At 41.4% G+C, this 122,705-nt stretch overlaps 5 protein-coding genes across 5 annotated transcripts; 1 reads left to right on the top strand and 4 right to left on the bottom strand.

The window, feature by feature from the left end:
• Nucleotides 1-1,549: 1,549 nt before the first annotated feature.
• On the bottom strand, nucleotides 1,550-12,507 carry LOC124259584 (isoamyl acetate-hydrolyzing esterase 1 homolog). The gene is given in 7 exon segments (XM_046693739.1): nucleotides 1,550-2,668; nucleotides 3,653-3,845; nucleotides 4,378-4,496; nucleotides 7,901-7,987; nucleotides 11,776-11,827; nucleotides 11,829-11,997; nucleotides 12,428-12,507. Coding segments are annotated over 6 exon segments (693 nt in total). The 3' UTR covers nucleotides 1,550-2,668; nucleotides 3,653-3,659.
• A 14,646-nt stretch (nucleotides 12,508-27,153) lies between these two features.
• Nucleotides 27,154-35,046, top strand: LOC124259623 (solute carrier family 52, riboflavin transporter, member 3-B-like). Its single transcript, XM_046693791.1, is given in 6 exon segments — nucleotides 27,154-27,243; nucleotides 27,801-27,964; nucleotides 31,532-32,097; nucleotides 32,639-33,294; nucleotides 33,297-33,557; nucleotides 34,639-35,046. Coding segments are annotated over 4 exon segments (1,377 nt in total). The 5' UTR covers nucleotides 27,154-27,243; nucleotides 27,801-27,964; nucleotides 31,532-31,832; the 3' UTR covers nucleotides 34,834-35,046.
• A 4,218-nt stretch (nucleotides 35,047-39,264) lies between these two features.
• On the bottom strand, nucleotides 39,265-70,610 carry LOC124259628 (dolichyl-diphosphooligosaccharide--protein glycosyltransferase subunit STT3B-like). The gene is given in 18 exon segments (XM_046693799.1): nucleotides 39,265-43,174; nucleotides 44,531-44,737; nucleotides 46,333-46,446; nucleotides 46,906-47,029; nucleotides 47,031-47,077; nucleotides 47,315-47,486; nucleotides 48,227-48,414; nucleotides 49,088-49,290; nucleotides 49,853-50,056; nucleotides 50,479-50,625; nucleotides 51,210-51,308; nucleotides 51,933-52,032; nucleotides 52,373-52,438; nucleotides 53,829-53,917; nucleotides 54,283-54,371; nucleotides 54,958-55,067; nucleotides 58,549-58,657; nucleotides 70,422-70,610. Coding segments are annotated over 18 exon segments (2,325 nt in total). The 5' UTR covers nucleotides 70,598-70,610; the 3' UTR covers nucleotides 39,265-43,093.
• A 10,590-nt stretch (nucleotides 70,611-81,200) lies between these two features.
• Nucleotides 81,201-87,371, bottom strand: LOC124259572. The gene is made up of 3 exons (XM_046693724.1): nucleotides 87,296-87,371; nucleotides 85,535-85,663; nucleotides 81,201-83,928 (listed from the first exon to the last, which is right to left on the bottom strand). Exons 2-3 carry the CDS (start codon nucleotides 85,644-85,646, stop codon nucleotides 83,096-83,098), a joined length of 945 nt encoding a protein of 314 aa, XP_046549680.1. The 5' UTR covers nucleotides 85,647-85,663; nucleotides 87,296-87,371; the 3' UTR covers nucleotides 81,201-83,095.
• Nucleotides 87,372-89,300: 1,929 nt separating this feature from the next.
• LOC124259609 (alpha-L-iduronidase-like) lies at nucleotides 89,301-106,218 on the bottom strand. The gene is made up of 15 exons (XM_046693772.1): nucleotides 106,025-106,218; nucleotides 105,086-105,229; nucleotides 103,651-103,841; nucleotides 102,794-102,886; nucleotides 102,141-102,346; nucleotides 101,131-101,231; nucleotides 100,790-100,868; nucleotides 99,214-99,460; nucleotides 98,525-98,612; nucleotides 95,091-95,197; nucleotides 94,666-94,790; nucleotides 92,935-93,066; nucleotides 91,458-91,534; nucleotides 90,052-90,167; nucleotides 89,301-89,420 (listed from the first exon to the last, which is right to left on the bottom strand). The coding sequence occupies exons 1-15, from the start codon at nucleotides 106,171-106,173 to the stop codon at nucleotides 89,323-89,325; spliced, it is 1,953 nt and encodes a 650-aa protein (XP_046549728.1). The 5' UTR covers nucleotides 106,174-106,218; the 3' UTR covers nucleotides 89,301-89,322.
• Between the last annotated feature and the right edge of the window lie 16,487 nt (nucleotides 106,219-122,705).

Raw genomic sequence — 122,705 nt, 5'->3', positions numbered from 1 at the left:
AACTTGTATATATGCTCCTTCATCCTTATGCTGTTCATCACTTGCTTGATAACGGTGTTAGAACCTACACCGAAACGTCGCACTCACAGCAATAAAGAAGTTGTTCATCCATATATTGTTATCCTTCCTTACTGCCCCAACTTCTAAATGCCTCTCAAAGAAGTTCCCCTCTCTCTGTGCTTGGTCTGGTGTAACATGTTCATTGGAAATAATACCATAATCCATGACATGAGTGAGTGAGTTTAATTTTCACGCCACACTCAGCGATATTCCAGCTATTTGGCAGCGGTCTGTAAATAATCAAGTCTGGACCAACAATCCAGTGATCAACAGCATGAGCACCCGATCCGTTAATTAAGCCTCTTCACGACAAGCATAGTTGCCTTTTGTGGAAAGCATGGGTTGCTGAAGACATATTCTACCCGGATCTTCACGGGTCACCATGACATGAAAACTATAACATTCATTAACCAAACAAGGCACATATGGGTGGTATACTATGGAGAAAATAAGTGAAACAGTACAAATAGATGCACCTTGCTATCCATGGAATAACAAGAAACTTTGAAAAATAGTTGCATACTCAGTCAATAATGAATCCCTTTTTAAGTACATGGAAAATTTCTAACTTGTCAATCATTATTAATCAGACACACCCACCTCAAATTCAACCAATCACAAGTGAACACACCTTCGTCCTTCAGCCATAACTGCTCAGACAAACCACAGATTTAATCAATCTTACGACAAGCACGGGTTACTAAGGACCAATTCTTCACGGGTGTGTCGTAAAAGACGACTAACCTGATCGGGTGACTAGGTTGATACGTCATCATATCCCAATTGCATAGATCAATGCTCATGATGTTGACCACTGGATCAAGACTCGTTTATTTACAGACTGCCACCATGTAGCTGGAATATTGCTGAGTGCGGTGTTAAACGACAAACAAACAAACAAAACTATGATAGTGTCCCCAGATGACGCCATCTTCTCAGCAGTTTAATGAATACAAAACTATCTCACTCAACTTCAAATATATATTCTTTCATTCAAATATATGCAACACTGATAACAAATCTTTGAAGTCAACAGTATGCACTGTGTCAATATCACTTTAAAATATGAGGAGTATTCATGTAAATTACACAAAATATATCACCATAATCCAACTATTTTGCATACACAGTATGCAAATGAACTGTAAACATCCAACAGTATGAACCACTTTGTCTGTAAAAAGACAATATGTTGAAATACATTGCACTTAATGTACCGAAGACATTTCTGTGAGATCATCCAATGTGCCACACTTCGAACAGCATAAGACTGACTGACTGAGTTCGGTTTTACGCGGCTTTTAGCAATATTCCAGCAACATCACGGTGGGGGACACCAGGAATTGGCTTCACACATTGTACCCATGTGGGGATTCGAACCCAGGTCTTCGGCGTGACGAGCCAACGCTTTAACCACTAGACTATCCCACCACCCCGAACAGCATAAGAGCAGAAGCTACTCAAAACAATATATATAAACATTTTCTCCTTCGTGCAAAATACTCAAACATCTGGACCCAAAATGTATGTAGTGTTATTTAACTACACTGAATAAACCAAGACACAGGGATTTACATGGAGTCCTGTATTTGAGTGTCCCTGGTACTCATACTCTTAATTTTCAAGGGTCCTGGACAACAAAATGGGGGTCCCAGACACTTAAATATTATTATTAATACTGTTATTGTATTGTGTATCATCATCATGACATTGTTACAGTCTAGTAGCAAACTCGGTGATAACTCATTGTTACTTGATTGGAATTTTTACAAAAAGTATTTGGACTTTTTCTGGGTCCCTGTGGACGCGCTGATAATTCTGTTGCGTCCATTGTCAATTTTTATACGTATAGGACGCAGGAATTCGCGTCCTGCAAATCTCTGCAAGAATATGCTCAAAGATAATCAAGAAAATGTGTACGTGAACTGACATGACACACATTTGCTGTAGCCACAGAGTTATGAAGGATCCCATGTTATGTACCCCTTGGCAGGAAAAAAAGATTTTGATATTCTAAAAATTTATATTTTCAATATTTTTGTCATTTCTGGGTATTGGGAAATTCTGAATTCAAATTCAATTAAGACATTTTACTTTTAGGCAATTTGGGCCAAATATTGGCCCTGAGCTGGTGTAGACAAATCATATACCAAAGACACTTCACAGTGCATAAGCCTAAAACCAAAAACATTCGCTAACTTGAACTATGATGAAGGAAGGTGGTTGTGTTTAGTGGTCAGAAACTGGTATGTTTTGCCTTATTGGCTATTTGTTTTTTCGTACGAGTGTGTGTTACTGATGCCAGAAATCAAAACAACTTCGAACAAATATCATCAGTACACCATTAAAAATATTATTCATGTTTGTAAGTTTCATCATAAATTACTTGGAGCTTAGAGATCAAATTGAAAGGTACCGTGATTAGATAAGGTAGTTGTTAGTCACAGAGCACCTGCATACTAACTGGTCTCAGAGCACCTGCATACTAACTAGTCACAGAGCACCTGCATACTAACTAGTCACAGAGCATCTGCATACTAACTAGTCACAGAGCACCTGCATACTAACTAGTCACAGAGCACCTGCATACTAACTAGTCACAGAGCACCTGCATACTAACTAGTCACAGAGCATCTGCATACTAACTAGTCACAGAGCATCTGCATACTAACTAGTCACAGAGCACCTGCATACTAACTAGTCACAGAGCATCTGCATACTAACTAGTCACAGAGCATCTGCATACTAACTAGTCACAGAGCATCTGCATACTAACTAGTCACAGAGCATCTGCATACTAACTAGTCACAGAGCACCTGCATACTAACTAGTCACAGAGCACCTGCATACTAACTGGTCACAGAGCATCTGCATACTAACTAGTCACAGAGCACCTGCATACTAACTAGTCACAGAGCATCTGCATACTAACTAGTCACAGAGCATCTGCATACTAACTAGTCACACCTGCATACTAACTAGTCACAGAGCATCTGCATACTAACTAGTCACAGAGCATCTGCATACTAACTAGTCACAGAGCATCTGCATACTAACTAGTCACAGAGCATCTGCATACTAACTAGTCACAGAGCATCTGCATACTAACTAGTCACAGAGCATCTGCATACTAACTAGTCACAGAGCACCTGCATACTAACTAGTCACAGAGCACCTGCATACTAACTAGTCACAGAGCATCTGCATACTAACTAGTCACAGAGCATCTGCATACTAACTAGTCACAGAGCATCTGCATACTAACTAGTCACAGAGCATCTGCATACTAACTAGTCACAGAGCACCTGCATACTAACTAGTCACAGAGCATCTGCATACTAACTAGTCACAGAGCATCTGCATACACAACTAGTCACAGAGCACCTGCATACTAACTAGTCACAGAGCACCTGCATACTAACTAGTCACAGAGCATCTGCATACTAACTAGTCACAGAGCACCTGCATACTAACTAGTCACAGAGCATCTGCATACTAACTAGTCACAGAGCATCTGCATACTAACTAGTCACAGAGCATCTGCTCACTAACTAGTCACAGAGCATCTGCATACTAACTAGTCACAGAGCACCTACACATTAACTAGATGTATTGGTAGAGCATAGAGACACTTTAGGATTCATGTAGTCCACTTCATCCCACAACGGAAACTTGAAGACAACATCTGATGTAAGCTTGTCTACGATTGGCTGGAGCAGTGTAAACAGCAAGTGAGAGCCTGTCTGTGATAGGTGGAGACCATCACAAAGCATGTTCTTCCATTCCTGCAAATACAGAAACATTCAAAGAAAAATTACTTTAAAAACTACAAATCAATTGCCTATTAAAATATGCCAAATAGAAAAGCTGAAAAGGGAAAAATATAAAGGCATGAATATGGCAGCTGTATTGAACATCAAAATTAACGACAGTATTTTTAACACTTAAATATTGTAAACACAGAGATTAAACAATATATGACACTGACATGATGAATTAACATCATGTAAATTATGTGAAATATAATGGTTGCAAAAGGGCCCAGAATTCCAACAATATCGAAAATGAAATAAAATCTTCATTTTTTACTTATACGTCATATAAAATATAAATAACTATGTCAAAGTAATTTAGCTATAGTATGGTAAATATAGGTAGGATTTTTAACATTAGGCTGTTCTGGTAGTTATAATATGAAAAATACTTTGCTCTAAATAATGATGTCACACTTCAATTTTCTGGAGGTGGTTGATTCATAAATCAAGTAATAATATTATTTTTATACTGCTTCAAGTTCGACTCCTCTAACACAGTTACCTCTGATTTCATCACGGCCTTGTACAGGTCCACACACTGGGTACCGCAGTCACTGGCAACCTTAGCACAGACCTTGGCATACAGCTCTGTCAGCGTGTTGGACTTGCTCATCGGTTTACCTGGGCACGAGACAAATGCCATGGGAGACATTAGAAAGGAGTGTTTGTTTCCCACAGTCAGCAAAATTGAGCTAAATCACTATCAATCTGTGTGTGTATAATGGAGTTGAAAACATACCTGGCATATTATGTAACCTATAAGGGTACGCATCATTGTTTCGACAGGCATGCTCACAATAACTGAGAAGTAATCTCTCTGTATCAAACTTATTTCCATAGTGACCTGGACCAAATCAGCTGTTTGAGAGGCAGTTATAATCCCTGAACTATACTCAGAGGCAAACAATATTTTGACATGGAACTTTTTCATTGGTAATGTTGTAATGAATTTTTGGACACAGCAAAAGAGTGTATAAAAATGGTTAAAGAAACATAAACAAGCATTTGTTTGAATTGAAAGAAATTTACAAGAAGCATCATGTATATGTAAATGGCCAGCAAAGTTCACTTTAAAAGGTCAGACAAACAGACACTTATCATTTCCACTCAATGCAGTCTAAGGAAGTGTAACAGTCAGAAAAAGACATCTTTTCTGGAACAAGTTTGACATGCCACTCCTCTGGGGAACATGACAACATGACAGATGGCAGGCTTTGGTACCTCACAGCATGATGTTTCTCCTTGATTCAATGTCCATTGAAACATCATCTGGCACTTATGGCAATGTAATGTCAAAACAAGTTTAGGCCGTCCCCACTGTGGACAGAGCCAGAAACAGCCATACATCTAGACCAATGGATTTGAACATCGTACCTCCAACACAGATTCACCCCATCAACCCTTACAATCCATGACAATAGAGGTGTAACTGCGAAAACAGTTTGATGACGACTATTTGTCTATGGCATCCGTGCAAAATGTATAAGATAAAATGACTTGATGTTTACGATGTCATCCGAATCCTCCAAGAACTCCGCCAAGTCCTTCTTCAGATATGAAATGATCTTCCCAGGACTTTCATCAACATTTAGAGACCTCAATGAGGTGAAGGTGCCATTCATGCACAAGGTGGACAAACTCGCAACGGACCGTGCAAACTTGATTGTGGCTCATTTGCATATGACAATAGTGCTTGTCTTAAGGGCTGTTGATCATTATCTTATCGTGAAACATTTGTCTTTCCATGTCATTTGTGGCAGTAAAATTTAACACTGATTTTGTTTGATGTTTGTGTTACAGTAATGTTTGCCAATGACTATATATTATATTCTCTGCTCTGCTCTTTCTAGAATACAAAAGCCCTCAGAAAAAATCTCTTGATTCAACTCGAACACAAATATTATTAGTCCCTGGATCTCCTATCTCACTTGGTTTCCTTTCCAATTTAAAAGGAGTCTGTGAGATGTGGTTATTGAAACTGAAAACTTTCACTGACCTATCAAGATCAAATAATTTTCAACACCATGGAAGATTTTGAAAACAATATTTTGAACAATATCTCAATCGAAACACACGGTGTCCTTTAATGCCGAATGAACAACAGGTGAAAGTCGTATATGTATGTCACAGTTGTATGTGTATATTCCACACACGTTTTGTGTATGTCACATCTGGTTGTGTATATCAGAGTTGTATGTCACAGCTATATGTCGTATATCAGTCACTGTCATGTGTTTATGTCACATTCATCAAAGGATGATTCCACAGTGTAATTCTCGCATCTCAGTCTGATTCAGCATGCAGGCAAATTATGTGCCATATTACTTGAATGTTGAATTTAATATAAGCCCCTCTCTTCTCTCTCTCAATTTTCTCACTCACTCACCAACCAGTGTGAATTAAAGCATGTAATCTATAGTCATGTAATCTATATATATTTATATATTTTAAATATATGATATTTATGCAATCGTCAGTATCGATGACGTCAAATCCTCCATTTTCACGTTGTATTATATGTTGCATGGGAGCGGTGTTAATATAAGCAGTAATGCTTGTTCACCAATCCCAATTGATCTTCATGAATAAAAATATGTTTAAATCAATTAAAGCATGTGGGGATTGTGGATCACACATTGATGAATGTGAAAGGCCATTGGTGAATTAGTTTCTCTATCTATCTCTGAGCAGCATAATGTTTGTTGTACTGACTTTACACCAGTTGTAACAGTGTTCTGCCAAGTTCATCTGCCAAGTTCTGGTAAGTTCTGGTAAGTTCTGCTAAGTTGCTCTTACTGACTTGCATCATATTATCATGGAATAATAATTCATACGAAAATTCATTATTATTATAACCACTACAAGCCGATATATTAGGATTGAGATATTAGGAAAATATAAATATAGAATATTAGTTTCATCATGTATCAGTAATAGCTTAGAGAAAGACTCCAGTCAAAAGTAGTAAAACTCATCTCACAGACATACTAATGAAAAGGTATAAGTTACTGGCTGCACAGTTTCACAGATGTTCAAGATAAATCCTAGCCTAAGGTTTCAAGGACTCAAACCTTTCAGTGGGACAAAGTAATGTCTAGGCACGATTTAATGAACTGCTTTTGATAAAGTAAACATGTCATCACCTCCATTAAAATTATATTGTGCAAACACTTTAAATCAGGGTCATTAAGCCATCTATTGTAACACCATAACCACCCAAGCAACATGTCAGCACAATTAGCTACAGTTAAATTAGGAAGCTTCCAGGACATGTGTCAACACAATTAGTGCCAGTTGAAACAGGTTAGTAGAGTTAAAGTACTCTCCCTGTCCTGGTCATTTCATTTGTAGGACACACCCCATACCGCATATTCTGTATTTCATTGGTTAGTATAGGGAACACCCATTTTGTATCATTCTAGCGAATCATAATCTTTTTATTGTTTCAATTTTAGATAAATAGTCACCAACTCCATTTGTTCGTCAGTAGGGTTTAGATCTCAACACAGGTCAGCTCTAGCCCTCAGCCCAGAGGGTTGTACCGACTCTCTGTGGCCACCCCATGTTATTCCGTTCTTGTAAATAAAATTGTGATTAGCTTCTTGTGACTTGCGGACTCTTAGCTGAGTTAATTCCCAAAGCAGACCAACCGCGTCAGTTAGATAAGGGGTTTCACGGAACCATCACTTAGACCCAAGACCCTTATCATAATAATATCAACAAATTGCCACAAATAATTGATGATAACATCCTACATTGTTCATGATGCCATTTGTCTAGGTGATGTCATTCAAAGAATACAGCTGATATCTCTTGCCCCACAAAACCCTCATTTTTTTCTACATTTTCATAACAACAGACAATGGGTGGTAATATACATCTAACCTAGTAGAAACAATAATTTTTGTGAATGTTGGGATTGAAGTTCAATTTCAGAGGATCTTTAAAAGACAAGCTGCTAAACATCTGCAGTAGATGAATTCATATTGCCTGAAAACACATGGCAAATAGGGGATGGAGAATACCTTTCTTCTTGCATTCTTCTCCCCAGGCGTTCTCATCACATGGTGGCGGAGTGATGAGGGATGATTCTCTCTCTGGATGCCGATAGACTGCAGGGGAAACAACAGCTGGGTCAGCAAACAGGTGGATGAGCTAACAGGTCGATCAGCTAACAGGTGGATCAGGTAACAGGTGGGTCAGCAAACAGGGTGGATCGACAAACAGGTGGATGAACAAACAAGTGGATTGACAAACAGGTGGATGAACAAACAAGGTGGATTGACAAACAGGTGGATGAACAAACAGGGTGGATCGACAACCAGGTGGGTCAACAAACATGGTGGATCGACAAACAGGTGGGTTAACAAACAGGGTGGATCGACAACCAGGTGGGTCAACAAGCGGGTGGGTCAACAAACAGTTGAGTCAGCCAACAGGTGAATCAACAAACAGGTGGATCAGCTAACATATGAGTCAGCCAACAGGTAGATCAACAAACAGGTGGATCAGCTAACAGTTGGAGTCAGCCAACAGGTAGATCAACAAACAGGTGGATCAGCTAAAAGGCGAGTCAGCATACAGGTAGATCAACAAACAAACAGCGTACCTCAGCAAACAGGTCAGTCAGCATGGTGGGCAAGTATTCACAAAGCATGCGCTTCAGTGGCGAAAGGTGCCTGGATCGATCCGACTTGTGACGGGTGTAAAACCTTGGAGCTAACATTACTTGTAGGATCTTTCAGTGTTGTCACAACTAGTGTGCAGTACACAACCCTGTGCACTTAAAAGAACCCACTCATCCGGCGGTAGGTGACTAGATGGTGGACTCATCACGAACACTTGCAGACACCTAGTCACTGGTATAGTAGCGTGCAGTATCATTGGACAAAATAGTGTGACTATGTGCAGCTGCAAATGGGTACCTTGCGAGGATGAGGCTTTGTGATAACTAGCTGCCTAACAGGCTGCATGAGTTGAATACTCCCCAGGGGAGTTGAGATGGTTAAAATAATGCCAGTAAAAGAGACATCCATTGATCAAGGGAATACTCCAAAGCCTTGAGTATGTACTTGTTAACTGTGGATATGTGAGCTATATAAATATCCTATCATCATCATCATCATCATCATCATCATCATCAACAGATGGATTGACAAAACGAGGTGGACCAGCAACCAGGTGGATCAACTCAACAACCAGGTGGATCAACTCAACAAACAGTTTCAACTCAGCAAACAGGTGGATCCAACTCAGCAAAGCAGGTGGATCAACTCAACAAACAGTTTCAACTCAACAAACAGGTGGATCAACTCAACAACCAGGTGGATCAAATCAACAACCATGTGGATCAAATCAACAAGCAGGTGGATCAAGCTCAGCAACCAGTTGGATCAACTCAACAAGCAGGTGGATCAACTCAACAAACAGGTGGATCAACTCAACAACCAGGTGGATCAAATCAACAGCCAGGTGGATCAACTCAGCAACCAGTTGGATCAAATCCAACAACCAGGTGGATCAACTCAGCAAGCAGTTGGATCAACTCCAGCAACCAGTTGGATCAACTCAGCAAGCAGGTGGATCAACTCAACAACCAGTTGGATCAACTCAGCAACCAGGTGGATCAACTCAGCAACCAGTTGGATCAACTCAGCAAGCAGGTGATCAACTCAACAGCCAGGTGGATCAACTCAACAACCAGTTGGATCAACTCAACAACCAGGTGATCAACTCCAGCAAGCAGGTGGATCAACTCAGCAACCAGTTGGATCAACTCAACAACCAGTTGGATCAACTCAACAAGCAGGTGGATCAACTCAACAAGCAGGAGGATCAACTCAACAAACCAGGTGGATCAACTCAACAAACAGGTGGATCAACTCAACAAAGCAGGTGATCAACTCAACAAGCAGGTGGATCAACTCAACAAATCCAGTTGGATCAACTCAACAACCAGGTGGATCAACTCAGCAGCCAGGTGGATCAACTCAAACAAGCAGGTGGATCAAATCAACAACCAGGTGGATCAGCTCAACAACCAGTTGGATCAGCTCAACAAACAGGTGGATCAACTCAACAAGCAGGTGGATCAACTCAACAACCAGGTGGATCAACCTCAACAACCAGTTGGATCCACTCAACAAGCAGGGTGGATCAACTCAACAACCAGGTGATCAACTCAACAAGCAGGTGGATCAAATCAACAAAGCAGGTGGATCAACTCAACAAGCAGGTGGATCAACTCAACAAACAGGTGGATCAACTCAACAACCAGTTGGATCAACTCAACAACCAGGTGGATCAACTCAACAAGCAGGTGGATCAAATCAACAACCAGGTGGATCAACTCAACAACCAGGTGGATCAAATCAACAAACAGGTGGATCAACTCAGCAACCAGGTGGATCAAATCAACAACCAGGTGGATCAACTCAACAACCAGTTGGATCAACTCATCGCAAGCAGGTGGATCAACTCAACAACCAGGTGATCAACTCAGCAACCAGGTGGATCAAATCAACAAACCAGGTGGATCAACTCAACAACCAGGTGGATCAAATCAACAAACAGGTGGATCAACTCAACAACCAGTTGGATCAACTCAGCAAGCAGGTGGATCAACTCAGCAAGCTATAAGTGATCAACTCAACAACCAGGTGGATCAACTCAGCAAATCGAACCAGTTGGATCAACTCAGCAAGCAGGTGGATCAAATCAGCAACCAGGTGGATCAACTCAACAACCAGGTGGATCAAATCAACAAACAGGTGGATCAACTCAAACAACCAGTTGGATCAACTCAGCAAGCAGGTGGATCAACTCAACAAGCAGGTGATCAACTCAACAACCAGGTGGATCAACTCAACAACCAGTTGGATCAACTCAACAACCAGGTGGATCAACTCAACAACCAGGTGGATCAAATCAACAACCAGGTGGATCAACTCAACAACCAGTTGGATCAACTCAACAAGCAGGTGGGATCAACTCAACAGCCAGGTGATCAAATCAACAACCAGGTGGATCAACTCAACAACTTCAGTTGGATCAACTCAACAACCAAGGTGATCAACTCAACAAGCAGGTGGATCAAATCAACAACCAGGTGGATCAACTCAACAAACCAGGTGGATCAACTCCAGCAGCAAGCAGGTGGATCAACTCAACAACCAGTTGGATCAACTCAACAAGCAGGTGGATCAACTCAACAACCAGGTGATCAAGCCAACAACCAGGTGGATCAAATCAACAAGCAGGTGGATCAACTCAACAACCAGGTGGATCAACTCAACAAGCAGGTGGATCAAATCAACAAGCAGGTGGATCAACTCAACAGCCAGGTGGATCAACTCAACAAGCAGGTGGATCAAATCAACAACCAGGTGGATCAACTCAACAAACAGGTGGATCAACTCAACAAGCAGGTGGATCAAATCAACAACCAGGTGGATCAACTCAACAACCAGTTGGATCAACTCAACAACCAGGTGGATCAACTCCAACAAGCAGGTGGATCAACTCAACAACCAGGTGGATCAACTCAACAAGCAGGTGGATCAACTCAACAACCAGTTGGATCAACTCAACAAGCCAGGTGGATCAGCTCAACAACCAGGTGATCAACATCAACAAGCAGAAGGATCAACTCAACAACCAGTTGGATCAACTCAACAACCAGGTGATCTCAACTCAACAACCAGGTGGATCAGAAACAGGAAGAGGGGATGAAGAGGAACAAGAAAGAAGATTGTGATGAGTGCCTTGAACATTTTGTATTTCGTGGTAAATGCTACCAAACTTTAATTTTTTGTGTCATAATAATGAGAAATATGTTAAATAATAATGAAGATATCATTATCAATATAAGTCTGCCCTTCAAAGGGAGATAACTACTGACCTGCAAATATGCCACCATCTCTATCAGGTCTTCTGTATAGTCTTTGAGGGCACATGCTGTGTGGGGTTCAGGTCTCCATCATTGGAATCATTAGCACCAAGGAAGATGGTGACAGCAGCTACACTTGCAGCATCATCAGCTGCTGAGGAGATCTGGGGCAGCACAAACTTGCACCACCTGGCATTGTAGCGGGAGAAACCACGATTTATCACATCACATTTCCTGAAAACAGGAAATTATTAGTATCATAAGTCATTTATCATTCACAACAACCAAAGGACAAGGAATTTTAGACTTTACAGAGGAACTTGGTTACATTTTGGAAGTTCTTAGAATTTGGCGGCAGCCAATGTTTATAAGGGTGATATAAATATCACTGGTTATGCCACCTGAAGCACATAGGTTGTTTCTGCTGCTGACCCATACTTCATTAAAGAGGGGCACACGAATAATTTTATCCTCTGCAATTTACTGTGCAGGGTTGTGTCCCTTAGGCACACCAGAGTGAATGAGTGTAGTTTTACCCGCTTTTAGCAATATCCCAGCAATATCATGGCGGGGACACCAGAAATGGGCTTCACACATTGTGCCCATGTGGGGAATCAAACCTGGGCATTTGGTGCCTTTTAACCACTAGGCTACTCCCACTGACCCTGCAGGGTTGTGCAGGAAACCTGTGATCATGAGTTTGCCAAAGAGGTAAACATGTAAGACCTGTTTGATGGCTTTCATTCAACCGTGGATACAACCGAGTACTGTTAGAAGTGGGGGTACAATATGCTGTCCATTTCTGGTGTCCCCCGTCGTGATATTGCTGGAATATTGCTAAACGCAATATAAAACTAAACTTCACTCACTCACTCACTCACCTCACTCAAGCTTGTGGCAGTGTTACAGATGATCAATGGGTCTGGCCTTCCTGGCTGAAACTATACTGAAACTAAAAATATACAGTTGATGCCATTAACCTACACAGATTTATTTCTGTTTGAAATAAGCCATTTTCCAATATGATATGTCACTGTGTAATGATACAGATTCAATGTGGCACCCAACCTGTTATCATTTTGTGTGCTCAGGATTAATTGCCATTAAATCTCTGATTAACTTTAAGCTCAGGATCAAAAGTACAAACCAACATGCTATCATCAACCTTATGATCCGGATAAGTGCACTTTTTTTTCCTGCTATCAACTTTTGATCAGGATTAAGTGCAACTTTTGCTGCTATCAATTTTGTGATATGAAGTATGTTCCACTTAATTTGTTAGCAACTAAAGTGAGGATTATGTTCCACATAATTTGCTAGAAACTTAGTGCTCAGGATTATGTTCCATTAACTTGTTAGCAACTTAGGGCTCAGGATTATGTTCCACTCAACTTGTTAACAAAATAGTGCTCAGGATTATGTTCCACTCAACTTGTTAACAAAATAGTGCTCAGGATTTTGTTCCACTGAACTTGTTAACAACATAGTGCTCAGGATTATGTTCCACCTAATGTCTTATCAAGTTAGTGCTCAGAATTATGTTCCACTCAACTTGTTAGCGAGATAGTGCTCATAAATATGTTCCACTCAATTTGATAGCAGCTACCTGATATTCAAGCAATTATCAGTTTAGCGATCTAGATTGTAAGAGCCTTACTATGTACACAGGGTGCGATTTCAAGGGTTTTCAGCAACCTGGCTTATAGGTTTGGCTGCCCCATCAACATATTTGTTGCACCATAAAATACAGGGATGGAAATAACTTTAAAATTGCTAGTGTACTCCGGTACAGTGGCACATGTAAAATCACTTGCCCTGATAATTTTTCCACTATATCAGTCCACTTTTTCTTGTTGATTTTTTAAATAAACAACATAATTAACATTGGAAAGTCAACTGGACACCAGTACAGTGTGATATACAAATTTGCTTGCCCGACAGAAAAAAGACACTGGACTCGGACGTCGGGCAATGGTTATTTCCACCCTGAAATAATGTTAATGATTCTAAAACATAACATAAATACTTGTTTATCAATTTTCATAACAAGTCCTCAGTATCAGATACATTCAACAGAACCTGACTCCTTAATGATAAATGATGAATGATTCTATTTCAGTTTTGTATTACCTTTATTTAAAAATCTCAATTATATGATTACTGCTATATTAATAATTTATGAGTACACAAATGTTTTTGCTTAAACAAGTCACGTGGAGAAAAAAGTGTTAATTACAGTCACTTACTTCCCAATTAAAACACACAATGACAGCTGTTGGAGGATTTATTGTTAACAGACATTTTTAACATGCACCAGTGCTGGTTGTAAATAGCGAAATTGCACCCAGGTATAGATAGTTGGTTATACAAGGCAAAAAGGCTACCCTAGGTAAATAATAACAGAATTAAGTGATTTGCCCTTTTCAAACTTTTCATAGGCATATACAGGCAAGCAATGGAAATATAATTGGGATATGGTGAAAACATTTTAGTACTTTACTCCGAGCGATAAAAATATTCACAAGATAATAATAGGAATGGCTTTATTTTTTGCATTTGAAACTTCCAGGTTGTCCTTAGTTTTTTAGATGATTGTTTATCATTTGGAATGTCTAGTTTTTAATCTACTATTCATAGTATGTTGCTGACATTGTAGGACCATTTAGGACTGATTATTACCAACATAATAGTTATAATGACTCTACAGCTGGCATATTATCAATGTCACACTAAATTATATCTCACTACTTGAGATAAGCTGCTGTAAGGCTGAAATACTGTCAGCGTGACACCAAATTAAAACTGACTTTAGATAACATTAACAGTCCATTTCCACAGAAATACTGATAAAGTCATATATTGTGTAAATGCTAGCCCTGGTTTTTTTAAACATTTCATCTAAGGGCAAGAAAAAATGTATCTAAATGAAAAAATAATACCAATAGCACACCTTCAAAGAAGTAGTGCATGAAATTAACCTTTGAGAGAGCTCTAAAATTGACAATGGGCCTAACAAAATATATTAAGCGTCTAATAAAGTGACAATACGTTATCACTGAGTTTGCTACTAGCTGGGTTATGGTATTATTTGCAATTTAATTACTGTAACAATGTGATGATCATGATGCACAATATAATAACAGTATTAATAATAATATTTAAGTGACTGGAACCCCCATTTTGTTGTCTAGGGCCCCTGAAAATTAAGAGTATGAGTCCTAGGGACCCATAAATACAGGACTCCATGTAAATCCCTGGTGTTGTGGTGGTTTTACAATAAGTTATCTATTCACTGTTCATCATTTTTTATTTGTTTATCTTTTCATTCACTCATCATTTTCAATCAGTTTCTTTATCTGCCACCACTTGGGGCTACAGATAGAAGATTCGGCCAATCTGCACTGGATTTATAGTACACTAGTACACACTTATAACTGGGCAACAATACATAAAATATTTTATAACGATTGTATACCCTCCAGCCTCTTATCTATGCTGTGTCATACACTCTGTCAAATAATAGGCCCTTATAAGAAGCCAGATCTCCAACAGAGGTAATGTATACAATGACAGGGTGATATGATATTAGTTAAACAATGCATAATAGGTACATATGCAAGGTACCATTTTGACTACTTGTTGTAAGGCTGTGTCTTCTGGCCCTAGACATTCATGACACATGGGTTAGTGTTTGTGAATAAACCAATAAGTACATGTCATCTGTAGAGGGCATCAAGGAAAAGTGGTTCCCCAGCATTACCACCGTACAGTGTGAGTAGGGAAGACATATTTCTGTGTGTGCGTTTGTGTGTGGGGTGTGTGTGCATGTGTGTGTAGAGTGTGTGCATAGGGAGTCTGCATGTGAGGTGAGGTGAAATTGGGTTTAACGTCGTGCTTGAGAATATTTCGCTCATATGACGACGTGTATCAGTGTGTATGTGTATGTGCGGCTGCTTGTACTAGCCCAGACTTAAGCTGGTTTTATAGTGCTAGCTCACTGAGATACCATGCCGCAGTGAAGCATGAATACCCCACTCAGACACAGTATACTGACTCCGAGCCGACCAGTCCTTGTTGTACCCGTTAATGCCGAGAGCCAGGCAGGGACCAACAAGTACCATATTTTAACGTCTTTTGGTATGACGCGGTCGGGGATCGAACCCGCGACCTTCCGTTCTCCGGGCGGACGCTCTAATGCATGCGTTAGGGGGGCTCATTGTGTGTGAGTGTGTGGGCATGCTTTAGTGGGTATGTTTGTGTGTGTGTGCATGCATGCTTTTGTGTGTGTTTGTGTGAGTGACTAGAGAGAGGGAGGAGCTACATGGGAGACTGCTCTGTATGCCTCACCAAACTGAAGATTACTAAAATCACAATGAAAATTAAACCAGTGTGTTGTTATTTTCAAATGAATGTGAAGAGATTTATCTTCCCCATATAGTACCAAATTGTTCAAATTGATGATTTGTTAAGTGACCCTACTTGCATCATCCCCCAACCCCTCTTCATCCCCAGCCATAATTATGAATGGTCCCTAATTGTAACATTGGGTTTCTTGCTTGGTTACTTGGTTACTTGCTTTATAGTTTAACACCACACTCAGCAATATTCCAACTATATGACAGCGGTCTGTAAATCAAGTCTGGACCAGACAATCCAGTGATCAACAGCATGAACATCGATTTGGGATACAGTGACATGTGCGTAGAACCTCTATTTGTGGAATGACCCACAGAACCAAGTCCACGAGCCTGACCACCCGATACCCACAGCTAGGCATGGGTTGCTGAAGATCAATTCTAACCCATATCTTCACGGTTGATTTGTTGTACAACACCAGAATGAACTTCCATCATTCACTTAGTTCAAGATCAGTTGTGCTGCAGATATGCGCAGACAAAGCATTTCATTAGAGGTCAGGTTTTGCTTCATGTCTTTTGGTATCCTTCAATGACTATCTATAATTAATCTATAATTAATGAGCTTGGTGAGAACTCAATTCATTGATGTGTGTCTAATGCAAAATGGCCGACACTACAATATTTTTACAGTTCCACGCCTCCCTGATTCGTGCTATACCAATATATTAGTTTTCGCGTGAAATAAACACACTGCATCTGTTTATTTATTTCGACGTCATACCAAAGGTAATACGTGACTTATTCAATTCAACACAATTTTAGCACATTTCAGTTGCTAATACCAAAGTGTGAATGGTTAATAAGATGGAGTTTATCAAACTAGAACAAGTTTACATGTATTTATACAACCGCCTTATCTGACCAGTACTATTAGTAGCCTATTTCCATAGCGATCAAAGCAAGCCGACACATGTACACACAGTAACCGAATTGTCACAGGTGTGTGGTGGTTACCTGTGTAATAGAATCTCCAAACAGAAATATCTTCGGCCATGTCAACTTGTTATTCATCCTTGTAATTTCACAATTAGCTGGATTTGCAAACTGTAAAAGTACTAAAATATCAAAATTCAGAGCATGTATGTTTAGTAATTAGAGTTACCCGCCCCTTGTTGACGCGAATAGAGTTTGAAAGCTTTTACGGAACTTCACGCACCTTGTGCACAATCGCTGTCAAAATGTGTGCCTCTAAAAGAATATTGTTTTGCGCTTTTGTCATTCAGATATATTCAATTTTTGTATTGAGACTCACACCTGTTCTGTGATATTGCTTCCGAAACAGGTTTATTTCCTAACTACATATATTTACATAGATCTATTGGGGCGGTAGGATAGACTAGCTATTATATTAGTCCATTTCCGATATCCCCCGCCGTGATATTGCTGGAACATTTCTAAAAAGCGTCGTAAAACCATACTCACATAGATCAATGTTGAAAGAACACTGAGGAAATATCTGAGAGGAAATTGTCTATTTTCTGTTAATGAGAGCACGTAAAGTGGGTGAGTGGGTTTTAGGCTGTTTTTTAACAGAAGTTCAGTTTTATGGCATCGTTGAAGGAAATTATGTCAAACTAACTTTGTCAAAACTGACGCAACAAAACCTAGGAGAGAAGGTGTAAACCAAGGGTAATTATGTGGGGGAGTTTCGTCTGAGAGCCTACAGTGGCTACGACCAGTCAATCTTGTTACGACATCCACTAAGAATCTCGCATCTATTGGTCTCAGACACCACAGTTCTCTGTACAGTATGGTGGCTGATTAGGGTCATCGCTTTCTCGCCTTAAAATTCGGAGGCGAGAAAGCGAGAAAGCCATATCACGAGACGAGAAAGCGATAACACGAGACGAGAAAGCGATAGCACGAGACGAGAAAGCGCTAATTAAGAACTGGCTTCCCTTGTTATTTTATCACTGTTTGTTTATCACTGTACGTCTTTAGCTTTCTGTTTCCTAGTTTCTAGTCTCTTCATTCACTCAATGGAGGATAAGAATATACTTCTTGCATCGTGTTATACAAATACAGAAGTTTACGCCCATAACTTCTCTTAAATACCTTTAGGTATTTTATGAGTCCTGTTTTATGAGCTCTGTTTTTCACTGGGCTAAGCTACACATTTGCCTACTCCCCATGTTACCCCTGGAGATTTGGGTTAGATTGGTCTTCAGCAACACATGCTTGTCGTAAAAGGTGACTAACGGAATCGGGTGGTCAGGCTCGCTGACTTGGTTGGTTGACAATGTCGTCGTAACCCAACTCCGTAGCGTTTTTTGCTCATAATGTTGATCACTGTATTGTCTAGTCCATACTCGAATATTTACAGATCGCCGCCATATAGCTGTAATATTGCTGAGTGCTGCGTAAAATTAAACTCACTCACTCACTGCTGTGTCGGAGCTGCTGATTTAGTTGACACTTGTCATCGTAGATTGCTACTCGTGATGTCATGAATCACATGCTTGTCTGACCCAGACTTGATTATTTACAGAGTGCCGTTATATAACTGGAATATTGCTGCATTAGACAACAAACAAAACACAACATTCCATCAGAAATTCTTGATGTATATATAAGGTATCGATAAATATTTATGATGTTCAATCTGTATAAAGGTTAAGAGAAATGTTTATGAATAAACATACATTGTCAGTATAGAACAAACTTTATGGTTAACAACTTCTTTTTATTCGTGAGTGCGACGTTTCGATACAGATTATTGTACCTTTGTCAAGCGGCTTTACAACGGTACAGTAATCTGTATCGAAACGTCGCACTGACGAATAAAAAGAAGTTGTTATCCATAAAGTTTGTTCTATATTGTCCTTCCCAACTTCTAAAATGCCACTCAAAGAAGATACATTGTCAGGCAAAAGAATGTATTCGTCACATTTCACCCTGCTCATTTCTGTGGACTAAAGGGGCGATGGGGGAGGAGCCTTGTGGTTAAGGCGTTCATTCGTCACGCTGAAGACCCGGGTTCGATTCCCCACATGGGTACATTGTGTGAAACCCATTTCTGGTTTCCCCCGCCGTGATTCTGCTGGAATATTGCTAAAAGCGGCGTAAAACCAACTCATTCACTGTGTCCTAAATATCATTATTGACATGATGAATTTAAAATCTCTAATATCCGTTTACGGTACCAAATACATCACCATCGAACAACCATTTCCATTTGTTTCATGGGGCGGTGGGGTAGCCTAGTGGTTAAAGCATCCACTCGTCACGCCGAAGACCCGGGTTCGATTCCCCACATGGGTACAATGTTTGAAGCCCATTCCTGTTGTCCCCTGCTGTGACATTGCTGGAATATTGCTAAAAGCGGCGTAAAACATACTCACTCACTTACTCAATTGTGTGCCATCATCAAACATCGAGGTTAACTCTCGTTTGTCTAGCAGTGTTTATCCGCGTTGCAATGTATTAATTGAATTAAGTAAATATTTGCTTCAACCATTATTTAAAACATCGTCCAATATAGCACACCGTTATTAATGATCAAAGAAAACAACCCAAGGTGCTATCTATACATTGTAACGTGTCTGTATTGTATTGAACCCAGAAGGTGTGTCCAGCCTCGGTAACAGCAGTGCCTATACCCAGAGATTATTACACGAGACTGTGTGGCACACTGAGCCAGGTCAAAACTTGAACTCTGACCCGATCTAGGTGGTCAAACTATCTCCAATATTAGAAACCAATTTAAGGTAGGTAGCCATGCGCTCTTTATTTATAGTCATCAGTAATAGGGTGGGTGGGGGTGTTTGATTCCCCACATGTGTACAATGTGTGAAGCCCATTTCTGGTGTCCACCGCCGTGATGTTGCTGGAATATCACTTGGCTACCCCACCGCCCCAGGAAAGTACTCCGGGATCGGGTGGCCAGGCTCGCTGACTTGGTTGACACATGCCATCGGTTCCCAATTGCGTAGATCGTGCTGGAATATTGCTAAGTGTGGCGTAAAACTAAACTCGCCCACTCACTCACCAGAAAGTACTTAAGTGTAGGACATGCTATATTTGAGATTACACTTTTTCTAAGTTAAGTACAGGTTCTAGTACTTTTGGGGTTGAGTCCCGAGCGTGATTCGAACCCACACTCTCAGAGTTATTTGTTTAATCACCAGCAAACAAAATCTGCGATCGTACCCACTAAGCCACATCGGCTTCCATTAAAACGAAAGCCTGACGACTGATAGTCTAGATATTAAGTACATCTGAATTTTACTGAGAAAGTACAATCCCAAATGTAACGTGTTATAACCTGATCATGTTAAAAACGGATTGATACCGTTCTGTAAAAAATTAATGCTGGTCTGCTTTAATAGCAACAAATTCATATTTTGACAGTGAGTGACAAACTATTCTATCTCTAACAATAAAATCCCTCTTGACCCCCTCTCTCTCATGTTTCCCCTATAGTGACAACAACACGGGTCGGTCATGCAACAACGACATTTTGTATATTGCCATGGATAAATTTGAACAGAGCTTTAATAACTAATAGATTAATGCACAACCGAGAACAAGTATATTGGAGCATTGTGATTGTTAGTAGTTATTAGTAAGGTAGGTGTAACATAATATAGAGTGTGGTCGATCGTTGATACATCTGTCACGTTGTCTGTCATACTCCTGTCAAAACTGCATAACCAACAGTAGTGGCTTCAGTGTGGAGTGTGGGAACCTCCGGCAAAGGAGAAATCTGGTCTCCAGCAAGCCTCGGTGAGTTCATAATTTAGCAAACATCACTGAGAGTACCTTCTTGAGTTAAATCATTCCTCATAATTCCTTGCCACAAACACTGTGTTGATATGACAGCTGTTTTCAGAATACACGTGTAGTACCATGTGATCATGGCCCCATGATTTGTGATCTTCAAGGAGGTTACTTGTTGTATGTCGTGGTTTGTGAATAGAGGTTACTTGCTGTATATCATGGTTTGTGAACAGAGGCTACTTGCTTTATGTCCTGGTTTGTGAACAGAGGTTACTTGCTGTATGTCGTGGTTTGTGAATAGAGGTTACATGCTGTATGTCGTGATTTGTGAACAGAGGTTACTTGCTGTATGTCGTGGTTTGTGAATAGAGGTTACATGCTGTATGTCGTGGTTTGTGAACAGAGGTTACTTGCTGTATGTCGTGGTTTGTGAATAGAGGTTACATGCTGTATGTCGTGGTTTGTGAACAGAGGTTACTTGCTGTATGTCGTGGTTTGTGAATAGAGGTTACTTGCTGTATGTCGTGGTTTGTGAACAGAGGTTACTTGCTGTATGTCGTGGTTTGTGAACAGAGGTTACATGCTGTGTATGTCGTGGTTTGTGAACAGAGGTTACTTGCTGTATGTCGTGGTTTGTGAACAGAGGTTACTTGCTGTATGTCGTGGTTTGTGAACAGAGGTTACTTGCTGTATGTCGTGGTTTGTGAACAGAGGTTACTGCTTTGTGAACAGTATGTCGGTTTGTGAACAGATGTCGGCAGAGGTTACTTGCTGTATGTCGTTTTGTGAACTGAGGTTACTTGCTGTATGTCGTGGTTTGTGAACAGAGGTTACTTGCTGTATGTCGTTTTGTGAACAGAGGTTACTTGCTGTATGTCGTGGTTTGTGAATAGAGGTTACTTGCTGTATGTCGTGGTTTGTGAACAGAGGTTACTTGCTGTATGTCGTGGTTTGTGAATAGAGGTTACATGCTGTATGTCGTGGTTTGTGAACAGAGGTTACTTGCTGTATGTCGTGGTTTGTGAATAGAGGTTACATGCTGTATGTCGTGGTTTGTGAACAGAGGTTACATGCTGTATGTCGTGGTTTGTGAACAGAGGTTACTTGCTGTATGTCGTGGTTTGTGAACAGAGGTTACTTGCTGTATGTCGTGGTTTGTGAACAGAGGTTACATGCTGTTTGTGAACAGAGGTTATGTCGTGGTTTGTGAATAGAGGTTACTTGCTGTATGTCGTGGTTTGTGAACAGAGGTTACTTGCTGTATGTCGTGGTTTGTGAATAGAGGTTACATGCTGTATGTCGTGGTTTGTGAACAGAGGTTACTTGCTGTATGTCGTGGTTTGTGAACAGAGGTTACTTGCTGTATGTCGTGGTTTGTGAACAGAGGTTACTTGCTGTATGTCGTGGTTTGTGAATAGAGGTTACTTGCTGTATGTCGTGGTTTGTGAACAGAGGTTACTTGCTGTATGTCGTGGTTTGTGAACAGAGGTTACTTGCTGTATGTCGTGGTTTGTGAACAGAGGTTACTTGCTGTATGTCGTGGTTTGTGAACAGAGGTTACATGCTGTATGTCGTGGTTTATGTCGTGAATAGAGGTTATACATGCTGTATGTCGTGGTTTGTGAACAGAGGTTACTTGCTGTATGTCGTGGTTTGTGAACAGAGGTTACTTGCTGTATGTCGTGGTTTGTGAACAGAGGTTACATGCTGTATGTCATGGTTTGTGAATAGAGGTTACTTGCTGTATGTCATGGTTTGTGAATAGAGGTTACTTGCTGTATGTCGTGGTTTGTGAATAGAGGTTACTTGCTGTATGTCGTGGTTTGTGAATAGAGGTTACATGCTGTATGTCGTGGTTTGTGAACAGAGGTTACATGCTGTATGTCGTGGTTTGTGAACAGAGGTTACTTGCTGTATGTCGTGGTTTGTGAACAGAGGTTACTTGCTGTATGTCGTGGTTTGTGAACAGAGGTTACTTGCTGTATGTCGTGGTTTGTGAACAGAGGTTACTTGCTGTATGTCGTGGTTTGTGAACAGAGGTTACTTGCTGTATGTCGTGGTTTGTGAACAGAGGTTACTTGCTGTATGTCGTGGTTTGTGAATAGAGGTTACTTGCTGTATGTCGTGGTTTGTGAACAGAGGTTACTTGCTGTATGTCGTGGTTTGTGAACAGAGGTTACTTGCTGTATGTCGTGGTTTGTGAACAGAGGTTACTTGCTGTATGTCGTGGTTTGTGAACAGAGGTTACTTGCTGTATGTCGTGGTTTGTGAACAGAGGTTACATGCTGTATGTCGTGGTTTGTGAACAGAGGTTACTTGCTGTATGTCGTGGTTTGTGAACAGAGGTTACTTGCTGTATGTCGTGGTTTGTGAACAGAGGTTACTTGCTGTATGTCGTGGTTTGTGAACAGAGGTTACTTGCTGTATGTCATCGTGGTTTGTGAACAGAGGTTACTTGCTGTATGTCGTGGTTTGTGAACAGAGGTTACTTGCTGTATGTCGTGGTTTGTGAACAGAGGTTACTTGCTGTATGTCGTGGTTTGTGAACAGAGGTTACTTGCTGTATGTCGTGGTTTGTGAACAGAGGTTACTTGCTGTATGTCGTGGTTTGTGAACAGAGGTTACTTGCTGTATGTCGTGGTTTGTGAACAGAGGTTACTTGCTGTATGTCGTGGTTTGTGAACAGAGGTTACTTGCTGTATGTCGTGGTTTGTGAACAGAGGTTACTTGCTGTATGTCGTGGTTTGTGAACAGAGGTTACTTGCTGTATGTCGTGGTTTGTGAATAGAGGTTACTTGCTGTATGTCATGGTTTGTGAATAGAGGTTACTTGCTGTATGTCATGGTTTGTGAATAGAGGTTACTTGCTGTATGTCGTGGTTTGTGAACAGAGGTTACTTGCTGTATGTCGTGGTTTGTGAACAGAGGTTACTTGCTGTATGTCGTGGTTTGTGAACAGAGGTTACTTGCTGTATGTCGTGGTTTGTGAACAGAGGTTACTTGCTGTATGTCGTGGTTTGTGAACAGAGGTTACTTGCTGTATGTCGTGGTTTGTGAACAGAGGTTACTTGCTGTATGTCGTGGTTTGTGAACAGAGGTTACTTGCTGTATGTCGTGGTTTGTGAACAGAGGTTACTTGCTGTATGTCGTGGTTTGTGAACAGAGGTTACTTGCTGTATGTCGTGGTTTGTGAACAGAGGTTACTTGCTGTATGTCGTGGTTTGTGAATAGAGGTTACTTGCTGTATGTCGTGGTTTGTGAACAGAGGTTACTTGCTGTATGTCGTGGTTTGTGAACAGAGGTTACTTGCTGTATGTCGTGGTTTGTGAACAGAGGTTACTTGCTGTATGTCGTGGTTTGTGTGAACAGAGGTTACTTGCTGTATGTCGTGGTTTGTGAACAGAGGTTACTTGCTGTATGTCGTGGTTTGTGAACAGAGGTTACTTTGTATGTCTGTATGTCGCTGTATGTTTTGTGAACAGAGGTTACTTGCTGTATGTCGTGGTTTGTGAACAGAGGTTACTTGCTGTATGTCGTGGTTTGTGAACAGAGGTTACTTGCTGTATGTCGTGGTTTGTGAACAGAGGTTACTTGCTGTATGTCGTGGTTTGTGAACAGAGGTTACTTGCTGTATGTCGTGGTTTGTGAACAGAGGTTACTTGCTGTATGTCGTGGTTTGTGAACAGAGGTTACTTGCTGTATGTCGTGGTTTGTGAACAGAGGTTACTTGCTGTATGTCGTGGTTTGTGAACAGAGGTTACTTGCTGTATGTCGTGGTTTGTGAACAGAGGTTACTTGCTGTATGTCGTGGTTTGTGAACAGAGGTTACTTGCTGTATGTCGTTTTGTGAACAGAGGTTACTTGCTGTATGTCGTGGTTTGTGAACAGAGGTTACTTGCTTGTATGTCGTGGTTTGTGAACAGAGGTTACTTGCTGTATGTCGTGGTTTGTGAACAGAGGTTACTTGCTGTATGTCGTGGTTTGTGAACAGAGGTTACTTGCTGTATGTCATGGTTTGTGAACAGAGGTTACTTGCTGTATGTCATGGTTTGTGAACAGAGGTTACTTGCTGTATGTCGTGGTTTGTGAATAGAGGTTACTTGCTGTATGTCGTGGTTTGTGAACAGGCTACTTGCTTTATGTCGTGGTTTGTGAACAGAGGTTACTTGCTGTATGTCGTGGTTTGTGAACAGAGGTTACATGCTGTATGTCGTGGTTTTTGTGAACAGAGGTTACTTGCTGTATGTCGTGGTTTGTGAACAGAGGTTACTTGCTGTATGTGGTTTTGTGAACAGAGGTTACTTGCTGTATGTCGTGGTTTGTGAACAGAGGTTACTTGCTGTATGTCGTGGTTTGTGAACAGAGGTTACTTGCTGTATGTCGTGGTTTGTGAATAGAGGTTACTTGCTGTATGTCGTGGTTTGTGAACAGAGGTTACTTGCTGTATGTCGTGGTTTGTGAACAGAGGTTACTTGCTGTATGTCGTGGTTTGTGAACAGAGGTTACTTGCTGTATGTCGTGGTTTGTGAATAGAGGTTACTTGCTGTATGTCGTGGTTTGTGAACAGAGGTTACTTGCTGTATGTCGTGGTTTGTGAACAGAGGTTACTTGCTGTATGTCGTGGTTTGTGAACAGAGGTTACTTGCTGTATGTCGTGGTTTGTGAACAGAGGTTACTTGCTGTATGTCGTGGTTTGTGAACAGAGGTTACTTGCTGTATGTCGTGGTTTGTGAACAGAGGCTACTTGCTGTATGTCGTGGTTTATGAACAGAGGTTACTTGCTGTATGTCGTGGTTTGTGAACAGAGGTTACTTGCTGTATGTCGTGGTTTGTGAACAGAGGCTACTTGTTGTATGTCGTGGTTTGTGAAGAGAGGCTACTTGCTGTATGTCGTGGTTTGTGAACAGAGGCTACTTCCTGTATGTCGTGGTTTGTGAACAACGGCTACTTCCTGTATGTCGTGGTTTCTGAACAGAGGTTATACATGCTGTATGTCGTGGTTTGTGGACAGAGGCTACTTGCTTTATGTCGTGGTTTGTGAACAGAGGCTACTTGCTTTATGTCGTGGTTTGTGAAAGGAGGCTACTTACTGTATGTCGTGGTTTGTGAACAGAGGCTACTTGCTATATGTTGTTGTTAGTGAACAGAGACTACTTGCGACATGTCGTGTTTTTGAAAGGAGGCTACATGCTGTATGTCGCGGTTAGTGAACTTAGCTTACTTGCTTTATGTCGTTGTTTATAAGTTGTATATGATAGTGGGTACATCTTTACGATTTAACTATCTACGCAAATAGTAGCTTACGTTGACATGCATCAACCAAGACCACCCGATCCGGTTAGTGGCACATACGACTATCATGGGTTGCTGAAGACAAATCGGGATCTTTATGGGTCGTACATGTAGGAGATAACTGAACATAGCGTACCTGGAGGTGTGTATTGATAAATTAATAATTTCCTAAAGGTGCTCTGGCTCACTGACGCATGTTATCGTATCTTAACTGCGTTGATCGGTGCTCATGGTGTCGATCACTGGACAAGATGGTCCAGACACTATTATGCATAGATCGCTGTTCTAAAGCTGGAATTATAATATGCGGAGTGCCACTTTAAATATGAACTGTTTGATAACTGAGCATATCGTACATCACTTTAAAGAGGTGAGGTGAGGTGAGGTGAAATTGGGTTTAACGTCGTGCTTGAGAATATTTCGCTCATATGACGACGTGCATGCGTGTGTATGTGTATGTGCGGCTGCTTGTACTAGTCCAGACTGAAGCTGGTTTTATAGTGCTAGCCCACTGAGATACCATGCCGCAGTGAAGCATGAATACCCCATTTAGACACATTATACTGACTCCGAGCCGACCAGTCCTTGTTGTACCCATTAATGCCGAGCGCCAGGCAGGGACCAACAAGTACCATATTTTTACGTCTTTTGGTATGACGCGGTCGGAGATCGAACCCACGGCCTTCCGCTCTCCGGGCGGACGCTCTAACCACTACACCACGGAGGCGGTCTCACTTTAAAGATGTAAACAAAGTAACAAAGAAAGATTTACGGGCTTTCACACTGCTACATTCACATCCCTATCTGGACATGTTTAGTGAATTCAATACTATACATTTTAAACTAGCTTTTCTGTACTTTAGACGTCCTGTTCTATTTATAGCATCACGACGGTCGCCGGCTTACTGCGCGGGATCCTTCAGTCACTGTACATGTGCCCGCGGCATACTGTGTTTGTTTGTCAGAAGTGAACATGTTATGAATTTACAAGGGCCTGGCCCTAAATTCAAACAACACACTTCTACCAACAGACTCTCTCCCTTTGGTGTTAGGTAAGTTCAAATTGATAAGAAAGGGAAATTATATCGACTTGTTTCTTAACACCTAATGCTATCGTATTCCAGCTATGAAGACGGCTTGAAAATAATTCAGTTTAGACACCAAATGGCGTTTCCGAAACACTATTTGTTGAATAGGTGAGCTTGAATTGAATGTTTGAATTTCTGTGGGGTCGTTGACATCCCCGGCAATGTTTTGTGTACCGCCTGACAGTTTCTTTTTTGTGAAACATTTCTTCTTTACAACTGCAGCCCGATTCATTCACAGGCACGACCCTTTAGAGACCTATTAAATTCTTTAAATTGTATTCGCTGCAGAGCTGTTTCATTAGAGTTCATTCACAAATCCATGACTCACGGTGATGTGAAGGAACGTTGTGAAACAGTAGTTCCATCATTCTGTATCCCCTATCTGTGAAGCTTAATTATATCCTGTTACGTGCATCATAAAATACATTTACACGTGTGTACGCGGGTGGAACGTAAAAAAACCCTTTCTAAAATGTTGCATCAACATGCGTGTCTGAACACAATGACGCACTTTGAACTAGGTTAGGCTGCCCTTTAGAGCACAGCGATCTCGCATGACAGAAGTCACCTGCCGCCTGTAACGAGTTTGCAACAATAAATCTTAACTCATGAAGGCTTAAAGGGTTTTCATAGAGTGACAAGGTGATCACGTCGCAGTCAGCCACGTCTACGATATCAGGTCAAGGTACGTACATCGTTAATAGTAGTAAACATGTTCGCGGGGTATTAGTGGTGATAGAATAAGCACATATGTAAACTGGAAGTTACATAGTTTCAATATCAGGGTTCTCCTTGAGCTCATGTTGCATCAGTCTGACCACGTGACCGACAGGGGTCACCTGGCTGGTCTCAGTTCACGACCCCAACAATCAGCGGTTTAACGTCGAACTCAACAATATTCCAGCTACATGGCGACCGTCTGTCGATCTAAGCCCCTGCCGGATCCAGGATTTTGGAGAAGTGGGGCTGCACATAAAACATGAAGTCCAAAGGTTAGGGTGGAAAGGGTGTGTGTGGTTGAGTGTCATTTCGCCATTACTACTAAGCCAACACGTTATGGTGTATTGACTGCGGTTAGTAAGCATGACTGATTCTGTCACCCCTTGCAGTAAAATAGACCCCTAGTGTACAGTACACAACCCTGTGCACTTTAAAGAACCGACGAATCCGTTGGTATATGACCAGATGGTGGCCACATGAATACGTGCAAACACCTAGTTGCCGGTACAATAACGTGCAGTAAACTTGGACAAAGTACTGTGACTATGTGTCCCAGTCCACCCAGCTGTGAATGGGTACCTCGTAATGATGGGAAATCCACAATAACTCCGTGCCTAGTGGCTGCAAGAGTTGTATGATCCCCAGGGAGTTGAGATTGATATCCAATGATCGAGGGAAAAAGTTGCGTGGATATGTGCGCTATATAAATATCCTATAAAATAATAACTACTCAGAGATTCTGTATCTTCTCCCCATTTGGACCATCATTCATCACCTCTAGCCAGGCAGCCTGGCAAACCTTTAGTCAATGTGTGACAGCTTGCCTCCTGACAGTCAGACGGTAAGGGTGACCAACATGTAAGACCTGCTGACCTCCTCGCTCGTACATAACAAGCTCTGCTCTCTGAAGTGCCATTTTGACTAATCATAATTTGGAAATATTAACGTAAATACCATTTGCATAGTACTTATTTACTTAATCCCCCTGAGAAGTAGATTAAAATGTGTAAATCCAACAGATAGTTCTAACTAATTTGCTTCTCACTTTATTGCTGCGATAACAGCATATTGTTTCTTAAAGAAACATCATCATTTTCTTTGCAAGCACACTGTTTCATGTTAACAATTCAGTTCAGTTATAGGATCTTTCTAATGCTCTTGAAATATATTCTCAGACGAGCTAATTATTTTCAAACGGGGGTTTATGCTGTCCCTATTCGCCTACAGAACTTAGTGAAGGCGAAATGGGATGTAGGCGAAATGAGAACCACATGGCCATCCTATCCCACCGGGTACCCATTCACGATGGGTGAACATAGGTAATTTTGAAACAAATTCACTTGCCTAAGGTGAGACCACATGTGTCACATGTGCTTCATTGTGAGGCAGGGCTGAAGTCCTAGAAACTGTCAGGAGCTAGGCTGCCAAACATGGTCACCCACTCGTGACCTATGCACATATACGATTTAATTTGTCGTTTTTTGTGTATCCAGTTCTTGTGTATTTTGTTTATATAATATATGTAATGGTGAGGTATTAATAAAAGCAAAGGTTTGCTTGTTTACGAAACCAGATTATTTTGGAATAAAGATATGTTTAAACCATTTTCCGTGAACAATGTTGCTTAACTTCAACTGATTTGAGACCCGGGCTCAATGCATAAGAACACACACCGCCACCTTTACGTTGAGACCGCTGATAAATAATTTTTCGGAACTTGTCGAAGGGTCCTTTTTAATAATGTGATTTTCTGTTTCGTATAGTCAGTTACGAAATTCATAACAAAAAACCCCACATGAAACGTGGATATTTTCAAATGCATAGAAGTTTCATTAACAAAGCGCCTTTGAGCAGCTGAGCCGGAAATTGTCATAGATAATAATATTGAAATTCTCCAAAGGCATTTAGAAGTTGGGGTAGTAATACAAGACAAATTTAATGGATAACAACTGCTTGGTTTATTTTTCACAACGTTTCTGGGCTAGTGCTTGCCCCTTCTTCAGGTGAATGGTGATAGTGAACAGTACAGTATATATATATATATATATATATGTACAGGAAGCCTTGTTCAATATCACCATTATTCACCTGAAGAAGGGGCAAGAACTAGCCCAGAAACGTTGTGAAATATAAACCAAGAAGTTATTATCCATAAGATTTGTCTTGTATGATAATAATATTGTCACGAATTTCATAAACCCCCCCTCTCCACCTTTTTGTCCTGAAAGTTTATTAAATGACCATTGAAACGGGTGAAAATAAACTATGCTTTCTCAAAAAGCTGTATCAGCCCCTGGTCATTTGTAATGCGCTTGATTCCACAACACTTGGCCCTGCTCTGAGCACTAACATCCGACAGTCAGTACCGAAGAAAGAGGAATGTCTTTAGGTGAGATTTAAAGGCGAGAGAGTTGGAGCAGATTTAATGTCTGTAGGGAAAGAGTTCCACAGGAAAGTAGCTGAATGTTTGAAGGATCTATGACCGAAAGTTTTGAGTATATGGAGGCACAACAAGAAGTGATTGGTCAGCAGATCTGAGATTCCTCTGTCAAACGTAGGGTGAGACAAGGGCTTGGAGATAGAGTGGAGCAGTTCCATTAGTGCTTGGTAGGTTAGGGTTAAAATCTTAAACTCTGATTCTCAACTAGTGCAGGGACTTCAATCCAGGCTGGATATGACTTGTTAGTTTTGTGCGGGTGACAATCCTGGCGGCGGTGTTCTGCAGCTTCTGCAGTCTGTGAAGTTGGTCGTTGGTAATACCAATCAAGAGACTGTTGAACTAGTCTAACCACGACAACACCAAGGATCTCATCAGTGTAGCTGTGGTGTTTCTGATGCATCGGTGTCTCATCGATGACTACTGTTCGAATTCCATCATGGCACGACCATTATTTATTATTGCATTACTGTATTAGTGCGGTGGTACATGTGTTTGCCCGTCGAACTCATCCAGTGTTCGATTCCCGTTATGAATTTATCTGATATTTATTACCCAAGTTATTAAATATAGTCCAACGGATAGCCCAGTAGAAAGGCATTATTTCGTCTGTGATACCCACCCTGTGTACTTCCCGTCATGGGCTTCTGTGTCCTTTGAGAACGTTAGTGGTAAACACGAGTGCTTCATACACCTTCCACGTGCATTAACATATACAGAGGCTTTGCATTAGCATTTATAATATACCCAGATCCTAGAGAATATATTAAAACAGAGTCCAATAAACAATCGAGTCTAGATTACAATGGGCCCCTTTGGGTTACATATTGCTCTTTAAAAATATATATATATATAAGGTATATATTAAAAAGAGCAATATTAGAATATAACCCTACATACATACATACATACATACATACATACATACATACATACATACATACATACATATAAAACGGGAATACATAACCCATTATATATATATATATATATATATATATAGAGAGAGAGAGAGAGAGAGAGAGAGAGAGATTAGTATTGCTTGTGTTTAATGTCAGTCGATATTAATAACTACGTGTCCGTATCTTATTACAGGCTCAAGACAAAAGTGGTGTGATTATTCATCCAAGCCGAATGTCTGTGCTCTGAAGTGAACGGGGTATCTCTCGGTCGTAGGCGATACCTTAATCGTAATCACGGTGAGCAGAAGCAAAACGTTTTCCACCTACGCCCGTCATTGACATGCCCGTAATGATCGTAGGTGATAATCCGTAGCCACCACCAGCGCACCTGAATACTTGAACTCATTGAAGTGTGGATCTTCAAATGTGAATATTTATCTTACGTGGAGAACAAAAGGCTCACTAAGTTACTGATTACAGAAGTGAATGTAAAGATGGGGCTGAGACAACTATTGTCCGAGAGCAAACTGTTGGTTCACTTCCTGGTGTGTTGTTTTGGCATCGCTTCCTGGGTGGACATCAATGGGGTGTGGGTGGAGCTGCCCCTCCTGGTGACCACCCTGCCGGAGGGTTGGACCCTTCCGTCCTACATCATCATCATCAGTCAGGTGGCTAACATTGGACCAATCACATTCGCCGTTCTGGTTTACTGTTACAAAGACGCCAAACTGGAAAACCCCGTATCGGCGCTCATTATTGGTGAGTAATAGCTCCTTGGTTCGTTACTGTTGTTCCATCGTTCGTTACTGCGTCTCCACGGTTCGTTACTACACAGTTATGGTTCTTTGTCTAAGTGTTACGGGCTGTTTTAAATAGAATTCAGACTTGTTATGTTCAAGCTGTGTGCCAAACAACGTTTATTATGTACATCTAGCAATCAATTAACATAAACAATTTAATTAAATGAACTTAGGATATACATGCTTATGACAAACACCACTGCGGTCTTTGCTCCAACGAGTTGACGGGCCGTGGGGTAGCCTAGTGGTATAAACGTTCGCTCGTCACGCCAAAGGCCTGGATTCGATTCGCCACAAGAGTAAAATGCGTGAAACCCATTTCTGATGTACCCCGTCATGATATTGCTGGAATATTGTTTAGAGCGGCGTAAAAATAAACTCCAAAGTGTTGACAAGCCATGAAAGGCTGTTCAAAGCGGCATGTAACCCGACTCAAAAGCTCAGTAAAACTGAATGAGTTTTAGATGTTATTGCTTCTAATAAAGACACATCTGTTTCAGTGATAGGCATGGCCTCCTGTATGCTGCTGGCGTTCTTCTGGAAGGAGACGACGGTAGTTGCAGGAGAACCTCACTCCACAGCCCTGCTCGCCCTCAACTTGGTCCTGGCTCTGGTGGACTGCACCTCGTCCCTTGCCTTCCTGGCCTTCATGGCGAGCCTGAAGCCACACTATCTACCCACCTTCTTCATCGGGGAGGGCCTCAGTGGACTGATACCGGGCCTGACAGCTCTAGGCCAAGGTGCCGGAAGTATCAGTTGCGCAAACGGAAGTCACGTGTCGTCCAACTTCACAAACGGGACCTGGTACAACGAGACGGTCGCGTCTTCGTATCCGGTGTTCGGAACTCCCCGCTTTTCGGTCCAAGTCTTCTTTTTTATTTTATTTGGTCTCATGGTCCTGTCGTTGATGTCGTTTATTCTCCTGAACTATCTTCCTTACTGCAAGAGCGAACGGGTTGCGAAATACGTGTTAGAGATCAACACTGTTAATGAAGAGAGTCGTAAGAACGCATATACTGCGTGCAATCCCATATATGAGTCTGACAAGTTCAAAGGAGAGACGTCACAGCAGTCAGTCACAACGAAAACCCCGAACAAAGTGATATCTCCACGCCGACCTTCTGTTTCCTCCTTGCCCAAACAATCCTCATTAATATGCTCATCACCAGCTTCCTTCTGTCAGTGCAATCGTACACCAGCATCCCCTACGGCCTTGACACCTACCACCTCGTGGCCATCATCACTAACATCGCCAACCCCGTCGCTTGTTTTTTCAGTCTCGCGTTGCCTGTCACGGGCACCATCGCCATCTCCATCCTCAGCTTCAGCGGGACCGGCTTCGGCATCTATCTGATTGTCGTGGCTGCCATGAGCCCGCATCCTCCTCTGTACGACGTCGAGGCAGGGGGAGCCATTGTGGTAATTAATACGAGGATTGATGGATGGATGGATGGATGGGTGGGTGGGTGGGTGGGTGGGTGAGTGAGTGTGGAATGCGTGAGTGGAAATCTAAAGAGTGAGTGAGTGAGTGTATCACCGTGAGTGGTGTTAGTCCAGTGGAGTGAGTACGTTGAGTGAGTGAGGAGTGCGAGTCTTGAGATCCAAGGGTAATTTACAGGAATGCGAGTCTTGGAAATCTTGCTTTCAAGAGAATTACAGTAATCTGTATCACCGTGAGTCGTGTTATGGAAGAATACAAGTTACCTTCTTGGGGAAACACAAACACACACAAAAGGTGGGGAAAGACCATTGCTTAAAATTGATGGTATCTGCTGTGCAGAGTTGCATCCCTTTTCTTTGACAAAAAATGTCATTGGCAAGATTCAGGAAAAGCATGATAAATATGCGGACCTCGCCTTTGAAATGTCTCGCTTGCATCCCAAGTACACTGTCGCCAGGTTCCCCATTGTTCTCGGTGCCCTTGGTTTGGTACCTCCTGATCTCTTGGCGCAGATCAGGAGAGTGCCCGGGTTCTCCACTGGGAGTACAGCCCTTCTGACACTCTGGGTAATGCAGAAGGCTGCAGTGTTGGGGAGCCTTCATATTCTCCGGAAAGTTCTTGGTGGGTTTGACTAGGCAGCGTTTCCTGGGAGAAGTCCCATTCGCTGTCTGGGCTGCGTGTAGAGGGGGCGAGGACCCTGAGCTGATGATGAGCCTTACCAGTCTGACTGTGCCAGGATCACCCGAACCCTCTCTGCTGCATACTATCTTTAATCTGTAAAACATACTGTGGGTATTTATATAGCGCTACATCCAGGTACTAATACCCGCTCATGGCGCTACAATACTATAGGAGAAAGAGTCAGGATACCGCTGTGCAGAGTTGCATCCCTTTTCTGTGTCAGGATACCCTTGTAAACAAGTAATCTGCCACACCGTGATAGAAAATAATTAGCGGTCAAAGCCTTTTCAAAGTGCAGCCAAACTTTCCCAGTACATTGATCTCATCCAAAAATATTATTGCTAATATTGTTTTGAATGTCTTCCAATTTGTTTTCAGATAACATCGTGGGCAATGGCGTCCTTCCTTCTTACCTACGCTAAAGTGTCCATTGCTGGTCGACTGAGACAGGGTGGACGCCAACCGCTGATATGGTACGGAGCCTTTACCCAAACTGGGGCGCTGATAGGCGCCATCGCCGCCTTCCTGGTCGTCAACATCTTCAAGCTTCTACAGGACGCTCCTTACTGCTGACGTGTGCGTGTGCGTGAGTGTGTGCGTTTACGTACAGGCCGATTAAGACGCGACGATTATCTGCACACAGGGGCTTGTGACGCAAAAAACAAAATGGCATCAAGGTATATATTGTCACGGACCTCGGCTTCGCACAGAATAAAAGGACTACATTTAGTCATTGTAGTGGTAAGACCCGGTCAGTGAAAACATAAACCGTATATCCTCCAATAAGCGCCTGGTGGCTTATTTTTTCAACGGAGTTCCAGAACTTGCGCTTATTAGAGGCCCGGCGCTTTTGCGCTTACTGGAAGTGTTAGTAAGCTGCTTTACTCCCGGCGCTTACTAGAGGCCCGGCGCTTATTAGGGTATCTTCCCATAAGACAGACCTCCCAAAAGACAGACCGCTTAAAACAACACATTTTATGGTTGGTTGCATAAGGCTTAATGAAGCTGTACCCTTGATAATAATGGTATGTGTCCAGATGAAAAGACAACATTAGGTATTAACTATAGTTTTATCAATTCATGTAATGAATTATGATTTTTAAATTGAGACATATTGCATCAACATATATGTACATCAACATTTATTTGCCAGATCACATTTACTTGTGAATATTATCAAAAACAATAATTTATATATACATGTACCTATCAAGTATATGAGACCAAGCACCATAATATTTTACATCACATGTTTGTCAGTGTACAGATAACACTTATTAGAAAGTCACTTGAACATCATCATTTTTCCTTTCACCTTGCTCTTGGCATACAGGTCATCTGGAAGGTTGATCGGAAAAAGTCACGGAACAAAAGTCATGGGAAAATTAACTATTATAAAACATGTTTATACTGAATTTTATAAATACTATTTCACTTTCATTTTCAGTAATAAATACATCCTGTTCTCCAGTTATTTGCAAAAACTAATTCAACAACATGTAAATAAGCTTATTGAGGACCAGCTTGGTATCTTCATGATTGTTGATATTGCAAAAAACTTTGAATGTGTTTGACCAGTATTGTAAAGAATGGAAACATAGTGTGAATTTAGATGTCAGTGATGAACTTCACTTTTTATTATACTGTCCAGCACTAAATGCCCTCAGAAATCAATTTCTTCCCCAATGTTTCTGTAAACATCTTACTATTGAAAAATGTGTTTATCTAATGAAATGTGATTATTCACCACCTAACTCTAAAGTTGCCAAATTTATCAAAACTGGACTTTGCTCAATATTTCAATATGTATCAATATGCTGTATGTTCCCTGTGTCACTACATGTGATTTTTTTACAATAAAAATTTCGGTTCTATTCTGTTCTGTTCAGTAAAAGGATTAGTAATATGTTTTGAGAAGGGCACAGGAGATAGGAGTGTGTTGTTACTATACTCTGTAGTGACTCTGGGTCAGCTCACTACTTAAATAGGGGTGGACAGCATGGCTCTGCTAATTAGTGTACTCATTGAGTCTGTCTTATGGGAGGTCTGTCTTTTGGGAGGTTTGTCATTTGGGAGTGAAATACGGTACCTTGTTTACAGTCGTTTCTGGCGTCACAATTTCCTGACAGTGTGTATCTACACCGAGTTTCGGAAACCAGAAGACGTCATTGGTTTGAAATGCCATGAATTTCACGATTTTCATCATATATTCAAACAAACTATTTGCGGCATTTGTTGACATGTGTTGAGGGACTTGAATCACATGAACACTTTCCCCTATCATTCTATATGTGTTTATATATAGTATGTATTCAATAATCAAACCTGTGGCTGGCTAGAATCAGTTGTTCAGCGGACACACTCAACGTCGCACGCGACGCCGGAAGGAGTGTCGAGTACGCACAAACGTTCAGAATGGACGCAGAAAAATAAATATTACTTCCCGTGGGGTGCAAATAAAATTCATTATATCATTTCCTTGACAAGAAATATAGTGAGCTAGTGAGTATGGTTTTACGCAATATTCCAGCAATGTCACGGCGGGGAACACCAGAAAATGGGCTTCACACACTGTACCTACGTGGGGTATCGAACTCGGGTCTTCGGCGTGACGAGCGAACGTTTTAACGACTAGGCTACCCCGCCGCCCTCGACAAGAAATATAAGATTCCTGTGGTTAAAATATTGAATAGTCTTACCTAACAGAACACCATTTCATTACTTGCAGGACTCTCATATTTCCTGCAAGGTCCCTTGAAATTTACCACAGCAATCAATAACCTTGCCATATGATGACCGCATGAATATATTCGATCCAACAAAATACTCAATATTCATGACCTATTCCGACATGTGCAGAAGTACTAATGTCCTTGAATATACACCTACATAAATGCAAACAATACTGAAGTCAGTTCTTAAATGTTTCTTGTGAAATAGAATATATAAGCGTAATGCCCAGAAACAGGTCTAACATGTAGAACTTGTCTAAATCCAAAAAAGAGAGAGGAATATTATACCGAACAGATTGTTGTGATGTATTAAAAAGTATTAACAAAAGAAATGCATTCTTCACATCAACATGACTATGATATACATGTACTACACAATTTTAAGTTTTGTTTGACGGGAGACTTTTGTTCCAAAAAAGATACTGTAAACTAGCACAACGGAGAAAAAAACCCGAAATGATCATGACTTCCTAACCAGGACATTGGTTTCTTGGACCCTGTCATAGTCTGTCATACACCATGAAGCAAATATATCCAAGAAAGCCCACGCAAGTCTAGAAAAAATGGATTGAAGAAACCAGCGAAAAGGCAGCACTTGCTTGTCAACACGCACGCACGCACACAGTTTGCTGTATATCCACGGGATTTCATTCTGCACTGGGATAGCTTCACCTGTTTCAATGAATGAACAGACCCAAGGTCACAAATCAGTTTTTAAAGTTAAGCAACATGGCTCACGGAGAGTTCTTGGATGGGTGACCATGTTTGGCAGCTTGACTTTAAAGGACTTCAGCCCTGTCCCACAAGGAAGCACGTGGCAAGTGCGTTTGTTGTATTGGAATCAGTTGTTCAGAGACATTAAGTTTTATCAAGTTGAGTGCAACTCGCTGCTCACAGTAATTTTGGTATCAGGGGGAATAACTCTAATTAGGGACGTTATGAGCGGAAGTTGAAGGTTGAGAGAAAACCCCGCGGTCTGCGTCAAGTGATAGTTCTGAAGGTTTGTTTTGCTGAAAAAGGCAGGTTAAAGTCTGTATTCGCCAGGAATGGTTCGCTTAACGTTTCAAATCACTTTAATCTATTACTCGCGAATGTTATGCTTGAGTTTCATCGCAGTTACATCTAATTTTCATGAGTGCTTCATCACGTCGCAACTGACTTTCATCTGTGTTGGAACTGTTTTGTAACAGTGGAGTTCTGGATTAAACAATTGAGACTTCGAGTTGATATTCCATTAATACGAAGAGGCTAAGCCACACACCCACATCGCAAAACAATACATTTGTTTAACATTGCCTCTGTTCACCCAGCAGAAAATGGGTACCTGGTAGGATGTCTATGATTACACAATGCCATTTAGAAATGGTGGGATGTCATGAATATTAACCTTCTACCGCCAGCTTGGGTTATCCAGGGTAATAATGTCCATTATATTGTACGCTCTTAAAGCATGCCCTTGCGATTGATGCTCATGCCGTTGATCACTGAATTGTCTGGTTCAGACTCAATTATAGACCACTGCCATATAGCTGGAATATTGCCGAGTGCTATGTTAAACAATAAACAAAGCATACATTGGCGTCACAAATTGGACCCATGTGTGGAATTGAACCCCACATGCCACTTTAACCACTATGCTACCCTACTGACCCACCGTCAGGAAGTTTTACATAAAGATACACATCAATAGCCATGACGCTGGTAAGATGCTGATGTTAACATATATACGTAATTAACGACCACGACGAAACTTTGTCATTCTATGACATTCTATACATAAAGATATGAAATAACTGTGATGTTCTCAATGTCCTGCGCATGTTTCAATACACTTGTTTGGATTGTAGTCATGAGGATGCCAAGATGACTGACTGACTGAGTTTGGCTTTACGCTGCTTTTAGCAATATTCCAGCAACATCACGGCGGGGGACACCAGAAATGGGCTTCACACGTTGTACCCATGTGGGGATTCGAACCAGGGTCTTCAGCGTGACGATGCCAAGATGAAGTCTCATCCTCAGCAAGATCATTTGGAGTGACTGAGTGAATGAGTGAGTATGGTTTAATGCCACTTCTAGCAATATTCCAGCAATATCAGAGTGGGGGACACCAGAAATGGGTTTCACACTGAGGAATATGAGGAATCGAACCCGGGTCTTCAGCATGATGAGCAAAGACTTTAACCACTAGGCTACCCCACCTCCCGAAGATCATCTAGAAGTCGAGACACTACCTTATGACTCTGCATTGACAAACAAAAAAATCAAGATGTACACATTTACAATTTATTTTTTTCATTGGGTTTTATATGCATAAAATTATCCCACAAATATACAGTTATCCATAGTCACCATGTACATTACGAGTCATCAACACCTAGCAACAATCATTCAAAACAAACAGTTTGTAATTAGCAACATGCTAAAATAACAGACATTAGAGTGCTAGCTTGCTGATCCTTGCATGATTTGAGAAATTTCATCAAACCAATCTACATATCTTAAAGTCAGGACTAGGAAAATGATCACCATCAAAGGGCTGTAACGATTCACTTCATTGTAATATGATATATATCATGATAGTAAAAGTGAATACTTATCTGAATAGTATGTTTGTCATTTGATAATATCTGGATAGTAAGGGCACTATGAAACATCTTGATTGTAAGCTTGCAATGTGTTCTTAATGGTTAGTTTGCAATGCGACACCTCAATGCTAAGGTTGCAGTGACTCCTGAGTGAGACACGTATATCTATGATATGCTTGCCCTTCCCGATATGATGCATGGAAAATGTTATGGACACAAATTCCATCATTCAATAAGCTGAAGTAGAAATGACTCAAAACAACAGCTTGAGACCTGTTTTACGTACCAGTAGAAGCATTTTACAAAAAAGCCTGTCTTTTTACATGTTGCTTTTTACACACAAGCATATGACTTTCTACTGACACATGATCATAAGTATCGTGATGCCAGTACACTGAATCAGTGAATCGTTACATCCCCAATTAGCTTCACACTGAACGAGAGGACAGCACAGATACACGGCTAGTTACTACAAAATGGAGCAAATCAACTGAATCAACTTACAACTTTATCAGGATATAATTATGATGTTATCAATGAAAACAATACTGAACCCTGTGAGCGCAGAATGAAGAATGGTGATGCTTTTGATTAAAGTTGTTTTGAAATACTTCTGAACCATAGCTCAAACTGGAGGTCCCTCCCCTCACCTGGTGGAAATCTTGGAAAGCCACTTTCAACAATATTTCAATCAAGTATATAAGGAGTCTACACCCTCAAAGTTGGAGGCAATGTCAAAGCAATTAATGTCACTAGACTCTGTCGGCTTTGGTAGAACGCTGTAACATAAGTACCCTGTTTCATGGCCTGAGTTACAAGAACTTCAGCATTGAACACTAATTTGGTTTTCAAGGTGTGCGCAAAAGCAGCATCTACATCAACACTCCTGTATCAATGCTAATTGGGGCTGTACACACCACGTCACCACGACCATACTTCGACACTATGTCACCATGACCTTACTTTGACACTATGTCACCATGACCTTACTTCAACACTAGGGTGGTACAAGAAGCTTCCCTGGTGGAGGATGAACAAAGTCAATAATATTTTAATTATGACTTTTGTGGAATGATTTACAGATACCGAAATATGAAGAAAATAAATGCTTACAAGCTATCAGAAGTTGATCTGAACAAACGCCCCCTAACTCAATAAATCTGCTTATAGCATTAATAACTATTACCAATATGGTCCTTGGCCATACTACTCAACTTTAGCTAAGGATCAAAGTAGTCACTCTCAAAGGTGTGGGCCTTAGCAAACATTGAGTAGTATACGAACAGTATGAAGTCACAATGTGGCCACATCCCTATAAAACATACCAGAACTGGTAACAGGCAGATGGAGCTTGTCAAGGTAATCTGCATATATGACACAAATATCTCAGAAAAATGTTTCTAACAATAAAATATACATTCACAACAAAAACAAGCAAACTGCTTGAAGAAGAACCTATTTGCTAACCTGAGATTTGTGGCTACCATGACATGAAAAGTAATAGCTGACTTGATTTGGAAGAACTTTTCAATAGAGCTGGCAGTCTCCAGGCTTTCCACTAAGTGTCCTGTGAGAGTGTAATTCTAGTTTGGTGTTAAACTGGGTACATGTATACCATAAGTGGATATCGAAGTCCAACAATGGACTTGGCACAAAGCAGAAATGTCTTCTGATTACCGACAGACTTGTTGCTTATAGTTATTAATACTAACCTAAGAAAGGGACATTACTGCTATGAAGATTCACAAAAATATCTCCTGAAATAATCATGATCCATAATTGTTTTGGCAAGAATATATCAAGAAGAGTGAATGCAAGATAAAAGAACCCAAAGAAGGCGGCTATGGCATTTGTCACTTCTTTGAAACCAGCAAGCACTGTAACATGCAGATAAACCAAGGATCATAACCAGAGCGTATCTGGGATTCGAACTCATGATCAGAGGATCATCCCTAAAAAGGGGCGTAACTCTGCAAAGTGAAGTCTAGTCACTGAGCCAACAGGGCCATCCATTCCCCCTATACCTTTGAACACTCTCTGTAAGCAAGTCTGAGTAAGCACACCCTGACAGCAGAGATCAATTTACATGACGTCAGTGCTTCAGGCAGGTACCAAAGTCAATAACTAATACCTGGAGAATCCACAAAAGATTTGCTCTTCCATATTCATATCAGCTGCATCAGTGCACATGGTTGAACGCATGTATTCCTGTTATACTGTAGGACTTTTGTTAATTACCTACCCCATTCTGCCTAAAACAATTCAAATTGATCTCATTCATGTTTTTAGCATGTACAGAAAGTCTCAAGTGTCTAAGGTCCTCATGCAATGCAATATCAAATGAGACACCAGCTCAGTATTTCAATCTGATCATTGTAAACCAAAAATGATGATAGGAACATCCTCGTCTCAACATGTGGAAGTGCAATCATTAAGGTAAGTTACTCTCCTTAACAGACAGGTGTCTTGTTTACTGAGCGATCAATGCCATAATGGTACAACCAGGTAGTCAACAAATCATGTTAAAAGGGCTTTTGGGGGATCAGCTTCAAACAGCTGCTACCATGAGGGCTTGTATTTATTACATGTAATTAAAATGGGATCTCTCATATCACCAGGTAGGGCTCCAAAAGACTAGTCATTGCTGAGCATGAAACACAGCATACATCTCAGAGAAAAATAAATCTTGAATAAGGAACATGCTTCTAAAATGTCACCTCAAAAGATGTTTGAAAGAGTAGCGAAAGCATTGGACTGACGATACATGAAAGCAAATTGACAGTCTTGAATCAGTCCCAATACCACATACTCTGTTATTGCTCTGGAAGTGTGGTCAGGGGATTTCAACTCAAGGCATAGATGGACAGGAAGATGGCACTATGCTGAAGCACTGATGCCGTACAGACAGGACATGAGAAGGATGATCAACTGATACAACAGCGGCTAGCATGAGGCTTTGAGATGTGGTCAGGTTCTGCAGAGGTGTGAGAGCTTGTTATTTTCTTATGACCATAATGTAAGATGAAAAGATGTCAGCACCATTGGCATAGAATTCACAGAAAAATAACAGCTATCTTACCAGGAAACTACTGTAAAATTAATAAATTTGGGTTCTAAAATTTGTTTTTGACAAGTCTTCATGCCATGAGTTTTAAGACAGAGGACCAAATTGATAGATTACATAGTAGGAGTTGGCCTCCTTCACAATCAGACTGCTAGTGGAGATTAAGCTTAGCACTTTCACATCTCAACAACCACAACTAAATCTCAGGTCCAGAATATCTCTCTCGATATCTGGCCATTGTAACAATGATCCGTGTAAAGGGAGGTTACTCTGGAGCAATATCCTCCAAAGGGAGACCACTCACCCATCATATACACACACACATTCATATAATACACCCACACTGACAATCATAACATTATCTTCACCACTGATGACAAACTGATCTGTTCGTGGTGTTTGACCCTCATAATTGAAGGGCAGGTAACACCCTGCAGAGTCCCAAAGAGTTATGTTTTCTTGGATTTCTTCACGCCGCCTTTTTTCACAACGGGCTTGTACTTGATTGATCCAGGTCTTTTCTTATTTGTCTGAAAGGGAAGTGGAAAAATATTAGTAAAGATATAAGAAATTTTCTCAAGACGTTACAATATCAGGAATTTATTATTATTTTTATTTATTATTGACATGATTATTTATGACATTGTTATGGTGAATATGGTTTCATATTGGTTCTTGAGACATTCAAGCTATATTTGCAGGTACGGGTGTACCCAGTTGTTGGATGCTCGATAATTCTCAGGGCAGAGCTCTGTCCTTAGGCACACAAGAAGCCTGCAAGCTAGGATCAAATACAACTCTGTCTCAATCTTGTTTCTAAGGTTGTCAGCACTAGGGCTTTTCTCCAACATGAAGCTGACATGCTGTGTTATTACTGTAATACTGTTCAAAGAAGTGATAAGCCCAACTCATTCAGTCACTCAGCCATCTCATGACAGGCACAGAAGAAGGCCCTAAACAAATGGTTTCCAAGTGAGACTCTGAACCAGGTTCCATCAATCTGACTGAACTGAGTGAATGAACGATGAGACAGTATCATGAGACATCTGACATGGATTTAGACACTAGAGAGAGTGAATGAGTGAGGTTTGATTTCAAGCCACTTTTAGCAATATTCCAGCAATGTCACTGTCTGGGACACCAGAAATGGGCTTCACACATTGTACCCATGTGGGGAATCGAACCTGGGATTTTGGTGTGACAGGCGAACACCTTAACCACTACGCTACCCCTCTGCCCCTTTAGACATTAGAGGTGAGGTGAGGTGAAATTGGGTTTAACGTCGTGCTTGAGAATATTTCGCTCATATGACGATGTGCATGTGTGTGTGTATGTATATGTGCGGCTGCTTGTACTAGCCCAGACTTTAGCTGGTTTTATAGTGCTGGCCCACTGAGATACCATGCCGCAGTGAAGCATGAATACCCCACTCAGACACGTTATACTGACTCCGAGACGACCAGTCCTCGTTGTACCCATTAATGCCGAGTGCCAGGCAGGGACCAACAAGTACCATATTTTAACGTCTTTTGGTATGACGCAGTCGGGGATCGAACCCGCGACCTTCCGCTCTCCGGGCGGATGCTCTAACCACTACACCACGGAGGCGGTTATTTAGACATTAAAACTGACCATACTGAAATCACCATGCAGAAAACAAGGTTACACAGTTTCTAAACAACAATGCTGGTTCTAACGGCGACCAAATCAATCCTGGTGGTCTGTATTGGTGACTTGTTGATAGTGTGTCCTAATACACTATCATCATGCATAACTGCTCACTACATCAATCACAGGATTGTCTTTGTCTGAATTTTTACAGGCTCCTGCAAAACAAACATGTGGTGCAACCAAAGGAGGCATCTGTCAAGACTTCAGTAACTCACCTTTTTATTCTTCTTGCGTGCAGTCTTCTTCACGGGTATGTGTGGTTTCTTGACAATTTCCCGGTTGTCCAGGTCCTTGACCTTGTAGATGCGGACCAGCCAGTGTTCCGTGGTGTAGGCCTCTTCCAGGTGGGTCAGATCAAATTCCTTGTTCCCGATCTCAACTCCACGTGTTCGGTCAAATCCAGCAGGGGTTCGGAAGTCAAGCTGTTAACAGACACCTCACAGATAAAACCGTATTGGTTACTAATAATCACATTCACTTATCTGCTTGATATGGATACAGATACTCTATGGCCACACACAGATACATATCAAAGAGATATCAATCGGAGTTACCAGTGGGTTGAACTGTGTAATTCATTGTGAAAAAAGAGTAATGATGCAGGTTTTGACTTTGTCCTGTTTGTTAAGCCAAGATATAAGTGAAACCTGTGAAGATCCAGGTCTTCAGCAGTCTTCATGCTTGTCATAAGAAACAAATAACGGAATCGGGTGGTCAAGCTTGGATGACATTGTATCCCTATCGTGTAGATTGATGTTCATGCTGTTGATCACTGGATTGTCTGGTGCAGACTTGATTATTTACAGACTGCCTCCACATAACTGGAATATTGCTGAATGCGGCATTCAACAACAAGCAAAAGGAACCCTCCAAATCTAGATGTAATTGTAGATGTAGATTGTACCCATGTGGGGAATAGAACCCTGGTTTTCGGCATGATAAGCGAACGCTTAAACCACTAGGCTAGCCCACCACCCCTGTGTAAGTTGAAAACATAGCTGATATAGATCAGCTGTTCCCCTGTTGAATGCTTCATATGTCACTGATGTGACAGCATTTTGGTCTGTGATATTCTATACACTTTAAAATTCCTTTACTTGCAAGACGACACAATTTTGGGGAGAACAGGTGTAAATGTGTAATTTAAGGCTTAGGAAGTTGACAACTGGTAATGCATTCATCATGTTTCAAAATATTCAAATAAGTCATGGAATAATGTGTAGGGTGATACACTCTACTGGCAAACAAGGATAAGTTAGACCACCGCAGAGAACACGTTTACGAGAAGTGGGCGGTGCACAGCAATGAGCAAACCCATTTGGTTTGTGAAAGGTAAAACAGATGTAGGCTAGTGCACATGCATTACATGATGATGAAATTGATTCCGCACGTAGCTGCACACGCCTTGCTCATAAGACTCTCACAACAGTGTAGCAATTCGCACTACACTTGATCGCGGACAACCTGGGGCTCCTTCGCTAACGATGGCAATGGGGGGCAATCATACATGCTAATACGGGTCAATTGTCAGGTCGGTGCTCAACTTATCCTGGTTTGCCACCACTGGCCATATCCTGAAGTGGTGGTGGTGAAATTGGGTTTAACGTCGTGCTTGAGAATATTTCGCTCATATGACGACGTGCATGCGTATGTGTGTGTATGTGCGGCTGCTTGTACTAGCCCAGACGTAAGCTGGTTCTATAGTGCTAGCCCACTGTGATACCATGCCGCAGTGAAGCATGAATACCCCACTCAGACACATTATACTGACTCCGAGCCGACCAGTCCTTGATGTACCCATTAATGCCGAGCGCCAGGCAGGGACCAACAAGTACCATATTTTAACGTCTTTTGGTATGACGCAGTCGGGGATCGAACCCTCAACCTTCCGCACTCCGGGCGGACGCTCTAACCACTACACCACGGAGGCGGTCATATCCTGAAGTAACCACATGTGTAGCAATGCATGGCACACTCAGTAAAGTCTCCCCATCCCCTCCCAAGACCCTGAGCTCACCTGCAGCTGTCCGAATCTGTAGTAAGACAGCTTGTACATAAGACAGTTGAGCAGAGTAGACGAGCCGGCCGAGTCCACACGGAACTCCCCCTGTGGCGTGAAGTAGTCAGACTCCTGGAACACAATCACCAGCACGTCACATATCTGTCGCTGCAGCTCTGTGGTGATGCTACTTACATCATGGTATCAAACAAGTTGTTCAGGAGCTAGGAGTGAGTGATTGAGTTTAGACTTATGCCGCTTTTTGGCAATATTTCCAGCAATATCACGGCAGGGGACATCAGAAATGGGCTTCACACATTGTACCCATGTGGGGAATCGAACCCAGGTCTTCAGCATGACAAGCCAATGCTTTAACCACTTGGCTACCCAACCGCCCCTCAGGAGCTAGGAGCAACATAATGTTATGATTATGTAACAAACCATTAGATATGGATTAATCATCTAATCAACCAAGCAAGCTTTTTGGAATATCTTTTTCAAAAATTGTTTCCAAGCCCCAACTGAAGGCTGATCTTAATTACCATGCTTCTTTTATGCATGTCAAAAAGTTGGCCTCTGTGGGTCCCTTACCCTGATATCTTTGGGATGCTCTCCCTCTGCAATCCTGACCATCCACAAAAACTTGTTGATATCGTCCCCAGAGTAGCCGATGACTCCACCAAAAATGACCAGCACATAATCGACATCCAGACTACATGATGTCATACGCAGCAGTTTCATTGGACGACATAGCCTTGCCAACCTGGAACCAACATAATTACTTTACACGGAGATTGGGGATAATATGTCATCAGCATGACATGTTTGACCACCAATAAAGTCATGTTTGATACTGATCGTGCAAATATAATGATCCAGAAAATCTAATTTTAGTGAAAGCCTATAGCAGGAAATCACAAATTTATTTATCTTACAACTTACCACGGTTACATGACTGTTATTCCAAATGTTATCCACCACAGCAATTTGAAACACTTACCAAGGCTATGTGACTGTTATTCCACGTGTTGTTATCCACTAACGTCGTTCTGTTCCCCATGCCTGCTATCTGGTAGCCGTAGTCCCACCAGGACATCACCCGTGCCTTATCGTGTGTGTTCTGACGCAGCCAGTAGTATGCTTCACGGAAATCATCCAGAATCGTGCGGCTCCTGACAAACAAGTGACAATAACAAATCTTGAGATATGTTGTTGAGTCAATGAATCATTCAGTATGGGTCAGCATATGAAATACTCTCACTATCAACCATTTGGCAAAGGAGTGAGTATGGTTTCATGTTGCTTTTAGCAATATTCCAGCAATATCACAGCGGGGACACCAGAAATGGCCCTAACACATTGTGGGGAATCGAACCCAGGTCTTCAGCGTGACGAGCGGACGCTTCAACTTAGGCTACCCCACTGCCCATTTTGCAAGAGAGTGAGCGTGTTCAGTTTTACGCCGCTTTTAGCAATATTCCAGCTATATCACGGCGGGGGACACCAGAAATGGGCTTCACACATTGTACCCATGTGGGGAATCGAACTCGGGTCTTCGGCATGATGACCACTACGCTACCCCCCCACCGCCCATTTTGAAAGAGAACAAATAGTGACAAATGATCATAATCCTGGCATGGAAGTCAGAAGTCACAGAGGTCTCAGATGGTTACTACTTTGGTGAAAGCCACAAGGACATGAATGGTGCCAACAATCCTTGAAACAAACAGGTAAACCACGATTCAAATCCTACGATCACTTATTTCTGGTGTACCCAAGGGAGGCAACTCTGCAAGTGTTTTCTTTCTGTTGTTTAGTGCTCCACTCCGCAATATTACAGCTATATGGTGGCCTGGACTTGTGGCGCCTTAAACAAATGGGCCACCCTGCTGGTTGTAATGAAAGGACGTACCCTCCCTGTCCGTATGACGCTAACACAATGCTGGGGCTGGAGTAGGCACTGCTGGTTACCCAGGTACAGTGGACAGCAAATAGCATCAGCATCATCAACATTGCGATGACAATGACACTTTTGATGTTCATGCCGACAGACTCTTCATCCTTGGGTTTGTCCTCCTTCACCTTCTTTGTCTTCCCCACCTGAATGTGACGATAAATGACAAATTTATTATGGTATAGATGAAACAAAACATAAGGATACTACATATATCTTAGTAGCTGACTTCAAACAGAACGCACATAGGTTTTCATTGATCTTCGCAACTGGGATATGACGTGTCAACCAAGAAAGCAAGCCAGACACCCTGATCCTGTCAGTCGCCTCTTACGACAAGCATAGGATGCTGAAGACCAATTCTAACCAGAATCTTCGTGGGTTAAATACCCACCAGCTATGTCAGACCTATTCAACCCTGAAATCTTTGAGGGAGACAAGCATAGCGTATAAGGTAAATATTATCCCGAAGAAACCCAAGGTGCTCTCTAACCTCTTTTGAGAAATGTACATGAAGCATGATTTCTTCTGTTTGTTCAACACCACACTCAGAAACATTCCAGTCAGGTGATGGCAGTTTCGAACAAATTGCGATTGAACAAGACAGTTCAATACAAGAGACCCTGAGCATCCATCAATACAATAGGGACAGGACGATATGCATCAATCACATGAGTGAGATGGACTGACTGATTCTATATGTCGCCTCTATGACAAGCACTGGATGCCAAAGAACAGTCTAACCAGAACTGGTTACAAGCATATGATCAAACATATCTGAGTGTAAATTCAGGCAGAAACTTCAGAGATGACCTTAACCTTGTCGTACAGCCGGTCGTTTTTGTTTTCCTGGTTTTCCTCTGAAGTGGATCTGTGCGACTTCGGAGTGTCATCTTTCAAGTAGATCTCGAACGTTTTAGAGAATGCAATAGCTGCAAGGACGCACACGATAGGGGTTAGCGTGAGCATCAGCCGCACCATCACGCCAGCGAAGTAGCTGGCAAATATTGCGTATAACACCACTGGAAGAGAAAGCAGGACAAAATGAAACATATGTGAATTAAGAAAGACTATCAAAAAGTTTGGCATGCTTGGGTACTTAAGTCTGTCCCCCTTCCCCCTCCGAATCACCGTGGAGATAATGGAGTACTGTAGGCAGGTCACAACCCCTGGAACTAAGACAAAAGCAAGGGGTACCTTATCTTTTATCAGCTGGAGTTGTGTTCTATGCCGCTTTTAGCATATTCCAACAATATCACTGCGGGGGACACCAGAAATGCACTTCACACACTGTACCAATGTGGGGAATCGAACCCGGACCTTCAGTGTGACGAGCAACGTTTTAACCACTAGGATACCCCACTGCCCCACAAGTTTAAGATCTAACGTGAGTACTGTCGGTCCATTTTAACTTTGAATCTCCTAGATAGACAAGCATAGCATACTGGGGACCTATTCCACGTGAACATTCCAAGACAAGCATCAGATACTGGGAAGGTATTCCACAAAGGATCCCAAGACAAGGTTTGGATACTGAGGAACAGGTTTACCGCAGAAATCCCCAGAAGTAGAGACTGGACTCACCAAACACTCTCTCGTCATTGATGTTCTTGATGCAGTACCACACCCCTGCCGGGAAGGCGCACACCAGGATGTGGAGATCAAAGAAGAAAGACACCCACGTCGTAGGCTGATGCTCCGACACAGAAGCAATTATAGGAATGTGGATTTTAGCATAACCGGTGTCCCATAGTGAGTAGAACCGCCCACTCCAAGGAGCTATATAACCTGAAACACACATTATCCAATATACTGTACATGTGCCCTCTACATCCTGGCAGTCAATCACCTTATGGAGGGTTAACTATGTACTCCAAAACATATTCTTCATCATTATAAGGAATTATTGACATCCTTAAATTTTCTTCTACACACTACACATGCTTCAAGTTAACAAAGAAACAGTTAAAAGCTTTACTGCAGAAATTTTTACTCTTCCTAATTGTAAACATTTATTTGTTGCCATATGCTTTAATACATGACAACTGTCTGTACATAACCGAGTCTGGGCTAGGCAATCCTGTGATTGGTAACTCAGGAGGTGGAACTGTTGAGTGCAGGGTTAAACAACAAACACACATATAATATTCCCCTTTAGTTAATCAGGGATGGATCAGCGGTGGATACATCAACAGTGGATACACACTTACCTGCCCAGGTAAGTCCAACGACTCCCACAAACACCAGGGCTGCGGCAGTTGTCGCAGCAAAGAAAAAGAAGTATTTGAATTCAGACTTGGTCATCATAGTCTGCAGGTACCGGATGATAGAGTAGGCATTGAGCAGCACAAACACACCTGTAATTAGGAACATAAACATACCTGCAATTAGGAACACAAATACACCTGCACTTTGAAACACAGGCAAGGTAACAACAAGTACCATATTTAAATGTCTTCTAGTACATCATGTCTGGGGTTTCGCACCACCAATCTGAAACTCCCTGACAGATACGCTGTCAATGTTGTTTGATGCCACTTTCAACAATACTTCCATTCTATGGCAACCTAAATGGCACTGGTCTTTGTTTACCAGTGTGGTGAAGCACACAAGCATGGCCATTGTGCAGGAATTCCTAGAAACATAATCAAGACCAATCTGTCAACCTAACCCAGGATTATGGAGCACACTAAGGGGAAGTAACTCTTTACAGTGAATTGATGTATCACAGATACTCTCCAGGCTTTCACAAAAGTAGCATGACTAACAATACTCCACTAGCAAGTACTGCACAAAGTGATCATTGCGCAGAGATGATTTAACCTCCAGATAATGCATTGTGCAATGTAATGTCAGTTTGAGCAAAAGCCACATTAATGATTAAGCAAAGTCACATATTTAGATTTGCCCAACACAGCCAATATGAGCAGTTGAGCCCTACCTGCTGCTGCCATGTGCTCGCTGGTTCTGATTGGCTGGAAGCCGACAAATGGGACTTGCATGGAGAGGATGAGACCCACAATAAAAAAACTGGAATATGCTGAAACAGTAAACACAGACAATTAAAAACATGCACATTAAAAAACTGAAATTAGACAAATACAGTAAGCAGAATACAAGTGCATGTATATTGGCCATCTTATTTTCTTAATACAATGCTGAATTTCATTTCATATTCAATCAAAATTGCTTCTGTAAATGGCCATGGTAAATTTCAAAAATTTGCAGTGACAAGCATCTATTACATTTCCAGTTTTAGTTATCAGTCCAAACATGTCAAAAATAACTTTGAAACGTCATTCATAAAGAAGCAAGTTTTTGACAACGACTTAGCCTGCACTGGTTTCACCATGGGGAGATAAGCATGGAATACACTGACTGCAAATACACTGACCACTGGTGTGGTTAGTTGCTTGGTTGGTTTTCATGTTTAATGCCGCACTGAGCAATATTCAAGCTATATGGCGACAGTCCGTAAATAATCGGGTCTGGACCAGACAATCCAGAGATCAACATCATGAGCATCAATCTACGCAATTGGGATACGATGAAGTCAGCAAGCCTGACCACCCGATCCCCTTAGTCGCCTCTTACAACGAGCATGGATTACTGGAGGCCAGTTCTAACCCTGATCTTTACGTGTTCTAGGTGTCCTGGCACCAACCTGTGTATATTCTTGTAGAGTACCGCCCCATCAACAGCAGCACGAAGACATGGAGTGGGATTAGGTTGATGATAAAAACATAGCCACCCCATGCTGACACCTGCAACATCCAAGTACACGTCACACGATACATTCACACAGGAAAAAATATCTTTAACGAATATACACCTGAATCATTGAGGAAACAGGTGAAACAATGTTTGTTGTTGAAAACCTAATTCTTTCATCTTACTAAGTTACTTATTATGGTAATGTCATGGGATGTCATGATTTGACAATCTCCCGAATCCAAAACGACACAAATAGGAATACTTTGTTCATGATACAATATTCAAGCTTTATGGCAGCAGTCTGTAGAGAATTGAATCTGGACCAGACAATCAAGTGATCAGATAAATATCAGTTCTTGAGTTCTTGACTTGCGGACGCTGTTTACTTACCATATAAAAATAAGACACTGCTGTGCAAATGGCCCAGAATAACGTCCCTGTTTTAACAGCTTTAATCTGCAAACAAATGAAGCATAAGTCTGTGAGTGAGTGAATGAGTTTAGTTTCACGTCGCTTTTAGCAATAATCCAGCAATATCACGGCAGGGGACAACAAAAATGGACCTGTAATTTGAAAAGATGCAAGCCATCTTCAAAGACCAACCTGATGCAGCTTGATGACTTTCACCATGTGTGTTTAGCTGCTCATACTAGTCTGGACTTGCATTGGTTTTATAGTGCTTGTTTCACTGACATTCATGCTACAGTCTAACATCAACAACCCCCACACGGACAGTTTGCCGACTCCTACTAACCAGTCCAGTTTTATCGATTACTGCGGAGCAGCTCAACAACAAGCACCTCCAGAGTATCGTACTACCAACCTTCTGCTACCTCAGTCCAATTTGATAAGGCGATCGTAGCGCTAAGGTGATCGTAATTCCCATACCTTAACATAAACTTACGACAATCATACCGCTATGATCGCTTTGTGAAAGGGGCCCTGGGCTCTATACACAAAACCAAGTACAAAACGACAATCACAATGGCTCCATGCCAATCACAGCAACATTCATACTGAATATTATTTTATTTGAACATGGTAAACTGCTCCTTTAACCACAGCTCCATGAGGCTGCCATACAGACTTAGTAACAATCTTCCAGCTTCAAACCTCACAAACCCATATAAAATATCAAAAAGGAGTGATTAAATATTAAACTTCACAAAGGGATATAACTCTGACATATTTCAGTCTTAAGCAGTAGTAATAAGTTGGTGATTAGTTACACACATGCAACACTCATATCCCCTGAAATTGGTGTCTGCTATTCCAGGAAACAACCATGGCCCCAGATAACAAAAGCTGTCTGTTCAAAAAGACTGACTCAAACACTGCTAGCTGACCTGTAATTTCAGCAATCTAAGGATGTGATGTTGCTATGTAAAGATCACCAGAAACAATGGGACGCCACTTCTTCAATGATAACAGGATTAGGTTTTAAACCTTCAAGAAACTAATGGGCAGATTGGTTGGTATGATTCCCAGAGAGGTGAGACATGCAGTGTTCACGAATGGTGCTTCAAAGTAACCGGACATTTGCATTGAAATTATTAACAAACATAAGACTTATAAACAGCAAACAAGTGACACATGTCACATATAACAACTTCAGTCAAAGTCATTGTGAAATATACAGTCGGACACTGGGGCCAGCAGGTTGTAGACTTCTATCAGACCTTTGGCGAATCTGCCGGATTTGTCAGAGGGTCAGACGCTATTCGTGAACACTGGACATGCACACTAATCCATAACCATGATAAAAAATAATAATGGCTGCCTTTAGCATGATGCTCAACATAATAGAAATAAACGTTTAGTATTCTATAAAAAGACGTGGACTCACCCATAAGAAATACGTAAACATGAGGGCAAAAATGGCAATGCCCTCATTATCGTAACTCCCCGCCACTGACCGGCTAATGTAACCAGGAACTGAAACACAACAATACGTGAGTGAGTGAGTGAGTTTAGTTTTACGCCACACTCAGCAATATTCCAGCTATATGGCGGAGGTCTGTAAATAATCGAGTCAGGACCAGACAATCCAGTGATCAATCAATACACAAGTAAGTCAACAGGTCAATGAGAGTCAAACTCACTACAAGCCAGAAATTATAACATTGCTGCCATTTTTCCAGGTTTTCATCGCATTTAGATATAGTTAGTTAGCATGGTTTTAACGCCACTTGTACCCATGTGGGAATTGAACCCTGACCCAGGTGTGACAACCAAACGCGTTAACAACTTGGCTACCCCACTGCCCCTCATTGAGACATAGAACATTTCCTTGTACTTACCAATAGCAATGAAGCAAGCTGCAAACAGCCCTGCCCCAGCATTCCATACTTCTTTGGTGAAGAAATACACAGCAAGTGCAGTAAGGCCACTGAAACAAGCATGCATCTTTCCAATATCTATCAAGTCATAGCAACTTGGATATTTAACACAAAAAAAGATAAAAACAAAAACACATAAATTAAAACAAAACAAGCTGTTATCTAGCAATGTAATGTTACTAAATGCATAAAATTAGAGAAAGAAATACCTGCTTATTTCTTCTGTAAATTATGCCAAGGCTGCAGATAAGGGCCGTATTGGCGTATGTACGGATAAAAAATATGCACGATACGGTAGGAAATAATTTTGAAAACGTAGCAGATACGCACCACAGCAATGGTGTATGGTCTTAGAATCATTTACAGATGTATTTATCTGCAAAAAAGTATTGTTTTATTGTTCATTGACCTGTTTACATAATAGTAGCAATGTTGTGGTGCATATATATTCCATTAATTTCCATTCAGTACTCGAAATGTACTTTTAAGGTTTTCCAGTACTCCTATAGTGAAATAATAAGGAGTATGTACTCCTGATGTTGAAAAATTATCTGGAGCCCTGTATGCGTCAGAACAGTGAGCTTTGCCTGTGCTGTGCTGTACTGTGCTGTACTGTGCTCTGCTGTGCTGACTTACCTAAATATGGGAGCTAGGAACACGCATATATCCCGGATGTGGACAGGGATGTTGAGAGCATTGAGGACCCAGTATATGGAGCCTGACGTCACCATCAGCCCGGGATACACCTGCAACACAACAACGTACGTACATCGTAACATACAGCTAAACAATACAGCTGCACATACACCATCACACAACACATTGGTCGTACATACATCTTAACACCATCAATTGCACATACACCATCACACAACACATTGGTCGTACATACATAGTAACACCATCAATTGCACATACACCATCACACAACACATTGGTCGTACATACATCGTAACACCATCAATTGTACATACACCATCACACAACACATTGGTCGTACATACATCGTAACACCATCAATTGTACATACACCATCACAAAACACATTGGTCATACATACATCATAACACATTAACTGCACATACACCATCACACAACACATTGGTCATACATACATCGTAACACGTCAATCGCACATACACCATCACACAACACATTGGTCGTACATACATCGTAACACATTAACCGCACATACACCATCACACAACACATTGGTCGTACATATCGCAACACATTAACCACACATACACCATCACACAATACATTGGTTGTTCATACATCGTACGATAAATGAATTTATCATAACACAACACAGATATATAGATATAGCAACACAAGACAGTCAACACATACATAATACATCAGTTGATATACATAGTAACAAAATACATCTGCGGTTAGGGCTGGCTATCAACGTAGGTGAGGTAAAATAGGGTTTTACTTCGTACTTGAGAATATTTCGCTCATATGACGACGTGGATGCGTGTGTATGTGTATGTGTATGTGCGGCTGCTTGTACTAGCCCAGACAGAAGCTGGTTTTTTAGTGCTAGCCCAATGAGAAACCATGTCGCAGTGAAGCATGAATTCTCCACTCAGACACATTATACTGACTCTGAGCCGACCAGTCCTTGTTGTAGCCATTAATGCAGAACGCCAGGCAGGGACCAACAAGTACCATATTTTAACGTCTTTTGGTATGACACAACCGGGGATTGAACCCGCAACCTTCCGCTCTCCGGATATCAACATAGATGATAGAGATCGATAATTGTTAACTAAATATTGATCGCCTATCGATAAACATCGGAGACATAACTGAGCAAAAATGTCAAAAAATGACCAAAAGAAACGAATATATTTCACATCACTGGTCAGTGGCGACATGGCTTTACATGGATTATTAACAAAACAATGTCAATAATATTAGCAATAATCATTACTATTTTTGCCACAACATTTCCGATTAGTGATTATTTTAGACACCCCAATCTGTGGTACACAGCAACAAAACAGATCAGTGATTCACATTGGTTACATCCATCGCAACACTCCTTGGTTGTAATATACACAGGCAACCATCAGACAGTATACAATCCAACCAGCACACAAATGTTATCGTTGTGGAAGATTATGTGTCAGTTTACTGAAGGTGAGTCTGAAAATAACATTCAAAAGTTCAAGTCTTCCTCAAACACTAAGGCCATGTGGATACCATGCTATAGTGTGTAGTCACAAGGCGTGCGTCAAATACACCTTGAGGTGAATTGCATGTTTTATAAATACAGTCATCCCTCGCAATAACGCTCTTCGCGATACCGCGGATTCGGTTAAACCGCGGGGTAATCCGTGGCTCCCATAAAAAAAAGTTGCCCAGTGATCACACATATTCACGTCATCAAAAATAGCACATCAACAAATCCGCTGTTGAGCTCTGGTTAATCACGTAGTAAACTAGTGAAATTCAGTGCGGATTGCAATTAACAGTGTTTATCGTATATATCCATGTTTTTTCAGATGCTTAAAACATGCAGCGTCTTTTTCAATAATAATTGATGAACAGCGAAACATCATAATAACTGTATCATAAAGACATGATTATCAGCCGAGTACTTACAACGTTTGCTATGATGCAACACACCGCGTAATTGCGCGGGTATACACCGCCATCCGAGAATGTATGATGTCAGAAAACACATTTTATTTGATTAAATTCAATCCCATTTTCATTCATTAAAACTGTTTACAATAACAACGGAGAAAAATGGCATTACCTCATTCCATACAACACCCGCTTACCACATTCGTGAGGGTCCGTTTTTCGCGCCTACTGCGAGAGCACCAATTTCACATTTTTCTCAGCAATCACGAACAGATTACAGCCTTGTCATCCATTGACCCGCGTTATTGACTCGTTGAAGTCATATTTGACAATTAATTGCCAACATTTTGTTTTACAATCAAAGTGGCGCGTGCAGCGGGGAAGTCAGCGGTGACTTGTCAAACTGTCTCCCTCGTAAAATGTATCCAGCCAGGTAACCCAAAGTGCTTAGCAATGCTTATCATTATGTTAAATATGTTAAGTAGAAAACATGCATTATACTTATCACGATAGCAATATATAAGATCTCTGTTAGAATAACTGCTTGATATATCAATTATTCTGATAATGGAATAGAAATTCTTGGATGTTATATTTTTCGGATCGTTTTAAATGAATCACCGGTACATTGGACCAAAACATCGATGTGTGCCCAGCTGATTGCTATTTCGGCTTAGTTGAATAACAGGTAGCGTGACAGGAACAACTATTGAATTATCATGTCTTGTGATGTTTGATTGCAAGTTTCATGTACATACATCTTTTTTTTTTTTACAAAGTTTTGGTTTTTTTCACCTCCAACAGTACGATATAGTTTTGACTGGGCACAATACACGAAATAGCAGTTTTGTTATGTCCATGGAAAATACGATTTTACTTGGCCTTTGTTCCGCGTTATGTAATCGTTACTTATAACGCGGGTGTCTAATAACGCGGGGGGTCATCCATGGACCCCAAGACCCGCGTTATGGCGAGGGATGCCTGTACAGGGCAACAAATACAAATATTTGTTCAAGAAATATATTTATTATAAAAACAAAAATAAAAATAATAAACATTTCATTTAATTACTTAGGTGGCAACATTTCAATGATAATTTTTGTAATGATAAAAACCCAATACACTGCAACCATGCCACTCATACCTAACGACAGTAAAATAATCATCTATTGCAAAATGACACTACTGCATGGCTTGCATATATTCCATTTTGCATATCTCACTGTGATAAATAACAGATGAGTACCAAGTACAAAAAACACTCTTTTTATAATAATAGTAAATACTGACCACAAATAACCACTGACGACCACAAACAACAAATTAAATTCATGGCCGGATATGGTTCGATTCACTGAATACGCAAGTGCATCGTAACAGTACCAGTACTAACCATTCTTACAACAGACAAGACTGACTGAGTTTGGTTTTACGCGGCTTTTAGCAATATTCCAGCAACATCACGGCGGGGGACACCAGAAATGAGCTTCACATTGTACCCATGTGGGGATTCGAACCCGGGTCTTCGGCGTGACAAGCCAACGCTTTAACCACTAGGCTACCCCACCGCCCTACAACAGACAAGAGGATACTGAATAATATTGTCATATTGTAGCATGTGCTTACCGTGCCTCCAACAATACGGCCCAGTGGGTACCATGCTCTGTCATCGAACCAGTTGAGGAAGTTATAGAATCCATTGGTTACCATGTAGTGGGTTGAACGATAGTTGAACCTGAAACACAGTAAGCAAACACATGATCCATCGTTGTCTTGAAATTAAGTTTGAAATGTTCATTGGCATTCTTCACATACACAGTTCTGCAGCCAGGATTTCCTTGGAAGGTGCCAATTGGCCCCAACCTTTAAAAAATGTCGGCCAATAACCAAAAGTGAAAAAAAACTCTGTACATCAACTCGAGCTCCGTACAGCGAAACGAGGTCTTTACAATGATTCATATTACAGTTTTGTCTGCAAATAGACGTACTAGCAATGTGAAGTGCTTAGGAAGCCTTGTTTCAGAAGTTCCAATAATTTGATTTTGGTGGTGTTGTACTGCTGTCAGAGACGTTCAATTGTTCTTACAGAACTATTGAAGTCATTGGCGATGACAGTAGCACATTGACTACGTACAGACGTCCGATGGACAGTTGACGTTGATCCCTTGTTAACCTCGGCATAGCTGCTGCAGTCAGGAAACCACTGAAGGATTGGCAGTCAAGCTGGGAATTTATACCCTGTATGCACACGAGATGCACGTGCAGTGTGCTTTCAATGTTACGTTTGGTTGAGCTGTTCCTTGTCCAAAAACAGTGAAGCGTTTTGAAACCATCCAAAAAGTTGATGTGTTGTACAAACTTATCATTTAGTCTTCGAATCATGTTTTCTAAATGTTTTCAGCCATCAAGTGACTAGTTAATCAAAATACATCATTGATACCAAATCCATAATCTCAAAAATACGTTTCTTTTGCCTTTCAGTATATATAAACATGTAGATTATAAATTTGTGCCATTGTTGCCGCATACATCATATGTGTGTGTGTGGGGGGTGTGTTGTTGTTGTTGTTGTTCTTGTTCAGGGGGTTCGAAACAACAATGAAGATTTGTTTTTGCGTTGGCAGAGCCAATGGTGGGATTGAGCCTCCAGACCCCACACCCACCCCTTTCAAAATTTCTCGATCCGCCCATGTGACCAACAGCAAATATTGGCATTAATTCCTGCCCTGATTTGTCATATTTGTAGTTTTCAAAACTGTAATTTACGTTGAGCTTTTCAAAGCTGGTTATCATTTCAATGGTAACAGGAACATTACAGACAAAAAGGATTTAATGCACGGTTTAAATTATCATGATTATTCATCATAAATTGCCGTTTGAAGTGATGAACTTTAGAAAAATCTACTGCTCAGATCAACATGCTCAATATCATGAATACTGTATAACAAATAACAATAGAAAGTGCTGAACTGTAGAAAATGAGGATATAAAACTATATATATTAATTACCTTGAATATTTTAACTTAACATTCAGACTTTGTAAAATTACCATTTTTGCACAAAATAACAAAATAAAATAGATAAGCGTGGTGACACACAAGTCCCTGTGCTCTCGTAGCATTCATTTACACTTTATGCATACATTTCTAACGTTTATAAGTCTATGAATGCAATTCTTATAAATAAAGACGTCCAGTTTCAACAGGCTATTTAATTAACTGTGAAGATTCAGGTAAGAACTGGCCCCATGCTTCTCGTAGTATGTGATGAGCGGAATCAGGTACTCAAGCTTGATGACACATGTAATTGTTTCCCATTTGCATAGATCAATGCTCATGCTGTTGATCACTTGATTTTCTGGTCCAGACTCCATTATTTACAGAGCCCTGCGAAAATTCTGGAACATTGCTGGGTACTGCGTTAAACAACAAGCAAAAAGGAAAAAAAGAAAAACTTGCTTAATTGCTAACAGTAACACACACATTCAAAAACTGTACACAATACAAAATCAGTAATGTCATATGATATAGTGCCATTATACAACACAAGCCCCACCTTCTCTACTAACGGTCAATCAGGAATCTGCCAACTGGGATTATTGAACAAGGCCTTAACAAAATTTGGCTTATGAAAACAAACAAAAACTTGTGTGGTTAGGCAATCAAATGCCACAAAATCATTTCTAATTCATTTGTCCAGGAACAAATTCCCAATTTCGATATTCCATATCCTTGTATCAAGCTTACTCACGTTGGTTTTGCTGATCATTGTCCTATCTGAACTCTCACAATGATCTGGTAATCTGGGGTAACAAGAAATATTATTTCACGTGACGTGTAGGAATTAATGCGTGCATTTGATGTGTGACATTCTGATACCACAAGCCATTCAGACACGAGACGATTTGTTATATATTCTGACGATTCCTGCCACGGACAAGATAAATGTCACATGGCATCGCAAACCAATGTTGAATATTGCACGGCATCATCTATATGGATCACACAGCTTTATGTTACATCTGTGAAAGTTGCCACATGAAACATTTTGTGTGTCCTTAACGTTAATTGTCAACCATGAATGTGTCCCCGCATATCAGGTTTTAATCTTCATATCATCTCTCAGACTCAGCTGAGCTGAAGGCGTCCTTGACCTCATTTGTCCAGCTTCTTGGCAGAGCACAGATGAAAGAATATTGATAAAAAAAATAGCATGCATGGTAGATAGGTAACAAAACTTTAATTTTCTTGCAGTTTCTTCAGAAAAGCAGAGCTCTAACAACAAGCGAGTAGTGTGCCCATGTGGGGAATCTAACCCGGGTCTTCGGTGTGATGAGCTGAACACTTTAACCACAAGGCCACCTCACCGTCCCACTTCAGAAAAGAAGTAAAGAAGAAGACAGACAAACATTAATTTTCATGGCCTTTTAGGTTAATTTCCACAAGAATCATTTAGGAAGGAATATAAACAAAAATTGCAAATAATTGTTTAAAATGAGTATCCTTAATGGGGATGTGTATGCGGGACAATTTGTACTGCAATATATATTTGTATTATTTTACACAAAGAAATATACTTCATTCTGAGTTAAAGTGTTTGATTGTGACTGAAACTGTTTCTGCAGATACTATATTCCAAAAAAGCATATAACGATGTCAAAGTCAACTTGCTCTGATCCAAATCAGTTATTTGGCTAGAAATAATTTTGCTAAAAAATACAAATGCACATCTACCACAAGTAGAAAGTAATGACAACTTCAGCCAGACATCTGAAATTATTTTGTCATCATTCACCAATAGAGAGACGAAAGAGATACAAGATTGTTGAACTCAAACAACATGATTTAGCTGTAGCACCATGCTATTATCGAACTTGAATCTAACTTTACTTGATTACGTATGGAAAATAAATTGCCTCTAGTGATAAGCATTGAAGTTGAATTTGGCTCAACATGAAGTTCTGGTTCAACATGTTCAGAGAAAATCGTTTTTCCAAATTTCCTTAACATCTACCAGCGTCAAATGTCTTCCAGGATTCTAACAATGTCTAGAATCTCCTTGGAACCAACAGTTCAGCTCATGGATCTTTAAAACATAACACATGAACTACAGTGAAGGTGAATATGTGAGTGAGTGTGTACGGTTTTACACCGCTTTAAGCAATATTCCAGAAATATCACGGATGGGACACCAGGAATGGGCTTCACATATTGTGCCAATGTGGGGAATCGAAACCGGGCCTTTGGCGGGACGAGTGAATGCGTTATCCACTAGGCTACACCACCATCCCTGAAGTTGAATGAAGTCAGGTGAGCTATGAACATACGCAATATATATGATTGTGAATTCTTTGAATAATGTGGACCAAAGTTATAATTATTGGTAACTGCCAGTTGTCTGTGGTCTGTGTTTGCCGCGATTAGGACCCCATCGCAGAGGGATTGACTTATGCACAAAACATACCATTTTGAAACTGATTTTAAGGGTCAAGTTTGGGGGGCGTCTTATCCATGGGGTCGTCTTATAGACGGTAATATACGGTAATGAAAGAAGAAGCATCATGGCCATATTAATAATGTGACATTCAACATTCCAACTGAAATACCAATAATACAAGCCAAAGCTGTGAGATGAGCTAAGAACATACAGAAAGATGACATGTCATGCCCATGTTAATACGGGACACTTGAAACTCCTACTGCAATACCAATCACACAAGCCGTAGCTGTGGGGTGAGCTAAGAACATACAGAAAGATGACACGTCATGGCCATATCAATCACGGGACACTTAACAATCATCCTGAATCACCCGTCATACCAGCCGTAGCTCACAGCATGCCATTGATTCACCTTCTCCCACAGGACAGTAACACATGACTGAACTTAACAACACTGATGCTGCCATTACCGTCATTACATGTCTCCCATGGGGATCCCCTGAAGAAACAATGTGGCACGCAGGACCAATTCATCACTCTACCATCTACATGCTGTCATAGACTGGTTCAGGCTCCAGCCAATCACACAATGGAGCAATGTATTATAAATCAGAGAAACACATTCCAGCCATTGCAACTTTGGATACAGAAAAGTGCTTTTTTCTGTCAATGTGCTAAAATCAAGGATATGAAATATTCATGAGTATTTTTCCAATACCTGCAATAAAATGGTAATCGATTCTTCCATTCTTTCAGCTTGACACATGAAGTTAGTGTTGGGCAGTATGAAGAATGTCAGGGTCAAAGAGTCTAACACTATTGTGTAAGGCCAGCTTTTTTATCATATAAAATGAATATTTTAACTACAATTTATTAAATAAAACATTGAACTTTTTAATTCCTTGGAATCTAGGAGTGAGTGTGTTTAATTTTACGACACTTTTAGCAATATTCCGGCAGCATCACGACAGGGGATACCAGAAATGGTCTTTACACACTGTACCCATGTGGGGAATCGAACACAGGTCTTCGGCATCATGGGTGAACGCTTTAACCACTAGGCTACCCCGCCGACAATGGTATCTAACAAGAAATCCTAGTTTTGAGTCTGGTGTTTGACTTCCGCATGTCAAATGGATATATTTCCAAACCAAGACCAACAATTCCCCCCCATCAAACATTATACATTACAAAACAAGAGTATACAGTGGAGATAGGCCGTGAATATTAACACACTGTTAGGAATCATCCATAAGCTTCCGAGGCCAATAAACAATGTTTAAGACTCAACTGAGAGCGTAATTATAAACAAGTCTTTGTTTCCAAAATTATCATCAGACGTCTGGCGATGGGATTACCCTGTTGAGGTGTAGAATCATAATGACTACAAACGATTGTGTGTATTGTGAATCTTGTGACTACCGATCCAACAGTAACGGTCAACTGACATCACAAAAACCTTCAGAAATGTTAGAATCATGCCATGCCTTCTCCTGCCTCAAATATTTTCACTTTCATTTTTGCATAAGCAGACGTCAACACTGATCTAGATTTGCAGTAACTTGTGTAAAATATTTGAAAAAATAACCCACATTATTCAATTTAATACTTCATACAAATAAGCATGAAGAAATAAAAAAGCAATAGTATTGCTATAACAATGTTATGAGTAAGAATGAGTAATTATGCAATGTAGCCTTTTCTTTCTGCATAGCTGCTCTAATTCACATATCTTTAATGCCTATCGAATGCTGGCATTTCACGATCTGCTCTGGAGTGAGTAATGTATTTAACAAAGTTGCAATGTCTAATTTACTGTAACTCACGCTGATATATTGATAGAGTGCTTAAACGGTGTGTTTCAAACTTGGGGTAGTACATGAACAAATAAGATAACACTCACTCACTCACTCACTCTGAGGGATAAAAATTAAGAGACTAAACCCAGGGGAGTTAAAATCTGTATTGATGTCAAGTGTTTAAACGATGTGTTTATTGTAGGCATGTTTGTTGCTTAATACCAAAAGACAATTAAAAAAAATGATCAAAAATATATTTTGAAAAAAAACAAAAACAAACCCAACCAATCCCCAACAACAACAAGTGTTTGCCACTAATATGGCAATGTCCCCGGCCCCTAAAGAAAAACGAAATATTTACATATTTACTACTTTTTGTATTTTTGTCAGATAAAAGATGCCTGAAAAGGCTGGTGTCTGTATAATCACCCAATGATTAGGCTGTCAACATAATTGAAGACACTGGGTACAATAGTTCATGAGATATTGCGTTAACAAGAGTTTGAAAAGTGTGACCTTGAAAATAGGTCAAGGTCAACAAAATCGACTAGTGTCTGCATAATCCCCTAATGTAGGCTGTCACCAAATTTGAAGACAATAGTTCATGAGCTATCGCGTTAACAAGAGTGGTCAAAGTGGCATGGTGACCTTGAAGATAATGGTCAAGGTCACCCAAATCGACTGGGGTCTGCGTAACCCTCCAGTGTAGGCTGTCACCAAATTTGAAGACATTGGGTACAACAGTTCATGAGATATCGTGTTAACAAGAATTGGGACGGACAGACGCTGCTGAAAACATAGTCCCCCGTCCCCCCCGTTGCAGCAGGGGACAATAAGAACCTCAACAACTTCTAGATTTGACTCCAAATAACCTTTACCATCTGTTCACCCAATGACAGTAAAGTAAAAAAAACAACACAGATATTGATTTGTATAATAGCTGCCGTGTAATATTATCCTCCTATTCATGTACAAGACAGCAAACATTACTTGGAGAGAATTGCAATTCTTTCTTGTTAAAAACATCAAATTTTCTTTTCTACAGCTTAGAAACAGCATGATCTGGATGCTCAATGTATCATAAATGATAGTAAGTTTAGACCTGAAACAATGTTCACATTATTTCCTTACTAAGACTCCACTTCTAACAGAAATGGTTTATTGTGTATACAACACATTACCTTCTTTGAGAGGCATTTTAGAAGTTGTATGGGTGAAGGAAAACCATGTTCTATGGAAAGTCAACTTCTTTATTGCAATGAGTGTGACGTTTTGGTATAGGTACTAACACTGTGTCCATGGTACCATCGCACCAACCATGAGCAATCTTAAGGCTCAGTTGCAGGATTTTCTCACTTCCTGTAACGTGCCTTACAGGCAATTAGAAACAAAGCCCCAGCTCATGGACAAAATCCGTCAGCACAAAAAGCCAATCCAGTACATCACTGACAAACTAGCTGCAAAACAAGGCCACATAGTTCTGCGTACACCAGTACGCACTGTGTGCACAACTCCATCGAGCTGATCTGGGGTAAATGTAAGAATTTTATTGCTCGCAATGATACCACATTCATGCTTTCAGACATTAAAGAGCTTGTGTATGCTTCTTTTGCGAGAATTATCCCAGAAGTGTGGCAAAAGGCTGAAGACCGTCTTCTCAAAATCGAGGACAAATACCATCTGTGGGACAGCGTTAACATCAGCCAAGTTGCACCTGTTCCGTTAGAGTCCTCAACCAGCAGTGATACTGACACTTGATATTTTGAGACGGTCCCTGACATGTACTGCCCGTGCGTTACATAACACTGTCACCCTGTCTGCCTGCCAGGTGGGTCACAGTATACTAGTAGTTTGTTTCTTTGAAGTGTTTCTACCATGGAATTTTTTGTAAGTTTTTCAATATTTTACGAGTAATCATTATGATTAGGGAATGGTACATCGTGATTACTCATATGCCACATTAGGTCGAAGTGGTATGAATGATTATATATGAGTTTTGAATCTGAAAGATCAACCATTATCAAATAATTGCCAAAAAGCATTTTCCAAACATTTCTGGCCTTACTTTAGTACCTACACCGAAAACACCACACTCATTGCAATAAAGAAGTTGACTATCCATAGAACTTGGTTTTCCAACAGGATACCTTCAACGGAATAAACTGGATTTGTTAGTACAGCTTACACAAGCTAGCATGCAGTTATGAACCATGTAGGAATAATGCCAGACTCTAATTGATTGGCATCAGTCGGATCATATTAAAGGCTGTAAGCCTCCTGTGGAATCCGCATACTCGTGCCATGCTGCCTGTATGTGTGGAGAACTGCTGAATGTTGAAAAGGGCACGAGTCTTTTGGAGAGTGAGAGGTTAACTGACTGGCTAGTTCAGTGAGTGGTTGACAGGTCGGTGGAGTTAGTGATAGCGGTTGACTGATGGTTGACTGAATGGTTGAGTTTGTGTGTCTTGTGTGTTTGGTTGAGTCAGTGAGTGGTGAACTGTTTGTTTTGTGTTTGTTTAATGCTGCACTCAACAATTTTCAGCCATATGGTGGTTATCTGTAAATAATTGAGTCTGGACCAGACAATTCAGTGATCAACAGCATGAGCATTGATTAACTGTTTGTTTGTGGATTGTTTACTTAACTGGTTAGTTGGGTGAGTGAGTGACTAGTTTGTTGAGTCACTGAGTGGATTTAGAAAGTCAAATAAACTACAGTCGTAAACTTCTCAATGATTGACTGATTTGAAAGGGTGCATGAGTGAACGATTGGTTGAAAGAGTGATTGTGTGAGAAAGCATGTTTGACTGACTGTTTCATTTTGTGAACAAATGAATGACAGATCCAGTGACTTCCCAAATAACTAACTGAGCTGTTGACAGATTTGTTGGGTTGGTATGCTCCAGTTAACTGTCTGTGATCAGGCAGTCACGCGAATGAGTGACCCCCTCTCAGGTAGTCACTTGTACTCGTAACGTGGGACCGCCTCGTTTACACGTTACATCCTCTACTGGTTAGGGAGTTAGCAAGTGAGCAGTTGATTGTGTGACTGTGAGTGCATTGTTGACTGAATGAGTGAGTGGTTGAGAGACTCCACTGTGGCTCAACAGGATATGTCGTCAACAGTAACAATGGTTTCAACACCAGCACCTTATCATGTACTTATCAACAGTTTCAAATATTTTTATAAATAAACTAAATTTTCAAAATGTGTATAAATAGGAAGAATGAATGTACTGTTATTGAACAGTCTGAAATACAAAACAGTTAAATTTACCTGCACAAAGTTGTTGCAGCTTTGAGTCTTCAAAAGGACATTCATCATTTTGATAATTCAAGATGGCTACCTGGAAGCCATATTGAAACTACAATTACAATGCCTTGTACAAACCTGAGCCCCTACCACTGGTACCAGTAACAAACATCCACACAAAATGTCAGCAGAAGCCAGCTAAGTGATGAAATTATTTCAGAGAAGAAGTCGTAAATGAAAAAGTTTAAGAACACTGACAACTTGCAACAACATAATCTCTCTTGACCTTTCAGGCTAGTTGAGATAACGATGAGTCCAAACGGACTAAGCTTTTCTTGTAATGTTGACTATTAATCTGGTACCCTATGGGCAATCAGATGATTTATAATGTGCTGTCCTTATAATTTTGACACAAGGGAAAGTCTTGATCCGAATCTGGAAAGTCAGCTACTATAGGTGAAGGGAGCCCCCCAAAATGCTGGACTCGTCATGTTATTTCATGCCATGTGGGCTATTATTAAACTGATCAGGATCAGTGTGACTCAATACTAGCAATTTCATGGGCTTTACAAAACTGGTTGTAATTAATACAACGCAAAATTATGGAGCATGAAAACGTCTTGACACAATCATCTCAATGAATTGGGAAGTCTTGAGATGCTAGCAGAAATTTCTGGGATGCATCAATATTGAGACACTGATAGAAATGTTTAACAGGAATCATTAATTTGACTTGGGGCCGAGTTGATAAAATGTCAATCAGCAATTTGCCCTTTCAAATGAGCAACAGATGACAAAACATTAATACCACGTGCACTTTGTCCTTTACAAATAGATGAGACTGCCCTACAATTACGGCAATGACAACAGTACAAAAAAACATCAAAATATACACATATCACATGCTTCTTTGTGAGAAAACACATCACATAATGATCCAGATTTGTTGTTTGTTTGTTGTTTAACACCACTCTCAGCAATATTCCAGCTATATGGTGGCAGGCTGTAAATAATCCAGTCTGGACCAGACAATCTAGTGATCAACATCCTAAGCATCATTTTAAGCAAGTGGGGTACAATGACCACCCGATCCCATTGGTCGCCTCTCACAACAAGCATGGGTTACTGAAAACCAATTCTAACCCGGATCTTCACGGGTTAATGATATAGAACTCTGAGCAATAACATATATGGAATCTAATTAATGTACATTATTATGTCTATCATATTAACATTATACAAGACATTTTATACTACATGTGCATTAACCATATTAACACAGACAAAAGAAGATACCTTATTTTCAATTATATGTATGTATTTCAGATACTCAACATCGTTGTTTCAATCAAGATACTCTGTACCACCGTGTTTATTTGAAGCCAAGCAAATATTCTAGAAAGATGGGACAAGTGTTAGACATTCCAGATACTCTGACACTCTAACATTAGACAGTGTGAGACATTCCAGATACTCTGACACTCTAACATTAGACAGTGTTAGAAATGGCCATTCTAACTGTATTCACTTGTCTAGATCTAAAACAAACTTATATTGAGTACAGCCTGCATATTGATAGCACCAATCCATTCTTACCATTACCAGGCATGCATAGAAGTAAGTGACTAGTATTACGCTTTTGTCCCTGAACAGACACAACAAATAATAAATGAAAGCATTATCAATTCTGACATCAACCTAGGTCTTCAAATACTTGTCCGTAGTCCGAGCCTTGTATATGGTCGTCTTCAGTCAAGTAAACTTTACTTATAAACACACATACATGAACACTGAGATCAAGACAAAATGGTGACAAGAGACAGGGTCAGGCTGGTAGTGAGTGATTTTGGTTTTATGCCACTTTTATCATTATTTCAAAAATATTACGACAGGGGAGACCAAATATGGGCTTCACAACAGGTAAGTAGACTCGCACGTTTTTGGCACAGACTGTGCTATAGATACAAAATCACTGCAAGGTGGTGTGAAATAAAGCTTACTTGCATTGATTATTCCACTGTTGTTGATTTACACTTAATACATATGTAACCCAAAATACACTTAATACATGTGAATCTCCTGCTAAATCCTGTGATGTTAGAATATATATATACATAAGGTAATTGAGTCTGAGCATGGTATAATCTGGTGCATGGTATAATCTGGAGCATGATATAATCTGTAGCACACTGCAATCTGTATTTAGATTGTTTTATAGACAAAATGATCATGGATGAGTGTTATATCTACGTACATCTCTGCAGTAGCCATCTTATTCTTAGTTACTATGGTTACAGTATCCGTCCTCCATTTCTGCACGATTCTTAACAGCTTGAATGGTATAAAGCTCAAAAACTGCATTCCTATTTTATTTTTTTATTTGAATGTAAAGTCACTTTCGATGAATTAATTCTACATTTTTCCTAAATGGTTAATTAGCGACAAGGAAGTACATGCTATATGTTTACAAATACAGGATTTGCATAAGATTGAGACTAAGTGTTCTGCGAATCCAATATACATTAGCAGACTTTCTATAAAATATTGAAAAGACTATATTAAACGATGACCAAATGAGGGTGAAATATGAATAATTGCTAATTAATATCAGATTTCCCATTGTTGGTATGGTACATGCTGAATTCACATGGACCAGTGGAGGTTTCTGTGCTATAACATCGCACATTAAGACCTATCATATTCACTGGAAGTTCTGTCAGGGGTCCTGTGATCTGAAGCAATTCATTAATGTGACTAAATATTTGATTGTCCACTTCGTCGCAGTGTTGGTGATAAGTACAGGCGTTCTCGAACATTAACTTTTTTTAACCCGGTCAGATCTAAGCACTTGAATTAATGCCTGAAAACACTTCTCATTGAATAAATGCAACTGCTTGAACTCGTGTGAACGCAAAAACATGAATCACAAAGACGGAAGTGTTTACAAATTGTGCATCACAAACATAACTGAGGATAGATGGGTAAGCACGCTTCCTTGCAAAACTCACCATGGGTCGAACTCGTGGATAATGCTTTCAAATCGAATGACAGCGAACAGTCTAGAACTAAAACCACCAAGCCAGGCAAGTGCAAGGATGAAGAAAGTGAGCAGACTCTTCCAGCCACCGGGGTTCCACATGGCAGAACGAATGTCTGTTTTCACAGCCATGCCGGTGTCCGCCATCTTGCAGTTTCGCTACACGTCATACAGCCACCATCCAATCAAAACACGGCACGCAGCTGCACTCCGTCGTCGCAACAATCATGTGAACACCGACTGCTTTGTATGATATATCGACTCAACGTCTGGCCAGCGGCGAAATATATCAAACAGCGTTCATCCTCTACCCTTACAATAATGCTCTGAATGAAATTATTAAGCTTGAAACATTTACTTAAATTAAAAAACAACATTAATTGCACTCTATAAAGGTTCGTTCGCATTTTCTCTTGGGTCATTGCAATCTTACCAGTCGTGAGGCTCACATCGTGAATTTTAAGAACATAGAAAGGTAATTTCAGAAAATGTACCCGAAAGAAGATTCTCATGTACATTGTTTCTTTGTTAACGTAACACGCTAATTCAGTATTTTTTTAACTTTCTCTTATTTCTAGAAATAATATTTGTTAACGCTTCGACCTTTTATGTATTGATCGAGCGATGACTTAAAACGTAAAACACAATTATACGCGACACCTATAACCTTTCAACGTCTGAAACAGCAAAGAACGACAAAGAAAACACACACAAACACACAAAATTAAAAACAATAAGATTGCTATCCACTACTACTTGCTATGTTTGTGAAACATAATCTTTGAATGTTTTTTTTTGGTCGATATATTTCTCTTTGAAGACTCAACTAGAACTTGTGGGGCCAGCACAGGGACCATAACATAATCAATATTTCACGTATATCGGGCTATATAGCTGGGCACTTTTATATATGTTGATGTGTGTGTGCGTGCGTGCGCACACACGTGTGTGTAAAAGAGTGAGCATTAAGGCACAGTATTTGACAACAAAACATAATATATTCATGAACTCTTTGAATGCCTTAAGGACATGATACAACTTCTATATTATGAGGAACAAAAGGTTTCCTTTCGTAGTATGTGTTTATTCCCTCATCGGGTGAACGGAGACGAGAGCAGAGCACATATTAAATGTATATATAATAACAAAAAAAACCAAGGAAATAGCAAAAGTGGAATCAAAAAAATACTTAGCCCTGTGTGATACTGGTGATAGCGACGGACAAATGGTGAGTGAGTGAGTTGGGTTTTACGCCGCTATAAGCAATATTCCAGCAATATCACGGCAGGGTATTATATATTATATAAATGGACTTCACACATTGTATCGAACCCGGTTCTTCGGCGTGACGATCGAACGCTTTAACCACTGAGCCACCCCACCGTACTCCCGATGACCATGGGAGCCAGGAATTGGAGATAACACTAACTGGAGATAATATTATAACAAAAGCACGATATGGTGTAACCAGCACTGACTATCAACAGTAGGCAAATGGAATCTAGCCGGATTAATAGCCTAGATAAGGTAAGTTAAATAATAAGTCCTGAGGACTAGGCAGTTATGTTCCCTGTTTAATGATAATAATAATAATGAAATGTCGCGTCTGTAATGAATTCACAGAGACTGTCCAACACCTTGTCAGTGGATGCCCTTCTTTGGCACAAACATCATATCTAAAACGACATGATGGCATGGCTCGTTGCTTTTACTACCGTCTCCGCTATTTCTGTGGCTTTGACTCCGGGGTCCATCCATGGTACGACCCTGAACATGTCCAGGGCGTCATGGAAAATGATGCTTTCAAACCTCTATGGAATAGGCCCCATATACTGCCTCAGAAGAATTCCTGCCAACAAACCTGATCTTGTCCTTTTTGATAAAGCCAATGAATTTATTTATATCATTGAATTTTCTGTCCCTTTGACAAAAATGTCATTGGCAAGATTCAGGAAAAGCATGATAAATATGCAGACCTCACCTTTGAAATGTCTCGCTTGCATCCCAAGTACACTGTCGTCAGGCTCCCCATTGTTCTCGGTGCCCTTGGTTTGGTACCTCCTGAACTCTTGGCGCAGATCAAGAGAGTGCCCGGGTTTCCACCGGGAACACAGCCCTTCTGACACCCTGGGTAATGCAGAAGGCTGCAGTGTTGGGGAGCTTTCATATTCTCCGGAAAGTTCTTGGTGGGTTCGACTAGGCAGCGTTTCCTGGGAGAAGTCCCATTCGCTGTCTGGGCTGCGTGTAGAGGGGGCGAGGACCCTGAGCTGATGATGAGCCTTACCAGCCTGACTGTGCCAGGATCACCCGAACCCTCTCTGCTGCATACTATCTTTTATCTGTAAAACATAATAATAATATGTGCATTTCTACAGCGCATCTATTCACACAATAGTATGCTCTGTGCGCTTCTCAGACAAGGTGATTGTTAAAGAAATGTCTTTTGAAAGAGATAAGTCTTTAGATTATTTTTGAAGGAAGGCACGGTTTCAACCATTTTGTGGATGCAGGCAGCTCATTCCATAAGGTTGAGGCAGCGTAGGCAAAGGATCTTTTACCAAATGTGACTGTCTTATACTTTGGAACTGTGAACAGATGCTTGTGCTGTGATCGAAGAGATCTAGATGGAGAGTATGTGTGCAGAAGTTCTTGCAGGTAAGATGGAGCCAGATCGTGGAAGCACTTGTAAGCAGTCAGAAGAATTTTGAAGTCTATGCGAGGAGCTACAGGGAGCCAATGGAGGTCTTTCAGTAATGGCGTTATATGGTCAAACGTTGAAGATTTGAAGATAATTCTTGCAGCAGAGTTCTGAATGGCTTGAAGTCTTTCTATCTGGTCTTTGCTGATATTAACAAAGAGGCTATTGCAGTAGTCTATTCTGGATAGAATCATCGCAACGGTAAGTTTGACAGTCGAATCTTTGTTGAGATATGGCCTGAGTTTTCCAATGTAACGTAGATGGTAATTAGCTGTCTGACATACACGTGTTACGTGGAGATTCATCATCAGCTGCTGGTCCAGCCAAACTCCAAGCTTTCGTACTGTTTCTGAGGGTTGAATGGCTGCACCTTCTATGTTCAGATGTCCATATATCACCACAGGCTTTAATGAGTTTTTTTAGGGCCAAATAGAATCACTTCTGTCCGGTCCTGGTTTAGTTTGAGCATGTGAGAACTCATCCATTTCTTTACGGTTTGTGGAGGGTCTTGTATGCATCTTCTTGGCTTGCTGCTGGCGCACATGTCATTGGCTCGTAGATGGGTCTTGATGGTTCTAATGATATCATAGTTTTTATTGATGAGGCAGGAAATCGGATGATTGACAGGATCTTGGTTTTGACTGCGAAGGCCTAAGTTTAAATCTGTGCTGGGAGCACTTGAGGGTCTTGTTTGTGGGGAATATTGTGCATGGTAACTGTTGAGAGATGAGGAAGTCTATAGATGGTTCAGTTCACACCCAAGGGCATCGAATGGCCAGTAGATTTGCCTCGTCGGGTGAATGGCTTGTTTATCTGGGGATAGTAGCAGTGTTTGTTGTGGATGTAGTGGTCTGTGTATGTTGGTTCGTGGTACTCTGCTCTAGTTTGAAGGAACACGTCCAGGAAGGGTAGGCATTGGTAGTTTTCTGACTCCAGAGAAGTGGATTCTCCGGTGCTGTGATTTGTTAGGAGCTGTGCGGTGGGCTCTGGGGAGCTGGGGCTGGTGATTGTGTCGTCTACTTTCAACAAAGACAGAACAGATGCCATTTCACATCTGCCAACCAACATAGAAACGCGGTTAACTCTTCCTAAAAGAAAACATCGATATTTTCTATACATCTCTTTAACGCTTTGCATATCTCATCATCTGTATATGACTTATGTAGAAAACGACAAATACACCGAAAAGAGAGAGGAGTAAAGTTTAGTGGTACAACATGATGGTTCGTAAGTTCAACGAACAGCAATGGACTGAAAATGTCCAAATGGAACATTTGATGCATCTGTCGTCATCTTCTCGTGGCAAGGTCTGCTAGCCTATATCAAAGTGAAAACAAGATTTTGGATATTGGCCAGTGGACAATTTTGCCTCAGAAAGATCCTTTATTGAGAACTCCAAGGGTTTCACAGGAAGATAAACAGAGTGTGTTAACCTGTGGATGTCGAACACCAGGTTGGAGCAACAATATTGTGTTAACGTCTTCAGCAGAGGTTCCCCCTTTCCCCGCTCAACACAGTCTGACTGCCCACATACGTAATTTCGCTATGCAATCATACGAGCAAGCTGCACACGAGGTATAACCTCTTGATTAGGTTGATTAGGTGCAGATATGCAACCTGGCATATGTGCTTACGTACGTATGTAATTGCGTCCTTAGCCACAGTTTACATACCTTTATAATTTACGTTTAAGTGTAATTGCATTCATATGAGCAGAGGTTAAGTGTATACTTTTCTCCCCGATAATATTATAAATCTAAGTGAATGCATCACGTATTTCAATGGAACAAAGTCCATACAACATATCAACATGGTAACATGGAATACGGCATGGAATACTACACCTCAAAGTGTATACATAACGTATCACTATAGAACAAAGTATATACATAACGTATCACTACAGAACAAAGTGTATACATCGCGTATCACTATAGAACAAAGTATATACATCGCGTATCACTGCAGAACAAAGTGGATACATAACGTATCACTGTAGAACAAAGTGTATACATAACGTATCACTATGTACGAAGGTGTATACATCGCGTATCACTATGTACGAAAGTGTATACATTACGTATCACTATGTACGAAAGCGTATACATTACGTATCACTATGTACGAAAGTGTATGCATCGCGTATCACTATGTACGAAAGCGTATACATTACGTATCACTATGTGCAAAAGTGTATACATCGCCTATCACTATGTACGAAAGTGTATACATCGCGTATCACTATGTACGAAAGTGTATACATCACCTATCACTATGAACGAAAGTGTATATGTATTCCGAAAATAATCTGTAAACTCATGGCTGACATATGAGTATTCATGTTGAAATATGAAGGCTATGAAGACAATGTTATTGCATCGTATAAAAGAATGTCTTTGTTCGAAGTTTTCTTTCTTTGAAGCAGAATAAAAACCTTTTTTTGGTATTCTGATTCTGATAAACATAATTCTATTTTGCGAAATGTCAGCGTCACACATAATATTGTCGAGGGCAAAGGTAGTCCAGAGGTCGCGTGAGGGCAACTCAGTTGTTTGTGTCCCTTAGGTAACTGAAATCTATGATCGTCAGTTTCACCAACATGGACCTGAAGACTGAGGAGGTGGTGGTGTGGCCTAGTGGTTAAATCGTTCGCTCGTCACGCCGAAGGCCCGGGTTCGATTCCCCATGTGGGCACAATGTGTGAAGCCCTTTTCTGGTATCCCCCGTCGTGATATTGCTGGAATATTGCTAAAAGCGGGGTAGAACCATACTATCTCAGTCACTAACTGAAGACTGAATCCCCTGGGTTTGCTAAAATGTTACAGGTCACATGCAACCAAAAAATCAAACATAATTAAAACACAGTTATCACTTATTCATGACATATAATATACATTGCTGGTTATGAAAAAACATATAAACAAAATTATAAGCGTACAATCGCAAATCAAAAGTGCAATATTGTGTACTTCGGTTTAGTTCCCAAGAAACGAAGCAGCCGGGATACCGAACCCAGTCAGAGCGGGTGGGTGTGCACTCAAGTGTAACGGCTTGTTCATTTGCAGATGCTCATTGTGTGTGTATATATAGAGATGTTGGGTTTTGTAAATACATGCTCATTTTTTGTGTATAACATTTTGCAATCAACAGACATCATAACATGTCATGTGTTCAAGTATCACACCTGCCTGTCTGTGTAATTACATAATGTGACAGAGACCGAACTCGGCCATAAATAAATGCATTTTGTTTATGGTGTATAGCCTGATTGGTGTTAAGTTCAAATTGCATGTGGTCAGTGATAGCAGCTGTGTACTGAATATTGTCATTAGCAGACAGGCAGGCAGACACATAGGTGTCAATAAAACAAGACATTGAGTTTTGTCTGTGACAACGACATATCTATATCACAGTTAGAAATTCGGTCAACGCTAAATAATGACATTGCTTTTAAGTATCGAACTGAGAAAGTGACTCGGTAAGAAGAACGTGTGGTGAAATAGACAAATGAAATTATATAAACAGTTAATTTACTGTCATAACATATAAAAAGCTCGCGCCTGTGAGATATCAACAAAACATTAGAAAAATAGCTCACACCAAAGCCTTTACAGAGTATTCACCGGACAACCCGCTTCCAAGCTGCGCGAACCTATTTCACTGCGCACATGCTATGAGCGCAGCCCAGCTGTTGAAACCCGTTTTCCCCAGAAAAGTCGGGGGAAATTTAGTGAAACGTTTGAACTCCGATTTCGCGCGGTTTTTTTTATTGGGTTATTTTTCAACTGTGTAAGTTGAATTTGCATTTTTGACGATTTGTTTCGGTAAGTCCATACCGAAAGGTATCAGAATCTGCAAAGTTGTGTTTTACGTTGCATGTGACCTTTAAGCAGTTGTTAAGAATCGTTCTTTTACCGGCAGTCGTGCTATAGCCTGAATGGCCATGGTGTAAACCATAATGTCAACAATCACTCTCTTCCTTACATAACACAATTCCTTTGATTAAGATGTACTGTATCATTCAACAAACCATCGGCGGATCCAGAGGGGTGGTGGTTTCGAACAAAACCCTTCAAAATTCGTGGATCCGCCCATGCAAACTGTTGGAACCCTCGAACGTCTGCAGTAAGAAAATGATGGCACGGTTAACATGCGCGCATCTACGTGTCGTCATCCGTTTCAGAAAGTGCAGTGAGAGAGGTTCCCTGTTTGGTATTTAACCATGCTGTGATATGCGATCCGACCTAACTGGTGTGTCTTAATGTCAAGCGTTATGTGCAGCTAACAAGGAGTGGGCAATTACATTCGGCTCCTGCTGCTCAAGGTGGACCGTGGCTGTACAACTCTTTAATGACCTATGGCCCTGTTCATACAGCGGGCAGGTCACATTTCAGGTCAACTCCGTAATGTCAGTAGCGGAGGCATGTGACATGGCTGACCACGTTCGCCAGCTTGACCCCTAGTATGTCAATTAAAAAAAAAGGTTGGCCATGTTGCGACGCTTAAGCTAAGGTATAAACTTGCACAAGTCTCTAAGGTAATAACTGATAGTTTAAATAATAATTTCTGAAAAACAAATAAAACTAACATATTGTCCCTCTAACAGACTGACATCCTTCCGCTTATCTAGACCAGACTGAGTTACTATACATTCATGGGGTCAGAATTCAGTACAGCCTTGGAGCAAGGCTAGATCACTACAACATGTAGTGTCTTCTCAGCCAGGAGACTTTGTTAGACACACCTGCGCCCGGCACTGAACAGGTATTAGCTAGGATGTGGCTATAAACCTTCCATCGACAGGCTACTTTAATTGTATACTCCCCGAGGAGCTGAGAATGAAAACCGAGTGCACGCAGATCCATGTACCTGAGTAATAATGCAGATCTGTCATGGTCTAAGCGCATTTGAGCAGTTATTAATTGGAAACTGCGCTGAGAAAATTTATAATTAAATTATTTTGTAATTAATGTGCCCGCCCTGATGTTGCTGGAATATTGCTAAAAGCGGCGTAAAACCAAACTCAGTCAGTCAGTCAGTGTAATTAATGTGAAGTACATCCATACTGGATATAAGTCACTAAATCTTTTGCGACATGCCATGTGCTCCGAGAGTTATTGAGACTAAAATGACTTTAAACTGATATTTAGAATTTAGCAAGGATGGTCCAAGAAGAATTTTCGCTGAATTCCGGTCATAGTTTTGTTATCTTTTCTTCGTTTATCAGTCACTGTGTGCATTTGTTTTGTACAAAGATTATGTAAAGGGGGATGAAAGTGTTATATATTTTCAAAAAATATCATAGTGGGGAAGAATCATGGTTAAAAGCGTTCGCTCGTCAAGTACCGGTTCGATTCCCGCCATGAGGTACAATGTGTGAAGCGCTTTCCTGGTGTCCCCGCCATGGTATTGCTGAAAGGGGCGTAAAGTCTTACTCACTAATCATCCTCACTACCATCAAATCTTTTACTCTTGATTCATTCTGATGATTTTGGTGTCTAAAGTGTGATAGGTGAATGTTTGTTTCATTTGTTGCTGAAGGGATCCGACCATTGTTTCATATGGTGCTGAAGGGATCCGACCATTGTTCCATATGATGTTGCAGGGATCCGACCATTGTTCCATATGATGTTGCAGGGATCCAACCATTGTTTCATATGGTGCTGAAGGGATCCGACCATTGTTCCATATGGTGCTTGTTTCAAGGGATCCGACCATTGTTTCATGGTGCTGAAGGGATCCGTTGCAGGATCCGACCATTGTTTCATATGATGCTGCAGGGATCCGACCATTGTTTCATATGATGCAGGATGCTGAAGGATCCGACCATTGTTTCATATGATGTTGCAGGATCCGACCATTGTTTCATATGTTGCTGGATCCGGATCCGACCATTGTTTCATATGATGTTGCAGGGATCCGACCATTGTTTCATATGATGCTGGAGGATCCGACCATTGTTTCATATGTTGCTGCAGGATCCGACCATTGTTTCATATGATGCTGCTGTAGGGATCCGACCATTGTTTCATATGATGCTGCAGGATCCGACCATTGTTTCATATGTTGCTGCAGGGATCCGACCATTGTTTCATATGATGCTGCAGGGATCCGACCATTGTTTGTTGCTGCAGGGATATGTTGTTGCAGGGGGATCCGACCATTGTTTCATATGTTGCTGCAGGGATCCGACCATTGTTTCATTGCTGCAGGGATCCGACCATTGTGTTATATATGATGTTGCAGGGATCCGACCATTGTTTCATATGGTGATGCTGCAGGGATCCGACCATTGTTTCATATGATGCTGCAGGGATCCGACCATTGTTTCAGGGATCCGACCATTGTTTCATGATGTTGCAGGATCCGACCATTGTTTCATATGGTGCATGCTGAAGGGATCCGACCATTGTTTGATGCTGCTGCGGGGATCCGACCATTGTTTCATATGATGCTGCAGGATCCGACCATTGTTTCATATGATGCTGCAGGGATCCGACCATTGTTTCATATGATGTTGCAGCCGCAGGATCCGACCATTGTTTCATATGATGCTGCAGGGATCCGACCATTGTTTCACATATGCTGCAGGGATCCGACCATTGTTTCATATGATGTTGCAGGGATCCGACCATTGTTTCATATGTTTCAGGCTGCTGGGATCCGACCATTGTTTCATATGGTGTTGCAGGGATCCGACCATTGTTTCATATGGCTGCAGGATCCGACCATTGTTTCATATGATGATGTTGCAGGGATCCGACCATTGTTTCATATGGTGCTGCAGGGATCCGATGCATATGATGCTGGGATCCGACCATTGTTTCATATGGTGCTGCAGGGATCCGACCATTGTTTCATATGATGTTGCAGGGATCCGACCATTGTTTCATATGATGTTGCAGGGATCCGACCATTGTTTCATATGGTGCTGCAGGGATCCGACCATTGTTTCATATGATGCTGCAGGGATCCGACCATTGTTTCATATGATGTTGCAGGGATCCGACCATTGTTTCATATGGTGCTGCAGGGATCCGACCATTGTTTCATATGATGCTGCAGGGATCCGACCATTGTTTCATATGTTGCTGCAGGGATCCGACCATTGTTTCATATGATGCTGCAGGGATCCGACCATTGTTTCATATGATGCTGCAGGGATCCGACCATTGTTTCACATGTTGCTGCAGGGATCCGACCATTGTTTCATATGATGCTGCAGGGATCCGACCATTGTTTCATAATGGTGCTGCAGGGATCCGACCATTGTTTCATATGGTGCTGCAGGGATCCGACCATTGTTTCATAATGGTGCTGCAGGGATCCGACCATTGTTTCATATGATGCTGCAGGGATCCGACCATTGTTTCATATGGTGCTGCAGGGATCCGACCATTGTTTCATATGATGCTGCAGGGATCCGACCATTGTTTCATATGGTGCTGCAGGGATCCGACCATTGTTTCATAATTGTGCTGCAGGGATCCGACCATTGTTCATATGGTGTTGCAGGGATCCGACCATTGTTTCATATGTTGCTGCAGGGATCCGACCATTGTTTCATATGGTGCTGCAGGGATCCGACCATTGTTTCATATGATGCTGCAGGGATCCGACCATTGTTTCATATGATGCTGCAGGGATCCGACCATTGTTTCATATGATGCTGCAGGGATCCGACCATTGTTTCATATGATGCTGCAGGGATCCGACCATTGTTTCACATGGTGCTGCAGGGATCCGACCATTGTTTCATATGGTGCTGCAGGGATCCGACCATTGTTTCATAATTTGTTGTAGGGATCCGACCATTGTTTCATATGATGTTACAGGGATGTAACCATTCTTTCATAAGTTGCTGCAGGTATCTGACCATTGTTTTATATGTTGCTGCAGAGATCCTACACGTAATTTCAAAGGTTGCTACGTGGCGGAAACACATTGCTTCATGTCTATAATACAAGATATTTTTTACTAAAATCGAAATTACATTGAAACCACTATTTAAACTCCATGAATGAGACAAAACCTCAAACACTAAATCAACAATAATGTTTGAGATTTTACTTTATTGATCAAACTACAATACAGTTCAAAATGACACTGTGTACAGCCGTAAATGTAAGCAATTAGAACATGTCATATACAGCTGGAAAATGTTAATCAGCTTTAATTTCATGTAATGAACAAAACACGATTGGGATCATAGATACTAGTTGTTTTGGCAGTGAAAGACTGAGTACATAGAACCATATCCCAATAAATAGTTCATAATCCCTAACTTCTTTCGTTCAGCATATATCGCTAACCTTCGAGATTACGTAACACGTTATGTTTGGGATTTCAAAATTATCACAGTCATGTGTTACACCTGACCACTTTCTAAACGGCAAAGTGTATTCATAGCTTCGAGATTACCATATGTGAATATCTGTGTGACACTGATCTTTAGGGCATCATCAAGTACCGGGTCACGTGATTTGAGAGGATGAAGAGAGAAATACTGTCGCGTTCAAGATTACTGGACTTATCTAGCGTGGCTATCTTCTCTTGTCCGGACTGAAGTCGGTTTTATGGAGCAATCTCACGAAACAGCATGCCGTTATTTACCATCACTACCTAACTCAGAACACATGCATTGACTCCGAGACGATCCGTCGTTGTTGTATAATCACTAGCGTATACAGATAAGATACAGCCAGGGCATCGAACCCACGACTCTCCGGGCAAACGCTCTATCCATTCAACCACCAATACGGCCATTATTGTAAAGAACTGACTGAGAGTTTGGTTTTACGCCGCTTTTAGCAATATTCCAGCAACATCACGGCGGGGGACACCAGAAATGGGCTTCACACATTGTACCCATGTGGGGATTCGAACCCGGGTCTTCGGCGTGACGAGCCAACGCTTTAACCATTAGGCTACCCCATCGCCCCTTATTGTAAAGAAGCAGAGGACGCGGTCGAACGATAGTCAAATAGTGAGTAACAAGAGGAAAGTGATCCACATATTGTACCTAGGTGGGGAATCGAACCCGTGTCTTCGGCGTGACGAGCGAACGCTTTAACCGCTAGACTACCTCATTGTCCCTGTAGTCAAATAGCATGTACCCTGTAACAGTTACACATTGATGCTCATAAGATAGCTGATTTCGGTTTCTGTATTTCAAAACTTTAACATGAATGTAAAGTGAGTTTAAAATGTCATGTATCGTAAGAATTAAACATTCTTAACCTTATCCCATAATTTACTTATATCTACCAGATTTACATGAAACAAGACAGTGTATCGTTAGAGCATTATTATGGATAGATGTGGAATGAGTGAGTGAGCGAGTATGGTTTTACGCCGCTTTTACCAATATCCCAGCAAAATCACGGCGGTGGACATCAGAAATGGGCTTCACACATTGTAACCATGTGGGGAATCGAACCCGGATCTTCGGCGTGACGTACGAACGCTTTAACCACTGTGCTACCCCACTGCTCCAGATTTGGAAAGATTTAGAAAGTGGATTCTGCCGTGTTTCAGGTATGTAACAGCGTGGCAGTCTTCATCTTGTAAACCACCCGATACTGTAGTATTTCGTGAACGTTCATCTCTCTGTCGTGTAGCTGTCCGACCAATGATTATAAACAGAACCGACGGGATGCGGATCCTGGCATGGAATGACTGAATAGTAAAATTCTTCACTCGAATATGCAGTGAACATTAATATCAAACATGAAAAAAATAAAATACTACGAGATTCTAAAGCTAAAGACATTATGAAAGTACAAACACAAAAAACGTTCCCCTAAAAGTAGAAAGAAAATAAACATAAAAGCTTACAAAGAAGAGGTATTGTGAAATGTGGATAGTCCAAATTATAAGACTCTTTCAAACATCAGCTTGATAGTCTAAGAGTTTCTTATGTAAATAACGTTTGCAAAAGGGAACAATTATATTCGTCCAAGGATAGGTGTTCTTTCATCGAGGGTGGGTTGAATGCGCTGGGTGGGTTGATACTGCCGTGAACGGCCTAGCAAAGCTGCAAATTTCAGAATGAGGCACACTGCCGCTACCCCAAGCAGCACCGCACAGAAGATGGAGCTCGATTCCAGGGGGTCCCAGTTCTTGCCAATGACGCCGATAAGAGCGACGACAACGACGAGGTAAGGCGTAAAGACGTAGCGAGAATATTTATCCAAGACTGAAAGGTCAAGCGAGACGAAGACGACGACTTCCACGGAGAGGAGGCTGAGAGCAATAAGGGCGGTTGTGGACGAGTCAAGGGGGTTGTCCAGCTTGTACTGAAGCACTGCTCCCAAGTTGAGAAGCGTTGCTATGGTAACCCAGGCGGCATATATTCCAAGGCCATTCTGAACCATGTATCTCACCAGATAGACCTCGTACATTCTTCCTTGTTCCATCAGATTCGTGAGATTAATGTACAGGAACCAGTACGAGATTCCGATGCAAATGTAAAGAGTGACCGATGTTCCCAAGAGGAGGAACACTGATGCGGTTATATATTCCCTATCCCACAGGAACAGCCAGACTCCATTTGAAATCATGTTGAGGAGGTAGGTGATGAAGTAACCGGCCGGAAGTAGAGTAGGATTCGCGTATACCGGTCCATACGGGGAACTCCGGCAAATGGAAACGAGGCTGTAGATGATCCATACGAACTGCCAGAGGTAGATCACTCCCCAGATTGCGAACGTTGCACCTGCCGGAGTGATCTCCAGATTGTAGATGGCGGAGACGTTTGAGATGCCGTGAATAAACAAACCTGGAAAGATAAAAAAAAAGATTCTTGCAATGATATTTCTCAAAATTACTGGTCATCAAGCAGATTTACCTCAAACGCAGATTTTACATTCACTTTTAAGAAACAAATATTCTAGAGTGAGTGAGTGAGTGAGTTTAGTTTTACGCCGCACTCAGCAATATTCCAGCTATATGGCGGCGGTCTGTAAATAATCGAGTCTGGACCAGACAATCCAGTGATCAACAGCATGAGCATCGATCTGCACAATTGGAAACCGATGACATGTGTCAACCAAGTCAGCGAAACTGACCACCCGATCCCCGTTAGTCGCCTCTTACGACAAGATAGTCGCCTTTTTATGGCAAGCACATGGGTTGCTGAAGACCTATTCTACCCCGGATCTTCACGGGTCCAAATATTCTAGAAGCAGGTGTACCCCCGCGAGGTATCCAGGCTTGAATTTGTTCCCATCAGCTGGTCGTAACAGGCGACCAAGTGGATCGGATGGTGAGGAAACCTGTGTGTGTATTCGCTACTTCAGATTTCGTTAGGGGCGGTAGGGTAGCCTAATGGTTAAAGCGGTCGCTCTTCACCCGGGTTCGGGTCCCTACATGGGTACAATGTGTGAAGCTCATTTATGGTGTCCCCGGCCGTTATATTGCTGGATTATTGCTAAAAGCAGCGTAAAACTAAACTCATTCACTCAGATTTCGTTATTGTGGGTATGGACTGTGTTGGTATGTCTACAGTGAGTGAGTGAGTGAGATCTTGCCGCTTTTAGCAATATTCCAGCCTTATCACGGAGGGGGACACCAGAAATGGGCTTCACACATTGTACCCATGTGGGGAATCGAACCCGGGTCTTCAGCGTACAGATCAGAGTGGCAACATTCCAGCAATATCATGGAGGGGGACACATAGTCTGTCTCACAGTCCCTGAACAATATTATTTTCCCTACTGCCAAGCCCCATCTGCAGTGCTAAAGCCCTAAATAAAGCAAGTCTAGATTTCCTCAGGTTCAGGAATCTGAGTCTCTGGTCTCCCTGGGGCTCCTTTTCAATTTAAATGGGCTTGTTTGTTACTATCAAATTATATATATTCAGAGACTAAGTGTTAGTCTAGGGACACACTAAGAAATAGGCTTCCCAAGTACTCGAGTCTTCTGCCTGACGAGCAAACGCTGTAACCATGCACCAGGCTAGCCTAGCCCCTCTACAGATCAGTGTCAGTGAAAGAGAGGGCGTTTTTAATTGTAACAGTGATGCAGGACGGGACATACACCATCAATAATAACAGGTTTGGTGCCAGGTTCATGAGGTTGTAGAATCATAAATAATAATTCTGGCGATTCCAGAATTCTAACCCACGACAAACGGATATTGGCAACCAAGGGACGCAACCCTTTACAGCAGGACGCCTAAACCAGCACTACAGGTGTTTGTGGCGTGTTTATATAAACGATTATTGACCTAAAATAGTTTCGGAGGAAACAATATTTATATGAGAAAATATTTCACCAACTTCCTGTGGAAATATTATGCTTGGGGAAAAAATTCAATGGACATAATTTTATTACTTTACATGGAAAGAATCTCCAGTGAGAATTAACTATCTTGTTACATTTACCTCCACTGTTTTGGGGGTCTGCGGCGAGGTAGTTAAGAACGAGGAGTCCCACGAAGACAAGGGCGTTGATGAGGATGAGGACCAGGAGGCAAACATTTTGTTGCCCCTTCATGACTGCGATCTTGAAGGCTGCAACATCAAGAATTGTAATTACAGTATGAATACAGGATATCTTGCTAATTACTCACGGCTATACTGTCAGCACGCCATACTATTATGATAACACTCACAAATAAAACGTGAAATACTGTTACCGCAATGCCAGTAATCAGTAATTGAATACATGGGTGAATACTGAAACTAATTTCTGAACTCTTAACTGCTACTACACGTGAAAATCCGGGTCATCAGCAACCCACACATGTTGTGAAAGGCGACTAGCGAGATGCTGGTTCACACATGTCATCGTATTCCAATTGCGTAGATCGATGCTCATGATGTTGATCACTGGATCGTCTGGTCCAGCCTCGTTTATTTACAGACCGCAGCTATATAGCTGGAATATTGCTGTGTGCGGCGTTAAACTGCAAAACGTGACACGCATTGTCAGTACCAACTAGTGGTGGTCGGATTAATTGAAATAATCGAAGATTGGTCGCAGTGACTAAACGACCAAGCAATCGATCATGTTTTCTCATAATCGAACTCAAACAATTCTGGAACACTTGTTGCATTAACAATGTCTTTCACACGGTTGGTTTTGCCTGGTACATTTCATGAGCACTACAGGCTCGTCCAAGTCATGATTGAATTTATCTTTAAGACCCCCAAGAAATTTATGTTCCTAACATACTAGTCATCCTTTAAAGATAAGCAATTTGAAAAAAACCCCCAAAAAACACGAACCAAAGAACTACATGTTTTTTCTTTATGTTTTGTGCAAACAAACATAACCAGGAAAATCTGATAAATGACGCTAACCAATTATTTTCGATGATTGATCGGTTGTAATGAACCAATCATCAATTATGAGATTTTAACCAATTCCCAACACTAGTAGCAACTATAACGACTGCTGCAACTGCAGTGTTGTAACTCACAACAACAATGTGGATGTTTTCTACTATACATTGAATACTGCAGCTGTACGTAATAAGTTATTACTGCTGAAGTTGGCAAGTCATGCCGAAGACCCGGGTTCGATTCCCCACATGGGTCCAATGAGTGAAGCCCATTTCTGGTGTCTCTCGCCGTGATATTGCTGGAATTTTCACTCACTTACTCACTCACTATTACGCTGAAATCAATTCAGTTGACTCAAACATCTTGGAATATAAGTCTTAAAATATGTCTGCTTCATATTTTGGACAAAAACAGCAAATAAATGTCATAAGCCTTACTAGAGACTATAGGCGTGCCTTTAGAAATGGTTGTAGGCGCCACAGGTCGGTTATCTGGACACAGGGATCAAACTGCATGTACACCGGTCATATACAAAAGATTTTCATGTCTGAGCGTACACCGCACCTAGATTGTAGATTATCATAAAATTAGAACACAGGGGTTACAAATGTTAACCACATGCCTGGTGTTCCAAAAGGAAAATGTTTCTTGTATACCTCGAATTGGACCCGAGATCCGAAACTGCGCAGTCGGCAATCGTAACAACAACGGTTGGGTCCCATCTCTGGCGATCGGCAGTCAACACCTTTTCGTTTCCAGTGTCATCTAGTTATGACACGTCCTACCTGTGTCTTTAATATATACATTGGTACTTCCACCATCAATAAAAAGAATATGAGGTAATTCCACGACACTCACCTGATATCTGTAACGCTCAGCCCGTTGACTTCCCATACAATCTCTACTAGCCCAGACCGGTGCTTTGCTAAAACGCGTCACGTGACTTGTGAACCCTCGTTTCATAAGTGGCCCATTTAACTTCCTTACATAACAGAAGCGCTTTATTACATAAATTATATGAATGTCTGTGCTGCTTCCCGTGAAAAGTATCTCACGTGAAAAATGTCTCGTATTTTTCTTTTGTAGAAGAAAACGTAAATTTTGTACAAAGGCCACTTTTCATATCAAACAATAAATACATACAACGTGGTGGTTAGAAAGCTGTACAAATGAGGGATATAGTATCACATCAATGAGGAAACGAAAGATAAAGTTTTGTTGACATATTTTCAACACTTAATTAAGGTCGTCGAGTCTTCAGCATTGAGTGTACACATGATTTAAGAGTATTGTTTTAAACTGCATGTGGGGTAGCCTATATAGTGGTTAAAGCGTTCGCTCGTCACACCGAAGACACGGGTTCGATTCCCCATATGGGTAGTATGTGTTAAGCCCATTTCTGGTGTATGCTCCGCAGTGATATTGCTGGAATATTGCTATTTAAAAGCGGCATAAAACCATACTCACTCACTTAAACTGCATGTACGAAAAATATGTCAACTTCAAATCATAATAAATAGGGCATTTAAGAGTAAAATGAAATTTATCTTCACTGACATTATAATAACAAATTCTCAAATCTTTAACAATATACTCTCTTCTACCAATATTTTTCATTATTTGTATTTCATTTATTCTTAACAATGTTAACATGCGCCCAAGATCCTTTGATGTACGTTCGATACATACGGTTACATGGAGAAAGTAGACTTTGAAGATGCATAAATATCTAAATTCGAGTGATTACTAATCTTTGAAAACTATGTCGGAAAATTGCAAATCTTTAATTTGAAAGTTCACTGATAAACATGTCTGGTGTATCTGAAATGCATGTGGACATGTACCGTAGGACCTAACAAACAAGCATTACATTTGTCGATGTTAATGCCATGACTCACTCAACAGGTGTTGTACAACAGCGACGCCGCATCGTACTTACATTGTCAGGTGACATTTAATATTTCATTAATGATTAATATAATTTTTTAAGCTATGAAGCAATATTGTTCCACTTATCTCTGTGAAATATAACGGCAATAATAGCACGTTTTCTTCCTGCATAAGTGGTTCATGCAAACCATGGTAATAATAAGCGGAAATATTAATATGAAAACCTATTGAAACTATATTTATTACCGAAACACCTGTCCGTGAAATCATCTAAAAATATGATATCATGTGGACAGCCGTGTAACTATGTAAATGAAGTCAATGTCTAGGTTTTAAACATACCTCAATGGAGTTTCCGAGTGGATACCCGTGAAGATCGGGTTTAGAATTGATCTTCAGCAACCCATGCTTGATAAGAGGCGACTAACCGGATCGGGGATCAAGCCCATTGACTTGCTCATCGTATCCCATTTGCGTAGATCGATGCGCATGCTGTTGATCACTGGATTCTCTGGTCCAGACTCGATTAATAGCTGGAATATTGCTGACTGTGACGTAAAACTAAACTCACTCACTCACACCGAGTGGGAATAGATCACCAGACACCTGGTATATCGATCACAGGATTTCTCCTCCAGACGTAGGTGGAATATTGCCGAGTGCCTCGTTAAATAAAAAAAAACAACTTTAAATTGCATTTGAAGCCGCTTTTGACAATATTTCAGCAATGTCCCAGTACCACGCGAATTAACATCTTGATTTACACCGTGGGCTGTAGAAACCCGTGGAGCGTCGTCACCGTTCAGTTGATAATCAAGTCTGGACCAGACAATCTAGTGATTGACATTATGGGCTACCATCCCCGCCAACAACCAAGTAACCGAGCCAGACCATCCGATCCCCAAGTCGTGTGTGTGTGTGTGTAACCTAGTGTAACCTAAATGTAAGTACAATGAAAACACAACCTGCCCACTGAACAAAATATATAATACATTTTAATAATTTACAATATTCGAATATGGACCCGGACGATTGAAGTAGTCGACGGCTCTGACGCGGTAGTAGCCACGAACAACGTCGTCAGGGTCACCGTCTGCAATGTAATCATTTCGTTACACATGAATATACGTGAGACTAAATTTTGTCAACACAGTTGCATCTTGTCGTGACATTATAAATAAATAAATAAATAAATAAATAAATAAATAAATAAATAAATAAATAAATAAATAAATAAATAAATAAATAAATAAATAAATAAATAAATAAATAAATAAATAAATAGAATGAATGATTGATAGATAAATAAATAATAAATAGACAAATAAATAAACAAATAAATAAATAAATAAATAAATAAATATATAAAAAAGTAAAGTGTCAGTTATGTTAAAATATATATGTATATATGTTCAGTTCCAGTCACTGAAGTGGTGGGTCAGCCAATTGTTGAAGCGTTCACTTGTTTCACCGAAGGTCGGGATCTATTCCCTAATGGGCACACTGTGTGAAGCCCGTTTCTGTTGTCCGTCCATGTGACTAAGCTGGAATATTGCTAAAGCTGTGTAAAACTTATACATAATTACGTGTTTCAGCTTAAAATTACTGGTATTTGTATTACCAGTTACATACCAGTTCATTGTCTTACATACTGACGCCTGGTTTACATTTAAAAACCAAAGCATAACACGGACAATAAGAATGTTACGGCTACATATCCTCACGTGGTTTAGGATCAGGGGAGACAACTAGTGTCGTCACTATGGTGGCATCCTGATTGACCCGCACAAATGGACCCGCCTCTTGTTTTGAGTACTCCACTTCATACGTAGCGATACACCTGTATGGAATGATGACAAAATACATGGTGTAATATCAAGCACGATGGATGCACTATTATCTGGACGGCGGGCGTAGCCGAGTGCTTAAAGCGTTCGCTCATTACTCCGGGTTCGATTCCCCACGTGGGTACAATGTGTGAAGCCCATTTATTGTGTTCCCTGCTGTGATATTAATGAAATATTGCTGGGAGCGGCGTAAACCTATCTCACTGACTCTCTTCTCTTTTACTCGTGGCAGATGTTGTTTATCATACTAACAGTACATTAATATTATTTTATCATAACTAATAACATCAATACACGAGCGTTGCCAGTTGCTTCCGAGGTTCTACAAAGGAAATACTTTAAATGAAACTCAATGCTGTCTCATCACAATAAAAACATCGACATCAGCTGCAGAGACGGAATGGTGTAACGATAAGAAATGCTACTTTTATAAATCATAGCCCAGTGGTGAACGTGTTGATTTCCCGTGTTCGAATCCCTCCATGGATACAATGTTAGAAATCTATTATTTTCTGGTGTCCCCAGAATTACATTACATTGCTGTAATGTCACTAACAGCGGCGTAAAACTACACTCACTACTTGTTCACTGAATCCCATGCATATAATTGTTCGCCTACAATTTGGTTAAGTTAACGTGGCCTGGCTGTCTATGTCGAATGTCTTGCGTGAGTAAACAGTCCATATCATCGTTTGGATTTAACATCCGACACGAGCGACATCTGCTGGTTTGTTCAGTGACAGCCTGGACTTGCTACAACAGATGTAGTGCACAGCTTTGTATCCCACTGTGAACTTGAATTCAGCTCAGGGCAGATGTTTAAAGGATGACAATTATATGTCGTATGTATGGGACTTTCGTGGATGTTGACGGCAATTGATAAACATAAGAGTGTGGTTGGATGTTTATAAACATGATAGCTTTCTGGGATTCGAACCTGTGATTATTGCGAAAACTTAAGGTATGCTTAAAACTGAGGTTACATGGTGCTGTATCACCGCAATACGTACTCTACCCACCCACCCCTAACACACACACACTACCACCACCACCACCACCAACAACAACAACAACAACAACAACAACCCACATCACACTTCCTTCCACCCATTCTCCCAGTACCACGTCTAACACCATCAACATCCCCCCCCCCTTCCAACTCACACATACAGACACACACACATCACGCCACACATTCAACACGACCATCACACACGCAACAAACAGACACTTGTACATGCATACACACGCATGCACGCACGCACACACACCTCGAGACTTACTTTGTCTTTATGGCTTCGTCTGACCAAACTACCTGTACTTGTCCAGCGGTGATCTCAATAAACCGGACACCAGTCACCTAAGACAACAAAGTATGTAAAGTATGAGTGAGTGAGTGAGTTTAGTTTTATGCCGCACTCAGCAATATTCCAGCTATATGGCGGCGGTCTGTAAATAATCGAGTCTGGACCAGACAATCCAGTGATCAACAGCATGAGCATCGATCTGCGTAATTGGGAACCGATGACATGTGTCAACCAAGTCAGCGAGCCTGACCACCCGATCCCGTTAGTCGCCTCTTACGACAAGCATAGTCGCCTTTTGTGACAAGCATGGGTTGCTGAAGACCTATTCTACCCTGGATCTTCACGGGTCTGTAAAGTATGAATTATGAGTCGTCATAAATAACGTCTGGCAGTTTCTTCAATAACAGAACAAATAGACTGAAGAAAAATGACACCCTTGAAACATTCACTCCAATTAATTAAGACAATAATAAATTAACACGTCACAATTTCATTCTGGAACCCCCAAAGTCCAGAAACTCTGTGGCCAGTTTCTGACACAGGATTTGACAAACTTCAACACGTTATTATGAAAGCCATTTGCTAAGGAAGTGAAAAAACACAAAACAACCCCCATTTTTTCGAAACTCAAAATTGAAATTACCTCACCAGTGTATAGTGTTATAAATTATTCTAATAAAGAGAGTAAGGCCTGTCGAAGCTTAACCGTGCTAGGGATATTTTTATACTTATCGTTAAGGTCATGCGTTAAGGAAAATCTTTGTGTTTATACGTTTAGGAATTAATTTGACAATACTTGGCCTATATTAGCGCCCTAGGGGACCCAGAGACAGACACTGACTGATCACTATGGATATATGTGGTTGAAGGTCAACTAGGAGACACTTTGTTCTGCAAGACTGGTCGTGCGTGTACCCACACAACATACATGAGTAAATTCGCGAATAGAGGGACACGGGTGGTAGAGTGGTTTCAGGCGCGGCAACTCACTGCACATATTGAGTTACGTCCCTTGGGCACGCAGGATACCTATTACTGTGCTTGCGAATCACTGTTCCACCTTTACATCAAAGTAATTGTGTTTTGTTTTATAACAGATATTCTTATCTGTTATTATCAATGACATCATCAAACACTGATAAATGCAAAAGACGCCCATTCGGTGCACATCAAATCTTTACATTCCTACAAATATATTCCCATCAACCAGGAGACTGACCTGTGGCTACCTCAGTCTACCACTGCTGGTTGAACGTGATTTCAGGGGCGGTGGGATAGCCCAGTGGTTAAAACGTTGGCTCGTCACGCCGTAGACCAGGGTTCGATTCCCCACATGGGTACAGTATGTGAAGCCCATTTCTGGCGTCTCCGCTGGAATATTGTTAAAGGCGGCGTTAAACTATATTCACTCAACCATTCGATGAACATGATTTCTGGTGGTTTGTGATCTGACCTGTTCGGGAGGGTGCTTCGACTTGCCACACAAGTGCAGCACCACAACTGTGTCGGTGAGGATTTGGAAGCCCGGAGGTAGCAGCACGGTGGTCGCATTGCGGGGGACGTAGGCATTCATGGGTACCACATTCTGCAATGGTAGACACTAGCTCGATCACCCTGTACCGACACCATATAATTTCATTCTGTAACACACCCTAGAGTGTCAAGCCAGACTATTGTTAAACTAGGTATGGGCATTGAACGTCTTCGCGCAATTGAAACAGATGAAAATCAGCGTTTGGTGGGGTAATGATGATATTTATGGAGAAGCATGTACAATGTGAATGATCCTCTCTATAATTTACATACAAAGTAAGTCCCCTCCCTCCCCCCATGCATGTCATGTACAGCATCAATCAACCCACTCCCCCGGCCCTTTCCATAAATTGTAACCTATAATGTTGTAATATTTATGTGTACAAAACTGATGACCCCCGACCTCCCCAGAACAAAACGGGTGACCCCCCTCCCGCACCTAAAATAAAAATCATCTTCATGACATTTAAACAAACAAAAATAAATGCATGCAACAAAATACATAATAAACCCAACCATGTCTTGATTCATCGGTAATGGTTTGCTGTGAGGGTGTATAAGAAAGGGAGGCAACTCTTGCTATCTTAATATCCACGTCATCCGTGGTTGAAACGTTTCACAAGATGGTAAAAAAATAAAATAATGCCGATCTCAGTAATTAACCTGAATTTTTATCAGGCGACGGTGTGTGGTGTGGTGTGGTGTGGTGTGGTGTGGTGTGGTGTGGTGTGGTGTGGTGTGGTGTGGTGTGGTGTGGTGTGGTGTGGTTTGTGGAGTGGTCTGTGGTGTGGTGTGGTCTGTGGTGTGGTGTGTGTGTGGTGTGGTGTGTGTGTGGTGTGTTGTGGTGTGTGGTGTGTGTGTGGTGTGTGTGTGTGTGGTGTGTTGTGGTCTGTGGTGTGGTGTGATGTTGTGTGGTGTGGTCTATGGTGTGTGTGTGGTGTGATGGTGTGTGGTGTGGTCTGTGTGGTGTGATGTGTGGTGCGGTGTGATGTGTGTCTGTGGTGTGGTGTGGTGTGTGTGTGATGTGTGTCTGTGGTCTGTGGTGTGGTGTGTGGTGTGATGTGTGTCTGTGGTGTGGTGTGTGAGGGGGCGGTGGTGTGGTGTGGTGTGTGTCTGTGGTGTGGTGTGTCTGTGGTGTGTGTGTGGTGTGGTCTGTGGTGTGGTGTGATGTGTGTCTGTGGTGTGGTGTGATCTGTGGTGTGTGTGTGTGGTGTGGTCTGGTGTGGTGTGGTCTGTTTGGTGTGATGTGCGTCTGTGGTGAGGTGTGATGTGTGTCGTGTGGTTTGTGTGGTGTGATGTGTGTCTGTGGTGCGGTGTGGTCTGCGTGTGGTTTGTGTGGTGTGATGTGTGGTGTGGTGCCGTGTGGTCTGTGTGTGGTGTGGTGTTGTGTGTGTGTGGTGTGGTGTGATGTGTGTCTGTGGTTTTGTGTGTGTGTGAGGCGCGGTGTGGTCTGTGGCGTGGTGTGGTGGTGGTGTGTGTGAGGCGTGGTGTGGTGTGTGTGGTGTGATGTGTGTCTGTGGTGTGGTCTGTGACGTGGTGTGTGTGTGTGGTGTGATGTGGTCTGTGGTGTGGCGTGGTGTGGTGTGTGTGTGTGTGTGTGTGTGTGGTGTGGTGTGGTGTGGTGTGGTGTTATGTGGCGATGTATTCTTACCCCTTCTTGTCGAAGCCGCCGGAACTGATCGAGGGTGGGGAAGTCGGTGGAGTTGAACAGCCCTGTCCAGACGCCGTAGGGGTCTACCGTTAGGGGGCTCACCCCGTACATCATCAACCGCAAATCTACAAATAGGTTTTGGTTTCATGCTCAGCCTCATTAAATCTGTCCATATTAATTTCTGACTCATATCTCCCGCCCGTCCTGATTTGTCATTCCGACGTAAAATAATAAAATATCTCAATTTCCCTCGATACTGTGGACATTTATGACCCGATGTGATATAAAAACATAAAAAAACCCAGGTCAACTTGCTTTTTCTCCATCTACATTTTCTACGTGAAGAGATTTGAGCTATATTATACAACTCCACCACCTGTGTACAAGTCTAGCTCACGAATGTTCCGTGTAGTTGTCACTTGTACCTTCATTGTCAGGGGGCGGTCTGATGTTCCATGTGAGATCCAGAAGACCCCAGTCTTCGCCATGTCCGATATCACAACTGTTGTAGACAAAGAACGCCGACTGCCAGCTGAAAAATAACATAAAAGCAATAACACCAGGTAACTTTACACAATAGAACAATAGTACATCACGTCACACAGCAGCACAGTAGTACATCACGTCACACAATGGCAACACTATATATCATGTCACATAACAGCACAGTAGTACATCACGATACACAGTGACAACAGTACATCACGTCACACAACAGCACAGTAGTACATCACGATACACAGTGACAACAGTACATCACGTCACACAACAGCACAGTAGTACATCACGTCACACAATGACAACAGTACATCACGTCACACAGCAGCACAGTAGTACATCACGTCACACAGTGACAACAGTACATCACGTCACACAACACAACAGCACAGTAGTACATCACGTCACAATGACAACAGTACATCACGTCACACAGCACATCACAGCACAGTAGTACACGTCACACAACAGCACAGTAGTACATCATCACGTCACAGTGACACAGCAGCACAGTAGTACATCACGTCACACAACAGCACAGTAGTACATCACGATACACAGTGACAACAGTACATCACGTCACACAGCAGCACAGTAGTACATCACGATACACAGCGGCACAGTAGTACATCACGTCACACAACAGCACAGTAGTACATCACGTACACAGTGACAGCACATAACAGCACAGTATACACGTCACACAGCACACAGTAGTACATCACGTTACACAACAGCACAGTAGTACATCACGTCACATAACAGCACAGTAGTACATCACGTCACACAGCAGCACAGTAGTACATCACGTCACACAGCAGCACAGTAGTACATCACGTCACACAGCAGCACAGTAGTACATCACGTCACACAATGGCAACACTATATATCATGTCACATAACAGCACAGTAGTACATCACGATACACAGTGACAACAGTACATCACGTCACACAACAGCACAGTAGTACATCACGTCACACAACAGATTAGTAGTACATCACGTCACACAATGACAACAGTACATCACGTCACACAACAGCACAGTAGTACATCAAGTCGCACAACAGATTAGTAGTACATCACGATACACAGTGACAACAGTACATCACGTCACATAACAGCACAGTAGTACATCACGATACACAGTGACAACAGTACATCACGTCACACAACAGATTAGTAGTACATCACGTCACACAACAGATTAGTAGTACATCACGTCACACAACAGATTAGTAAGACATCACGATTTGTAGTAAATTCATTAGTGAATGTGTAGGTTTAATGATCTATAAAAAAAGAAGAGGATATTGTATGAATGCTCATGACATAGTATCAATTAAGGAAAATAAACCCAAATCCACTTTCAAGCATGGCTACCCGCCGTCGCCGCATGTAGAACGCAACGTCACAGAAGAAACGTGACGTCATAGCAATGTTCATGACGTCACGTCAAAGTGATATTTTACCCTTGGACAACGTATGAAAAATATGAACCCCGATATTTTCGCCTTCGTAAGTAATAAAATGAGTTATATCACGGAAAACATTATACGCCAGTGCAAAAGAGAGAAAAGGGAATTTACAAAATCATTCTTGGCCATCTTCATGTCTCTTCTCTGAAACAAATTTCTTTTGGTGTCAAGGGACCATAGCTATATAAAATATCTTCATGGACCAGGCGTTCAGGAAACGGTAAGCAAGTCAAGTCTCACTGTTAGCATTCGCCATTCGCATTTATCGGCAAACTTGTACCCCTTCCCTGCCTCGACTAACATCTAATCTAAGACATTGGAGGATATATTATTTATATATGTATAGCGCACATATCCATGCAACCAGTACATGCTCAAGGCGCTGGTATTTTTTCCCTCGATCATTGAATGTCAATCTCAACGGCACATCGTATTATCAATCTCAACTCCCCGGGGATCATCCAACTCTTGCAGCCACTAGGCATACCGAGTTATTGCGGCTTTCTCATCCTAACGAGGTACCCATTTACAGCTGGGTGGACTGGGACACATAGTCACAGTACTTTGTCCAGTTTTACTGCACGCTGGTGTACCTGCAACTAGGTGTTTGCACGTGTTCATGTGGATTCATGTGGCCACCATCTGGTCATATACCAACGGATTCATGGGTTCTTCTAAGTGCACAGGAGGTTCTAGTCCATCCAGTGACTTGAGGTAAGGGGCAGAGGATTAGCTGTGTACTGGACCATGTATTTTGTTGTTTTAGTGTGTAGAAGTTTTGGTATGCAGAAGTTTTGGCAGGACACCGCACAGGGTTGTGTACTGTGCTCTAGGGGTTGTGACAACACTGAAAGAGTCCGCACACAAAGTTGACTGCACGGTTTTTACACCCGGTCACAGGTGGGCTCGATCCCGATCAAGCTCGCTGGATCAGAACCCTGTCGCCTTGGACAGCTCGCCCACCATGCCCGCATGAACATTTTTTACAGAAAAAATGTTCGAATTCACATTCACATTCACAAGGAGCAGAGGTACTTTCTTCATTTTCAGCCGAATACTGCGTTAATAAAGACTTGCATATTCTATACTTGCATGAGATTATTTGTATCAGGGTCTGTGTGACAGACAATCAGGTGATCGATGGCCTGGAAAACACCGATATTTTCTGTTACAACTCCTTGTAGAACTGCAGACGTCATATAATAGTACAATTATTGTACGCCAAGTCACACAATATACTATTAGCGTGCGTTTCTGGCCGAACTTTGGAACGGAAAGAAGAGACATAAATATCCGGAAAATCCGCGAACCGGTCTAAACCACATTGGTACGTCACCCTACACAGAGAAATACAATAGTACATCACGTCAGAGAATAACACAAAAATACATCACGTCAGAAAATGCTACAAAAGTACATCACGTCACACAATAGCTTAATAGTACATCACGTCAGAAAATACAAAACTAGTTCATCAAGTCTTATTAATTCTCAATTATGGATCACGTCATGTAATTCTAAGCCACAGTGTGCACGCAAGCAGTGCTCCACAGACCGTTTACGTTGTTCCACTCCAAGAGAACACACGTGTTAATGTGATGAAGTTCACAAAAACTAAATCAAGTGTCTATTATCATCGACAATACCTGTTCAATATCCGTAATTCACGTTGCTGACAACGCACCGGATACGGGAGATTCCTCCATAGATTATGTGGGAGTTGTCTACAGCAGACAACGACAACTTAATCAAGTAAATGGAACAGTGTGGTTTGTTTATCAATCCGGCTGGGGACAGAAGGGATTGTGAAGGATTACAAAGTCCTATGTTATTTTCCGCGTGACGTGACACCAGAACGGACGCACCCGTTATCTGAAGACTCACCAATCAGAGGACTTATCATCTTCTGGCTCGTGCAGCGTCGCAAAACCGCCATAGTGACTCATGTTGGAGACAGGACCACCGGACATAGCTAGGATGTAATATTGGGTTTTTACGGTCAAGTCACAATATTCAAGTTGTTTTCACAAGGGATCCACCTTTAAAAATATTATGTAGATAACATAATGTTTAAAGCGTGCGCTCGTCACGCCGCAGACCCGGTTCAATTAACCACATGGGTACAATGTGTGAAGCCCATTTCTGGTGTCCCCCGCCTTGATGTTGCTGGAATATTGCTAAAAGCGGCGTAAAACCAAACTCATTCACTATTCACAAGGGGCAAACGATTTAGTGATATTGGGAAAGTCTAATGGTTAAGGCTTTACCTCGTCACACCAAAGACCCGGGCTCGACTTTCCACATGGTTAGAATGTGTGAAGCTAAAAGTTTGGTGTCCCCAGCTATGATTTTGCTGGAATATTGCTAAAAGCGGCGTAAAACCAAACTCATTCACTATTCACAAGGGGCAAACGATTAAGTGATATTGGGAAAGTCTAATGGTTAAAGCTTTACCTCGTCACACCAAAGACACAGGCTAGATTCTCCACATCGGTATCCCAAGCTATGATTTTGCTGGAATATTGATAAAAACGGCGTAAAACCATTGTCATTCACTCACTATGGCAACTTACTCTTTGCTTCAAGATGAACCAGCTTGTCTCCCAGGAAGGACATGGCTGCCATTGTTGCGTAGATAGGTTTTGGTATAAACGTCACGTAAGGTGTTTTTGTGTTATTCATTTGAAATCTCGCCAACAGGGTGCGCTGGGTAAACTGGTGTGGGTAGTAACTAAGGAAGCCGTTGTCGTTGCTAAGGAGTGTATACTTCAAATCAGAGCTAGCATTTGCTCTGAAGAGGTTCTCGTGCTGCCCAATTATCTGAAAAACGCCAAGTCGGACCAAACAGTGTCGCATACGGGATAAAGCGTTTGGTCGTTACACCGAGGGTAGCATACGGGATAAAGCGTTTGGTCGTTACACCAGGGTAGCAAACGGGATAAAGAGTTTGGTCGTTACGCCAGGGTAGCATACGGGATAAAGATTTTGGTCGTTACACCAGGGTAGCATACGGGATAAAGCGTTTGTCCGTTACGCCAGGGTAGCATACGGGATAAAGAGGTTGGTCGTTACGCCAGGGTAGCATACGGGATAAAGCGTTTGGTCGTTACACCAGGGTAGCATACGGGATAAAGAGTTTGGTCGTTACGCCAGGGTAGTATAAGGGACAAAGCGTTTGTCCGTTACGCCAGGGTAGCATACGGGATAAAGCATTTGGTCGTTACACCAGGGTAGCATACGGGATAAAGCGTTTGTCGTTACGCCAGGGTAGCATACGGGATAAAGCGTTTGGTCGTTACACCGGGGTAGCATACGGGATAAAGCGTTTGGTCGTTACATCAGGGTAGCATACGGGATATAGAGTTTGGTCGTTACGCCAGGGTAGTATAAGGGATAAAGCGTTTGTCCGTTACGCCAGGGTAGCATACGGGATAAAGCGTTTGGTCGTTACACGAGGGTAGCATACGGGATAAAGCGTTTGTCGTTACACCAGGGTAGCATACGGGATAAAGCGTTTGGTCGTTACGCCAGGGTAGCATACGGAATAAAGCGCTTGGTCGTTACACCAGGGTAGCATACGAGATAAAGCGTTTGGTCGTTACGCCAGGGTAGCATACGGGATAAAGCGTTTGGTCGTTACGCCAGGGTAGCATACGGGCAAAAGAGTTTCCCAACATGGTCAAAGTTTTGTGTGTCAAGCTAATTTGTCGTGTTCCGCACTATGCCATTTCAGAAGGTGGCATAATTCTCAATGCTATTAGGGTACACCTCAATTAATGTTAAGATTAGATTAAGCCACTTCAAGCGCATGTCCGTCACATATCTACCATTAATCCTCAGTATTATATTACAGTACACAATAACAGTAAATCTAAATAAGCATTTACTGTGCATTCCCTTACATTTTTTCTAAGGTATTGGGGGCTGTGGGGCAGCCTAGTGGTTAAAGCGTTCGCTTGTCACGCCGACGACCCGGGTTCGATTCCCCACATGGGTACAATGTGTGAAGCCCATTTCTGGTGTCCCCCGTGATATTGCTGGAATATTGTTAAAAGCGGTGTAAACCTAAAGCTACTCACTCACTCTAAGGTATTTTTAGCGAATTTTTCAACTTTGGACATTCCATATTCGGAAAAATTCATGCTTTACCTTTGCAGCAATGGCGGCATATCCGGAATTCGCCCTCCACTTCTGGTCTTTGTTCCAACCTCCGAGTGGGTCGGACTCACTGGAAACAGACAAGCCTTATCCTGATAGCATGATCACTGGTCGTTTGGAGACTTTAAAATGCATTGAAATAGTTTGTGTCTGCGATAGTCCATATAAGATATAATGATAATTTCGTTTGAATTCTGCCATTGATGTGATATCTATACCGGAATCTGAAACCCTGCAAGCCCCCTCTGGATCCGCCTATGTGAATGAGATCTGTATTTGCTGGATGTGTCAGACGAAGAAGTTCATACACACACTACTAGCTGTTTACTTACTCGTTGTAGAAAGGTGTGTTCACCAGACTGGGGTACTTCTGTCGGAGGTAGGAGTGTATGTCCAGCTCCGCATTCACGATGTTCTCCGCCACATAGCGTCCCTGTAGGTATGAGGGAAGCCGTTACCGTTAGAAGAATAAAATAACGCACTATGGTCCGTTAAGAAGAATATAATAACGCACTATGACAAGCTAGTGTAGGGAAAGCCGTTACCGTTAGAGGAATAAACTAACGCACTAGACCCGCTGGTGTAGTGGAATGCGTTACCGTTAGAGGAATAAACTGAGGCACTAGACCAGCTGGTGTAGTGGAAAGGCGTTACCGTTAGAGGAATAAACTGAGGCACTAGAGCAGCTGGTGTAGTGGAAAGGCGTTACCATTAGAGGAATAAACTAACGCACTAGAGAAGCTAGTGTAAGGGAAGGCGCTGGTGTAGTGGAAAGGCGTTACCATTAGAGGAATAAACTAACGCACTAGAGAAGCTAGTGTAAGGGAAGGCGTTACCGTTGGAGGAATAAACTGACGCACTAGACAAGGTGGTGTAAGGGAAGGAGTTACCGTTAGAAGAATATAATAACGCACTAGACAAGCTAGTGTAGGGAAAACCGTTACCGTTAGAGGAATAAACTAACGCACTAGACCCGATGGTGTAGTGGAATGCGTTACCGTTAGAGGAATAAACTGACGCACTAGACCAGCTGGTGTAGTGGAAAGGCGTTACCGTTAGAGGAATAAACTGAGGCACTAGAGCAGCTGGTGTAGTGGAAAGGCGTTACCATTAGAGGAATAAACTAACGCACTAGAGAAGCTAGTGTAAGGGAAGGCGTTACCGTAGAGGTATAAACTAACGCGCTAGACCAGCTGGTGTTATCAGACGGAAATATCAGCAAGATAGGGAATCTTCTCTTCAGTTTGCCTTCCAGTCTGTGTCGCCATTTCACGTTTTACATTCGTAAGGTTCGGCAGATCCTTAAACGACGTAAAAGAAATTCTGACCACTAACAATATACCTTTCTGTGCATCGAGATGTAGTCAAGTCTTATCCCTGTCTCTCCTGTGAAGTAGTTTATACCGGAAGTGACGTGTTTAAACAACGCATCATCATAGGTGTCGGTCTCGTTGTTGTCGTCACATCCGCCTCCAGGGCCACCGAAGATCAACGATTGGCTGGCAGCTTTCAGTCCTTCTGAGCATGCGTCATAGTAGTTCAAGTAACCTTAAAAATAATAGCATTACATCCCATAATTTCACCTTTAAAGAAAAAGTAAAATGCAATTATTTAAACACACGAACACTGTAAGTCGACAAATAACTTGCTCCCCGAAGTAGTCCGTATAATATGTTCATGTTAACATGTTATAGCGTTCTTTATTCAACGGGGGTTGGGGGTGTTAGCCCTGTGGTTAATGCGTTTGCTCGTGTCGGAAGAAGACTGATTCTACCCGCACAAATCAGTCTCGCTGCATGCCTGTTGATGCATGGGAACTTTATATATTTGGTATTCATTTTGTATGAATATCAGAAAAATTCCCTCAGATATAACAATTTTCTCTTCCTTTGTGTTTCTTTTATTTGCAGAGGGAAGGTAGCATATAATAATCTTTCTGTCTCTGTCTGTCTCTTTCTTTCTCACTCTCTCTCTCTCACGCGCACGCACACATACCTTGTTTTGTCATCAGCTCATAAAACACTCCACAATCCGGTTCGTTCCACGACTCAAAGTTCCAAGTTTTCACATACTCCAATCCATATATACCTGTAGATATATTCAAACAACAGTTACGAGTGTATCACTGTATCAAGGAGCAAGAAATAATTACTGCATTTCGAAGACAAATTTATATGATTGGAACTTAATCGCCACACATGTACTTGAGACTGTAACTACTTGTTTTACTCATTTTTAAGGCCGCCAAACCATGACCAGTTTTGATTTTCATGTCTATTTACGACTATTGAATACGATTAAAACAAACAAAGTTTAATTTCACGGTGATATTTTTGGTACACTTACAGAATACCGGATACCTACCAGCCATATTGTTTAGTGTGACGTCACCCTAACCCTAAACCTTACCCTAACCCTTACGACCTAACCCTTAAAAAACAAACAAAGTTTAAACTCGCGTGCTTTCAAAGATGGCGGAAGGTATCCGGTATTCTGTAATCTTACCATATTTTTTATCGATAGTGTACGTTGTTTAATACCTAATGTTATATGTTTATAATCCCAAATATATGATATGTTATAAATGTACGACAATCCTTTACGATAAAAATGTGACTCATCTTATGTTTACGACAATTTTTGTCGGTGTTTTACTTTATTTATTATATAGCGGCCATATCATTTTCTAGTCCCGTTCCGGGATCGAACAACGGACCTTCTAATCGGACGTCGGACGACTTGTCCACATGACAAAAGAGGTTAACCCCGTCCGGATGCTGACAAGGTAAGGATGTCAGTAATGGGATGGCTTCACGCCCAGCTACACCTATTCTCCACGAGACCACACACACCTATGTATCTGGTTGCTGTCTGTTGGACGAGGTCTCGCCACCAATACACCTGCGTCTTGTTCTCGAAGTCGGTGAAGAAGGAGGAAGGGTTGCCCATGATCTCAAACCCAGGCTTCAGACCGTTCTCGTGGAGCAGTTCCACCATGGTGTCCAGGTTGCTAAAGTTGTACGCTGGACCCTCGGCTGCAACACTGGTCGGTTAGGAAGGGAGTCACAATTCAACGCATTGACGATATTGCCTCGAAACCACGAGTTCAGTTTTGTTCTAAGCTTCAATGAATCAGTTGAATCAGCTGTTCCATAGTACCATCACAATCTATTAATTTATTTGTTACAGCATTTGTGCTATTGGACATTGATTCTTTTTCTGATAATGTGTTTTTGAGGGATATGTACGGGAAAGAGTGACAACTAAACGTTTGCGTCAGTTACGTGAGCCAGAAGCATGATCGCTATTCCGAAGAACAATTCGCCTTGTTTCTAAGTTTGTCACAGTTGTACCATTGTTCATGGGTTTTACAAAGTCGTAATGATTCGTGTTAACCCGGGCACAATGGTTCCATTGTTCGTTGGTTTACCAAATCGTAACCAGGGCATCATTGACAAATTGATGCATGTATGTTTGTTTTTTATCGCCGCACTCAATAATAACCACCCGATCCCGTTAGTCGCCGCTTACGACAAGCAAGGGTTGCTAAAGACCAATTCCAACCTGGATAATCACAGGTATACACAGTGATGTAAGGCACCGCAGTTCGATGTGTATAGTTTGCGTCTCTGTCAGAAAACTATGATCATGGAATATCATGGGCACAAAGCCAGGTTGAAGAACTAAAGAAGCTGAGAAAATGGGTGCCTAAATCAGCCACCGCCATTTCTACAGACTACGAGACCTTGAACTTCAGCACCCGCGTTATTCTTTTAACCTGGTTCTGGAACTTGTTTCAGCTCGAACGATGACGCATAACATCTGAACAAATCTTTTGGACAGCAAAGATAAAGACTGATGTAATATCCCTCCAACATCTTTCGGAAAATGTATATTAACGTGAAAAGAAGTTCTGTTGAAAAACAAAATAATCTTTTCATGGTTTACCCTGACCAACAACCAATTTCTGCTTACTAATTTCAAGAGTCTGTACGTGAAATACGAGGGTCCTATGAAGTGATGAAATGATGTAGTAGCCTAGATCTGTACTGTAAAATATAATTATTACTTTTTTTACAAGAACTTTATATTTCCTGTCACGAATTTTGAACAGTCAGCGATATTGTGCGTTCCAGGGGACACAATATATGTAATTTTCTGGGTCCATTTTATACATTTGTGCGTATTAGACGCCCTTTCTGCGTCGCGTAAAATCCTGATCTTATTAATGTTTTGTATCAAGTAGAGCTCGGAAGATATCGGTGATCAGATGGTTGTTCCACTCACCTCTGTACCGTGATGAGCTCCAGCAGCCAGTGGATCCTGACCTGCTCTATAGCCCGGTGTGGCAGGGCTCCTATGAAGGCCAGGTTCTGTCGCATGTCTGGACTCAGCAAGAAGTCAGCTGCCTTGTCGTGTGGATCTGGGGGGCTGTCATTTCAATAAGTGAGTGAGTTTATTTTCACACTGCTTTTAGCAATATTCCAGTAATATCACGGCGGGGGACACAAAAATGGGCTTCACAAATTGTATCCATGTGGGGAAATCGAATCCCGTGACGAGCGAACGCTTCAACCATAAGGCTACGACACTACATGAATTGGAGTTGTTTATATTCCAAATTGGGAATTGTTGCTGGCGCCTGTCTAGATTATTTCTGATCTAGATTATTCCGCGAGTATATTCTTTCGCACTTCGCACTTATAACATAACTGTTTTACTCAATAAGACTATGGTTTAACCATTGTCCTTTATCATTGAAGGTCACGAAGGCGGTCAAAATGGGTCAATGAGTCGTGAAACAATAAGATACTGAATGTGTACACACGTACATGTACTTTAGTGATTAATCGATGTATTGTTGAATCATTGGTCCAGTCATTACATGCGACTAGAGAAATGTTTGATGATCTACCAAGATTTGTAACAGAACTCGAAAGACGTTCACAAATGAAGGGCATTTTTGCACAATCTGATTGACCACCGTCCGCTCGTTACTAGGTCGTTTGTTGCCGATCCCAACGGCGATCTTTAGCTACCGCAAACCAGTGGCCGATGTGATGAGCACTGACGACTCAAACACATATTCAGTGACGTCACATTAACACACAATGATCATTCGTTTTTTTAACCATTCACAACGGCACGTCATAGCTTTATCGTTATCATACCCTGTTCACAAGCACTGGATATTGCAATTCAACACTGAATGGACATCTGACTCACCACAAGCCCGTACTTCTCCAGAAATGGTCCAGAGTTCCAACATCATCCCAGGAGTTAAAGCTGAAGATAAAATCCCCCGCCTCCTCCACACAGTCGGAGTGAGTCGCCTTCAGCAGGGAGAGAAACATCAGAAAAAAGAGAACCGCCATGTTGAAACTGACGGACCAGTTTCTTATCTATGTCAGATGTCTTATCTTACTCGCCAGTGTTGACAAGTGTTGCCCGTTCGCTGAATGATTACAGTGGACAAAATTCATAAAACCACAATACTGACACAGTTGAGACCAAAATCGAAGCTTCTTATTGGTGAAAAGACGGATTACATCATGCGACGGTCAGTCGAATTGTTTCAGTTGACAATGACATTGACAATGACAATATTTCAGACCAGAAGTTTTGAGACTCTCCCTGTGCCCGCAATACATTTTAGCTGTTCTGGTTATTGTGCTTACACCATTGTTACAACAGTCAATAACACACCAAGATTTACATGATCGTTTGTGAAACAACATTTCCTTTTCTTCATACCAATGTCTGAAATTATAGTGAGGGTTTGGTGTGGACAAATGACTAACTTTCGATTTGGTGATTTCGAATGTATAATATATACAGAACCCCAAAAGAAACGTCGCCTTCCAAATCAAATGCAAAATTTTGTTCTTACAGGTGGTGTTTTTATTGTGATTGTACCCTTTTGCTAACATGTTTTTCAATCGAAATTGACAGTTATTACCAGCATCAGTGTGTTTCTGATGAAAAAGACATATGGACCAAACGCACCGAAAAAGGCAGACGTGGCAAAAGGTTCCGCATCACATTCGTGAAAATAAAATATGCACATGCATGCTGTGACACCCTACCAATGAAAGCGAGTCCCAAACTCGCTTGTAATCATTTTCGTTTTGACACAATCACCATGCCACGACTTACGAGAGATCAGAGGAACCACGTCTGGGGACGACTGCAAGTTGCCCAGACTGCACAATCATTTTAATGTTCATGTTAGGGCAATCTACTGACTGCAGGAGTGGTATCAGGTCACTAACAGCATCCAAGACGTCCGCGCAGTGGGCGACCTTCAGTAACATCACAACGTCAAGACCGACAGATTGTGCGCAACCATCTGCATGATCGCTTCCCCAGAGCGAAGGAAACAGCACGGCACACCACTGGGACTAACAACAGACCCATCAGTGCCGATTCAGTGCGTCGAAGTTTAATTTACGCGGAAGTAACCTCTGCTGTGACAGACCAGCAGTCCTGTCCTCACCGCTCATCACCGCCAAAACCGACTAAAAATGGGCAACTACCTATCAACATTGGCGTTATCAACAATGGAGAACTTTGCTTTTATCTCATGAAAGCCGATATTGTATTTCGACAGTCGATGGCAGAGTGAGAGTATGGTGAAGGTGTGGGGAACTGTTTTCCAATGAGTGTTTTGTTGAAAGAGACACGTGGGGTGGTCCAAGCATCATGGTGTGGGGTGCAATCGGTCTGGACCAGTTAGTTGACACCGTGGTGTTCCAGAATCTTGGTCCAGGATGAGGAAATGACGTGACAGCTGCTCCCTATTTCCACCAAGCCATGTACCACATTTTGGACGTTACAGAAATCACATCTTCCAGCAAGACAACGCACGTGCCCACACTGCCAGAGCAACATTGGACTTCCTAAGACAACATTGTATCCACACTTTACAATAGCCTGCACTCAGTCCGGATTTAAGTCTAATAGAACACCTTTGGGCCAAGATTCAAAGAAAACTGAATGACCTCCAACCAAGGCCGACAACGGCGGCAGGACTCGATGATGCATTTCGTAGAGTATGGACCCAAGTGCCTATGGCCTTCATCAACCGGCTAATTCATCCCATGAACAGACAATGCAACGCTTTCATCGATGCCCGTGAGGCCACACACAATACTGACATTGGGGTATCTTAATGGTACCATTTTTGGTGATTATGCTTGTGTGAACTCTAAATGTGATTCCCGAAAATGTATTAACAATAATTGTCAAATTTGAACTCAATCCTCCGTTTTGATTGTTAATTAGAGTGAATTAAAATGTGTGCTTTTTCGAAACCGCTATGGGTGCGACATTTCTTTTGTGGTTCAGTATATTTGCCATTTCATCGGTACGATGTTGCGTCAAACGGACTATACACACAGTCCGTGTACTGGATAACAACATAATAACTAAATAAATAGTCTATTTTGCTCCTATGATTCAATGCTGAAGTATACATGTTCAGTGGTGAATGGCTATTTGACTTTACTGTTATGTGTGGTAATCAGCGTTATATAATTTATCATGTTTTTACACAGGATTCAGCAACACTCCAACTAGTGACAGCGGTGTGATATGTGTACATGTGTAACGAGATATGGTCAGTCAGTAAGATGCTTTAAGCTTTTGTTACACCAGGTCATATCAGATTCAGTGAAAGCCGAAATGACGCTGACCCCAGTTATCAATCCGCCGATAAGGTATAAAGTTCACAACAGTGCAGAGGGAACAACTTTGACAACACTCCGAAAAGTCAAAATGCATTACAGCTGATGTATGCTCGACTCCTACCATGTAAAACTATAGTTGGTCTTATTCATAGGCTGATCCAGAGGGGGGGTGGGGTGGGGTGGGGTGGGTGGTGTGCAGGGGTGCGCACCCCACCTTTTCTCATAGTGTGTCCCCTTTTTCTCTCAAAACGCTGTATCCGCCCCTGTTATTGGATTCTTTGTTGTTTAACGCCACACTCCAGCTATTTGGCGGAGGTCTGGAAATAATCGAGTCTGGACCAGACAATCCAGTGATCAACAGCATGGACATCGGTGTACGCAACTTGGACACGATGACATGTGTCAACCAAGTCGGCAAGCCGTTCCCGTTAGTCACCTCTTACGACAAGCATGTGTTGCTGAAGACCAATTCTGTCTGGACCAGACAATCCAGTGATCAACAGCATAGACATCGGTGTACGCAACTTGGACACGATGACATGTGTCAACCAAGTCAGCAAGCCGATCCCGTTAGTCACCTCTTACGACAAGCATGTGTTGCTGAAGACCAATTCTAACCCGGATCTTGACGAGTGATTACAGTGTTGGTGTGTCCGGCAAATATTATAGGTCTATGATACGTGATATTGAACCGACATCCTTCATCACTACACTACACTTCCATCTTGGACAGCCATATTGTATACATTACCACATAACGTGTCAAGATGACCCAAAGTACATTGCAAGAATATATGTTCATACAAAACGTGTTATATAAAATGTTGGGATTGTGTACCAAACGATATGTCGGTGAAGTCATTTCCTTTCAGGTGAAATACACACCCACTGAAAACTGAGACATCACTGCAGCTTAGTGTACAGGAACTTCACATGAATCCTGAAGCTTTTCTATGACTGGAAAATAGCACAGATTCTTTCCGGCTGTTTGATATTTGTAGATGCATGTATTGTGTTTGTGTGGCTTTATAAATAAGCCAGATCAAAAGAAAACACTTCAGCAAACCTAAAACATCGCTAAGCCGTTACGCATTAATCGTTAAAATTGATCTGGATCATTTTCTACAAAGGTAGATATTCTATACACGACAAACTCCATGCAGCTGAAGGAAAGTAAATTTAGTGCTTGTTGTCATTTGATGATAATGTAACACGAAACAGAAAGTATTTCAGTGGGGACTCGCATATAATAAGAGGGAACAATAGAGAGATGGGCTACATTTTCTGATGGAACAATAGAGAGATGGGCTACATTTTCTGATGGAACAATACAGAGATGGGCTACATATTCTGATGGAACAATACAGAGATGGGCTACATATTCTGATGGAAGAACATGCAAGAATACAAAGCAACATTAAGACAGACCACTCCTTGATAATATACGACTGACAAAAAATAAGGGACCCTATGAAATAATAGTGAAGCTTATTGCAATATCATGACAATGTAAGACAAGAAGAGAAAGACATTATCTCAGTTGGGACTCAGATACAGTAAGAGGGAACAATACATAGTTGGGTTACATATTCTGATGGAACAACGTTCAAGTTAGGCAATACATACATGACACCTTGGAGACATACTGTTGATAATAACATATGGTTTCCCACCATTCCCCTTGCAGAACTCATTGAACTCATTGGACGAAAAAAATACCCAGATACGCTAAACAGCACGATCATGTCAGTATAGTTTTGGGATTACCTGGAATAACTGGGATTGGAATAACCTTTTATTACTTGACAGGAATGCCAGTTGGTACATGCGCTGATGTTATGCTATATACTAGTGACTACCGTAATCTGAGTGAGTGAGAGAGTGAGTTTAGTTTGACGCCGCACTCAGCAATATTCCAGCTATATGGCGGCCGTAATCTGATGCTGTAAATACTGGAACCTATTTGTTGTACCCTCACGCTCGTTAATCAATGTACTTTGTACATTCATTGTATCTCTTTACTATGATCTATTTCTTATCATTGAGGTTAAACAAAAATACGATTAAACGGAAGTTCGATTTAAGATAGACAAGTATCACCTGACGGTTCTTTGTCATCGTAAGAGAGAGGCGTGGGCAGTCCGACGTATGAATGACCAAGGATGTATAATTTACGGTTCGTCATGTTGTGTAAAACTCCACCTACTCACGCGTACTCAACGGGGTATACTGTTCTTGAAATGCAGAACAGCGTCGATACACTGGTGCTAAAATAAGGGCACATGGCCCTGTTGATAATTGTAAATATACACATGGAAACAAATAAGGGAACACATGAAAAGACATGTGTTCCTTTATGCTTTTCCTGCTTTTCACTCACAGTGCAATACAAAACATGCGAAGAAACCTGGAAAAGAATATAGGAACACTTTTGCATTTATGTATTCCCGTATCTGTTTTCATGAGTATAATCGCCTGTTCCTGTTGTAGCTCTGTGTAATCCAGTGTTTATCGTTTATTCCATTGTATTCGGTCGTATTCCATTGTATTCCCTTTGATTCCCTGTATTTCATCATATTCCATTGTATCACATTGTATTCCGAAGGCTCAAGCTTGCCACACATTTTGTTTCATGTTTTCACTGCAACGGGTCAGGACCTAGATTACTATTGTTCGCAGATGAATTGCCTGAGCAATTTGCCGTCATCACCCTTCCACTTGCCGGATGGGATGATCATCGAGATACCTTTGGCTTTGTAGGGAGGTTCATTGGGCGCCCACGGTGGGTTCATGATCGTAGTTCCGTCCAACCACTTCATAACGCCACTGTCCAGTTCAGCCCCGATATAGAACTCAGCAGAAATACCTGCAGACAGAATTACTGGAATGTTACTGAAAGCTACAGCAGGCCTTCGCAGACCAATAGCGTAAACCATCATTTTGTCATAGCAGCACGACCATTACAGATGTAATTAGACCTGAATGAAAGTGTCACTCAACAGTCACAATGCCCATATCATAATAGGATGACATGCTGAATGAAAATGGCGGATCGGGACCGGTAGTTTTTTTATCCACAATCTGCACATGGTATTGACTCCAGCCTCTAACGATTTGACCTCAAGTTCAAGTCTGTCTTGAGAGATCCGTTTCCAAACTTCCGGTGACCATTGTTGACAGTGGTTACTGGAAAATGGAGATATGGATCCAGGCCGATATTCTAGTCCAAACATTGATTACACAACCGTCTCGTTTTTGCTGACTGGGTTCCGTCCTATTGCGCAACTTAGTACAATAACCAGTCCACAATTTTGAGACCAATTCATTCAACTGGATACATAAATATTAATTAGTATTATTTGATACATCTTACCACTTGTATATTGCGACACTACGCTCCTTCTAATCCTTGCAAACACGTCGTGCAGCGTGCTCTGTCGTACAGCGTGCTCTGACAAACGGAAATCTGGAAATCGTGGAAATCTCAAAACGAGGCTCTGCCGCTAGAAAGGTTTGGCGGTCTGGTACGGACTTGATATTATATTGATTACATGTTACAAAACTACGACCTCATCAAACAGGGGCAGTCTTTGACGTCTTAGTTAAGGTCATGCAGCCTACACCTCGCCATATAATATAGAAAAACTATGTTATTAAAGTTTAAAATTAAAATTAACTTGTTAATACCATTTTCTTGTGAAACAAGGAATTGGAATTCAGTGTAACCATAGTTGTTTGCGGTGTCTCTTTCACTTTCACATGAGAAAATTCGGATAGGCTAAAAAGTAAGTCATGGTCTGAATTGGTAAATGAGACTCATGTTTCGGTTTGTGCTGATTAAGTGACGAGTGACAGTCTACGAATCATATTAATTATGGTGGACTAGCACGTCACTGTACATGGCAATTGAAGGCTGTGACTGTGACTGTGGTCTAAGGACAGTCTTTGGCCCCGTTTAGAACCGTCAGTCTGAGTCACTACGAACTATGGAGTACTGCCAATTCCATACACTTACAGAAACAACGGATAACGACTTAATGAGGGTTTGGGGGGACAAATGTTTATAATGTGACGTGGATTTTGGCCTGTGTTATAACGTTTCTATTTGCTGCAAGACAAGCATGACACGGAAAATGTATAGACTAACGCTTAGACTCTGAATATATATAAAACTTTGATTGTAACAAATAAACACATTGAAATTGAGAAGGAGCCCCAGGAAGACCAGAGATTCAGAACCTGGAGAAATCTAGACTTGCTTGATTTAGGGCTTTACCATTGCAGGGGGAGCTCGGCTGTAGGGAAAATGATATGGTTCAGGGACTGTGAGACAGACTAATAAAACCTACTGCACCTCATTCATAAGAAACATTACTGTTCTGTTGTCTTCCAGACACGGATGAGACACATTATTGGTCAACTGACATCAAGCAAATACAAGATGCAGGAAACTACGTTTATAACGAACACGCGAACGAACTGACGGATATAACGAACTGCTTTTGTCCAGACCACCTGCATATTTTAGTCGAGATTAGTGTAAGGAACTGACTAGAATTAGTTGTCCTTTTGAGATCGTGATAACAGTACGTTACTGTATATAATACGGGTCAACTTCAAGACAAGCAAAACAGACATTACTGTTATCTTCAATACAGGACTGTAAGTCGATCATCTGTATTTACCTGCATTACTCAAGTGGTCAGTGATGTAGCTCTGTTTGGCTGTGGTGTTCAGGTAAATCAGATGAGTACCATCTTCCTCGCAATTGTCTTTAGCATCCTTCCAAGTTAACCCATCACTGCTAACTCGGAAGGTCAATTGGATGCTTGGGACGTTGATAAATCCATCGCCTAACACTGCAAGACACAATGGTTTTCGTAGTCATTTGGAAACGGTGAAACGAAATATGTTTATGTCAACTTAAACAATTGAAAGCATAATATAAGACCTCAGTTGACCCAATGTTTGGTCAACGTTGGTCCAAATAACGTTGAACCAACGTTGACCTAAAGTCTGAAACTCATGATATACAGTGATTATTCGCCGAGTGTGTTTCGGTATCATGAATAATTATGTACAATTATTAAATGTATTTTGCGAGCCATTGTAGGTTCATGGTATATGCTAGTATATGATATACATGAAACCCACGAGGGTAATACTCTCTTTATCAGTAATTAGTATGTCTGTAGTTCTTAAAGAGGCATGTCGGTCAGTGAAGTGCCATGTCTGTGTACACAATTATATACATGTTGGGGAACCTAATTGAGAACGTTAGTCACTAGTTTTGTGTGTGTTTATTTTAGCAAGCAAACATTGAATCAATGTATCGATCTTCAAAATAGTTCCTAATTGCTATCGGATACCAAGTAAATCGCACGGATAACACTCTCTATTGTATGATAACATGATTACGATCTAACCATTGGCCGTTGCCGCCGTTGTTGCAGTCGATGTTGTTGTGACCAATGCTGTCGTTTCCGGAGGTGTTGTAGTAGTTGCTGTTGTGGCTTCAGTTGTGATCACATCCGCCGTGGAAGTGAGTTCTGGTGTAGCCTCATCGTCGTCTGTTGAACTGATAGGTGCTACCGCTGGATTCGTAATATCTTCTGTCGTAGTTTTAGATGTTGCTGTCGTAGATGACATCGTGGCCTTCTTCTCGGCTACATATGAAGACACGTAATGCACGTGTCCCGGTGCGGCCTGGGAGGTGGACGCCGTGTACGCACGCATCTTATTCAGACAGCAGGACATGCCCGGCTTGTACACGAACACGCTGTGACATAGCTTGAGGCTCGAGCAGTCCTTCAGGCACTCCGTCACGGTGGTGACGTCATGGCATGATATCATGTGTGACATCACGGTGCGGTCATCTAGTTCGTAATCGCGTTTCCATTCAAATTCTTCAATAGAAACAACGCTGATCCTACAAAACACGTGTTGAGGCAGTAAGTAGATGAAACACTTAAAACAGAATACTCTGAATCAGCAATTTATGGAAATTTCATGATAAACTCTTTTCTCCCATGACAAAGGAATGTAAGACGTATGTATGCTTCCTTTGTTTCCAAATGAGGAAAATGCATGACATCGTGAATTTTGACATGAGAAAGATACAAATTATTTTGAAAATTGTACACCTTCGTATGTGATCTTTCTCATTTTAGCATTTGCTAAAACGGAATACGGCTAATGTTAGCACTCGCAACGAATGAGTTGAGTGAGTTGAAACGATTTTTCAAAATTTCAAGCAAGAAATAAGAGTAAATTTGATAATTTGTTTATCAGGTTCTATAGAAAATAGCAGTATGTCGGTAACGAAATCTTAAACTCTCCCCCCAACTTCAAAAACAAGTACTTACCATAGAGAAGCCGTTAAAAGAAGATGACTGCAAAGTGTATCAATGAAGCAGTACAACATATTCAGTGTACAGCCCTCAGCTGCTCAGTGATGTTCCAGGTAAATTGTGTTGACGACAGGGTAATATAAAACATTAAACACTGAACGTCTCATGACTACAGCTAGTCTCCAGATAACAACATAGTTTGACGAACAATAAAAGTAATGATCAATCGCGGCCATCCTCTCGAGCTTGCATGACAGCTCTCCCTGCACAGGAACCAGTGCGCTTATCGGCTGGTTGGGGAGAAATGTCAATGACACAAATGAATTGATGCTTCTAAAACCGTACAAAGACGCTTCCTGGACAAAGGAACAAACAACATCCCCTCTTCAGAATCTCACCGGAACATGCTTGTACCCATTCCAGGAAGGATTTGTTTTAAGGGCTGGAGTTACATATTGATTAAATGCTGCAGTGTTATCGTTACAAAAGCATTTAAGAGTGAGAAAAGGTTTATTCAGTAAAATGGAGATTCGCACCACCAAAACACTGTTACGGATCGAGAAGTATAAATATTATGATCGTTTGTCTGAAGATCGACCACCTATGCAAAACAATTGCAGACCTGGAACGGTTGATGATGATTTGAACATCTACCCATTCACGAGCATGAGACAGTTTGTCCCAAATTAAGTAAAACGTCAAAGATATGTGGTGATATGAAATATATAAGCCCCTTTAGTCCATATTTCTCTGAAGTGAGTGAGTGAGTTTAGTTGCCGCACTCAGCAATAGTCCAGCTATATGGCGGCGGTCTGTATATAATCAAGTCTGGACCAGACAATCCAGTGATCAACATCGATCTACGCAATTGGTATCCGATGATCCGATCCCATTAGTCACCTCTCACGACAAGCATGGGCTACTGAAGATGAATTCTAACCCGGACATTCACGGATGTTTTGTCTGAAGGTTTTTGTATAAACTGACCTTCATCGTCAGTAACATGAACCTTTTTTAATCTTTAAATTGGACAATTTCTACATTGCCCTTAATTACTTATTCCCACCTCATTCTATCAATGGATAATATACAAAATGGAAAATAAGAATCACACCACAAAACATTTTAACCCCCATATAGCCATTAATATTTACATCATAATTATGTTCGTAAGATTATTTTAACCTTTAGAGCTCACCATACATTGATTTAGATATGTTCTTGCAACGATTTAGGTCGACCACGAGTGACAACTCAAATAGAGAATACAGCCCTTCTCAGAATCACAAGGATCCATCCATTCATGGCAAGTGGCGTGTTAAACACAGAGTTGCTTCCATTTTGTCCTTTGTCCAAAAGAACTGTCCGAACTTTCATAAAATGTATGGAGCCGGGCGATCTATCCGTTGTTATCCCTAACGCACAAAGCAGCACGACTAGCCTGGTGTTGGCAATACTTCGCCCGATGAATGATTTATGTCAGGACAACCTGCCACATACACCCATAACGCTACCATGCCGGTATTCTTCAAAACAATGTAAATACTATTGAAAAGATAATCTGAAAATGGTTGACATTCACTATGTTACAAAATTTGTCACTGCATGCTGAGGTTTCCAGAAGAATTGTCCAGAAAGTATAAACCTCGACCACACCCTGTCCCCCGATAAAACACTACATAACATCCTCTAGGCTAGGTGGATTGGTAAACGTTGCACGTCAACTCTTTGTTCGCAATCAACATCGAGGTTACTTATATAACATAAAATATGTATACACTGTTATCTGTGACCGGTTTTAATCGTTAAGAAGCGACCACTGTTCGATGCTTTGTTTCATTTTTCTTAATTTTTCATCTGTTAATGATGTAAACATCCGTAAACTACTTGCATGTTCCATGGTGATGCATTGGTATACATAAATCATGAAAGAGTCACTGAAAATGAGGTAAACCATTTTAACACTATAAATACAAATTGTTCACAACTTGCTAGGCAGATAACGTAATAACATTCATCTTCGAGAATAAAAACAAGCATTGGGACATTATTTTAAATTATAATAGATTGACAATAATGAAACTGTGTGCACGCCTATTGCACAAGACTCTGCAGATCATGTTCTTCAAAGCACTAATATACTCAGCGGCAGAAAAGACGTCAGTGCGAATTCAAAATTAGATAGGCACTGAAATCAAATCATTACAGAAATGGAAACATTTTTTTGTGTACAATATATTGACACATCAATGAATAACTCAATACAATTTCAAGACATTAATTACGTGAACGTTTGCAGTCCATTCAGACTCTTGACTTCAGTATCTAGTGTAACAACCACGAGCGGCAATAACTGCAGCACAGCGTCTATGCATGGAGTGCACCAATCGATTGATGAAGGCCACTGACACCTTGAATCACACAATCAAGGCCCGGCGCAATAAATCGGCTGTGTTCGGCCTTGGTATGGCATTATTCAGTCTCCTCTGAATTTCGTCCCAAAGATGTTCAACTGTGTTTAAATCAGGACTAAGGGCTGGCCACTGCATAATGTTGTCACCGTTCTGTTGTAGGAAGTCCCGTGTAGCTCTGGCAGTATGGGCCCGGGCGTTATCATGCTGGAAAATGTTGTTCCGGTCCGGGTCTGATAGCATGGTCGATGTAGCGCCCCGCTGTCGTGCCGCCTCCTCTCCCTAGACCAATGTTCCGGAACACCACAGGACCCACTCTCAGGTTCAGGCCTATTATACCCCATACCATGATGCGTGCACCTCCCCATGAGTCTCTTTCCATACCACATTGGTCTGAGTAACGCTGGCCACGTCGTTGCCATATTCTTGTACTGCCATCTGCAGTTGATACGCAGTAACGACTCTCATCTGTGAACATAACAGTTCTCCATTGCCTGTATCGCCAGTTTTGTTGTTGTAGGGCAAACTGTAGACGTTCACGTCGATGACGAGGGGTGAGGATAGGTCCACGGTAAGGTCTACGGCAATGGAGGTTCCCGCTGTTTAGACGTAGGCGTACTGTATCAGTAATGATTGGTCTTCCGTGTGTTCCCTCTGTCTGTTTCGGATGCCTGCATGAAGGGATTCTGTAAATGCTGTCGCACAACATGACGGTCTTGTCGTCTTGTGGTCACCCTTGATCTGCCAGTACGGGGGCGATCATTTGTGGTGCTGGTGGCCCGGAAACGTTGCTGCAGCCTTTAGATGGTCCAACGCTGACCTGGAAGTGATTGGCAACTGCTTGTGCAGTGTGGCCAGCTTCAATTCTCCCTAACGCCTGGTTCCTCTGAGCTGTCGTGAGTCGCGGCATCCTGCTGACGTTGTAATGTGAATGTTTCAACCAGGTTTGGGGGTGCAGTTTATAGTGCTGGTCCTTGTGAACAGCACTTGCAGCATGAGTTGCATGAAAAACATGGAGAACACCGTACCATCTCCGAGATCAAGTTGCGTTTTTGAGACCATTTCCTGGGTTCCATTCTGAGTTTGGGAAGAAAAGGCTTTGCTCAGGTAAAGTTGGAGATGTTGTAAAAACTATACCATCAAAACAATAAATGAGTTTACAGTTATCGGTTTCTGCGAAGGAAAATTCCAAACTGACGTGTCTTTTGCTGCTTATTATATTATAACCCCTGGCAAGTGATGAGTATACGTTCCAATTTCATTTTCACCCCTTGGGAGTATGTAACATAAGCTGCCTGTGGGGCTCTAGAAGGCCAACATCCACATCAAGTCGTTGTGCAGTAGAGCATGGGTACACAGCGTCACCGTAATAAACAAAATAAATGAAGTCATTGGCCAATACCCAAAGGCTTGAAACCGAAAAGAACGGTGAATAAATACTTGACAATGGAATTCATTTTTAGCACACACAGTTGTTGCCATTAGGACTCATGGTCATAAAATACAGTTATGCTCAAAACAGCTCGATAACGTAAGCATAGTTGTGGATTTAAGCATCACTTGGAAACGGCGCTAGTTGATTACATTTTATTACCTGACAGGAATGCCGGTTTGTACATGCGCTAATGTAATGTTATCCTCCGTAAAATACAACGGTGACAACGTAAATACTTGAACCTATTAGTTGTGCCTAAACGATCACTGTACTTTGTATTTCATAGTATCACTTTACTACTATCTACGTCTGTTCATTGCCGTTGATTTAAAAATTCGAATAAACCGAGTTATCCAGTGTCACCTTACTGTTCCTTTGTCACTGTAACATAAGGGCGTGTCACATCGCGGTTTGAATGACTTAGGCTGTGTATCGTACAGGTCGCCATGCGGCGTAAAACAGCACCTACCCACGGGTTAAATTGGCTACAGGTCGCCGATGCGGCGTAAAACAACACCTACCCACGGGGGTATACTGTTGTAAATGTAATACAGAACAGCGTCGATACACTGGTGAATATATAAGTTTACATAACATACACGTTAAAGGCAAGACTTTTATTGATGTCAACTTCTTTATTGTGAAGTATATTCTCACTCCTTCATCACCTGATGAAGGATACTTCGAAACGTCGTGTCCATCACAATAACGAAGTTGACATCAATAAAATTCTTGCCTTTAACACGACGTTTCGAAGTATATTCTTATCCCTTCATTCTTGCTTTTATGTGTGTCACTTCTATATGCCATTCAAAGACTCAACATACACGTTGTGGCATTGTTTTACATTGTATTCCTGCGAATTCCTGAGTCTTCCTTTTGTAGTTGTTGGTAATCCAGTCTATTGTATTACCCTTTATCATTGTATTCCTTGGTATTCAGTCGCTTTCCACTGTAATCACGTTTGATTCCCTGCTTTCCATAATATTGCTGCATATTTCATTATGTGGCATTGTATTCCGATGTGTGCCATGTATTTCTCGAATGAAGGCTCAAGCTTGTCACAGATTCTGTCCATTGCAACGGATCAGGACCTGGATTACTATTGTTCGCAGATGTATTGCTTGAGCAGATTACAGTCTTCATCCTTCCTCTCGCCGGATGACTATGTTTCTAGGTTTGTCAGTACTATACCTGTCCTCGAGAGTGTAGTGTAGCAGGGTACAGTCTAGGGCCTACATCAATGCAGAGTTGTTTTGTTCTACGCCGCACGCAGCAAATAATCCAATGATTGACATCGATATACTAAAAACCGGGATGCGTACCAAGGAACCAATAAACCAAGTGGCAACCCGCTCCTGTTAGTCGACTCTCACGACACGCACGGGTTGCTGAAGACTTCCTTCACTCACTCATTTAATGCTGAAATGAAAGCGATATTTCATGATATAAATTGATTATATATATACTCAGTCAAAACAGAAACTTCACATTCATTCTTCAGGGCACTATAAAAGAACAAGAGATGGTAAGATGGTTAAATTGTTTTTATTTCATTGCTGAGATCTGTGTGATGTACTCGATACACTGACAGTGCCATAATCAGTTCCATTAGGCTACACCGCCGTTCCAAAACATGGGTATACAGAATGTCAAGTCACAAAAATAAAAATGCGAAATTTCTCAGTTCAATATCGTGTATGGCAGCCCCGCGCATTCACCACTGCCAAACACCGTCTCCTCATCGACTGTCTGATGCTTGTGAACACGTGGTTGGGGATTCTGCGCCATTGCTCTTGCAAGGCAGCGCCAAGTTCCTGCAAATTCTGAGGTTGGTTACTAAGACCACGAAGCCTTCTCCCAAGTGCACCCCAAACGTGCTCTATTGGATTAAGGTCAGGGGACCTCGATGGCCAGTCCATGACGTTGATTCCAGCGTTTTAAAGGACATTTCGTGTCAACATCGCGGTATGCGGCCGAGCATTATCATGCTGGAACTGTAGACCTGGGCCATGAGCCACCATGAAAGGAACGAGTTCAGGGGTGAGCACCTAGTCGCGGTAAGCAGCAGCTGTGAGGTTTCCACGGATGACCAGAATGTTCCCACAGAAAGCACCCCACACCATGCAACTTCCGCCCCCGAATCTGTCGACTTCCTGTACACAACATTGGGCATATCATTCACGACGTCGTCTTCAGACTCCGCGTCCGCGAATCTGAGGGTAAACCTGGATTCATCGCTAAATACGACTCGATTCCAGTCTCTCTGGGTCCATCAGAGGTGACGTTGGGCCCCCAGCAGACGTTGACGTTGATGAAACGGCGTCAATGTTGACCCACGATATGGACGTCGGGAATGGAGATTGGCAGCCTGCAACCGATTTCGAATGGTCTGTGAGGACAGTCGACCTCTAAACCTCAGCCCTGGTTCGTGTAGCCGGCAGAAATCTGTCACGTAGTTAACGTAGGACGATTTGACGGTCTTCTGCTCGTGACGTCTCACGTGGACGACCCGACCTTGGGCGATCAGAAGTGGTGCCAGTTTGTTGTAGCCGACCTCGCAAGTCATACACAGTACGACGGCTGCATCCCATTGCTCTTGCGACGTCAATAACTGATTTTCCTGCTTGCAACATGCCAACGGCACGTTCACGTTGCACATTTGACAATCGTGGAATTTCAAGTACCGTTAGAACTGTGGTTTAAAAGTGTTTTTTCAATTCTTGGGGCCAATGCAAACACGTGCATATGAAGAAAACTTCGATGCGAAGATCACGTGATCGACTGCACGTGCAAAACCTGATTTGGCACCAACGTCATTTGCACGACGAATGGATGGGTTTGAGTGGGTTTTGCTAACGTTTTTCTACAGTCGAAAGATAGTGATCCCATTTCGGATACATAGATGTATCATCAGAGAAAAATTATTCATTTTGTGCCCCCATATTGCTTAAGACCTTAAAGCGCTAATATTATTACCCCGGTTAGCTGAAGAGTGGGCATTCGATTTTCTTTTTTACCTCATTGGGAGTATATAACGTAAGCTAACAGCCACAATATCCTGTCATCCTACAGCAGTGGATGGGTACACATAATCACAGTAATAAACAGTAAGTCATCGAGTAATACACAAAGGCTGGAAACTCTAATCAACATTATCCCTGTAAATTTCTGCCTGTTCCTTCTGTAGTTCTGTGTAATCCTGTGTATTGCATTGTATGACCGTTATTCCATTGTATTTCTGGGTATTCAGTTGTGTTCCATTGTATTCGAAGTATTCCATAATATTTTTGCATATTTCATGGTATCGGTTTCTATTCTGAAGTAGTACATAGCACATGCATTTCTCGAATGAAGACTCACACTTGCCACATTTATTGTTTTCAAGTTTCAGTCCACTGCCAAGCGTCAGGATCTAGATACCTATTTCTCGCAGATGTATTGCTTGAGCGGATTACAGTCATCAGCCTTCCATTCGCCGGATGGGATGATCATTAAGATACACTTGGCGTTGTTGTGAGGTTCACCAGGTGCCCACGGTGGGGTCAGGATCATAGTTCCATCCATCCACATCGGGGTTACGCCATTAGACAAGACAGCCCCGATATAGAACTCAGCAGAAATACCTGCAGACAGAATTGAACAGATCTTGTATCTGAAAGCTAACGTTGCCTCTTAGATACTTTTCTTGGTGTCCCCCGTCGTGATATTGCTGATTTTTTTACTAAACGCTAAAGTAGACCATTGCAGACCAACTACGTAAAATATAAGAAAGATATGATAATGCCAATCAAACAGATCAGCGTCAAACAGCATTTTATAGTGGTCCTTTACAGTTGTGATAAGCGTACTTTACTGTATATAGTACTGGTCTACGTCAAGATGAGCAAGACTCACATTACTGGTCTTCTTCAGTTCAGGGCTGTTAGTGGGTATTGATCACCTGTATTTACCTGTATTGCTCAGGTGGTCAATGATGTAGGTCTGTTTGGCAGCAGTGTTCAGGTAAATCAGATGACCGCT

The sequence above is a fragment of the Haliotis rubra genome, unplaced genomic scaffold, assembly GCF_003918875.1.
Source record: "Haliotis rubra isolate DU_JTF1 unplaced genomic scaffold, ASM391887v1 Scf73, whole genome shotgun sequence".
Classification (NCBI taxonomy): Eukaryota; Metazoa; Mollusca; class Gastropoda; order Lepetellida; family Haliotidae; genus Haliotis; species Haliotis rubra.
This window is presented reverse-complemented; position numbering and strand designations above follow the sequence as displayed.

Bases quoted from the DNA above. Each gene is read 5' to 3' on its own strand.
- LOC124259572 (XM_046693724.1), bottom strand. From the start codon at position 85,646: ATGAAGGGGCAACAAAATGTTTGCCTCCTGGTCCTCATCCTCATCAAC. The intron at 83,929-85,534 runs GTAAATGTAACA...TTATCTTTCCAG, and splicing joins AGACCCCCAAAACAGTGGAG to GTTTGTTTATTCACGGCATC.
- LOC124259609 (XM_046693772.1), bottom strand. From the start codon at position 106,173: ATGGCGGTTCTCTTTTTTCTGATGTTTCTCTCCCTGCTGAAGGCGACT. The intron at 102,347-102,793 runs GTATGTGTGCGT...ATTATTTTTAAG, and splicing joins TGAGCTGATGACAAAACAAG to GTTACTTGAACTACTATGAC. The intron at 100,869-101,130 runs GTAAGTAAACAG...GTCTGTTTCCAG, and splicing joins AACACACCTTTCTACAACGA to TGAGTCCGACCCACTCGGAG.